General features: G+C 39.1%; 6 protein-coding genes and 1 long non-coding RNA gene across 7 annotated transcripts in view; 4 read left to right on the top strand and 3 right to left on the bottom strand.

Moving 5' to 3' along the window:
* Positions 1–5,508, top strand: part of LOC139733072 (uncharacterized) — a 10,487-nt gene extending 4,979 nt beyond the window's left edge. Inside the window, exons 5-7 of the mRNA XM_071643914.1 lie at positions 395–580; positions 4,311–4,385; positions 5,185–5,508. Coding sequence (XP_071500015.1) covers positions 395–580; positions 4,311–4,385; positions 5,185–5,508 — 585 coding nt within the window. The remainder of the gene's footprint in view (positions 1–394; positions 581–4,310; positions 4,386–5,184) is intronic.
* A 9,768-nt stretch (positions 5,509–15,276) lies between these two features.
* Positions 15,277–22,777, bottom strand: LOC139733071 (cysteine-rich hydrophobic domain-containing protein 2-like). Its single transcript, XM_071643913.1, has 5 exons — positions 22,572–22,777; positions 21,411–21,465; positions 19,331–19,429; positions 16,518–16,634; positions 15,277–15,389 (listed from the first exon to the last, which is right to left on the bottom strand). The coding sequence occupies exons 1-5, from the start codon at positions 22,691–22,693 to the stop codon at positions 15,339–15,341; spliced, it is 444 nt and encodes a 147-aa protein (XP_071500014.1). The 5' UTR covers positions 22,694–22,777; the 3' UTR covers positions 15,277–15,338.
* Positions 22,778–38,882: 16,105 nt separating this feature from the next.
* LOC139733029 (GDP-Man:Man(3)GlcNAc(2)-PP-Dol alpha-1,2-mannosyltransferase-like) lies at positions 38,883–44,092 on the top strand. The gene is made up of 4 exons (XM_071643872.1): positions 38,883–38,998; positions 40,661–40,892; positions 41,967–42,898; positions 43,710–44,092. Exons 2-4 carry the CDS (start codon positions 40,666–40,668, stop codon positions 43,979–43,981), a joined length of 1,431 nt encoding a protein of 476 aa, XP_071499973.1. The 5' UTR covers positions 38,883–38,998; positions 40,661–40,665; the 3' UTR covers positions 43,982–44,092.
* A 3,454-nt stretch (positions 44,093–47,546) lies between these two features.
* Positions 47,547–55,665, bottom strand: LOC139733028 (uncharacterized). The gene is made up of 4 exons (XR_011711059.1): positions 55,535–55,665; positions 51,239–51,421; positions 49,777–49,827; positions 47,547–47,903 (listed from the first exon to the last, which is right to left on the bottom strand). It is a non-coding gene; the product is annotated as an uncharacterized lncRNA (long non-coding RNA).
* Positions 55,666–62,685: 7,020 nt separating this feature from the next.
* On the top strand, positions 62,686–72,284 carry LOC139733070 (arylsulfatase-like). Its single transcript, XM_071643911.1, has 7 exons — positions 62,686–62,779; positions 62,870–63,097; positions 66,226–66,384; positions 68,974–69,086; positions 69,610–69,832; positions 70,883–71,047; positions 71,638–72,284. Exons 1-7 carry the CDS (start codon positions 62,686–62,688, stop codon positions 72,282–72,284), a joined length of 1,629 nt encoding a protein of 542 aa, XP_071500012.1.
* Positions 72,285–74,279: 1,995 nt separating this feature from the next.
* Positions 74,280–123,605, top strand: LOC139733069 (arylsulfatase-like). Its single transcript, XM_071643910.1, has 6 exons — positions 74,280–74,622; positions 117,814–117,975; positions 120,872–120,984; positions 121,499–121,721; positions 122,244–122,408; positions 122,947–123,605. The coding sequence occupies exons 1-6, from the start codon at positions 74,280–74,282 to the stop codon at positions 123,603–123,605; spliced, it is 1,665 nt and encodes a 554-aa protein (XP_071500011.1).
* Positions 123,606–126,017: 2,412 nt separating this feature from the next.
* Positions 126,018–144,179, bottom strand: part of LOC139733027 (uncharacterized) — a 27,184-nt gene continuing 9,022 nt past the window's right edge. Inside the window, exons 9-18 of the mRNA XM_071643871.1 lie at positions 144,176–144,179; positions 141,858–141,926; positions 140,768–140,904; positions 138,671–138,758; positions 138,066–138,233; positions 135,860–135,975; positions 132,362–132,422; positions 131,325–131,408; positions 128,183–128,383; positions 126,018–127,295 (exon numbers count right to left, since the gene is read on the bottom strand). The exon at positions 144,176–144,179 is cut by the window's right edge and continues 111 nt beyond it. Of these exons, the coding sequence (XP_071499972.1) occupies positions 127,194–127,295; positions 128,183–128,383; positions 131,325–131,408; positions 132,362–132,422; positions 135,860–135,975; positions 138,066–138,233; positions 138,671–138,758; positions 140,768–140,904; positions 141,858–141,926; positions 144,176–144,179 (1,030 nt within the window). The 3' untranslated portion in view covers positions 126,018–127,193. The remainder of the gene's footprint in view (positions 127,296–128,182; positions 128,384–131,324; positions 131,409–132,361; positions 132,423–135,859; positions 135,976–138,065; positions 138,234–138,670; positions 138,759–140,767; positions 140,905–141,857; positions 141,927–144,175) is intronic.

Raw genomic sequence — 144,179 nt, 5'->3', positions numbered from 1 at the left:
TAGATGATGGGGGATGATATTACAGGGAATGACAAGGAGTAAAAGAAAATGTTAGATGATTTTAAAGAAGAAAAACTACGAGGAAAATAAGAGGCGTTACAAGAGAAGAACAAAGAAGGAAATGTTTAAGAAATAAAAAAAAAAATGAGCAGAAGGAAAAGAAGGCGCAGAGGTAAGTTAGATAAGGGGGAGCTTCATGAAAGTTTAACAAACACGGCAGCAACCAGGTAACGCCCAACCAAATGGGAGATTTAAAGTTGTTGCAAACCTTTTTATGGAGGTGGGTCCTACATGTTATAGTGATAGGGCCTACTTTGTATTTAATAATAGCAGCTCCCTGTAGCCCATACAACTAAAGCCACTTTCCCTATACGATCAATAATGTTATTTTCAGGCCGGACTTGCTATGAATTCTCTCATTGAATTTGCCGGTGGCGTCGACTGTCCTCACGTTCTTTGCGGAGACTTCAACCAGGAGCCGACTATGACCGGATATCAGCTGATGCGTGATGGGAAGCTGGACACGGACGGAGAACGGATCATCAGAGAGTATTCTGTTGGGAAGGGAGAGCTGAACAAGGTCTCTTGAATTCTGAAATTCACGCAAAAGTGAATGATGTGAACAGAATTGTATAGAGATAAGTCGTGTTAATGACGTACTACCCTAGCTGTAATTGCGCTGCATGTAGCATACAACGGCGTAGCCAGGATTTCATCTTAGGGGGGGCGGTTAGTGTGCGAGGGAGCGAAGCGACCGAGCCCGAGCGAGCGGAGCGAGCGAGGGGGGGGGGGGGGGAGGGTGTGGGAGGGGGGTGTCCCCCCTCCCACGGTGAGAACTTTTTGCATTTTGATGTTGTAAATGGTGCAATTTGATGCATGTTTTTGCGCGTTTTATCGACGTGAAACAGTTCCACTTGTTTAAGGTAGCAGTTTATTTTGATGTAGATTATCATTGAACAATTTGCCTATAAAATGGTATAATTTAAATAAACTTCTTGTATTAATTCTCTTCACTGAATATCATGAACGCGACTGAACCCGAGCGAGCGGAGCGAGCGAGGGGGGAGGGGAGGGTGTGGGAGGGGGGTGTCCCCCCTCCCACGGTAAGAACTTTTTGCATTTTGATGTTGTAAATGGTGCAATTTGATGCATGTTTTTGCGCGTTTTATCGACGTGAAAGTCCCACTCGTTTAAGGTAGCAGTTTATTTTGATGTAGATTATTATTGAACAATTTGCCTATAAAATGGTATAATTAAAATAAACTTCTTGTATTAATTCTCCTCACTGAATATCATGAACGCGACTGAACCCGAGTGAGCGGAGCGAGAGAGGGGGGAGGGGAGGGTGTGGGAGGGGGGTGTCCCCCCTCCCACGGTTAGAACTTTTTGCATTTTGATGTTGCAAATGGTGCAATTTGATGCATGTTTTTGCGCGTTTTATCGACGTGAAACAGTAACACTTGTTTAAGGTTGCAGTATATTTTAGTGTAGATTATTATTGAACAATTTGCCAATTTCTCCCATGGTGAGAACTTTTTGCATTTTGATGTTGCAAATGGTGCAATTTGATGCATGTGTTTGCGCGTTTTATCGACGTGAAACAGTCCCACTTGTTTAAGGTTGCAGTATATTTTAGTGTAGATTATTATTGAACAATTTTCCTATAAATGGTATCATTTAAATAATCTTCTTGTATTAATTCTCTTCACTGAATATCATGAACGCGACTGAACCCGAGCGAGCGGAGCGAGCGAGGGGGGAGGGGAGGGTGTGGGAGGGGGGTGTCCCCCCTCCCACGGTAAGAACTTTTTGCATTTTGATGTTGTAAATGGTGCAATTTGATGCATGTTTTTGCGCGTTTTATCGACGTGAAAGTCCCACTCGTTTAAGGTAGCAGTTTATTTTGATGTAGATTATTATTGAACAATTTACCTATAAAATGGTATAATTAAAATAAACTTCTTGTATTAATTCTCCTCACTGAATATCATGAACGCGACTGAACCCGAGTGAGCGGAGCGAGAGAGGGGGGAGGGGAGGGTGTGGGAGGGGGGTGTCCCCCCTCCCACGGTTAGAACTTTTTGCATTTTGATGTTGCAAATGGTGCAATTTGATGCATGTTTTTGCGTGTTTTAACGAGTTGAAACAGTCCCACTTGTTTAAGGTTGCAGTATATTTTGATGTAGGTTATCATTGAACAATTTGCCTATAATATGGTATGATTTATTCTTGTATTAATTCTTTTCACTGAATATCATGAACGCGACTGAACCCGAGCGAGCGGAGCGAGCGAGGGGGGGGGGGGGGGGAGGGCGTGGGAGGGGGTGACCCACGGTGAGAACTTTTTGCATTTTGACGTTGCAAATGGTGCAATTTGATGCATGTTTTTGCGCGTTTTATCGACGTGAAACAGTAACACTTGTGTAAGGTAGCAGTATATTTTGATGTAGGTTATCATTGAACAATTTTCCTATAAATGGTATCATTTAAATAATCTTCTTGTATTAATTCTTTTCACTGAATATCATGAACGCGACTGAACCCGAGCGAGCGGAGCGAGCGAAGGGGGAGGGGAGGGTGTGGGAGGGGGGTTTCCCCCCTCCCATGGTGAGAACTTTTTGCATTTTGATGTTGCAAATGGTGCAATTTGATGCATGTGCTTGCGCGTTTTATCGACGTGAAACAGTCCCACTTGTTTAAGGTTGCAGTATATTTTAGTGTAGATTATTATTGAACAATTTGCCTATAAAATGGTATCATTTAAATAATCTTCTTGTATTAAACAATTCTTACACTGAATATCATGAACGCTGTCTGTTCAGCAATCAAACAGAAAAAGCACAGGGTGTAGATAGGGGCATATCCCCTCCCACACGAAGGTGATTTTGCGTTTTCAGACCTGAAATTCAGCGATCATGTGTAAAGTTTTGGTGCAATACTTTTTCATCGAAGTGAAATCACGGAATTTAGCTCTTATTCCGAATGTACACCATCTGTATGTATAAAGTCTAGTGAGGTAGAGCTTAGGGGAAGGGGGATTCCCCCTCCCGCTCGCGGAGTTTTTGCGTTTTTAGAATTGAAATAAAGCGATCTGGGTATAGCCACAGTCTTTTTCTATGCATGGCGGAAGGGGGGGGGGGGGGAGGGGCGGGCGAGCAGGGAGAAGGCGTGGGCGAGTGTTATCTCCACCCTTCTCTTCCGATGGAGCTTTTGCCTTTTTAAGGTTGAAATTGAGACATCTCGTATACGCATATTTGATGGAACCAACATTTGGGAAATCAAAAAAAAAAAAAAAAAAAAAAAACTGATGGGGCGGGGGGACTGAGGGAGGAAAGGGTCGATTAAAAGGGGAAATTCCCCTTATACATGAGGGAACCTTGAGTTTTTCGGAATATAGGTGATAAAGTCTTGTGCACTCAGAATTGTTCATATTTTTTTTTTCATCTAAAAAGTGTACTAAGCTAGGGAAAGAGGCACAGAGGGGGAGGGTTTGGGAGGGGGATACCCCCTCCCAAGCACGAGAAATTTTGCATATTTTGAATTGAAATTCAACGATCTGGTGCACACTTTGAGTGAAATATTCAAAAAATATCTTATTTGATGAAAGGTTCAAAAGGAGACCCGCTTCATGTGCATGCATACAATATACACGCATTTTTTTTTTCCGCCTCCCAAATCCCCGGTCCAAATCTTGGGGGGGGGGGGGGGGGGGGCGACCGCCCCCATCTCCCCCCCCCTGGCTACGCCAGTGGTAGCATAAGGCGAACGAGACCGGATTCGGCCCGTCACGCCGCTTGGGCGAGACACTTAAAATCTGCAATATTTCTTTGTATATCCATTAACTGAATGGTTCAGGAAGCTGCTCTGTTGTTTTGTGCGATTCAGTATGTAGGAGCCAGAGATTTAGAATAAGTCAGCAACATGGCTGGAAAGCTCACAGGGTAGGGACTTGTGTGCGCCCGAGGTGTTGGTTGAGCTCCCGTTTCTATATTAAAGTTAAGTGAACACAATAAGCGCTATGAAATGACACTTACGTTTAGATTTGTGCATCGTATCATTCTGTGCAAATCGATGCAATTTCTCGCAGAGTTTTACTTATGTGACAAATATCTGAACGTAAGGGATATTACCCTCACGCTACTTCGAATTCCTGCATGTATCCGACAAGGTATGAGATAATCATATCGATGCTGGTTCTGTGTTTACTAGTTTTGTTTTACTTTGTGGGTTTCTTTTTCTTATTAGCGATACAGATTCATGTCGTTGTATGGTGGAAAATAATGAATTTGTTCCGTTTGTGTCCGTTCCAGAGCCTGATTGATTTCTTGCCGGCATGTTTCAGGCATCCCTCGTCCTCGGTGAAGAGTGCATACAAGACGGTCGTGGTGAGCTGGTTAGGCTTACTGTATCTTCATCTTAGGTGACAACTACGAGTGATGAAGTGCTTTTTTAGAGATTTATTGTGTACAATCCATTCAAAAACTTTGAAAGACAACTTTTAGTGATGTAGAGCTAATAAAGAATCGCAATGCAAAACACTGGTTTTCGAAATAATGAGTGTCTTTCTTTCCAGGTAAATGTCAGTTCACGAACAAATTGCTAGACTACATAACATGAATGCAACATGTTTATTTCTAGGCTCGAAATCTAAATACCATTGTATAACACAGCAGTCCGTTAATATTTTTCGTTTTTTTTCCCCTATAGAATATATCTTTTTGATACGAAATTCAATCCTCTAAGCAAAGTATTGATGTTGTTATAGCAATTATTGGTGTTATGTCGCAGCAAACTAAAAATGAACTATTTTGCGCATGATACCGAAAAGAGGTGAGTGTAACCAAATTAAATCTTTATTTTCATTGCAGATAAAAGCAGTTGAAGAAATGTCTCGTAATTCAATTTTCAGCTATATATAATGCAAAGCTGCATGGATTACTAATTTTCAAGCTTTTGTTGTCAATGATATTCTCTAGTCATCGCTGGAGATTAAGATAACGTATTATGTTAATCATTGGAATGAGTGTATAGCGTGCTCTGGTGACGTCACAAATATGATGATGGTAATATTATCTGCTTTGTCCTGTGCTTGTTTAATTATTTATGCAGCTGTATTCATTCATTTCTTTATTCCTTATACTTAGTGTGTGTGTTTTTTTTCCTTTTCCTTTTTTTTTCTCCCAGGGCGAAGAAGTATCGTTCTCAAATTATGAGGGCTGGCCAGCGCACGTGCGACTACCACCCAACAAGGTGAACCAAGGCCCGCCGACAAAGAAGCGGCGAGAAGAAAAGTATGTCATTAATGATGAGACCTACAACGCGGATCAACTCTTCATCGCTGCACTGGACTACCAGTGGTACAGCTCGGACACTCTGAAATGCAAAGCCACGCTGGAAATGGTCAGAGAAGACGAGATTCACCAATTCTATGCCTGTCCGAATAAGGACTTTCCGTCCGATCACCTCTCAATACTCAGCAGATATGGATTCACGAGAATTCAAGAGTAGAATATACAGCACACACACACACACACACACACACATTTTGTTTTTGTTAATCTTTAATTTTTCTCTATTTTTCATATAAACAAATTCCATATACTTGTATACAAATTAATTCATGAAAAGATAACACAAATTTCATTATACATGTAACAACATAAATTCCACATTGTCAATATTACGAATGAAAAAGAATTTTTTTTTTTCTTTTCCATTTTTTCTCACACTCACACACACACACACACACACACACACACACACACACACACACAATGTGCCCTGCGATAATTAAACTTACGCTGTGCAGTTAATTATAATGTATGCCAGTTGCAGTCCGTCCATGCAACTTCTCTCTGCCGTGACGTTAAACACATCTTCACAAGAACTCTAAAGGTTTACGTGAGAATTCACAAGAACTCATTATTAACTAGAGAGGGGCCGTCAAAGGCGGCAGACCCACGCCTAAGTACAAAGTCGGGGTAAACATAATGTGCATTCGGTCATCTACCAGAATTCGGCCACTTAATTGCCAGTGTGCTTTATCACCAGCCAGTGAGTTCTACCAAAGATCGTACACTGAAGTGTACGATCTTCGGTTCTACAGTCACATCACACGCAAATCACATCATTACACATACGGTATTAACACTCATTCACGTACAGGAAAGTCCTTAAGTCTCCTCCAAAAATCCATCGAAAATCCCAAATTCCACCGTCAAAAGTGCAGAATCAGAACTTTTCCAAGCGCGCGCGAATTAAGTCCAGTTTTAAGAGTGTTGTCTACGCGACGGGTCGCGGAAAAAGGGCTAAAAATCGAGAAATACGCCGTTTTCTTGCGGGATATTTTGATTATAGCAAGCCGAGAGTGTGATGATATCAAAGGTCGTATGAAATTTACGTACCCACAAGGCAATTACCCCTATGATTAGTGTCTACGGGAATTATTCAATGCAAGGGTTGAATGCAAATGTCTACTGCACCAGTATTCGGCCACCAACGAGCGCCGCAACGTCCCCGGTGCAATTTTGCACCAACAGTGTAGAGCGCGATGCATTTTCAGCGGCCTTGCACACGCATTGACATTGAGCACGCATATCGTGCAGTGTGACTGCGACCGAGCAAAATGCTCCTCCAACGAAAAAAACAATCAATGTTAATTTGAAAAATCATCAAATATCAAAGGTCGTATGAGTGTACGATCTTTGATGGTATCCACAAAAGCAAAAAAGAAAAACAAAATTTACGTACCCCCTAGGCAATTACCCCTATGATTAGTGTCTACGGGAATTATTCAATGCAAGGGTTGAATGCAAATGTCTACTGCACCAGTATTCGGCCACCAACGAGCGCCGCAACGTCCCTGGTGCAATTTTGCACCAACAGTGTAGAGCGCGATGCATTTTCAGCGGCCTTGCACACGCATTGACATTGAGCACGCATATCGTGCAGTGTGACTGCGACCGAGCAAAATGCTCCTCCAACGAAAAAAACAATCAATGTTAATTTGAAAAATCATCAAAATACGGGCTAGTTTGTGATGACGGAGAACGAACTTTCATAAATCTAGAAGGACATAGTCCCTCAAATAGGCCTAAACGTAAATTTCGGAATTCTTACGAACATTTGAGCAGCGAAGTCGGATCGTTGGGGAGTTTATGTGTTCGTATGGTAGCGGAAAATCGCAAAGTGAGAAACGGGAAATTTTCGGAATGGTCACTATACCATGGGGTCAAAACTTCAAGGTCACACAGAATTTGCAAGGGTCAACCGATTATCACCAAAATCTAATCGATTCATTCCTGTCATTATCCAAACATTCCCTGAACATTTCGTGCAAATCCGTTTACCCGTTCTCTTGTTATCTTGTACACAAACAAACAAACAAACAAACAAACAAACAAACAAACATACAAACAAACAAACAAACAAACAAACAAACAAACAAACAAACAAACAAACAAACAAACAAACAAACAAACAAACAAACATACGGAACCCTTTACATAACCCCCTGCCGATTTTCATCGGCGTGGGTAAATATCAGTCAATTCACAACTATTCGCAATGTGTACGAGCAAAGCACGAAGCATCTAAATCGATGGGAAGGCATATATAGAAGAAAGTTACGAGAAAAAAAAAATTGATGTGAATTCAGCTGATGTAATTATGTCAATTATGTCAGCTATGATGGGTATGACAAATTACTGTAGTAATATGACGCGTATCTGAAATGGGGATTGATTGAATAATTTTTGTTGGTGGTACTGAATTACATCATTGAAAAGAGTACCTGCGGTATACAATCTAGGATCTAGATTAAGATGTGAATGGATGAGTGTATAGATATGTTCATACTGGTATTATAATGTTCACATGCTCGTGTTCATGTTGTTTCATAGCAAACAGAAAGCTTGCCCAATAGGGCAAGTACTAATGTGTGAATACGGAATTCCCAATTACAATATAATTTAAAAAATAGTAGAAACGAGTCAACAGGGTAAAAAAAAACACCACAGACTTGAGTAGGGCCTACCCCCTCCTACGTGGGTTGATAAAGCAAGAGCTTGTTTTAGAAGATGAAGTCATTACATATCTATGTAAAGATTCTTAACCCAACACTTGTCGTAAGGACCCATTTGTAAAGGGCCCTTCATTTCTCTCTTTGCGTTTCATGCAGTTGGACTGGACTTTGAAATACATTGTATTGCAGTTTGAGACAAAATAAAGACAAACTATGGTTCAGTTTAAAACTGACATTAGAAATTTGTACACTGCTTCATGTTGAATTTTATTTTGACGATCAAATCGTTCTCTTTCTAATTCCGTGCTTTTCCTTCCGAGAGCGAATAATCTATAGGGATGATGATTATAATTGTGATTATGCGCTTTATGAAGATTGTTACATGGTTTATATACACTTGTACATGTATAAGTATAGGCCTATTGTGAAGCGCTTACGTAATTCGTATGCCTGGGACCTTTTAACCAGGGATGTGGGAAGAGATGTTTTTAATGTTTTTAATGTCAACTGTACATGCGCATCAGTATTTTTACGATGCAACTCGAGAGTACCGTTAGTGGGTAATGCTCAGTATTGACCCTGTACACAAAAGAAAAGTCATACTGATCTAATCATGGCTGATTATGATATCTTTGCATCATCACGTAAATGTACGCACTCGTTGTTGTTTACCCGATCTTCAGGTGTACTGATCATCGGTATTGTGTTACATCATAGGACATACAGCAACAAACATGTCTTTTTTTCTTTTTTTTTATGCAGAACAGGTTGGCTTGCAATTTTATCATGCTAGTTATTATACAATAACAGGTTCCGAGGATTTCCACATGAATTTATACACAACTGCCACATGTTGTTTTAAATATCATCGTTTTTATTTTCAAATGCAGGTCATACTACTTAGTTGTATACCTGTTAGATGCTGTCATCTACACACTTCTACTTCTTCAACTGTCCGTAACATCGGATGAGGTCAAACTACATGTGTGTTGTTGTTTTTTAAGCGTGTATTGTGTCATACTCATTGGAGTTTTTTTTAAAAATGTCAATATGACAATAAATATGACAACTACTCGCTCTGTCAGTTGCATAAAACATTCCAAGCAAAGCAAGAATACGTCAATATCACGTGCCACTTATACTTTCTCATGATTGAAGTACAAAGTATACATTTCAAGCAGAACCTAAAACACAACAGGAGGTCATAATTCATACTATACTTCGTCAACTACTAGTATACACTTCTTGGTGCACGCATCCCAGATACGAGTACAACACAGACAGTAAAAAACTTGCAGGAACAAAACAATGTTTACAGGGGATAATTATAACGCACTCCACGTGTAATTAAAGTTCTTGACAGTCAAGAGTGCATGCTAATTCTTTAAAGTCCCAACACATATAAAATTTGACGAATTTCTGCATTTTTAGAAAGGACATAACGACATATACCGGGCGATATCATCTGGTCAATACTGCCACTGACACAAGTGTACATGTATAACTACATGTATTATGCTCAACTCTTTCGGTACTCATTCAAAATGAAATTTCGCCTAATTCTGTAATAATAATACCCAAGTATTAAATCTTACTAGACATCGACACTTGTCTTATGCACTATCACTCAGATAGGAAGGCTGCAGTGAATGTGTAAAAGAGCATCTGACCCAGTTTGAGTCAAAATGGAAGGAAAAACAACATAATACAGTGAACATGTTCTTATGAACATGGGCTGTTCTAGACATTAAACCCCCTATTCGACAAAGAGAATACAGTTGATACATGTACGCACAAAGAAGGAAACATATTTCGAGATAAAATGGCAACAAACTGTTACAATGAATGAAGCAATAAGAGACGAAAAAATCATTTTTCCATGTGGATTTTTCTTATCTCGATCTACCACAGAATATATGTATCCGAATCCGTCAGGAAATATGGAAGCATGTTTTTGATGAAATATACCCTTCATCTAAATTAATCATCTTTCCTGTAAATGCAGCAAACTTGTCAATGATGTTAAACATTTCCCTGCTATCATAGTTGATACAGTAACAAATATGTCAAGAGATGAATTGAAAAGAAAAAAAAAACTTTCCATACATTATCTTTATTGATGTATTTACCCACGGGATACATAAGGTTTATACGAAATTTATGAAATGGAGAAGGAAAAACATTTTCAAACTATGGACGGACAATAAACGTATTTAGGCCGAGGTCCTCAAGAATTTGGTTTAAAAAAACCAACCCCCCCCCCCCAAAAAAAAAACAACAACAACAAAAAACAAAAACCAAAACCAAACAAACAAAACAAAAACATGAAGACATGTCCCAATAATTAACACTTGAGCACAGTGAAAAGTACCGGGTCACGTGCCGTAGGTTCAACCTTGTTCCGTGAATTCTGCATGTAAGAGGCGACATTCAAGCATGACACACACACACACACACACACAATTATCTTTGCGAGGCTAAGTATTGTAGTCTACCAACCTCTGATGTGGTATTCTTTGGTTCTCGGCGGGAAACAATGACAAACACGATAGAGAAACGAGAAAAAGAAAATCCAAGGAGTTTCATGTGATGCATTAAACAAACAAAAAATCCATTCAGGTACAGGCGTTGCACTTTTTTGTCGACAGAATTTCATGTCTCGTGTTGTGTTTTGTGTGATTTGCAGTTGTACATGTATAACATATCATCATAGTCCGACACGTCGTATCATAATGGTGTGTCAAACTATGATAGGCTGGTGTCAGGTTGGTGTAGCTACACTCCATGTAGTTTAGCTACACCAGCTACACCCTATATAGGAAGAGGACAAAGAAACCCAAAGTTGCATTTTTTTTGGATACACACTATTCAGCATTCTTACATTTTGTAGCATATAAACAATGTACAATGTACCTGTATGAATCATAAAATACTGTATACTGAGAGCTATCATAGAAATATGGTAGCACTGTCATAACATGCGTAACATCAAAGTCCTTTACATTACTCACTGTATTTGAAATTTCAGCAGTCTCAAGAAGATGGGATTAGAACAGAGTTATATGTTTGAATTGAACAATAACAGGATACTGACACTCTTTAATCAATCAGAATCTGGTAAGTAGAAATCACTATTGATATTCACACATTATGCTTTAATACATACGGTGTAGGTACTACATGTATAGGATGTTATTATCTGTCACACAGCTTGAAGAGGACATTGTAATACAGTAACAAAGTTGGAATTAAATTGGACTTCAACTCAACAAATTCATCAAATCAGAGCAAAGCATGCACAAACAGGAATTAATATTTGTGATGTATATTTGTGAAGTATTGTGTATAAATGATTTATATGTTATAGGATATATAAACACACGCTGTATTTCCTTCTAAATTCTCTTTGGATAGAAAAGGGGGAAAACCCAGCACAGGTGCAGAAAGGACAGGAATAGAAATAGAAGACTAGCAGTCTACTCAAATCAGACTGCGTTACAAATATATTGTTAGCACACAGTCTGTAATACTAGTACATGTTATGTACCGTCAAATATATTCAGGAACACATTTTGAAGTGGCAACCAGGCTTTTAGATATGCCATACACACAGACATGTATTGTGTTTCTCCGCCTTACATACACGCCCAGGGTGACAGGATCCTGTGTGTACATAAGTGTAGAACATCTTCTAATGTTCTACCACAGAGAGTTAGCCCCCCCCCCCCCCTTTCTTTTTTTCCTGGGAATCTGCAGGTAAATTGTGACTGCTCAGGAAATCGCCTACTAGAGTGAACAAATTTGAATGGAAAATGCAAGGTGAAACTACAGATATGAGTAGAGTGGAAATGGTAAATGATACAGTTCATGATTTCTATATCTCTTTATGTCAATATCTAGTACAATATTCAATGAGTACCTCTTATATTGCCCAGTGATGGAGGCATGTGGGAGAGGGAAGACAGAAGCTGTTAGCAATACTTTGTCCTCATGAATAGCAATGCTCAGAACTTTTTCAATTTAATCATTATCTCTCATTTTTCTTTCCTAATTTCCATGGGGATTATGGAAAAACAGAAAAGACACTATTCCTCCAAAGCATCATCAGAAGCAGAACTCATTAATGCCATTGTTCCATTTTCAGGGATGCTTGCTATTGGCCTCCTTCTTGTGTACAAAATAAGCAAATCATGCATATGCCTAAAAAGTGATGCTAAAGTCTATGAATGCACTTGTAGAGGTACATTGTACAAAAAGAAAGACTACATCACCCAATCACTTTAACTGTGACCTTGAAAGTGTGATAGGACTACAGTCTAAGACTAAGTCTAATGCCCAGCAATATTTTGATACCACAAAATTATGTAATGCAAATTCTGTATCATTACAAACAATACTAATATTCCTGCAGCAAAATCCAGACTGAGGCAGAGTATGAATGAACAAAAAGAAATACATGTAATATCAATAATAATGCAGTAGAGTTACAATTTTCTAGAAATGGTTCTGATCATCAGGAAATGTTATGTAGATTACTAATACTGAACTATATGCGAGTGATATCCACTTTTAACTCTTGGTCTGCATGACTTGGGGGGGGGGGGGAGGGAGGGCGCACATAACAAAATCCTGTCACTGTCGGATTCAGCTAATGAAGATTTCAGGGATGGTAAATCCTTGGTTTAACTTGGCTCCCATCACAATATAGGAAATATCAAACATGGACAATGGTTGTACTGTTACTACAGTCAACCTTGTTTAAGTTGACCTCGCATGAGTCAAATAATCGCCTAAGTTGAATTTCTCAAAGTCAAAGCTACTGTATTTCTGCAGTCCAAATAGATTAGACTTGGGCAAGGTTGACTGTATAACCCAAATCATAAACAAACGTACAAACATAAACACACACACACACACACACACACACACACACACATGGTCAATGCATAACCAAGGGTGGCCATGACTGGCCTCCTACTATTGCCTAACTGATGTATTTTTTGTGCATAATCAATCAGGCAGTAGTCGTCGAATCAACATAGGCTACGATGAGGGTTATTGTGTCAGTACACTTGTCAAAAAAAGGAGTTCAAATTCCAGTCGATTTGAAACTAGTGAGAATAAGTAGATTGCCTCAAGTCACATGTCAAAATGTGCAAATCTTCCTCGTTCCTCGTAGAAGTACTAAGATTGAAATACTGTGGAAACAACTTCCAACCAAGGTCACAATACCAATACTAATGATTTCCTCTAAGCAGAAGGAATACATAACACTACGTAATCCATGGCAGAGGTTAGCTCACAAATGGTGGATTCTTGTAAGCAGTGTAGTCCATTGCAGATAGATATTCAAAATGTTCTCCATTATTACAGTAGTTACCGGTATTTCCTCCCCATTGACCTTGAATATTTGTCTTCAAGACATTTGAAAGCAGTAGTCACAATCATTTGAATCGATATGAACTTGTCTCATGGCAGAGCTTAGATTCAGTTCACTTAATAAATTGGACTGTCTTTACACAGCTTTACAAATATGATAACTTTAGACAGAGCCCTATAAAAAAGTGTTGGGATTTCCAAATTCTAATGGAACTTGGGGCGTTTATGTAGACAGGTACAGATAATTCACAAAAGCCAAAGTAGGTGAAAAATAGAAATATGACAGGCTTGTCAGAAATGACTTGAATGTTCACTTTCCTTGAACTGGGTTTGCTATAATTGTCAAAGAGTGCAGGTACACATATTTGGGGAATTAAGAATTTTTACTTGAATTCTGACAGACCCTTTTATAAGTTTATGCAATGAGTAATTTCCAAGGTATGAAGAAAGAGTGTAATTACAGTAGAAAATAGATTTTTTTTTTTTTTTTTTTTTTTTTGGGGGGGGGGGGGGGGGGGGCATCGAAACCTGGCCTTTGATCCTTCACCTTTGACATTCTGGCTGGAAATTTCCTGGAGAATCTCCATTCGGTAATGCATGTATATGTATATTAAGTTTGAAAACTAATAATGCAAGCATTTCATATACTAGTGTATGAGGGAAATAGTAAAATATTGAGGAGTTGACCTTGACCTTTGACCCCATGATTATTGACCTATGACCCCTAAATTCCCTAGATAATCTCTGCCAGTCAGTACATGCGTATGTACCAAGTTCCATGAAGATACATTGAACCATTTGTGAGAAAAGTGATATTACATTTTCACCTAACCTTTGACCTTTTGACCTTTGACCTTATGACATGAAACTCTCTGGAGAATCTCTATGCAGTAGTACATGTCTACACCAAGTTTCAAGAAAATACCTTAGGGCATTGCATAGATATTGCTGAAATAGCAACATTTTTAGCATTTGACCTTGACCTTTTGACCTTTGACCTCTTGCCAATGTAACTAAAATCTACTCGGCTAATTGTCCCATCATACATCATCCTTGGACCAAGTTTGGTGAAAGCTGCTTCATCCAGTTTTGAGTTATCACGTAAACAGATAAATTTCAGGATTTGACCTTGATCTTTGACCTTTGACCTCAGTTCGATTTCACTAAAAAACTAATCAAGTAATTGTTCCATCATACACCATCCTCCGACACGGTTTGGTGAAATTTGCTTGATCCAGTCTTGAGTTATCGCGTAAACGGATACAATTTCATGATTTAAAAAAAGAATAATGATACACATGCAGATTAATACTGCTTTAATATGCGCCTCCGACAGCTTGCCTCTGGCTGCTGTGCACATAGCCTACAAACTTACAAATGCTCTTATTTCCTCAATGCACACACGCCTTTTGCAAGCATTTACTACTGCTCATTTTGCATCAAGGAATACAGGAGCCACAAATATAGCCTTTGCATTATTCCTAGAAGAACTACAGTCAAGATATCACACTGTCATCTTGAGTTTCACTGCTTCATTTCCTGTTGTATTGTCACGCTTACACTTCTAATAGTACTTATCACAGGATTTACTGTGTGAATGGGAAGTCATATCGGGTGCCTGCAAGCAAGTTGAGTGGCAGAGAAGCCAATCATAATTCAATCAATGTGAAGTACAAACACAACTACAAATACCACTCATTATTGCAGCAAAATACACAACCACACTTGCTCTACTATATACCTCTAAATCAAATAACCAAGCAAAATCTAATTTGGCAAAAATAATACTGACCTATATACAGGTGAAAATGTATATTAACACTGTTCTTTCAAATATACACATGTTCATGTACATAATTTCATACGATGTAAGCCAGCTACTTCAAGGACAATTAAATATATCTCAATCTTTATTTCTTGACAAAGTCACTGCACGTCAGTCCGGCTTGAGTATATTTAGTCTTGGTACAAATTCTATCTTTAGTACCTGCAAGTTGGACAAGAAAAAAGAAAGTAACAAACCCTAGTGACTACGAAGTATAAAATAACAATTTTTTAACAATACTTTTTCCAAGTACAAGGAATTCTACATATAACTCATGACAAGAAACATAGATGCAATCAGTGGCTTTGTAATACAGTCAAACCTGTCTATAGTGGCCACCTGTCTACAACGGCCACTTTTTTTCTTTCTTTTTTTTTGTCTCCTTGGGCGGATGCTATGGACAGGTTTGACTATAGTTGAAATCACATCAATTAATGTCTTAGTGCCCCCCCCCCCCCAAAAAAAAAGAGAAAACCAACAACAAACAAACAAACAAACAAACAAATAAACATAATGCACCATGGAAAATTTGCCAGAAAAAGAAGTAGTAGGTCTGTTGGAATAGTAATAATGACAAGAGCAAGCATCAATACTGTAATGATCTCAGTAGATAATTTGTTTGTTAAGTATACAAAGCTGCATGATTGTATCCATATTGACTTTCCTGCAGCTGTGACAGCAAACATAAGGAAAACACACCCTTACATGAATATGTCAGAATCTGTAGTGGAATTAACCTTTTGTCTTTCCTGTCTTTCAATCACTGTTAACATTTATAACAAAAAAAATATCACAGCACTCGTTTGAACTTGAAATCATCCCCGTTGATCCAAGTTTACAGGAAGTGTACCATAACTATCGTCATCCCTTCTACATTATTATATCTCATAGGTGATAGGTAATATATTACCTTTGCCACAGAACATAAATAATCTCAACACAAATCTTTTATTCACCTTTATCTGATAACTTAGTGATTTAAAGAAAAAATTGGAATTTTTTTATCTCAATCAATGAGATTAGAAATATAATCTTAAAGCATACAAATACTTCTCATCCCATCCTCTCCATATAGTTATATCTGGAACTCAAGTGCCCCCACTAAGCTAGTTTCATGTCTTGACAGTTTACTCACCCAAAAGTAAGTTTCAATTGTCAATGGTAAGACAGCATGTGATATTGGAGCAGTCTGCTCTAGTTCTGTCAAACACTTAGAAACAAAAATTAACTGTACCATCACCAGTCCCCATATAACATAATAGCCACTGAAACTGGCATTTGTTTACTTACATATTCTTTCATGTTGCTAGATTCACACTGCTCTTTGCATAGGGACCAGTGAAGACCAAGCTTATAGTACAGTCGACTGTTCTCCCAGTCCAGAGATTTCTCAATCATGTGTCTTGTCTGTTTGTTGTGGAGAAAGACACCAGTGGCAAAACAGTCTCAAGTCAATTCAATAACTACTGGTACAAATCAAACACACTTAATCTAATAACAAGGTAAAGACGAAGCAATGTCTTGCCTACATATCACAATTTGTGATTATAGTGTTTTGTAATGTCAGTTCATTGACCTTTTGAACTTTGACCTTATCAGAATTCACCAATATTCAACTTGACTGGCATCTTTAGATGATGTACCTGTGCTGTGAATTTCATGGTCACATGGTGCTTACCAGGGAAAGTTCATTGACATTTTGACTTTTGACCTTGTGGGAATTCAACAATATTCAAACCTGGGGGGTGTTTCATCAACGTTTGTCAGCGCTGACAAGTTGTCAGTGCTGACAATTTCAGGAAAATCCTTGGTTTTGATTGGATGAGATGCTCTGGTCACCGACTGTTACTATGGTGATTGTCTGACAAACGTTGATGAAACACCCCCCAGAACAGTACCTTTATATGATGTACCTGTAATGTGAACTTGGTGATCATAGCTAAAAGCTGTGGAAAATAATTGAGAGTACACCAAAATACGTGTAGGGTGTGATTTATCAGGTAAAGTTCATTGACCTTCTGACCTTTGTCCTTGTCAGAATTCTCAAATCGTTGTGCGCCTGTCAGATTGTCGTTAACGCACTTCCCTGTGCATGGCAGGTTGTTGTTAATGCGCTTCCCTGCACATGGCATAATGTTAGTAACCCTATGCACGCTCCCACACCCTTATGACACTCTGCCATGCACAGGGAAGTGCTGTACTGACAATCTGCCATGCGCATGACCAGGTACCTGTGGTGTGAATTTGGTAGTCATGGCTCAAAGCTATGGAAAGTTATTGAGAGTACACCACAATACTGAGAGTACAGTACTTATCAAGGAAAGTTCATTGAAATTTTGAAATTTGACCTCGTTGGACTTCATCCATATTCAATCTTGACCAACATATCTAGATTATGTACCGGTGGTGTGAGTTTGGTGGTCATAGCTCAAAGCTGTGGAAAGTTTGATATTGAGAGTACACCAAAATACTACGAGTAGGGTGTTAATAAGGTAAAGTTCATTGGCCTTTTGACCTTTGAATTCAAATCATTGTGCAAATTGCAGATTGTCTTCACACGCTTCCCTGCGCATGGCATAATGTTGCTAACCATATGCGCACTCCAACACCCTAATGACAATCTGCCATGCGCAGGGAAGCACTGTACCGACAATCTGCCATGCGCACAATATCATGAAATTTTCAAACGAGACCGGCATCTTCAGGTGATGTACCTGAGGCATGGCTCGACTCTAACTTTTTTGTTTGGTGGCCCGATGGGGCCACCAAAATCCTAAATTTCAAATTTTTGGTGGCCCAAGAGAAAAATTTGGTGTCCCAAAAAAAAACAATAAAAAACATTTAAAGTCCTTTTTTTTTAATGAGTCAAATATTTAAGATTTACGATAGTAAGAATTAGAAGTTGGACATATCTACTCATAAATAAACTTCAACAAACTTGCAACACTCACTCTCAGGCATTCATTCAGTCCCTTTCATCCATCCTTTGAACAAATTTAACTGCTAATTTCCGGCGCAAAAAGTTACGAATTTATTGACATACTTTTCAAAAAATTTTGATGGCCCAAGGCGGGCCACCAAATTTGCCCTTTTTTGAAATTTGGTGGCCCGACTTTCATTTTTGGTGGCCCCGGGCCACCGGGCCACCGTTAGTGTCGAGCCCTGCCTGAGGTGTGAATTTGGTGGTCATTGTTCAAACCTGTGAAAAGTTATTGAGAGTACACCACAATACTCCGAGTACAATGCTTGTAAGGGAAATGTCATTGACCTTTTGACCCTTGACCTCATCAGACTACAGCCATATTCAGACTTCACCAGGATTTTGGGGTCATGTACCTGTGGTGTGATTTTGGTGAACATGCCTCAAAGCTGTGGAAAGTTATAGGGAGTACATCAATTGCTATGACGACAATGACAACAACTGAAAAGTGACACGTATGTCTCGCTTCCGTTATGCAGGCAAGACAGTACTGAGATCACATAGACAGATTTAAAGGCAAGCGAGACAGGATGGCTAACTCTACTGCAGCAACAAAGGCAGTCTGAAGAACAAAGACTGTTCCTATCAACAACAATAACAACAACAACAAAAAGAAGACAACTTGTATGATTGTACAAGTGACAGGCTGCAGGCTTGAAGAGGTCAAACTGAATAACCTATCTTCTTTTCCTGTATAATATTTGTATCACAGCTGATAATATTCTTGGTACGGAAATGATTGCCAATGACACCACAGTGTTATGGTGCTCAAATACTTTGATGGAAAAATCTTGCTCTGTTTTAAGATTTGGACTGTGTTTGCAATTTTGGTATTATTATGTGCGCTTTTTGGTGTCACATTGCAAAGCCATGCAATGACATTGAACACCACAGCAATACAGCACACTCTTGTTCTTAACGAACACGGTTATAACAAAACTCTGGTTATGATGAAAAAAAGAATTAAGATCCTAAAATGTAATCGATACATCTTAACATACTTCATTGTTCATCTATGACAAAATGTTGAAAAAACAAAAGAAAATGCCAGTTCAGAAGACTTTGTTATAACAGGAATCATCGGTAATTGTCTTAATTTGGGTAGTATAACACCTCCTCATACTGTCGAGCCAAAGATGAGCCACTTGAGGTTCATAGGCATGGTTTTGTGCAGGATGCTGTTTATTCTGGTGATGGAGGATTTGTACTCCTCCGGTGCCACCTTGTGAAATAAGGCAGAATTTTACACACATTTGAATGTTAAGAAAAGCAATAACAAAAGGAGAGAAAAATGATGTCAACCATCATTGAGTACACTCATAAGACAAACTTAAGCACTGAGGTAATATAAATCTACTCACATGTTGTCATTAAAACTACATGACAGATATGGGTCAGTCGTTTCAGTTTCAGTTCGTTTTCATAAACATTCACATATTTACCACTTACATCTCGTATACATGTGGGAACATTAACATACATGTGTACATCAGTTACAAAATTGAAGCAGGGTTACACATTGAATGCTGTGAGGGACCTGAATAAAGCACAACTTGTTGACCAAGGTCCCAAAGAATATACAATGCTACACAGAAGAAAGTGATGTATTTCAGAAGGTAGGGCTAGGATGAGAAACCCAGTGGGAAGTACAGAAGAAGAAAAACAGAGTACCGACATACACGTAGGAGATGACAAACTGGGGGGTGTTTCATCAAGTTAGTCAGCGCCGACAAGTTGTCAGTCACTGACAATTTCAGCAAAATCATTGGTTTTGATTGGCCGAGATGCTCTGGTCACTGACTGTTACTATGGTGATTGTCAGAGACTGACAACTTGCCAGCGCTGACTAACTTGATGAAACACCCCCCAGTAGTGACAGTTATAGCATTGTGCAGTAGCAAGTTACTGTATTCATGCTATGGCTACAAGTGATATGGCATATAATTTTAAGTATGGAAAACGACCCAATGAGAATATGCCTTCAAATGAAATATTCAATATTTCATTTGAAGGCATGCAATCCGGCAGTTTCACTAGTTGTTAATCTCATAGTAAATTGCTAATGTTACTTCTTCATTTCCACTGACTAGAGTTGTGGACGATTTAGGATATTCAGAAGGCAGTGCATGTTGGCATTATTGAATGGCAAGACAATTGGCTACAGAAGTACACTTTTATGTGTTTTCTTTTCTTTCTTTTTTTGATTGCACTGCATCCTCCACAGTTAATGTTCAAGGTTGCCACATTTGAGGTCCAAAGTACTGATCGTTTGTGAAATAGAAAGTATCAATTTTGTTTTCAAATTCCGAAAAGAACATATCTATCACTTCTTAGCATAGGACAGTTCAAAGTGAAGTAATGATCAACTCACATTCCAGGGCGAGAAAACAACAACATAATGCTATGCTATGCTTAAATCTGTCACACTGAACTTCAGACCTCAATTGTATTGGAATGGAAGTATTATAAAACGTTTTCATCAACTCTCTGTGATGTTTTTGGCATAATTCAATCTTATCTCCACTGCGCTTCTTTCTGAAGTAGAAAGCTCTCAACAGTGTATGGGTGCATTTCTAGGGGATCACTGAACAAATTCTTTTTCCTTTTTTTTTTTTTAAGTACCCTTCATCTTGAATGTATATGTTGTCATTTTGCAAGCATTTGTTATTGTCATCACAATGTTTTTAAACAGCACCAGGGGCCCATTTCATAAAGAGTTTATTTGATGACAGCTCTTGGCTGGAATGACTATTGTCATGGTAATGACAAGAATACAGCTTCCTGATTGGTTGTTTGCTGTGGAAAGTGGTCATTCCAGCAAGAGTTGTCATCCTAACATCTTTTATGAAATGGGGCCAAGGTCTCAGATAGACCACTGACAGAGCTATTCAATTTAATGTATGTAACAATATGAGTAGGATTTAACACAGGATGCTGTTATTTCCACCCCTTGACTTGATGCTTCATTGAAGACAAAAAGAACAACTTGCTAGCCACTGGCACTCTATCATTACACAGTTCAGTACAGCGTGGACCGTGGGTACCATTTTGCCATGTACACTCTGTATGACCCTTTCTTTGTGAAAAAGCAGAGCTATGTTTCTCTAGGGCTTTTTTTATTTAAACGCTAGGTTTTCATAGAATCTACACCACTTTTATGTTTTTGTTCTCTTTATACACTTCTATGCTGTAAGTCTGTTTACCTTTGCAGCCAACTCTTGAGGAAACTCTGTTTCAAATTTATTGCTCAGCCCAAATCTGTATGTGAAATGATAGAAAAGAAAACAAACATAAAATCTGTTAGTTTGAAAAGACTGCCAATGACTCAATGAGATGCTGGATTCCACTTTAATAACCCATTGAGGATGGTTTGATTTTGCTACAACACGCATTTCCCATAGACGCTTGCTCGAGTATACTTGGGACTCGTCCTCAACGGGTTAAAAGAATATGTAGATGTAACTAAACTTGTCAGTGGATGAATCACAACTCCATGTCACTGAAATTGAAACATAAAAAACCTGCACCAACAAGGTCCGACCTCTCAAAATTTGACTGCGTGCAAAAGCATTTAAGTTTCTCCATACTAGCTGTCAAATTCTGGATGGCGTTATGGTCAAATCACGGGTGGCTTGCTTTCTAAATGCACAAACACTGCACTGTCAACTTCTTCAAGTTGATGCCATCATCCCTGTAAGGCTGTATTTTCATGGGAAGCTTTTGGGAGCATACTTACTGCGACCAGCCCCATACGCATTACGCTATGCGTATGGGGCTGGTCGCAGTTAGGAGCATACAAGATACATTATTTGGTTCCTGGACTGGGGAATGATGGCACATGTAGTGTGGTAAATTCCTTCATTCCTGTTTTCTCAAGATCTACTACCCAAGATCAAGCTCGGTCACTGTCACTCGTGGGTACCGGGGTCAGTCAGTTTGATCATCAAGAACTTGGTACGGTATGTACAAGATGATGAGAGCCGCTGACCTGAGCTGCTGCGGCTTGCGGCTCTCTGCTCTGTTGCGAGCTCACTGAATAAAATGTAAATTAATAACAGTGGCCACGATTACATTTCCTGCATTATACACGTGCAGATGACACGTTGCACCGAATGTTTAGAAAGAAGCCCGCAAAGTCTGGCGTTGAGAAACATTATTACTAGTATGCCCAATTGCGCAACATAATCATGACAATAAAGCACTTTCCTTGAACATGACAACACAACAGCTTTACACTGTAGCCGCCGGTGCATAGCCGTCCAGACTCTCTGCACCGAGACAAGAAGAAATGAGATTGAAAGCCGGTCGAGATCATTCCTTCGGGTCAGCTCTCGTGTAATATTTTTTGAATATATCAAACTTACATTGTAATGTGTCCTGTCCCACGTATGAAGATTGGATCGGGGACCATTGTAAGTGCTACCTCTTCTGGATATACGCCATTTTCATCATCGTCCTCATATGTTATCACATCAAAGTCAGCCATGCTTCTTCATGCAACGCAGCCCCGTTACATACCCGTACCCGAACCCGTCCGTGTGTGTACCCGACCCGGGTTATCAACTCTACGCTTGTTGTGTGCCAGTCACGTCAGTGTGTGCAAGTGCTGTACAAAGATGTGTATGACGTCACGACACATACGGTAGGGACGACGGGGACGTCGCGACGTTTTTGCATGCTGCTGCAGAGTTCCGTGGCTGCTGCTTTAGTGGGGTGGCTTAGTGAAATTATCGTGACACGGCGGACAAAAGCATGATTTTTTCACCAAAGGTACTTCATGATGTACCTTCTCAAAAAATAGGGTGCTCCAAGAAAACTGATGCTGGGAAGGAGGTCAGAGGTCAAAGGTCAATGACCTTTATTTGTGAAATAGGTTTTTTGGCTATTTCTCAGGTCAGGAATATCCAATCTGGATAAAACTTGGCAGGAAGAATATTGAGAACAAGTAAAATATTTTGATTGAATTTGGAGTGAATTTTCCAAAGGTCAAAGGTCAAAGGTCAATGAACTTTTCCTAAAAATCATGTTTTTGTTTATTTCTCCAGGTAGGAAGATTCAATTTTCACAAAATTTGATATGAACGTTGTATAGAAGGTACCAAGAGTATAAACCAGGGGTCAAATATAATTGTTGATTTGTGCGTTGCCATGGTAACCCAAAACTAGGGTTTTTTAATTGAAGTTAGTTACAGGAGGCTATTTTCCAGTTTGGAAGAGATTCCATTTGAATAGGTACAACTGATCGACGGGATGTATAGAGGTTTGAAATACTTTTCATTAGTGTTAAGTGGTATGTTGCCATGGCAACTACATATATAGATTTTGGTTAAACTTAAAGGAAACTTCAGAACTTATGAATTTGAAGAGATTTCCATCAGGGTTGGTATAATTGATCAACAAAAAAGTCGCCAGACAAAGATTTGTCACCTTTATAGCATGTGGGTTGAGTGAATGCAGCAACAATAGTAGAACACATCAGTGAGAGTTTGAGGAAAATTGGACAATCCGTTCTAAAGTTATGAATTTTTGAAGTTTCTGCTCATGCAGTCGAGGCTGGATGAGAAGACTACTATACCTTGTAATGTCACATGTGTACAACGATATAAAGAATGAATAAAGAAAATTCAACTTAAATTATTTTCGCTTACAGAAGGATACTCGACTTCTCTTTCAGAAGGCAGGGGGAATAATATTACCCTATACGTCAGTAGCAAGTCAAAGAAACTATGTGAACTTTATTCAAAAAGTATGGTTTTGTGAAATTCTCATTTTATTTTCCTTAGAATGTGCGCATGTGACATCATACACTGTGGTAGTCTTTTCATCCAGCCGCGACTGTGCAGATACCTTAAAAAATCATAACTTTTGAACGGATTGTACGATTTTTTCCAAGCTTTCTGTGATGTTTCCTACTAATATTGTTGTATTCACTGAATCCACATGTGCATGAAGGTGGACTTGTCCTTTAAGGACAGATTCTGAAAGAGCAGACTGTAAACTTTGAAATGATGTATCACACAATTCAAAGGGATTCCCCTAACCTATCTAAATAATAATACCGGTACTGGAAAGAAAGCACACACTCTGGATAAGTATGAACTGAGAAAAGAGGCTGCATTGTCTATTTTAGCGTTTAATCTTTACCAAGCTGTCTCATGTCATTATGTTCATCTTTTCTTCCCCCCTCCAATTTTCATTTGAGTTTGTCATTATTAATTTTTGATGATAAGAACGATGCCATAAGGCATTGTTTCTTAACAATGCTTCAACTGCTCCTTCAGGTCCAAAATCTACATCAATATATATTTTCCTGATCTCCTCAACATTCCTCCTTTTTGTGGATAATCAAAGGCAAAAACCCAAAATTAGTGCTTGAAAATTATTCTTAAGTGTGAGTTACGGATAGAAAGAACCTCTGTAAAAAAAATGAATCTGTATAATCAATGTTAAGTATTGTTAATAACACAAAATGTGAACAATATTTCTATGATAACATGTTTCCAGACTAAACCGTCCGCAATTATGCTTTAATGAGAAAAATACTGATATCTCTTTATATGTTTGCTTTGATTGCAAAAACTGTATATGGTAGGATGTCTTGTGATACAACAGGGGGGCATTTCATGAAGCAGTTTGGTCAGATATTTTTCTGACAAACTGTTACAAACTACAGAAATCCTTGCATCCGATTGGCAGAGAGCAAATTGGTCCGACAATTTGTCGGACAAAATGCTTCATGAAATGCCCCCAGACCTACACATATTATGCATAAAATGTGATATCCTGAACATTTTTTTCAAGTCACTCTCCCAAAAGTGTATATATAGGACCTTTAAGTTTTTCTTGTGTTTGTTCCTGGCAGATTACTAGTACACAAATGCTCCAATCCATGATGACCTAACGGAAATTAAGGAAATTAAAATGAATATACTGAAAACCAAAACTACAGATACAAACAAGGGCGTACCGAGGGGAGGTGTTTTGGGTGTTCAAACACCCCCCTTTGCCAAAAGGGGGGTGTTTAAGGTGTTCAAACACCCCCCTTGGGCAAAAAGGAGGTGTTTGAGCTACTCAACACCCCTCTTCAGCAATGCTTAGATGTTGACAAATGAAACAAAAGCTGTCTTTACCGCTTTTATTTCCGTTTTGAATTCCGCCTTTCCTTTCTTTTGCGTTCATTTTCTCTCTCTCTCTCTCTCTTCCTTGTTTTAATGTTTTTGTGGATGATGATACATTATGGAGTTACATAATATCATACGCACTAAAGAACTCGTGTACAGTACGTGTTAATACTACGTTACTGCACCGCGCGCGAAGCTGACGCGCAAACAGAAAACCAAATCAAACAAGATAGAAACAAAACATGAATTTCATGTTTTGTAACGCTGAAATATAAAAATTTTCGGCTCGCTCGCTGCGCCCGCTCGCCAAAATTTATCAAAAAAAAAGAATAAGAAGAACAAAACGTAATGATGACGTGGAAATATAAAAATTTCGGCTCACTCACTCGGATAGTAATTCAGAGTATTTTTCCAAGTCCTTAGTTTGTTGGCATAAATCGTTATCTATGAAGCCGTCACTATATCTTGATTAGAATTGTAAGATTTAATAACCAAAAAATGACAAGAATTCCATGTTTTGTAAGGTGAAATACAAAAATTGTCGGCTCGCTCGCTGCGCTCGCTCGCCAAAATTTATCAAAATTTATCAGATTTTATATCACCCTAAAAAAAAAAACCTTTTAAGTGCTCGAAAAAGCATATCAAGTGGACCTTTTTTAAGTCCCTACCGGAATGGGATTGGGGTTGAACACTGTTGGTATATAATTGTTATCTATAAGACCGTCACTATATCTTGATTAGAATTGTCATTCGAAGATTTAATAACCAAAAATGACAAGAATTCCATGTTTTGTAAGCTGAAATACAAAAAATTTCGGCTCGCTCGCTGCACTCGCTCGCCAAAATTCTTCAATATCTATATTACATTTAAAACACCTTCAAAAGATCCCTTCTATAAGTGCTTGAAAAAGCACATCATGTGGACTTTTTAAAGTCCCTACCGGGATGGGGTTGGACACTGTTGGTATAAATCGTTATCTATAAGGCCGCCACTATGATTAGAATTGTAATTCGAAGATTTAATAACCAAAAATGGCAAGAATTCCATGTTATGTATAAAGCTGAAATATAAAAATTTTCGGCTCGCTTGCTGCGCTCGCTCGCCAAAATATATCAAAATTTAGGGTTGCCTATTTATACATTTAAATCACCCTCAAAAGACCCCTCTAAGTGCTTCAAAAAGCATATCATGAGGACTTTTTTAAAGTCCCTACCGGGATTGGGTTGGGGTTGAACACTTTTTCAGAAATTAGGGGCGCAATTTTCGCGCTTGCCACGGGCGCCGTTTTCCCTAGATACGCCACTGACTACCAAGTACAGTCAGTATAGTAGCCTACTGGAAGCAGCAAGCTCTGGAAGCTCTGGGAGTAGCAAGTTACTTGTTACTCAATGTAATTAGTAATAGCACATGGACTTGGTAATCTTTAGTAATAGTAGATATGAATTTTTTCAATGTCTGAATGTTAAAACTGAAAGATAACTGAGTGTGAGTCTACAAATTGTGGTTGGATGACTTTATTGCGCCTAAAATTCATTAGATATCTAGGTCTAGGAACAGTGGCGTAACTACGGGGGCATGGGGGGGGGGCACGTGCCCCCCCCCCCATCCGCTGATTAAAAAAAAAAGAAGAAAAAAGAAAGAAAAAAACCTACGAAAATGGTAATTCAAGGGTTAGTAAACTGCTTTTGAAATCGACATGAAAGGATGATCAAGAAAAAAAATATTTTTCTAAGATTTCTTTTAACCATATTATTAAAGAGGTATAACATTGTTCAAAAAGCCCGGAGACGACAAAAGATTGTGATTCTGCGTGATTCCTGGTTGGCATTTTGACTACAAGCAGGATGTGCGCATGTACTCAGAATATCGGAATGGCAAAAAGAGTCGCTGCACACTCTAAGAAAAAAAGGTTCTCAAATGGTTCTCGTCGGCTCCAAAATGGTTCTCATCAGATGGTTCTCGCAAAATGGTTCCGATGAGCACCTATAAATGGTTCCCAATCGAAATGGTTCCGTTCGTCACCATTTGCTAGTATGCGACCCAGTCCTCGAGTGTTATTTGTGGTACTCCTGCAGGTCAAACAATATCTTTAGGTCCACTTTCATTTTCCCCCTTGCTGTATATTCAAATGCCAGATGTAAGAATCACCAAAAATGTGGTATTGGTACAAAAATATTGTATTTGTTTCTACTGCTGTGATAATAAAAAGTACATATTGTTTTTATTGTAGACTAATGACTTATCTTGGCTGCGTGCCAACGACAGCTGCCACACCATCCAATTTTAGCGCTCGATCAGATATGCGTACGCGTAACGCACACATACTAACTGCACTGTTGCACCACCGCATGGGAATCTTGTGTATGTAACCGCCGCGGCACGCGCCGCGGCTATGTAGCCCTGTCAAGCTGTGCTGCTAGCTGCCTGCTTAGCCTGCTGCCTATGCAAACCCACCACATCACAGCGGGCAGAGTGCCAACGCAATACATGCAGCTAGCTAGCTTCTATGCAGCAGCTGCAGACGGCTAGTAGCAATTTGTAGCATACACAGTAGGTCTATGCATCACACCCAGCCATAACGAACGGCACCCGGTAACTGTAGACATTAATTTTGTCAAAGTGGACTGGAAACGTGTCACTGATGTCAATTCCATTTTCGCCATGGCAGTCATCACAATTTAGGAGAATAGGTAAGAGTTTTAGTTTTAAGGTGGTTTTATCTCATTTTTAGATGACATTCCTTGATACAAAATCAAGTTAGATTCATCAATCAGTTTTCGTTTTCTTGCAGTCAGTGTTTAACCTTTAACGCCAACGGTTAGATCCTAATGTTAGATCTAATTTGATCGAAGCTGCTATCTTGTGTAATGTTTACCAGGTACAGTAGATCCAGATCTAACAATAACATGTTAGGCCTAACGTTAACACTTTACAATTAGAAATTTGGCATAGCAATGGGCTAGACCGAACAGACGCCGTGGATGCGGAGCATGGCTGTCACGTTTTTACAGCGACTGAGCCGGGCTAAGTTACTTAATAGTGTAGATAGGCCTGCATGTAACGTTTATGCCTATTAAAAGTAGAGTCTACTAACTCCGAAACACAGCCCAGACGCCGATCGCAACTGTGTACAAGGAGCGCCCCGGGGTAAGGCCTATACCGGTACATGCAATAAGGACATTTGTTCAATTTAAGTTTAGCCTCACCAGACCGCTGTGCCACGACAGCGGCTGCGTGTAGTTATATAAAGTTATAACTGTTGTTAGTGTTAACGTTAGAGCCTAAGGTCTGTCTACAGCCCAGGAGGCCTAGGTCAAAATCACTTCAGTATGTTTTCAGTCTTGTTCTAAGTAAGGAGTCACGTCATGTAATGCCGTGTTCTGTTTATCGAATTATAGCAATGACTTTGTTTTATTAACGCGGTGTAGGTCTATTGTATCTTTCAATTCATATGTCAGGGAAGTGAACACACCTACATGCACAGAAACCAGGGAACAAGTAACTCCGGCCGGGACGATAACCAGAACGGACGTGTTTGGGTCGCTGGTGCGGTTAGGGAACAAGGTCGACTCTACATGTACATTGATCAGAGAGACAGCCCGTGACAGCCCGTTGACAACATCGGCCAGAACCGTAGGCTTAACACTAGCCAAGAATTCATCGATCAGAATAAGAGCCCGGGATAGCCCATCCACAGCATCAGCCAGAACCCTGGGCTAGTCGAGAATGAGCTGTGTGGCTAAGACAATACATCGATCAGAATGACAGCCCGTGATAGCCCGTTGACAGCATCAGACAGAACCCTGGGATAGTCAAGAATGAGCTGGGTGCCCAAAAGAATACATCGATCAGAATGACAATTTTAGCGCGGATAGCCCGTTGACAACATCAACCAGAAACCTACGCTAGCCAAGAATGAGCTGAGTTAAAGAGAAACACTGATGCTGCCAGAGAAAACCTTTTAGAAATATGTAGATAGGGTAGGTAAGTCCGTTTGCATTGACTTATAGTGTATTTTATAGCTGCTCTTTCAGAATCTGCCGTCAACCAAAAATTCATGTCTGGCGACTTTTTGTTGGTTTGTGTGATGGAGGGTCACATTTGTTTTGTTATGAAAAATCCCGATACAGTATTTGCAACGTACAATGTACCAGTGATAATGTTTCACTATAATTTGCATTCAACAACTTTGAATCAACTGTATTGGGGGGGGGGGGGGTAGACGTAATGAGATCAATCTGAGAAGTGGAGTCATTCATAGTTTTAAACTTTAAAAGCACAAACAGAAAATGCTCTTTATACTTCTCCAGTCATTGTGTGGTCGATTTCTGCACACTTTGAAAGTTTGCACCTAGACTGGTAAAACTTATTGCATTTATACCCACACAGGAATTACGTATTGTGTAGGGAATTGAAGATTATGTAATCAATTTCAAAGCACTGATGCACCTCTTGTCACCAGTTTGTTTTTGCAGAGATACAAAATGTACATGTACGGGATGTACGTAGTGGTGGTGTTTAAAAGACTGTTGCCAAATTTGGTGAACAAAATGACAAATGCTAACAACATATTATTGTCATAGGCAGGCTATAGGACAGCAAATTCAAACCTCAGCTTTAGGCCTGCATTGTATATAGTTTACTCTAATGATTTATGGCTCTGCTTTTAAAAAAAGTGTAAATTTTTATTGATTCCCAGTGTTATATAATAGATCATGGTTGAGGAATTTTGTTCATTCATGCTTGTGAAACTGTGTGGGTGTGGTATCCTAGCTCTTTTCCCCTTGGGATTCTTATTATCCTTCACAATATAAAACAATGTGTTCTTTTGTGTGTGTGTGTGTGTTTTGGTAGGACATGCTGTGAATTGTCAGAGGTCATGATTAACCTGAATTGATACTCTTCTTGTATTTGCAGTTGTATAGATGTGTCTATGGTGCTTTCAAATTGCAGAACAAAAAAAAAAAGTCACTCGTATACAAACAAAGATAAGTTAATTCAAGTACTCGACGTTATAAATGTGAAGTGAAGTGAAGTGGAGGATTGTAAAGCTTATCCTCTCCCAAGTATATCATACCAGCAAAATAATGTATGTTTTCTGTGACAATACCTAAGGTCCTGTTTAATGGAATTGTTTTCCTGCCCTTTGTAGTTGCTTTTAGGACAAATATGCTGTAAAAGAAACAAACAAAAAAAAGACCCCAACACCAAACAAACTAGCAAATATGTGGAAAAAGTCCCTCATACTACTTAAGTAATGTACTTGATTTCTACCTATCTTAAGACTGACACAATTACAATATCTCATCCACGCAGGAATTATTTCACAGAGAATTAGAAATTTTGGTATGTATTTCGAAAGCCTGATGCACCTCTTGCTATTTCATATCATCTGTACAGAGATGTGTGTTGGTGTTTCAAGAACTGCTCGGTACACAAATGACAAATATTGTGGAAAAAAAATTAGTGAACAAATGAAAATATTTTGTTAAGAATATTTGACAGATTATAACATGACAAATACAAACCTCACCTTTAGATTGTAAAAGTTAAGGTGAATAAATACATTTCTGCGAATTTGTGAAAGAGCAAATTTCTATGGTTTTCAGTTATTGAGTGATGTTTCATGAAAAAATAATGGTGAATTTCATGTACATGTTAAAGTTTGTTTGCAAAATCCGATAAGTCCATTTTTGAAGATTTTGAAGTACGGTCTCTGTCATAAAGTACAAAATAATACCTTTTAAATTATATGTTGGTCACTGCATATAAAGGTACATTTTTGAAGTTATGGTCAAAAGAAGCAAAAATTTTCTTATCATTCTCTTTATTTTTCTTGACCTTTAATCTCAAATATCTCCATTTGGCAAAGTTATCGTTTTTTTTGCAAACAAACTCTTCATGTACACGTTTGTATTCATGCTTGTGAAACTGTGTGTGCATGGGTGTGTTATCCTTGATTTTTTTTTCCAGTGTCAACGATAATGTATGGCATGCTTATGTATTGCTAATATGTATGTTTTGTACGTATGTTTGACTGATGAGATGAAATTCAGTTCAATTCATTTCATTTCAAATGAGTTTGTGATGCACATTTTCAATGCAGATATGTACAAATGTACCTTTAAGAATGGTGCCAGTGAAGCAACTTACCAGCACTGCGTGTGAAACACACCAAAAATACACAGACATCCATTCACATACTACATTCTAAGAAAATAAAAAAGGTTCTTTTGAGCACCATTAAATGGTTCTCAGCACTGTCACAATAGCGACACCTTTTTTGGAGCCTGTGAGAACCTTTTTAAATGGTGCCTGTCAGCACCTTTTGATATTGGTGCCCATTAGAACCTTTTCCAACGAAATGGTTCTCATGAGCACCTTTTGAAAAGAGTCAAAAAGGTGCCCATCTTTAGTCAAAAAGGTGCCCAAGAGCACCTTTCAAATGGTACTCACGAGCACCATTTCATCGGGAAAAAAGGTTCTAATGGGCACCTTTTTCAAAAGGTGCCGACAAGCACCATTTAAAAAAGGTTCTCACGAGCACCAAAAAGGGTGTCGCTATTGTGACAGTGCTGAGAACCATTTAATGGTGCTCAAAAGAACCCTTTTTTCTAAGAGTGCAATGTTGCGCAATGTTTGATAGGTTGTACACATTTGCTATCAAAGCTTGATCATTGATTTTGCAGTGTTGCTTTACATACTAGTCTATATTAAAATGCCTTGCATTGCCAATAATATGACTTGACCTTGGCTATTTCCTAACTTTTCCATCTATATGAAACACACACACTCACAAACACAAACAAATTAGGGGATGCTCTATATAAAGTGCAGATTTTGGACATCCTTCTCCCGCTTGGTCACTTCGACGCCCCCTCGCTGGTCATACCTCCCCCAATCATGAACATAAACCGACACCCTGGACTACCAGTGGCGGATCCAGGGGGCGCACCGGGCGCCCCCTCCCTCCAATGCGAAAAAAATATACATGTAGCTACAAACGACAGTTTTTGGACGGTAAAATGTCAAAATTTTCAAGCTCGCTCGCTTCGCTCGCTCGCATTTAACCGTTATATGCCATTCTCCTGATGTTACTGCCAGTAATTGCCAGCAGTTGCGCCCGGTGCGCCCCCCCCCCCGAATTTCCAAAGCGAAAAAATATAGCTACAAACGGCAGTTTGGGGACTGTAAAATGTCACAATTTTCAAGCTCGCTCGCTTCGCTCGCTCGCATTTAATCGTTATGCAATTCTCCTGATGTTGCTGTCAGTAATTGCCAGCAGTGGCGCCCGGTGCGCCCCCTCCCCTTAATTTCCAAAGCGAAAAAATATAGCTACAAACGGCAGTTGGGGGACTGTAAAATGTCAAAATTTTCAAGCTCGCTTGCTTCGCTCGCTCGCATTTAATCGTTATGCAATTCTCCTGATGTTGCTGTCAGTAATTGCCAGCAGTTGCGCCCGGTGCGCCCCCTCCCCTTAATTTCCAAAGCGAAAAAATATAGCTACAAACGGCAGTTGGGGGACTGTAAAATGTCAAAATTTTCAGGCTCGCTTGCTTCGCTCGTTCCCATTTAATCGTTATGCAATTCTCCTGATGTTGCTGTCAGTAATTGCCAGCAGTTGCGCCCGGTGCGCCCCCTCCCATTAATTTCTAAAGCGAAAAAATATAGCTACAAACGGCAGTTTGAGGACTGTAAAATGTCAAAATTTTCAAGCTCGCTCGCTTCGCTCGCTCGCATTTCGTTCTGCAATTCTCCTTATGTTGCTGTCAGTAATTGCCAGCAGTTGCGCCAGGTGCACCCCCTCCCCTTAATTTCTAAGGCGAAAAAATATAGCTACAAATGGCAGTTTTGGGATTGTAAAATGTCAAAATTTTCAAGCTCGCTCGCTTCGCTCGCTCGCATTCAATCGTTATGCAATTCTCCTGATGTTGCTGTCAGTAATTACCAGCAGTTGCGCCCGGTGCGCCCCCTCCCCTTAATTTCTAAAGCGAAAAAATATAGCAGCCATAACGGCAGTTTGGGGACTTAAAATGTCAAAATTTTCAAGCTCGCTCGCATTTAATCGTTATGCCATTCTCAGGATTGATGTTACTGCCAGCAACTGCCAGCAGTTGCACCCGGTGCAACCCCCTTAATTTCCAAAGCAAATATATATACATATATTATCATATATGGCTACAAACGGCAGTTTGGGGACTGTAAAATGTCAAAATTTTCAAGCTCGCTCGCTCCGCTCGCTCGCGTTTAATTGTACAGTTATGCAATTCTGATGTTGCTTCCATAAGGTGCGCCCCCCCCCCAATGTCTTGACCCACGGTACGCCACTGAACACCCCCCTCCAAAAAATCCTGGGTACGCCTATGGATACAAATAACTTACTTCATTCTTCTCTCCCCACCCCACCCACCCCTTCTTTTTGGTTTCTTGATATACTAGTAGATCTAGCTGACTTTGATAATTGTCATTATGTAACATCATCTTCAATTGACAAGGCGATAAAACTTAACAATCATTTCATTATGGTGCTGGACTAATGGGGTTAGTTGAACTATATTGTTTTTAATGTACTATACTTTTTCCTCCTATCAATCACATGTATTTTGGGTGGAATGTATTTTTACATCAAGCATCATAGAATCAACCGCCTTTGGGGTCGGGAATTTTGTCATATTATATTGTGATTTAGATTCTGCTCTATGCTGATTTTGTTTTATTTCTATCAACTTTTTAAACTTCCCCATAGACTTTGTTCACCAGCCAACTACATTCCACCCTCTTTGGATAATGTGAACCAATCAAACATTGCTTTTACTTTTTAATAACATGTCTATACATAGCTATCAGGCCAAAAATATTCAAACCACTTTAAGTCTTTATGAGTGAAATGACAAATATCGATATATTTTTAGAAATATTCAAATTGTCTAAATTCAACTTCATCTATGAAAACAAACTTTTAACCTTTTTAAACATTTGAATAACCCCCATAAGAAATAAGAAACATATAGAGAGGGGAAGTGCGGACTATAAAAATTGCTTACGGGAACCAGGTAATCCCTGCGCTAAACCTATGGAATTCACACAATCTTGGAGGAAACGGGTTAAATTTGTTAGGAAATATGTAGGGCAATACCCAAAACCTTAAGTTCTCAATGGAATATGCAGCTCTTCTACTGGTAAACTAGTAGTTCTGGGAGAAAAAAAATGAGCTGTGACAGAGTCCTACACCTGGCTCAGTCATTGCCCAAGATTTAAAGTATCTGAGCCAGAGTCACATGTCACTCTTTGCCATTTCTCTACAGGAGGTAGACAGTCCTAAAAAAATCCTTTACCAGAAATTATATCAAATTATTTAATGAAAAGGTGCTTAAGAAAACTGGACTATTCTAACACACCTCCCTCAGGTCTGCAACACAGACTAACCACCTGTTACTATAGGAAAACCAGTAAAAATGGTGTATTACTGTAAACATGCACATAATATGTCGTGTTATGGGTCTGAATTTTAAGACTAGCAACCATGTACATTGCATTGCATTGTACAGAAACCTGGCGAATGCCCTGTGTATAGTCTTTGAATTCAGACATTATTATTATGTACAAATTAAGGGCATTTTCTCATTTTTTCTGTTAGCGGATTTCTTGGAGCACCCCCTAATTTTGATCCTCACATATATACAAATGTCTGAGGAAAAAATGACACTTTTGTCCGGCGTGTCACGATTATCAGTATATTTGTCACTAAGCCACCCCACTACTTGTGGTGCGAAAAGTGACGACAAAAAGTTGATTGACCTTCTACCATTACAACGCGCAAACGCGCGTGTGCGCATTCGACGTGATTGTTTGTTTGTAAACAAAGGACGAGAGACTAAAGACACGCGTGCCACAATTGTTTCTCTTTTGTGACATCACGAATATGTTGCGTAAATACTCAATTCTGAGTGATACACGCCATTTAAACCAGAACAACAACAATTAACAACAACAATAATTAAATAGATACATTATTTGAAAAAAAAAAAAAAATCAGGGCCCTGTTGCATAAAACCCTTACCGCTGGACTTACCGCTCCTTTCTAGCGGTAAGTCTTCAAATTAGCGGTAAATTTTAGAATCCTTGATGCTGATTGGCTGTGATGCCTAATTTTGACGGTAGTTACCATTGAAATTCAACGGTAAGTTTTATGCAACGGGCCCCAGAAGGCCTTACTGAGCGTAAAACAAAATAGAAATAAACACACGCATAATTGATGTGAGATTTCTTACCGAATAAATGCGGATTCATCAGTGAAAAGATTCCAATTACTTGTATTAGTAGAATTAACACAGTCAGGATGTTTGAAGAAAATCTGACAATTCTGCCAAATGTCATGAGTCTGTAATTTTCCATAACATATTAATTAAATCATTGTGTTGTCCTCACAGCTGGATAAAAGAAGACTATAACTGCAACATATTCGTGATGTCACAAAAGAGAAACAATTATGAAGAATAGACAGCAAGAATTCAACACATTTTCATTTTTTATTAGCATGATGAAAAAGCCCCTGATTTACCTCTCTCAGAAGGCAGGAGAATAAAGGCCACCGCACCACTATACGATTTCCGGTAGCAAGACTGACCGACTTTGGATCTAAAATATACAGGTGTGTATGTTCCAGAGAGCCTATCTGAGGCTACTTGTATTGTGATTTATTTCAGATCCAAAGTCGGTCAGTCGTGCGACAAAGAGTCGAAAAGTGTGCGCTGGCCTTTAGATTACGGTACTTTGATTTATGTCAGTAACTATAGTTGAAAGAATTACTATACTTAAACATAAAGACGCAATTCTGTACAATTCTCTCTGTATCTTCTTTTTCTTCCAAAAAAAAAAACACCCAACAATTCTTTATACATTTGCTACTCTGCACCAATTATTTCATGTTTCTGCCACTCCATGCTATGTATAGGGTCTCTGTTCGCTTCCTCATACGGGGAAAGGAACGTGGCAGCTCCTGACTGTTTCCCAATATTTGGAAGTACAATTAAATTAGAGCAGAAACTTGAAATCTGGTGTAAAACTGTGCATGGAATATGTACTTTATATTGTTCTCAGGAGGAGAAAACAAGTAAGGGGACTAAAACAACAAAAACAGCTACCCAGCCCCCTTTTTGCAGACTTTATTATTATTATTTTTTTTTGGTGGTACTTTTCAGGTCTGACACAATGAACCCTCAAATGGTATGTGTCAATAATTCATCTTTTTCTTTGCTTCGGATTGATTGTTTTCCTTACCGATTAGGCCTATATCTTGAGTTTGTAAGTGTTTTGGGGTGGGGCATGTTCGACGGCAACCTTTTCACTTCTTGACATGGAAAGACATGTAGCAGTTTGTTTATCATGTCGTTGTTTTTTTAAGCTCAATACATATGGATAAACCAATGTAACAAAATATCTTTTAATATCATATAGATTATACTAGATGCTACAACGAAACGTTTTTTGCAAAAGGAATTTGGGCAAAAAATGTGGTTTCATTTCTGTCGTACAGGGTAACCCACTTATGAGCGTGGCCCTGCGATAGGAGCGTGGTCTTTCCAGGGAGCTGGGAGCTCTCTCTTCCATCTCCGTGGTCTTTCTGAGTTAGATATACACCACTTACTGTCCTAGGTATGCTACCACCGGAAGTTGAACATGAATATCAGTATGTGTTGGCATATATTGTATTTACATGCACTGACTACCAATTATTATAAGTTATTGCACTGGCCGCATTTAACTTGTGTCAATAAATCCACAATTGTTTCACATTTCGGTGCAACTGACAATTTTCCCCCTCGGATTGACAATGGAATGTTTTATAGTTTCTTTCATAGCTTTCTTCTGACGTTGTATTATTTATTTGAACCTAGCTCGGACGTTATTTTCTCTCTGGTAAATATGCCTGACATTGTACATTTATTTGGGTTTCTGATATAAATCTTTCTAATTGTTTTTTATCATAACGATTACCTGAACTTAAACTGATATCAACAGCTAATAGATCTTTTATGAAGCCCTGTCAAACGTGCAGAAACGCGAGTGTAATGTCAGCATAACCATCGATCCAGATTTCGTAGAAGATCTTGGAAGCAACACACAAAGAGGTATGCATGCCATCCCACGATCTTCAGAAAAAAATTAATAAATCTACACACACAAAAAAAACAACAACCCAGGATCATCTCTTAAAAAAGTAACTTCACGGCCATGTTGGAATCTGCACAATAGTCTCGATGAAATTAAAATGTTAGCAATCACCCCCCCCCCCAAAAAAAAATATTAATACTGCAAAGCAGCAACAAAATTCAAAACCAATAACTAACACACAAAATACACGAAGTAATTGAAGTTCGAAATTTTATGCAGCCATAAAGCAACAATAATTAGCATGCCATGTTTAATTGTGTTTTGTTTAGAGTACCGTATTTTTCTTCTCCAGCACATTAATTATGTTTTATGCTCAAGTGAGATATAAATTATAGATTCTGCCATCACTTCAAACTGATTTGGTATTAAGTGGATCCGACTTGTCCGCATAATGGCGACCGACACAATAAAGGTCGAGCTAGTCAATGCTCGTCGACGTGTACATCTTACGTGTATTTTGTACGTGTTATTCCGCGAAGATGCAAGCGGGGTCACTTAATCACACCTCCTCCCTCTGCTCATCGACCCAGACACTGTACGCAGGCGGCCCCGTCCTTTGACTGTAAGCCCAGTGTTCATGTAATTGAAGGCTGACAAAAGGCATTCAAAAGGCCTGTTAGTGTTACCAGCTAACGTAGCCTGACCAGACACTGTGAACAGGGTCTGACATGTGTTAGTGTTTCAACGTTGTAACCGACCGTCACTATTGACGGCAAAATCACATAAAATACCTTTTATTTTGTATGATTTTAAGAGTAATATAATTGCAACACTTACCTACAGCATATTTTCCTGATTGTTGAGTTGAATTCGGCGTTTTGTCGGTATCCAGACCTTATTGTTGAATTTTTCGGAGTATAGATCGTGCGGTAGCATCTTTTCCTTCGAGAGCTTCAAAAAATCAACAAACTACCACGCATGCGCATTCAGAAGTGGTTGCTTTTTACCTACGCCCGTGCGCCCGTGCGTTTCATGTGCTACGTAAAACTTGTAGTAGATCCGCGCGTGCTGCACCGGCAATGATTTGACCTTTTTGAGTCGGGGTCATCCGACTATCTCCGACTACCTACGTTGTAGTATACGAGAGTGAATGCTATTCATATAACACGCAGATGAGGAGTGAAGCAGTAAGGACGTTTACAGACCTGATTTCAGCCATAGATTTCGGTAAGTCTTAGACGTAATTAAACAAAAAATCGCATACCGGTTATTGAATGATGATCATAGATTACGATAGTTCCTTATATTTTAGTTTTCCACGATTAATAAAGATATTCATGAAGGAAACAGTGAACGATATAAGCGCGATAACAACGTCCGCGAAGGAAAAGGGGTGCAGCGCTGTCGCGATTCGCGACAGCGCTGCGTGTAGTTACAGCTAACGTAAGGACTTGACGCTGGAAGTCTAGTCTATCACTCTATCATACGGACACCTCCAAATTTCTTGCTTCAGAAGAGGATATCATTGTGGTCATCTATCGTTCTCAACCATTTTGGTACGTCATAAATTTCACAGAAACCACATAGCTATTAGACCACTGTAACCAGTACCAGTAATTAGTAACCGTGGTCAGGGCACCGACTTACGGTAGTGTAGTCCCATATGATTATTCTGGTGTCTGTTGAATATGTATATCGCTCGTGCGCCACGTAGCGGATTGAGACACTGCACTAAATGTTGCAATCCCTCTAAGCTCTACGAAATGTTATAGACGAAACGCTTTGGATGAAGAAGCAGAAGAAGTTGTGTCTATCTTATACAGAGTAACGATTTCCCACTGAACAGTGGATAGATTGCATATCATGATGTCTGGCTAGACAGAAAAATCCGTACCGGTAGTGTGTCCGGAGGAATCTTTTATCATTTTTTTTTTTTTTTTTTTTACTTTATCGGCTCTCCTCCGTAGACAGACGCAGCAGTCTCCGCGGAACATATCCCCGACGACCAGATACAGACCGATATTTCGGTCAGATATCTGGTATGCCACTTGTAACTTTAGTTTAAATCTGATAATTTTCATGGTTAAATTTAGGGTGCTCTCTTTAGTCAACCTCTCTAAATTTTATGTTCCCCTCACCCGGTACCCGGGTCCCCCAGTCACTTACTTCACTAGTCCTGAAGATTTAACCATTAGTAGTAAATTAGTTTAGGGCCTACTAGTAGTAGTACTACTAGTACATTGATGTATGTGACTTAGTAAATTGTAGTGTGGTGCTAGTGCTGCAATCAGCTTACCAATATCAATGGTGTCATGAGATAGAAATATGGGGAAACAGTTCAAATTAAAGCCCCCCCCCCCCCCCCAAGAAAAAAGCCAAACAAAACGTGTGCAGTTGCAGTGTCCTACCTCTGCTCTGCAGAAAAAAAAAGGAAGGAGGAGGTCCCCATTTTTGTTTGTTGTTGTTTTTTTACATTTGACACATTTTCCAAAACAACCAGCCAGCAGCAGAACTAGTTTTCAAGATGTCCGCAAGCATTTTTTATTTTTTATTTTTTTGATTGGACCTCACAAATGAAGAGTTGATGCGGGAGTCTACGTAGAATACAATGCGGTCTTTCAAAAAAAATTAAATATGATCTTTTCTTCCAGAAAAAGAAATCAAAATGTTTGGAAAAAGATTTTTTATAGTTTTTTCCAATTAAAAAAGAAAAGAAAAGAAAAAAAGGAGCCGGCCTCAAAACGGGAAGTGGGCATGGATGCTAAACTTGTATTTTTTTCTTCACCTAAAACATATCAATATGCTACATGTACTGTATAGGCAACTGTGCAATACTGTCTTAACTTAAAAGACAGATAGAGTATGTTCACCAGTAAAAGTATACTTTATGTGTAATATTTTGTGTGTAGGTTGAATATCACAACCACGGTCATGAATGTCAGTCCTGAAATAGTTGAAGTGTAGGCCAGTTGTATCAACCCTTTTTGCTGATTTAGTTTCAGATAATGACTCTGATATGTCTATGATAAAACAAATTTCTCTTGTACCTGTAGTTGGTCTGCGTATATCGTGAGTCAAGAAAGTACAAAGTACTTGCTTTGCAATTTGCTCTGAGAAAGAAGGAGAGTTATGATATATAGCAAATTTAATCAGGGAGAGTTTAATGAATAAAAGAAATGCTCATGATGCCAACATTCGTATAATTTTTCTTCCTCCAGGCACAATGTTACTGCTATGTGTCATTGCATCACCCATTTTGATGGCTGTCCTTCTGTACCTTGCTGTATGCCGCAAGGTGGACAAGGTCCGGCAAACCAAGTTGTCACACCTGAGGCAGCTGGCTCCAGATGGTATCAAACCAGTGACAGTAGGGTTCTTTCATCCATACTGCAACGCTGGTGGCGGAGGTGAAAGGGTGCTGTGGTGCGCTGTCAGAGCATTGCAACAAAAGTGAGTTGTTGTTGTATTCTGCAGTGTCCTTTAAAATCCTTCATTCTTGGAGTACATACAAACTTTCTGACAATGGCATCACGCTACGTTCAAATCAATCTTTGAGCGTATTAATTATCTCAGATTAGACCTCCCCTATGCCAAGATTTGCCCCATTTTCATATGTATTGAAAATATGCATGTAAAGTCTTGACAACGTAGTAATGAACACTACGTGATACAGTAGTGCAATGTTTAATGTAATGTGTCACCATCAATATCGTAAAGTACATGTACGTTTATTACTTGGAATTATTATGCATTCATAAAAATGTACATAGTGAAAGTAACGTTACAATAGATTCAAGCTTCATGATAATTTTACTTTGTGTGCATGTGTGTGTATCAGAAACATAATGTTAGTGACATTGGACAAGTGTAAATGATAATCAATCCAATCCTGTAATTGATCATCAACAATCGGTGTTACTTCTAAGAAATTTCCAAAATTAGATACATGTGTCTCTTTCCAAGATTGCACAAATACTGCAGCTCCTATCCTTTCAATCAATGAGTCTCTATTTGGGGTATGTGTTTTTCACAGTAATGATGGTATACTGATTGATAGGGAAAAGCTTGTAAAAAGTCAGTTTCTATTTACAGCATAGCATTGGCACTTTATAACATTTGATCTCTGTTCTTACCTGAATAATATCAGAGCAACTTTGTCATCAAGTACATTGTACATGTATCATTCATTACATTTTAGTGTAATTGTGTTGCAGCTGCCTTGATGTTTACAAAAAATAAAAAATTGTATGGTTGCTGATAACTATGTTGACACAATTGTGACGTTTACATTTGCTGTAGTTCTTTTCTTCAGAGGGTCACAAAGAGATTTCTTGAAAAAGTGTATGAAGTGAGGTAAGATGTACATTTGTACATATGGAGTAGATATGATTTCAAGTACCTAGAAACTCAAAATGTACATGTATCAGGTTCATGACCAAACTAGAATGCTTTCTTGTCATTCTCACATACTTCCTCTTTTCTCTCAACTAAGTCTTGCCATTATCTCTGAAACTTTGATCACAGGTATCCTCACATCAACTGTGTCGTCTACTCTGGTGACACGGATGCAACACATGAGCAGATAATCCAGAAAGCCAGGCAACGTTTTAGCATCATTCTTCCGAGGCCAGTGGAGTTTGTGTTTCTCCGCCAGCGGTGGCTAGTCGAAGCCAAGACGTACCCATATCTCACCCTCCTGGGTCAGAGCATCGGTTCCATGGTGCTTGGGATGGAAGCTCTTTTCAGTTTTGTGCCTGACGTGTACATTGATTCCATGGGGTACGCATTTACGTTGCCTCTTTTTCGCTTCTTTGGGAAGTGCCATGTGGCTTGCTACACCCATTATCCAACCATCAGCACCGATATGCTGTCAATGGTAGCCCAGCGCACCGCTTCATACAATAATGCTGGATTCGTGGCTCGTAATCCAGTCCTGAGCAAATTCAAGCTGGCATACTACAAGCTGTTTGCCTTCATGTATGGAGTGATGGGAGCAAGGTCTGAAGTCATCATGGTGAATTCTTCGTGGACCTACGGACACATTAAGGACATTTGGGGCGTTCCCGACAGGACCAGCATAGTGTACCCACCCTGTGACACCAAGGAGTTCACCAGCCTGAAAATCATTCCAGATGAGGAGAAAGAAACCAAGATAGTGGCATCAGTGGCCCAGTTTCGTCCAGAGAAAGATCACGCTCTGCAAGTGAAGTCCTTTGCCAAGCTCCTCACAAAGCTTGCTTCAGAGGAGAGAGATAATGTCCGGCTGGAGCTCATCGGAGGTTGCCGTAACGAGGGAGATGAGAGCAGGGTCGAGGCCCTCCGAAACTTGTGCAAAGATCTTGGAGTGGAGCAGAGCGTTGACTTCATATTAAACATTCCATTTGATGATCTGAAGGCTCACCTCGCCGGGGCAACGATAGGAATCCACACCATGTGGAATGAGCATTTTGGCATTGGTAAGGGTTTATTTCTGTTGTTGCCATCATAGATGTTATTGTTTTTGTGGTAGTTGTAGTGATGGTAGTGGTAGTTGTAAATGTGGCTGGGTGGTAGTGGGTGTCATAATATTTGTTGATGTTTTGTATATATTTAATGACTTTGTTACTTTGTATACCTTTAATTAAGAGCAAACATTCATAATCCCAATTTCTCTCAGCATGCCTTTTGTCATTCATCATATAATTTCCCGCATATATGAGAATACCAAAATGACAAAGGAAAAAAAAAGGGGTGGGAGGCAGGGACGGAATGGAAAATGAAGTTGGTAACTTTATCCTGAATAAGTAAAGGTTTGATGAGATGCGGGGGAAAGACACTCGAGATAATGTTTGCTCACTCAGCATGTGCCTCGCCTCACATTACAATGGTATTGTCTTCTGTAATATATAGGTGTTGATTTGTCAAACTTTTTTTTCATGGAATATCAAAGTTTCACCTTCAATGAAGAAAGAAAATGTATTTCTTGTAAATAGCAGTATTGTATTATACAATTTGCTGCACTGAGTGTTCTAATTTTGTTTTTATTTGTTTTTTGATAGAATCACATTTCTTTTCTTTTAAGACACTATGTTTGCATGATTTGTCGAAAATTTGTCTTGATTCAGGTCATAATCCGGATGCACAGCTGTAGGAATATTAATCTTGACATTTGCTTGAATACCTTTGAAATACATACGTGAGTGATATATGAATGCTTCCGGCATTTCTTTCATTTGCTCAACAATTTATTTGTTCTTCTTTGTGTGCATGTGGACTGGTCAAATACAGGTGTAGTCGAGTGCCTGGCAGCTGGTAACATTGTCATCGCCCACAACTCTGGAGGACCAAAGATGGACATTGTGGTGCCTTACGAAGACCAGCCTACTGGGTTTCTGGCAGACACTGAAGAAGGCTATGCCGATGCCATGCTGAAGGTCCTACGAATGACTACTGCAGAAAGGATGAAGATTCGGGAGGCAGCGAGGAAATCTGTTAGTAGATTCTCTGAGAGTGAATTCGATCAAGCTTTTCTGGCAGCTGCTGAGCCACTATTTCTCTAGTCGAAACTTTAAAAGGTTTTTGAATTTATCGACTGCTATGATAGTAAAAACTGTCTGATGATAATGACATTGACATTGGTGATTTATCATGGCAACCAAAATCTACAAATACATGTACAATGTGTTTATGTGAGAAGAATTCACAATTTATATTCTGCAGTGAAGATGGGGCAAAACACATTCTTGCAGGGTCATATGTGCAGTTGTACAGTATTAGCAATGTTGACCTCTTTGATTTTGAAGATTTGCTCCTTTTGGGATGTTATTGAACTTCCTACATAACACTGTAAGTGTAGTGTTTGTGTGTTAACATGCTTGGCACATTTAAAGAAAAAGAATGGAAAAAACAAACAATGAAACAAACCTGCACGTAATAAGTGTGTTAGGACAAGCCCAGTGGCCTAGCTGTAAAGAGCATTAGAGGTACTGTAAAAGTGGATATTTTTGTGTGACTAACTTTTCGCACTCGGCCGGGTAAGAAGAGTTTCGCATGTTTTTAATTCAACGGAATCAAAACAGCAACTACTGGAACATACAGTTGTATGGCAGGCAAATTCGCACTAGTTCCTGGTTACGTGAAAATTTCAACATCGCGAAAATGTCCACTTTTACAGTAACCCGTGTAGTTGACAGTGTGAAATTATGCTGGAGAACTCAGCCCTACTAAGGTACACAATGTATTTGTTCCATATGAATACTTAAAAAAAAAAAATTCATATCTTCACTGGTCATACGTGACACATTCTGTTGTTTTGCTTGCTTCTGGTATTAACGGCTTGTGAAAAGAGATGTGATACTGATCATGAACATTAAAAGAAAACAATGTTTGATCCAACTGTGAACAGCTGCTGGAATAGATGGCTAATTGATGTTAAGTACGATGTATATTCAGTGTGCAGTCAAAATCTGAACATGCAATCCTGTCACAAAGTTTTGAAGCCCTTTTGTAGCTTTCTTTTCATCATTCCTGTTGGCACATGAAAGGTTGTACACAGTGAAGTGATTATTTTTTCCACGATGTTTAAAAAAAGAAATCTTTCATACTGTCTGAAATCTTGCCTCATGATGTAACTCTAAGTATTGATATGGTTCATCTTCTATTTTGAGCACTAAAGATGATGGTTCAGTTGTGTAGAGTGAGAAATCACAGCAGAAATCAACAGAGGTAATTGATGCAATGCATCTATACTTTGGCATTTATTAACATTTTCGTGTGTGCAGCATTTCTGATGATATTGTTACTGTACACGAGTACTGTACTTGTATAACACTGCGATATACACAAGAAATTTTTGACTTCTTGTTGCAGTCCCACTTGAAGACCACATATGGGTAAATGATATAATTCTGTAATGCTACTATAACACCACTTTTCAACAAATGTGATGATTGAAAAATATGTGTCTGTATGAAGATTAAAGTATATTTTGAGCAAAAGAAAAGAAGAAATTTTGTTTTGAAGTTTGAAAGGTGAATTGTCCTGCAAATGTTTTTTTTTTTAATAAAAAAAGATATTTAAACTCAACCCACTCATTACTCTTGACACACTCCCTAAACTTCCCATTCATGAATATATACTTTAAACTAGTTATATACAGTACTGTATATATATGTATATATATATATATATATATATATATATATATATACAGTAATATATATATATCCCTAGTTGGCACCTTAGGGAGACATATTGGGGGGAAGTGTCTTCATTAGGGAGACAACTGGTCTTTAAGGAGACAATTTTCGTGTCTCCATTGCGTAAATTGCCACTGAACATGTATTTTAAAATTTTCATATAAAACAAATGGAAATGTCTTCCAAATGACCCATCTAGGAGTATATTTTGTTTATACAAATTGTATTATACTATGCATATATATTTATGTGTGTGTGTATATGAACACACATGCATATCTATGTTATGTTTTAAAACCAATTTTCTTTTGAAAGTTTATTTACAATGTAGCGCCCACATTCTTTCTGTTTCTGATTTAGATTTGCATATTTTCCTTTCTACATGAGATTAATTTTATTTCATTTGAATGTTAGGAAACAAGAAAATTGTAAATATCACAAAACCAATGCAATGTCTCACCTTTTGCAGTGACAGATCACACATCATACACTGGTCACTTGAATACTGCTCCCTCACACTTCACAAGTGTATATCGGAGACTCCAACTCTCCCGTTTTCGAAGGGAGATCTCCCGCCAACAACCCACTTTTGCAAAATCTCCTGTTCTCCCGCTTGAGATCTAATTCCTCCCGCCCTGGCTCTGTGTCTCCCGTTGGAAATGATTTTGTTACTTATTGCTACTGTATGTTGAAAAAATAAGCCTTAGATAGCACCAGAGAGCATCTAGAACCCTAGGAACTTCGCGCTTTGCACACATGAACTTGGAGTCTCCCATTTGCTAGGGGTTTCGGGCGGGAGAATCTCCAGATCAGAAGGTGCTTGGGGTTGGAGTCTCTGGTATATTTCTGATGCATTGTATTGCTTGACAACATATAAATATTCAGCAGACAAGATGCACAGGTTTACTGTTAATAAGTGACTATCTTTATTGATATCAAATTACATATATTACGTACCCCTCATAATTCATATGATTGAAAGACAAATGTCATGATTCAGACAGGTGTTCACATTGAAGTTAAATACATCTATACTATTACTAGTCAAGCACCTTGATGCAAAACTTATACTTTTTGACATCACACTATTACAGCGCACTCATGTTACAACGAACATAGTACAGGTATGAGGAAATATTTGTTACAAAGAAGTAAAAAAATCAGGTCCCAGAATTATCTGTCGTATCTATGTGTATTATACTGTCTGGCTAAATTGAAATGTCAATATATTTACTATTTAGTATAATGTAATGAAAGAAAACTGTCAATCCAGAGGACTTTGTTGTAACGGGAGTCGTCTGTATTTGTACATCATACAGTCAACCTTGCCTATGTTGAATCTATTTGAACTGCAGAAATAGTTTTGACTTAGAGAAAAATGTATCAACTTATGAGGGATCAAATCAATAGAATACAAAGAGAAGAGGACTTGAAAAGACCTTTGACTTAGGAGATTAATCGACTTAAATGCGAGGTCGACTTAAGCAAGGTTGAAGGTATATGACATAAGAAAACTTGTATGCTTTATTTCGCAAGGCACTTCGTATCATCAGCACGTTTAGAGCAGCCAAGAAACATTCATAACCAATCACAAGTGACCAAAATATTGCCACTGTACATGTAACTGCCAGTCCTGCAAATCAAACTTGAAAAATCTACTTGAAATAAAGTGTGGTTCTGAACTGATGTTACACATTGAGTTTGATTTACATTTCTTAATATCTAGTACAATCTTACAAATTATATTTTCATAATTTCTGTCTACACATTCATATGCATCACAAAATACATTTGGTCATTCATACATGTATCTCCATTTCTTGTTACATGGTACAATGTTTATTGGACCACAATTTCTCCAGGACTTCTGGATGTGACAATGATACATAAATATTATTCATACAGTGTAAATCTTGAATTGTCTGCTCTAGAGAATAGTTAGTAGTGCAGTGGAGTTGTAGACATGTTTTCAGATTAGCCTTTAAAGCTTGTGACACCTAATCATCCACAATCACTGTGCTTACTGGGTGCCTACTGAGACTTGGTGATGCAGATTTCAAATTACTGCAGATGTGCTGTTAGTCTGTGGTGGTTCCATTGACCCGCAGCCCCCACCTGCAAAAATATTCCTCGGCCCCTGGTAATGCTTGAAAAAGACAGATGAAGCCAATCAGCCCACCATTGGTTTTCTAACAACTTTGCCTTCAGCATCGACAAAGATGCGCACACGGTCTTCGCGGAAATCCATCGTGACCATATGGTCTGCGGGGATGATGTCTACGTGCTGTGTGTTTGAAAAACCAAAGGAGAGAAAATGGTGGAGAATTGATATCACAAGACAGTTAAAGGCACACATCAGTCTGCATAGCTTGCCTACCCCGCAATGCTCTGTTATAATGACAATACAGTGCACTCTCATTATAACATAGTCCTCTGGACCAGTGGTTTTCTAACGTTATATCAAAATTTTGTTACAGCTGAACAGTACAATACATAAAGATATACGAGTATAGATGATCATTTTTGGACCGTAATTTGTTACTTCATTGTAACGAGAATATTCTTATATCCATCTTCATTATAACGGGTGTGCATTGTCCCATACATGTATGCCTGGGCTGCTAGCAGCTGAAAACCAAAAAAGGCACAATGATTAAATAAAAAAAATACAAAATAAATGATAATAATAACAATGATAACAATGATCATAATTTATGACAATAAAAAAGATTGTAAGATAAAACCATATTGTTCAAAAACTGAAAAAATTGCACATACTGCACATGCTACATCAAATTTCAGCGAGAGAGAGAAAAAAAAGCATCTTTTTTCCTAGTTTTGATGAATACAAAGAAATTCAAAATATTGCAACATTTTAGTTGGCTGTTCTGATACAGGTGTATCATATTGATCATTATAATTTACTATCAATATCATTGTATATATATCCCTGTGAGAAGGCAATAATGGCCATTGCCTGAAGTACAGAAAAATTAAGACATCAAAATACATATATCCATAAGTGGTACAATAACGGACTGAGAATTCTAAACTTTATTATTTCAAAGATGTAGTGAGACCCAATTAACCGTTGCAAACATCCAACATACATGTATATATGATGAAAAAAGGTCCAATGTTTTACAAAATATGTACAGTGCACTCCCGTTATAACAAACACGGTTATAACGAAATTCCGGTTACAACGAAGTAAAATTTAGGGCCGCAACATTGTCAACTCTATGTATTTTTATTGTTTATTCATTCGGTTATAACAAAATTTCGATATAACGAAAGAAAATTGCCGGTCCCGAGGACTTCGTTACAATGGGAGTCCACTGTATATGAAATTACACCATTTGATACAAAGTTCAGTTAGTACAGAATATTTGCTACCAAACTGTAACTGCTAAGTACAATTTTCTTCTCATAAAATTAATGTCCATCGTACTTTTTGCTGAAATTACGGCTGAAAACTGACCTTTCAGCCAAGTTCCATATCTTTGCCCTTGACCCATGACCTGCCATTCCTTCTACACCACATACTCATTGTTCTCTTTTTATCAAATTATACATTGCACTCCCATTATAGCGAACACGGTTATAATGAACTTCCAGTTACAACAAAGTAAAAGCACTGGCCCCAACATTATCTGCTCTATGTCTTTTTTATAGTTTATTTGTTCGGTTATAATGAAATTTCGATATTACGGAAAAAAACTACCGGTCCCGAGAACTTTGTTATAACAGAAGTCCACTGTATTGGCACCAGATGTTCAAAGATACAGTTGTATGTTTTCACTGACGAGTTATTTCTCTAGCTGAATTTCAAAAAGCCTTTGAACTTGATCTTGGACATTTCAACCAAACAACTTCATAATAACTGCCTGAATTCTTTCACTTCCCATCAAATTATATCATGACATGACACTACTACCTGCAAGTATGTTTGAAATAAAAACATTCTGCTAAAGCTAAGGAACCTTTCATGTCGTTGGGACAGAGGCAAAAACGTCGGGTGAGAATAAAAGGGCATTAAGTTGCCACTAAATCCATAGTGTTCGAGGCAACTTAACGCCCTTCTCATTCTCAGCCGACGAAAAAGAAAAGAAAAGACAGGACAAAATCCTTATAAATGGGGGAGAGTTACAACTTACTTTTAGATCTGGCCTGGCACTCATGATAGCAGTCTTTGCCTCTTCCCCTGTCTGTATGAAGGCAATGCATGAAAATAAAACAGCAAGCACAATATTGTATTCACTAGAAGCTAATTATCTGCAGAAGGCAATAATCTAAAACAGTCATATCTGCATGATAACAACAGTAATGACATCAAATACAGCTACAAAGATGTTTACCGTAAATCTTAAATGCAACCCAAAGCCCAAAACATAAAATGCTTTATGCTTCTGTAATTAATGATGAAAGTGAGAATCGATTTCAAATCCAACTTGTTCACTTCAAACAACAAAAATATTTCTCCAGCAAAAAAATACCAAATTTCTCAACTGCTCTTCACTCTTTCCATATTAAGACAGAATATTACAGTCACTCCAATTCTTTGACAGTTTTTGACACACACTTTGCCCCAGGGAGAGCATTGTTGTAATAACAGTACAGAGTGCAAATCAGGGTAAAGTCAGACAAAGCAGATGGGATGTGACCATTTTGAATTTCATTTATCATCTGATATTGTATTTTGTGGGCACTTCAACACTACAGGCTGGGTTGCTTCACCGTATACAGACCTCCCAACCCTTCTGACTGAAAATTAGGGATGATTTGGCTAAAAAGTACGACTGAATGAGAATTCCCAGTAGGAGTGTGTCGTAAAATTATTGAAATAGGAAACTCTACTACTTAAACTGGGCTGGGAATGGTCAAAATTCAGAGTCTTTCCTCCAAATTCAGAATAACTGGAAGGTCTGCGTATGTCTCCTTCCTTTTATTTATTTATTTTTTTTTGAGTGTTTCCTTTTTTTTTGGGGGGGGGGGTGGCACTGATACTGTAAAAATTAATTTCATATTGATTTCTGTCTTGTTTTCAGTATTTCAGTATATAAAGACATTTACTAAAATGATTGTTTGATGATGCCTTTGATTTTAGTTTAAAATGTGTACATTTATTTGTGACCTCAAAATTCACACCAAGGCATGGATAGTGTATCCTCTTCATTGAAGAAGAGTACTGATGTAATGTTGAAGGCAAGAGGATGTGTTTCTGTACAGAAAAAAATTGAAAATCACTAAAATCTAATGGATAAATAAAACAAAACATATGAGGACTACTCAAACATTTTCACAAAATATAATCACTCCAAAGATGTTGATTTGTTCACTTGTTCAAAATAATGTTTATAATATTGCTGCACTATTTTCATAAAATAATGATATTCCTTTTTTTTTTTGTCAAGGTAAAATCTACTTTGAATCCATGACCAACATAAAGACTCAGGAGTACAGAGAAATTTGACATAAGAGTCAGAGCCTCATATTACAGGATGAACATCTGGTTATAAGGCAGGAACATTCACGAATCTTACATGAAAGCATTGAGGCACAGCTGTCTATGGCTCTGCTATTAAACCTTGAGGATGATTTATAGCATGCTTGGCTTACCTTTCCCACAAGTTCTGGCCACTTTGTGACTTGTGCCATGCTTTTCTTTGCCTGACTTTCAGCGACAAGAAGGGATGACAGGGCACACAAGACTGCAACAAGTAGTACGCCTCGCATTTGGCCACTATTTTATCGTCGTCCAAAGTTGAAACTGTTCAGAGCAAGTTTACTACCAGAGTTTACCTGTAAAATCAAGCAGTAAAAATGGGCTCATACAGCAGGCACATCACTTTAAGTACGAGTATATACCCTACTTCCAAGTCTGTGAGTGTGTGTGCATGGGGGGGGGGGGGGGGGGGGTGGTACAAGGTCTAATCTAATTTGTCAATACAAAGAGCTTGAGATTATGACAGCAAGTGCAAACACATGTCAATGCAGAGAGCTAAAATAATTTCAGGATGGGATATGACACGCTGCCATTGGTGTAAGACCTGCTGCAGTAATGCAGTGACTGAAATATGAGGGATATGAGGGATTTTCCGATTACACATTTTTTTCCCTCTTTGAATGAGGAAACTGCAGGAAAGGAAAATAGAATCAGGCCATTTGAATGATAGAACAATGCACACAGCAGAATAATCTGAAAAGTTCTTCTATGAAACCGAAATCTAAAATCCTTCCTTATTTCTTACAGTAAGGTCATGTTAAAAAGTGACATTGAAAATTATAAATATTCAGGCAGTTTAACAAAATGCAGCAAATTGCTGAAATTTTTCTTTTTTCCTGTTTATAATATTGATATAATTTGTAAACATGACTTCAAATGACATGAAGAACATGCTTACCATGAATGTAGAAGCATACAAACGTACACACACACACACACACATGCATTGATGCGTATGTGTGTAATACATGCACACCAGTTACCCCACATGGTGAGAAGTACAAATGTTTTGTTTGATTTCAGTAGGGGAGAATTGTGACGCATGTGAACAGCAAATCACAGAAATCAAATCTTTCTTTCAAAAACTGACTGCGAGATATTTTGCAAAGAAAAAAACGGAACATCCATTTCCTTGATCCAAAGCAAAGACAATCTGACTTCCTTTTTTTTTGGGGGGGGGGGGAATACGTCACAAAATCATTTTATACACCCATTTTTTACTGGCCATCTTTACAAATACACTACCACATTCCAACATGTCATTTGTGGCTAATGGCTAATCACTAAATAGTGATCTGGACAGCAATATCTATTATCATTTCATCTTTACAGTTCAACAGATATTACTCCTTTGAAAAATAAACAGAAGAAATGCCAGCAGGTGCAATATATTCTATCAGCTTGTCTCTGAAGTAATTGCTTTATGGGGGACATCTGATACAATTAAGAGTTAATATTCAACCCATCTTCCCTGATGCAATACAAAAGTAAACAACCTTTTGTGTGTGTGTGTGTGTGTGTGTGTATGAGTGTGTTCATTCCATTCTCGTATTTCTCCTTCGCATCATGAAACCTGGCTCAGCTGTGATATTTCCATGATTTTTGCAGCACTATCAAAAGCATTTTGGGTGGAAGACTATTTATTATCAAGTTTAATATCATCATCACTATTGTTTTCAAGAACTTAAAAATGCTAACTACTGACTTGCTTATTCTTTTCATTCTCAGTCTTATGCTCATCATCATCATCCTCACCATCATCATTTACATGTGTATACACACTAAATTCACATGTATGGTATTCACAAGTCTTGGGTAAACCAATTAAGGATTGGGCACCATATTGTGCAATTAAGATGGAAGAGAGCTACAATGATAATGAAAATGAACAACACTTATATAGCGCTTAATACTCGTTTCTAAGCGCATTAATCCAGAAAAAAAAAAATGTAGCTCTGTATATATATATTGAGGTAAGATATTGTAGATCAGCATTATGTACACATATCAAAAAAACAAACAAACGAAGACTGGCAGTCTTTACTGTGAATTTAGTTCATCCTCGGACATGTCAACCTTCACAGATTGCTCGTTTATCATCAAAGTTTCCTTGCTAACTTTTCATTAACGAACTGCACATCAATCGATGTAAATTTTTCATCAATATTGCTTTTATAGTAATTGTCGAATCTTAGTATTTACAACATGTATAGCAGTATCTGCACAATGGGTTGCTCCCTCTTTTTTTTTGCTATTTAAAACAAAAGAAATAAAAAGAAAAAATGGGGGTGGGGGCATGTACGCCCCCTTTAAATAAGTAAAGGCGCCTCCCCTTTACGAAATTCCTGGATCAGTCTCTGTCTATACCATAGACTCATGTCAGTAGACAGAACTGACACAACTTTGCTGACAAGACATTCCACCTACACAGGTATGAGGCAGATGGCACTGAAGAAAATCAAAGTTGTGTTGGGAGGAAAGGGTTCTGCAGTATTGTCGGAATTGTAGGTGATGTCCTCTGGTCACACACACAAAAAAAGAAAAAACAAAAACAAAAGTAAAGGTGGAGCAGTGGAGTGGTAATTTACATTGACAATTTTGTACAGCATGGTGGCCTCGCTGTGGCCTCGTCAGTCACGACTCATAGAGAGACTACTGCTGCACTTGTGTGGCACTGTGCTTTTGTGTGTAATCAGCCTACACAAATCTCGCTGCATGCTACTGGACCATTTCAATCTATATGACCCTGCACCACAAAACCAACAAAAGGTCACCAGACATGGATTTCTAGAGGATATCTATTTCTGAGGGCAGATTGTAATCTTGAGTAGACCTTAAGCTTTAAAAAAAAGTCTGTTCAAATGGACTGTCCTCACTTATCTAAAATGGAAAGGAAGCACAAACTGTGGAAAAGTGTGTAATGAGCAAAGAGGCTCTGAATGTAGGCCCTATAGGATCTATTCAAGTGTTTCATCTCACCAGCTGTGCTCTGTGCAATGAATGGGACCAAAAACAGTCCTGGGGACTGTTTCATGAAACTTTTTGTCAGTGATTTACACTGACAACTGTTAAAAGCTACTGAAATCCTTGTGTCTGATTGGCTGATAGCAAAGTTGTCGGTGAAAACCTCCGACGAACTCGTTGATGAAACGCCCCTCTGATGTAAAAAGCCATTGCAACAACAATGAAGAGCTTATAGGATTAAGCTGCAACTGAGCATGCTTTGTTCACACATTCTATCCATGATGAATACCAACCTTCCAGCAGTAGCATCATCCTCTCAAAAGGTATTAGAGTTGAAAGTGAAGAGAGTGTATTAAAGGATTTTTGAAAAAAAAAGGGACATCTATGACATACCCTCGACACACAAGTTTTCTAGGAAAATTGCAAAAAAGACAAACACACTATTTCCCATTCGTTTTATGATCCCTAACTGCAGAATAATGTAGAGGAAGAACTGTTCTTTCAGAAAACATGAAAAACTCAAGATTGACTAGATCTCGGTTGACCTGTCTTACCTATTTTGAGTGCTCATGTAAAATCAGGAAATGCAACTTTTTGTTGGTTTTGTGATGCACGGTCACCTATACCCTAGGCAGGGTGCTTCATTTACAGATTGCATGAAAAGAGAAGTTAAGTGAAGTGTGCTTTATTTACTCTTCTTGCGCCAGATTGGACGTGGAGTTTCCAGCTGAAGTTTTGACAAAGCCTTTGAAAGGGCGATTCCAAGGTACACATACCTTGTTTTGACATTAAAGGACAAGTTCACCTTCAAATACATGTAGATTGAGTGAATGCAAATAACATGTAGATTGAGTGAATGCACGGTCCCTGGGTTTGACCCAACGATGATGAGCATCGTCCACAAGGCGCAAAGCGACATTGTCAGTGAGCTACGTCAATTTTTTTTTAGCTATTTGAACCCCCGTAAGTGATGTTTTCCTGGCATCTACTAATGCAATGGAGACCATAAAAAGCAGTCCATAGTCCATACCATGATAACGTCTTAGTCTTACTCTTAGATCAAGTAACATTTTAATACACAGTTAAATCCAGAGTTATCATGTGTTTGGTTATTATCAATAAGTGACCTGATGAGTTGAATATTAAATACTAGGGTCGAGGGGGGGGGGGGGGTTAAACCCCCGAACCCAACTCCCCTACATCCGCCACTGCACTGCATACTGTACACGCCAACCCACGAAGCCCAGTGGCACAAACAACATAACCAGATAAGGTGCAGCCGGGTAGCCCGGGTTCCCGTAGCACCCTGGTAACACTGCGGCCTTACACGGCGTCCAGTCCGTAGTGCACAACATTTACAGCGACAGGGCTGTGTACCGGTATAGTCAATTGTTGAGGTATTTATAAACGAAGGAAGTTTGTGACAAAACACTACTACTACTCACCTACTGATGTATCATCAAAGTCAATCAGAGTATCGCACGTCAGAAAACGTTACTTGTCACTGTCAGTCACGTAATTCGTAGAATGACTGTGTGGTACAGAGAGGTCACGGGAAACGACAACTCCCGTCAACTAACGTTACAGCTGTATGTCGGGAATGGGTACTCGGGATTCTCCCGGGGAGCGAGCGGATCCCTTCTATTCATATCGATATACCACAACCACTACGATAGAGGGCAGTACATCCGGAAAAACGAAAAGCGCTCGATAAGCCATACATTAGGTTAGATGATCTACAAGCAAATAAGATCGTCATGTTCAGGTGTGAGTTTCTTCAATAATAAATGTATTGTTACCATGCAATAGGATTACCGTCTTGATTCAAGCCGTCTTTGTTATGAGCATGTACTCACCCGCCGATCCTCATCACCCCTCAAAGTCTGTCAGTGTGAGTCAGGGTATCAATCCATTTTCTGTTTGTTTCTCCTCATCCATGGCCATGGTCCACTTTCACCTTCACATTTCAAGCTTATTAGGTCCTAAATGTCAGCTAAAATGCATGTTATAACAATATCTAAATTTGATAGAAACACAAAGTATCTTGCAACTTATATCATCATGGTAGAATCATGACGAGACGGGCCTATACAATTTATGAAAAATGATAACATATAAAATAGTCTGACTTTCGCTTGATTTCTTTGTCTACACAGACATTGGCTCCCATAACGGCAAAGTCCGAAACATATATAAATACTTGTGAATTTTAATGCATTTCTTTGTTCTTGTTTTTCATTTCCAGGTGTTGAAAATGCATTCTAAAATTTACAGGATAAGGAAGTGGTGTACATGTACCACCTTAACTCTTTTAATAGCTACATCTTTCTCTGTACATTATTTTTGTGTAGGTTTCATTAAATGTATGTCTGGGATAGCACATGCCATGACACAATAGCAATTAAATCGCCCGCGTTGTATGTTATCCCTAGGGTGTCCTGTCAATTCAATTCAATTCAATTCAATTTATTCAAAAGCCAAACATAAATAACAAGATAACACAAACCGCTGATATAAAAATTCACATGGTTTTTAGGACCCCCGAAAGAAGCAATGCTTGTGAGTGGGGCCCTGTGCAAGGTACAAATAAGTTGGACTCAGCAGCACAAAGGCCAACCGCCAATGATGTAAAGTGACATTCCTCATCACAATAATAATAATCAGTTGAGTGAACATTCAGATCAGTCACTGAAACCACCGACAGCAGACCAAGGTACCACGTAAGTTCACACACTAACACTACAACATGGCAAGTACATATCAGAACAATAGGTGCCTACATAGGGGCCTAAATCCCTTTAGAGAAAAAAAGAGTATTTTGCTGAAATTGATGCATTCCAATGTCCTTACACTGTGAGCTACAGTATACATTGTATATACTTTGACAAAGAATGAAAAAAAAGGAGAAGCAACTTGCCTGTAGGCTTAGGCCTACACCTCACAACATATAAATCAACCCGAGCACGGGTCGTCCCTCAAGTATAAGTACCAAAGATACCACAATAGATCTGGGAAAATAATTATGAATAATAGGCCTATCCCACACAATCCTGTCAGGTGTGGATGGACACACGTACTTTCTTTTGAAATTTCTTTTGCGGCGTGGAGTCAGAAAACACGTGAGTAATTAATGTTTCAAGTTTTTTTGTGACACAGTCGAATTCTTCCTTTCATCTTTGCATCTGAGCGGAATTTGGGAGCAGATAAACCCCCAAGCTCTTACAAATCTTAGGACTGGAGTGAAATGAGTCGGTCTTCTTAAATAATATGTTATGAAACTTGAAACACACTGAATATTTCGTTTATCTTGTATAATGTCTTGATTTTTTTGTTATTCTCGACAGCGTACTAGCATTTCAGTGGACAAGAACTGGGCCCTGTTTCATAAAGTTGTTCGTAAAGTTACGAACAACTTACGAGCAACTGATGATCAGTTCTTGTGCTGAATTATTGAAATTCTGATAAGTATAGCACCTCAAAACTGATCACCAGTCGCTCTTTAAGTTGTTTGTAACTTTACGAACAGCTTTGAAAAAGGGCCCAGGATACGTTTCTGTAGAGATCTTAACGCCCTCTATTATCGCATCATATATGCATATCACTCGATGTCATGTGCCCTGTCCTAAATTTACTACCCGTGCATTGCCTGCACATAAGATTATATTTTCCGCTGATGAGGCTTTTCAGAACTTCGTCTTTGTCAGTATTGAAATCAAGTGGGCTCCAAAATTTCCTCACTCCAGTCCCGATCCATTCGGATCCAATGGTTTCTCTTCTTTTGTTCCACTTATATTACGTATACTGACAATCAATAATCACCAACAATGTTTCATGTTCTACATTTTGCTCAACACAGCCCTGTCTCTACACAGACAGTACTGATGAACCGTCTGCATTGGTCGGCCTATAAATTTTACCAAGATTGTGCTATATTATTATCATAATGTGTTGAGTGGGATGGCATCATCCTGACAAGAGTATAAGGGAGTTAGTGCTTGATTTAGAAACACTATGTGCTCTTTGCATGGTTCCATTTCTTTCCCTTGCTCCCTCCTCTTTTTTCCTCTCTACCAAACACTGCCACCCCATATGTTCTTTGAAACTTTCTCTTTACCAATTTTATCAGCAAGATGTGTGGAAAGGTGAGTAATGATGAGAAAGCCCCACTGTCATTTTCTTTTACACCATTGTTTAATAATTGAAGTACCCTCACAGGCCCTATTATAACTAAGTGTAAATGAGATTCTGTGTCGAAGCCATTCTGTTAATTTGTCGTGTTACTATAACATGGCCAATTGTGTTTCTGTTTGAAAACCACAGAACTTTTCAGTTCTGTTGTGTTGGAAACGCAGGACAGCAAAGAGAACTTATGGACACATGAAGCCACCGTATGGATGTGAGGTGGCCTCACTGACAGGTAGGTCAGTGGGTGGCCTTGATTAGCCTTTTATACTGCCCTCTTTTGTTGGGGTCAATAAAACACGGCCTATGAATTTACCTAACAGATCAGTGGACGTACCAACGAATTTACACTCGGTCTATTTCCTTGTGGGCACATTTCACCGTTTCCTTCATGTCTTTTGTAATGTCAATATCATAACCACGGTTCTTTTTTTTTCTGAAGGTCGACTCTATCAATTAGTCCATAAAAAAGTAGGAACTGTGGAATCTATTTCCTGAGGGAGAGGGGTAGCTGTAGTGAATTTTCTCTGTGTTCCTTATTATAATTTGCTATAAAATCACAATTAGACATCAAAATGCAGAATGAATAAGGTTAATGAGTCCATTTTGACTACATTTTGTGTAAATGAAAGTGCACGCATCAGGACTGGTCAGATGGTTGTAAAACGCTGATACAGACCTGCGCTGATAATATACCAAGATCACACTTCTCGATCCGGAAACATGCATGATGCGTTTAGACATCAACCGATTACTTTCTACGAGGTTTGCATCCCTGATAGCTTGAGATTACGCTGCACATTAAAACCATTTTATTTTGCAAATTAGGCCATTCTTTCAATTTTTGTCAACTTTTGGTTAATTATTTTGGCACATCATGCTGGGTGTAAGTGTATTTTCACTGGAATATTAAAGGCAAAACATAATTCCCATAATAATAATGACTGCAGAATTGTCGATTTTTTGCTCTAATACGTGTGTGTGCATGTGTGTGTTGTGTGTGTGTGTGTATGTGTGTGTGTGCGTGTGTGTGTGCGAGTGTTATGGGTAAGTTATAGTGTTCACTATAGGTCAACCGACTTTAAGTAACTTCAAGGCCTATCAAGTCTGGATGCAACAGTTCCAGGAATCATCGTTAAGAGGTTCAATAATATTTACTTTACAACCACAGAGATAATGGCAAAATTCCCTTCTTAATCATTTACTAGGAGTACTTTGAACGTCTATTACAAAAGGAACCTCAAGAAAAATACTTTCCGGTCGACTGAAAATCTTGGTCAAATATTGTCTTACGATAAGATTTTTCGTCACCGATTAAAATTTAACGTAACCTTTGGCAAGATGCGGATAGTATATCGGTATATGCGGATAGTATATCAATGTAAAGCGAAATCAGAGTGGATTTGTCTTCAATAAACACAATAATCGCACCAATATGCCTAGTTATGTGTACTTATAGGTGCAACGTGACTCCTAACTACGTAGGCCTTCCCTGTAGATGACATTATGTCTGAATGTTTATCCTCTATTATATATTTACATCCATCACTTTTTTTTTTCGCATTCGTGTACGGGGTCCGTGATCATAATGTTTAGGATTGCATGATGCCATTGTTCACCTTTTGTCACTTATGTGTTTACCTGTAGAAGGCATGCAAGTTTTAGACGATCATAATCAAGAATGCAGTGACTGCTTACAAGAAAGTTTTGAAAGTGTGTTGAATACAAATTTCATGTTTGACAGGTATAAACTCCTTGCTGAGGACGTAAATCATATCTTGCCCCATGAGTATGATAATGCCACCAAAGATGTCATTACAAGTAATCAGAGAGTTTTATCTATATTGTGCACTTCAACTGTCGAAGTATTATTATAATATCAAGAAAAGTTTTGACAATCCGACCAAAATTCTTACCAGTATATCGAATTCTTTCTCTTTCATAGCATTAACAGAGACCTGGCTGTGCAAACATGAATCAATTACAATACCTGGCTACACATTTATTGGATCAGGTAAAATAGGAAAAACAAGGAGGAGGAGTTGCATGTATGATGCAGAGTATAATATTCGATACAAGAGACGGGAGGACCTGGGGTGTTTCATAAAGCTGTTCGTAAAGTTACGAACAGCTTAAGAACAACTGGTGATCAGTTCTTGTACTGAATTTATATGGAAATTCTTAGCACATCAAAACTGATCACCAGTTGTTCTTAAGTCGTTCGACATTTTAAAAACAGCTTTATGAAACACCCCGGACATTTTTAATGATCACATTGAGACAATTGCTGCCAAAGTACAGTGCAATTATGTAAATACAATCCTTGCCATAGTTTAGTCCTGTAGACCTCCAGGCAGCGTGGACAGCGTGAAAAATGGGATTGTGCTTGAGGCGGCCCGAAATTATTCTAAATTGTCATCAAATTATGCTATCACGGAAGGAAAAGAAAAAAAACCTGTGACCTGACAATAATAACTAATAAGAAAAGGATCCGCATATTTTTTCATCCTTAGTATAATCAACACTATCCTTATTATCATTATCACCATCCTCATCAACATATTTATCGATATCACCACCATCATCATTATACAATGTATCATCATTATTGTCCTCCTCCTCATTACCCCCCCCCCCCCCCCCACACACACACACACGCACACTTCCACTCACCTGTCATACCCCATTTAAACGCACCGGGTCTGATAGGCAGCTCTCTTACCAGCTTCTATGGTATAAGATCCCGTTCTCTCTTACTTTTTGCGGATGTTTGCAGATATATTGGTTACTTAATACGACTAAGTGCTCTCAGCAGTCACAGAGCATTATCATATTCAGTCGCCAGACACCACTCCTGATAGACATTGAGCCTTCTTCAAAACGAGAAAGAGAGTGAGAAAAAAACCCCCTCAAACTTTCAAGTGTCTAATCTGTGTTAAGATCCGGGTTAATGCCTGATCATTGGTTTGGAAACTTTATGAGGTAAACTGTGGGCTGATATTAGGTCAACCATAGCTATACCTCTACGAGGTCAACACAACGTTGTAAACTTTCTTTTTCTTTTTTCTTTTTTTGTAAACGTAAGTTTATGTGATGGTAATAATTACGGTAGTGACTTTTCTTTTGTCTTTGGATCAGTAAGCACAGATTTTGGGGCGCTGTGGCATAGTGGATAAGACTCTCGACTCCCGATCGGAGGACCCGAGTTCGAATCCCGCCCAGTGCTTACGTCCTTGGACAAGATGTTTTTACCCATTTTGTCCCTCTCGACCCAGGTGTATAAAATGGGCATACCTGGCAACGCTAGGGTAATAATGATAGCAGGGCCCTCTGGTAGAGCAGTGGCAACACTGAAGAGGCTATAGCCTGGGTAAATAAGACCTTATTATTATTATCATTATGATGCGGTTTCTTCGTTACTCTATTTGGATAGGGATAGGGATTCAGCAAGTTTATTGTCTGTATTCCCAAAACAGCCCCCCATAAAAAAGAAAAGAAAAACGGATGCTCACTAAAAAGAAAAAAACACACGAAACATTACTATTGAAGTGATAAACGCGGAAAAGAATTAAGTAACCGATTATCATAAAAACTTGGAAGTTACATATACATTAACGGAAAAGAGAAACTTTACACAATGTGGTAAAATGAACCAATAACTATTGAAAGACTCCTTATTTTTAGTGGAGTCGCGGCTAATGTCGGTCCTGGCAACTTATGGGCACATTACTTGTTCGCTAATGACATAGAATAACTGGTCCATTTGAGCTGCACTTTACCAGGTTTTGTTAATTCGCTTGTGTATGTTAATTATAATTTACATAAAATGCATTCCGTTTTCGGAGAGGTGCAAGCTATTTCCCTCCCCTCCCGTCCGCCTCCCTCCCCCCCTCTCTCTCTCTCTCTCCATCATATATATTTCTTCCTCTCTTCTTCTTCTTTATACATTTTGCATATCATCCACCTGTCCGGCGAGCTGATATCATTCATAATCTTACAGTCCATGTGGTAGCAGTATACTACCAATTTGTCATAAAATGCAATTGTCTTGATTGTGTGTGGTCAGTGAGCGTTTTGTATGTACTATCAACTCCAACATCCGCTGAAAACGATAGCTTCCGCCTGTTTTTCTTTTTTTTTTTCTTTACGGGTTTGTACTTAAAGTACTGAATCAATATTGTCTTGTGCCAACATTATGGCGTAATGTTTCATTCGCGGAACAATTTGGATTTTCCCTTTTCTCTACCCCTGTGTCCCCCGACAGTGAGAAGGGCTTATAATAGTTGGCGTAAATGAGGGCGCCACCATAACGCTTGGAGGGACAAACTGCAGAGCACATCCAAGTTGAAGACAGTTCTGGCTGGCCTGGTAGGTGAGTAATCTCAGACTGTTACTGAGAACGCTCGTGTCAAAGATGGGCATCCGATGGCAACTAGCCTGCTTGCTCCTGGTGGCGCTAGCAGTGACGGCTTATGCCTTCCAATCTGGGCGCCGCAGCGGTGGGAGAGGTGACGGCCGTGGTGGCAGAGGAGGAGGAGGAGGAGGAGGCGGAGGAGGAGGTGGGAGAGGAGGAGGAGGAGGACACTCTGGAGGAAGAGGAGGAGGGTCAGGATCTCGGGAGGATCGCATCCGCAATCCTCGCGACAAACCTAACTTCGTGCTCTTCTTCGCCGACGATATGGGCTACGGGGATCTGGCCTCCTACGGACACCCGACTCAAGAACGAGGTGCTATCGACGACATCATGGTCAAAGGGGGTGTCCGATTCACTCAAGGCTATGTACCTGACACCGTTTGCACGCCGAGTCGCACAGCTCTGCTCACAGGTAGGACATTGCAGGTCTACTCATTTTTTTTTATCATACTTTTTACATCATTTCGACCTGATAAAAACCAAAACCTCATTATTATGATATATGTACGTACCAATAAAGACAGGTCGTTGTTAAATGTCAATCACGAAACTAAGTTTCCACCGTTCATATCTGGTGTTCATAGCAGAAAATAATACTCTCACCTCAAACAGTCTGAAAAATGTGTAAAAAATCCCTCTCGCCACAGCTACATTTGCGGTTTTTTTTTTGTTTTTTTTTTGGATAGAAGCTGTATATCAGGAGGTCCATTTCACTTCACTTTCTTCTTTATACTCCTCTTCCTTCTTTATTCAGATTGCTTTTCTCCCCCTTCATCTCCTCCTTCGTATTCTCATACAGTATTTTTCTCTTCTTCCTGGATAATGTGGATAGAGACCGCAATCAACAGGTTGATGATTACTCTTTATAGTTTTGCGTGGAGATAGACATTGTTTTATGACTATCGATTCCTTCAATGTAATAAACTGAGATGAAACAATTATTTCTTGCAAAATAATGATAACAATAACAACAATAATAATGACAATAATAATAACAATAATAATGACAATGATAATAATAATAATAACAATAATGATAATGATAATAATGATAATAACGATAACAATAATAATAATAATAATATAATAATAATAACAATAATAATAATAATCTTAATAATATCTACAATTTATTTCTGTTTCAAGGTCCTTAGAACATGAATGCCAATAATGCTCTCGACCTAAGTAGCTTCGGGGTAGACTCGTTATTTTGGCAAACGATTACCAGACCCTGAAAAAGAAGATAAGATATTACAATAAATTCTACGTTGATAGTAGATGTGCGTCTAGGTTCTACTGTCTGCTCAATTAATAATATTTTCGTGCCTTTTAAACATCTCTGCATAGGATCTTTGCTACCGCCAGCACCAGTATTCGTATCTATTTATCATGTCATGGGCTTTAAAATGTTACCATACGGCCCGCATTACGGTATCTTAACATTATATCCACTGTTTACCATTCATTTCCATTGGGAGCAGTAATTACAATGGTGGAGTTTATCACATTAAAGATGTATACTGGGAGTATGTACCACAAAACATCGTACCATATAAAAATTTCGCAATAAAGCCACAAATGGAAGGATTTCACTAAGTTTCTCAATAAACCATAACTGTATAGACGCTTTATTCTAGAAACAATTTTAATAAAACTATTGTTCACATTTTGTACATGCAATAATACTTAACACATTGATTATACTGATTAACATTTTTACATTGGCTGTCTTTATCCTTTACCCACATTTCAGAATTATTCGAGGCAGTAGAGCTGTCTGTCATCTAAGCATTTTATCTGCAAATACATAGTAATACAGTTGCAGTGGCTTTAATCACTTATTCAGGCCGTTAACTATAGGGCAGCTTCCACAAGGACTTTCTCTTTTCCGATGCCTGCTTTATCAAATAATGAAGCATATCCATCCCAATTTCGCGAAATGATTCGAACTTTCGCCAGAACCGAATTCTCGAATGATACAAGGTGTGTAAACATCATGTTTTAAAGTGCGCGGCCACACCCCATGTTCACACCACAAGCTTCACATGCTTTCTTCACCGCATTACACAGATTAGAAAGAAACACTAATCATCATTGATTACATTTCGTTATTCCGAAGGTTTGTGTGTCCGAAAATGAAATAAGGATTGTTACTCCGAAATTTCCTTCGTCCGAAATGAAGAAAAGGTTCGTTATTCCGAAGATTCGTTAATCTGAAAACGAAATGAAGTTCATAATTCCGAAGGTTGGGTAATATACGCACCTTCTTTTTTTGTTAGTTTTGGATTAACGAACCTTGTTTCCTTTTTTTAATAACGAACCTTTGGTATATCGTGTACATCTTACTTTATTTTGGAATTACCGAACCATGTGACTATTGCACCGTATTTTCATTTTACGGACTAAACCTTCGGAATAATGCCACAAACGTTCGGATTTACGAAAAACCTATTTCATTTTCTGACTAAGGAACATCCATAGATAATCATGGAATTTAGGTGTTTCAGAATACAATTACATTATGTATGTACATGCAGGCCTAACTAACTTTCGGAATAACTAACCTTATATTTCATTTTCGGCTTACCGAACCTTCGAACATCACCAATATCATCACCTCTGTGCTCTGCCATGTTCAAAAAGAGATATAATCTAGAGACAAAAAACCAAACCTTTCATCCGATAAATGCAGTGTTTTATACAACACAACGCTTACTGAACAATAGTTTCAATTGCATGATACTTTTCGTTTTTATTTAACTACCCCCCCCCCCCCCATTAAAAAGATGCGCGGTAGAGAGAGAGAGAGAGAGAGAGAGAGAGAGAGAGGGGGGGGGGGGTGGGCTATTTCGTCTGCAGCTTGAGAAATCCCCACTTATATGCGGTTATTGGAAGCATTAAAGAAAACACAATTGACTCTCGATCGGATGGTAGGGTAGGGGCCTATACTTGTTCCAAAGACAAGCTGAAATGAGGGTGTCATGATAATGGAACGATATTGAAGCAATAAGCGGTGACCTTCTCAGTCTATTCCACGCATTAAAGGACAAGTTCACGTTCATTGACTCCATGTGGGTTGAGTGAATGCAGCAACAATAATAGAACACATTGATCAGTGAGAGTTTGAGGAAAATTTGACAATCCGTTCAAAAGTTATGAATTTTTAAAGTTTCTGCTCAGTCAAGGCTGGATGAGAAGACTAGTATACATTGTGATGTCACATGTGTACAACAATATAAGGAAAGAATAAATGAAAATCAACATATTTTCACTTTTCTCGCATAACAAAAGAATACTTAACTTCTCTCTTTCAGAAGGCAGGGGAATAATATTACCCTATACGTCAGTAACAAGACGAAGAAATGTGCACTTTATTCAGAAAGTAAAGTTTTGTGAAATTCTCTTTTTATTTTCCTTATATCGTTGTACGCATGTGACATCATACACTGTGGTAGTCTTCTCATCCAGCATTTTTTTTTTTTAAGAGCAAAAAGTCGAACAATAATCTGAATGGCTGTGTATGAATGTCTTTTATGGCAGGTCGCTATCCCGTGCGGTCCGGAGTCTACAGCGATCCTGGTGGAACGCGTGTGTTCCTTCCCTGGACCCGATCCGGCCTACCAAGTAGCGAGTTGACGATGGCCGAGGCACTCCAGACGGCAGGCTATACCACAGGCATGGCTGGCAAGTGGCATCTGGGTGAGAACTATGATACTTGTATACTTGTTATCAAACTGCATTTCCTCTACTTCGCCCGCCGTTTCTCTCTCTGGAGTCTCTCTCTCCCTAGATCTCTCTAGAGCTCTCCGTAGATCTCCTTCATCTCTCAGTCGAGTATATAAGGTCTCTCTTTCTTGGTCAATATTTCTTTATTGTTTTAACCCTCTCCTGGAATATAATATATATATATTTTTTTTCAATGTAAACATGGTTATGACCTCAACGGACAAAATATTATTAATACCCTTTATGCAGACGATTAAACGTCATTACCAAAGTAAACAAAACGTATATATAGATACATATTTCATCAGAATTCAACTCTCACTCTCAGTTTATGGATTTATCTCTATAGTATGCAAAATGTTAAAGTTTGATGATTAGTATAGTATATGTGTAATATTCTATATTTGCATATGTAATATGGAATTAGATACACCGAAAGAAGGCTCATTACAGTTTTTACGACCACGGATTTTTTTTTTCAATGGGAAAGTGAATGGAGTTTTTGATTTTTTACAAAACAAAATCAGAAAACAAAAAAGCAGAACATTGACTGATTATTGGTCAGCCCGGAGTGTGAAGTTTCTATAAACGTCCGACATATATATATATATATATAAATATATATATATATATATCTTAAAGAATTGATATAAATGTTATAATGATTGTTAGTGTTAAATATCATTGTTGATACTGGCACATTAATCTCATGGATGTTATTTGTATTATGTTAAATGTGTACCTGCAATTATCTAAAGAGATAATTGACCTGGTTATGTATAAACATTTTCTTGAATAAAGAAATGATTCAATCAAAAATCATATTTACTTGTTTTTAGTTTTACGCTGACATTGAACAATATAATTTTAAAGATTTAACCTTCAATAAAATTGCTCTCTTGAGTGGATGGAGGTACATACATTTATGATAGGGAACTACTGTATCAATGCAATAAGGAATGATCAGACAATGAATGAATATCTCTGTTTGGAAGAATGTTTGCATCAACCTTTGGATGTTGGTTCCTCTCTCTGCATGGCGCTAATCGTATAATGGTTCATACGTGATACGTCTCTCTACGAATAGATAGGTCATTCCCTATTTAGCTGAGCCATGTCCACCACATTCTCTCAGAGTGTGAACTGAACCGGGCATGCCGCTTTAAAGATTCATTTTGGTTACAGAATGCTGGCAGATACTAATGTGTGGTGTTTGGACAATTCCGGCCCCGAGATTCTTTATTAAACGAAGACACTCGAAGGAAGGACCACTCATTTTAACGTGACATAATATTGAAATAATATGGCATTTTGGTTTCCAAAGCATTGTTAAAATCTCTTGTCACTATCCTCTTTTTTTTCCCAGCGTGAATAAAAGTTAAGTATAGAAGGGAGGAGAGTAAGACAAAAAAGAAAAGACTGGGGGAAAGACAAAAAAAGAAGAAAGAAACAGGATAGTTGTATATTAAAGAAATGCAAAGTACATGACATCACAAGCGACAATCTCAAGACAAGATGTGAGAAAGAGACAGAGAGAGGGAGAGAGAGAGAAGGGAGAGAGAGAGAGAGACGCAGCTGTCTGGCTGTGATCAGCTACATTATGTTCTGATCATAATGATATGCAGGGGCGAATCCAGGAATTCTGCAAAAAGGGACCCAACTAATATTTCTGGTGCCACTTCCGGGTTTCATTTCATTTTATTTCTTTTTATTTCTTTTGTTTTTAACGAAAAATAAAGGGGGCGTGCGCCGGTTGCGCCCCCTCTGGATCCGCCACTGATATGGTTGGCATGACGAACTAACCTAATATCTCTGATGAAGATCATAATGACGAACGTATTTAACATACCTTATCTACATAAGATCATAAAGACGAACTTATTTATTATCTCTGCTGATGGTCATAATGACGAACTTATTCAATATCTCTGCTGGAGATCATTTATTGAGGCGTTTATGAAAACTGTAATTCAATATAAATATCTCCGCTAAAGATCATAATGACGGACATATTTGATATCTCTGCTGAAGGTCATAAAGATGAACTTATTCAACATCTCTTCTGGAGATCATAATGATGCATTCATAATTCCGGGGCATAATTCAACATGAATATACTCCGCTACGGTTCATGATGAAGAACTTATTTTCCATCTCTGCTGAAGGTCATACAGACGACTTTTTTAACTTCTCTGCTGATGGTCATATAATGACGAACTTATTCAATATCTCCGCAGGATATCATTTATCGAAGCATTTATAATTCAATATAGATATCTTCGCTAAAGATCATAATGACGGACATATTGATATCTCTGCTGAAGGTCATAAAGACGAACTTATTTAACATCTCTATACTGAGGATCATCCCCGGGAAGATCAAACATGTAAATTCGAACTTATTTAACACCTCTGCTCAAGATCATAATGGTAAACTTATTTAACACTTCTGCTGAAGATCATAAGAACAAGATGAGACTTCTTGGGGGCGCGGACTCCGAGTCCGTCTTCCTTCTGAGCCCAGTCTGACACGAACTCCCTGCCGACATAAATTATTTTCAGGCATAAACAACAGCACCAGAGACGATGGCACCCATCTCCCGATGAACCATGGTTTCGACTTTGTCGGACATTTTCTGCCATTCACCAACAGCTTTGCCTGTGATGATACCGGGGTAAGTTGATTACGATCCTTCATCTGCGCTGCTGACCCTAAAGTAGACATAATTATCCTTTGGGACTGTAGCCTCTTATCGACTGTTGCCTTCCGTACGACACGCACCCAGACAATTGCACTCGGAGCCCAGTTTTCATGTTCACGTTCAGATCGTAGGCCTACACGTACTAATATTACAACTGGGAGCAGCCATATCTTAATAGTCTTCAGGCGACATAAAATATGTCCAGTCCTGTTATCTCCCACAGTCATCGCCGGGATAGTTTTCCAGGAAATCTATAGGAGCTAGTCCCAATTCAACTCGGAGAGGCAATACCGGACAATAAACATTATGTTCTTAAAGAAGCGAAGTAATTTACCACCAACACGGTATCCTTGCCCATTCGTCAATGGTACATTGTACTGTACTGCCATCCGTTTTCTTTTGTATTTGTTTGTTTGTTTGTTTTTAATGTTCATGTTTTGCCCTCAAGAAAATCTAAGATGTAAAATGCCGGTCTGTTTCAATTTTCATTGCACAGCGATTTCGGGAATTCCCCGACGTCCAGAAGTGTTTCCTGTTCAAGAGGAACACCATCGTAGCCCAACCGTACAATCACACCTACCTCTCCCAGACCTTCGTCAACGACGCACTTTCGTTCATCGCTGACAACGTCGATAACCCGTTCTTCTTTTATTTCCCACTCGCCCATCCGCACGTGTCGCTGTTCGCGTCGCCTCCCTTTGTAGGATCTTCGAAACGAGGTGCGTCATATTAATGATAGAATGAAATATAAATCTTATAGAGTGTATTTAACACATTTATATAATATGACCATAATCACTTCACTGAAGAAATCTTTGAAGGCTTCCGTGGCGGTATGACGTGGAGTGGTAGACGGCTTAAAGGGGATGGCTAGTAACTGATCAGTGGGAATCAGTGGGATTGCTGAGGGATGATTGTTCCAATCCTTGTGAGATTCATTTAAGAGTACATTATATATCTATTCTTGTGTGAAAACTATTTGCTTCAGAATGGTCTCATATTCAAGTAATGTGCAGTTTAATGTTTCCAGGTAAGCGTCCCTGGTCAGTGACGGGGCATTAATCTGCACATTATTTGAATACGAGACCGTTCTGAAGCAAACAATTTTCACACAACAGTAGATATATAATGTACTCTTAAATGAATCCCACAAGGATTGGAACTATCATCCTCCAGCATTCCCACTGATTCCCACTGATCGGTTACTAGCCATCCCCTTTAAGGGCGCATCACTTAATATTTTTTCTTGGATATTATGTGGCCCTGAAAATGGCTAGAACATGCCTGCCGAAACGTCGAGAGTGAGTAGGCCCTTTTTCAAGGTCACATACATATCCAAGAAAGAGTACGTGGTGCACCGTTAAGTCTTCCATCACCCACTTTATTGAAGTTAATTAAACAACAAAAGAAAACATCGAGAGACGTAACGACACAATAGAAATGATTCTCTGACATTTCTGCGAAATTTGCTCTCATGATTTATTTGCACGCCTAGCCCAATATAAATTCTACCCGAAAGCATAACCCTAACCCTGATCCTCACATCAAGCTAAAACCCTATCACATTACAATGACTATCATGCTTGATATCCTTGCTTGAAATTTTCGTACAGGAAAGATCTACGGTACCATCGTACAAATACAAGATGATTTTGTCAAATTTCTCATTTATTGCAAACTTTTCTATGCGTCTATTTTGAGAATTACATGTACCCTGAGATACAATGCTTCATGGATACATCTTCCCCCTTCTCTCTCTCTGTCGACAGGAGAATACGGCGACAACATCAATGAAATGAACGACGCCGTTGGACAGGTGCTGAACGCCCTCGAGGAGCACGGCCTGGCTGAAAACACCCTGACCCTCTTCATATCCGACCACGGACCACAGCCAGAGTACTGCGCCCATGGCGGGGACTCGGGAATCTTTAAAGGTACAATGTGCGTAGGCCTCTGCTTGCTGAAGGAAATTTATCTATTTATTTCTACATTAGAAAAATACTTAGCATGTGACTAAGTATGTGACTAAAGTCTAAAAACTTTGAAACCCCAAGACTTCATATAATCATCTTGAGACGCTTCCCATAATGTTCCGTTGATTCTAATCACAAGTACAAATTTATCAATCAAAGTCAATTGGACAAGGGCTGGAGTTAATCTCGAATCCCATGTACAATGTACATGTACCGAAATCCTGATTAATTTCCCGTCCAAGCCCCTCCCCATTCTCTCTCATTCTCTTATTTCTCAGTCGTGAATACGGGTACAATCAATCGTATGTACAAACACATTGCTGGCCAGTGTCGTATCCTGTGTGGTATGACTATAATACAAACAGCGCCATATTGCGATGGCATGGTATTTGCAGTTGATAATTTAATTGTAATATGTGCACAGCTGAATAAATGTAGCAGGAAAAATAGGTAGAGGTAGAGATAGGTAGAGACAGCTTCAAAAGGTACCGGTATGTGTCTGCATTCACTGAAAAACCAGGGTTCCCAACTTTGTTTGTATTGACATTCAGGTTATAAAACCAACACTTGGGAGGGTGGCGTTCGAGTCCCTTTCATCGCCTATTGGCCTGGCACTATCGAGCCACGAGAGTCAGACACGGTGGTCAGTACACTGGACATCCTGCGCACCTTGATGGATCTTGCCGGAAGCTCCCTTCCAAATGACCGCCAGTACGACGGGGATATCATAACGGATGTCCTCCTCAACGACGCGCCATCGCCGCATGACGCTCTGTTCTACTACTGCAAGGACCGGTTGATGGCGGCTCGATCTGGCCCATACAAGGTCCACTTTTACACACACCGCGTGCAGACTCAGGAAACGTTTGCCAGCGAGTGCACTGCGGGCGGACTTCCGTCAAGGCATTATTTCGACTGCTACCACTGCTACGATGGCTGCGTGACTGCCCACAACCCACCCCTTGTCTTCAACATCGAGAATGACCCAAAGGAGTCCTTCGCACTTGATCCCAACTCTGATTCGGTCCAGCAAGTCTTAGCGGAACTCCAGGACGAGCTCGAGAACCACCGTACTTCAGTGATCGCCGCCGATCCCATTCTTGATGACCAAGACCCAGACAGAGACAACACTCCATGTTGCAACTCCGGCACTGGGTGCGTCTGTAACTTTGGACCGGTGGACGGCCCGTACAACTAGATAGGACACCAAGAGGGCGCTCTTACTTTGGCCATGACAATCTACGAGAGTTTTAACATTAAAAAAAAAAATCTTATCTTTATTCCTTCTGTCTACTTTGCATATCATTAGACAACTCTATGTTACATCGCTCTTAATTGCCATAAAAAAGTGAACAAAACTCTGTCATTCAGAAGATACATGTATCAGGACATCTCACTAAACTGTATCTGAATGGTGATAGGTGTCATATCATTGTTTCCAGATTTTATTGCCATGAGAACAATTACATCGTGAAAAAGGATTGGTGCATGTCAGAGTCGACAGAAAATGGTTTACATATTAACCCTCTCTATGCCGATGAGTTAAGTATGCACAAATTTCACATACATACCAAATGGACAAAAAGTGACTGTGGCACTCAAAGGGTTATTCTCCATCTGCATGGATTTTCACCATCATCGTTATTATTTTTTTTTTTGTAATCTCATGAACAGAAAGCAGTATAGACACATGGACACACAAAAAGAGAATAAAGGCATACCTCTGTTGTTGTTTTTTCACCACTGAGGAAATGCGACTTTTATTTAAAAAAAAAGATACAATGTGCAATATGCATGTATGGTATTTTCTTTACTTTTCACGGTTAGATCCTGTAAGCTCTGCCTGGTGTATACACAGCTAAGCTCTTGATATCATTTTCATTTTTCAAGCTTTGCCTGTCATTTTACATCTTAATAAATACCGTCATTGCTTCCCGACAATATATCTGTGGGCTCAAATCATTATATCCATTTTCAATCTACAGGAGAAAAAGAGGGAGAGAGAGAGAGAGAGAAGGCGAGGGAGAGGGAGAGAAATTTGGTGGTAAGGTGGCTCAGTTGTTGTTGTTTTTTTTTCAATGGAGTGTATCACTCGGGGTTGCGTATTTACGCCAGGCTACATGTCTAGCCCTAGCCTTTTGCCACGGCCCTCTCGCTGTAAGGCGGTGAACGAATGGGGTAAACGAATGGAGTAAACGGGCGAGCACTTTGAACCCAGCCGAGTCCTCGCGCTGTCGCGCTCGGCTGGGTTCAAATTGCTCGACCGTTTAAATAGCCACCACACAGCAAGAGAGCCTTGTCAAAAGGCTATACCATGGACGTCTGGCTTGAAATGTGATGGCTCAGGTTCGAGTCCCGGTGAGTCCAGCTGAGCGATGTTGTGTGTAGTCATGCCGTCCCCTCTTCTATGTCTTTATCCCGTTCCTCCCGCAATTCTCTTAGAGCTTTCAATGCCCCCCCCCCCCCCGAAAGAGATTCTTTTTGCCGGTTGACAGAGAATGGACAGGTAGGTAATCCACCTGTGCGAAAGCAGTCAAGCGGTACATTTATCTCCTTTCCATGGTCAACTCCATGTATATGTTTCATCGAACAATGAAATTATCGATTGGGCGCGAGGTATATGAAGAGAGTTTGCGCTGATGGGCTCACAGACTTTTGTTATACACAAAACAAGGCACCTTAACTGGGGTCAGCGAACACTGAAATCTACTGAAATCAGCCTTGATGGCTATGTACATCTTCAGACAAGTTTTACAGCAAAACAAGCGCAAACTGCATGGAAAGAAAGGTAAATAATACTGTGATATGGGGGCCTACGCAGTTTTCCTACAGAGAACAGAAGCTGCCAGAAGAAACTCTAATCTTTCTATCAAAGCCATTTTTCTCGGCAGTATAACACAAATAAACATGAATTTAAGCCGCGAATTAATGCAGGCACTTTCGTCTACATTTTGATATACGGGAATCTGCTATACCTATACCAGGTTCCCGTAAGGAATGGGTTATACAATAGATGGCACCGAGTTGGCCCAGAGCCCTTTGTAGGGATCTGGCTCTGAGTTGGCTTGGATGAGGGCGCCACCATACGCCTGGAGTGACAAACTACAGAGCACATCCGAAGTTGCATGGGCACCAGTTGTGGCCAAGTAGGCGGGTAATCTCGGAGAGTTTACCGAGAACGCACGTGTCAAAGATGCGCATCCGATGTCAAGTAGCCTGCTTGCTCCTTGTGGCGGCTTATGCCTTCCAACCTGGCCGCAGCGGTGGGACGGGTGATGGTTGTGGTGGCGGAGGAGGAGGAGGAGGAGGAAGAAGAGGGTCAGGGTCTCGGGAGGACCGAATCCGAAATCCCAACAAACCCAACTTCGTGCTCTTCTTCGCCGACGATATGGGCTACGGGGATCTGGCCTCCTACGGACATCCGACTCAAGAACGAGGGGCTATCGACGACATCATGGTCAAAGGGGGTGTCCGATTCACCCAGGGCTATGTACCTGACACCGTCTGCACACCGAGTCGCACAGCTCTGCTCACAGGTATAAAATTTAGGACAGGACACTGCAGGTGTACTTAATCTGTACATCATTTTAACCTGATGAAAACCATAACCTCATAGGCCTATACATGTACGCACAAACGGGTCACTCTTGGTAAATTACAGAATTAAGGTTCTACCATTATAATTATGTGGTGTTGATAGCAGAAAATTATACTCTAACCTTAAATAATCTTACCTCTCTCTGCACTCTAAAAAATGCGCGGTTAAAAGTGACCCCGAACGGGGTTGAAAATGACCCCGCATACTTGGTCAACTATGCACTAACCCCATGCGGGGTCACTTTAACCCCGCATTGCGGGGTCACCCAAAATGACCCTGCAGCGGGGTTAAAATCTAACCCCGGCGGGGTTAGAATTCAACCCCGTCGCGGGGTCATTTCTGGATGACCCCGCATGATTGCGGGGTCATTTAAAAAATAACCCCGCATGACTTGCGGGGTCATTAATCCGACCTTTTATGGGAAGCCAAAAATGACGAATTATTTTCACAAATGTCAAATTTTCACATCAAATTTGATAAACAGATTTACATGAAGCTTATTTGTTTTTTCTACCCAGAGCAAAATGTAAAGTACATATCAACATGATACGGCATTCCATGATCATTGAAAAGAAAGAAAAGAAAACGAAAGCGTACATTTAGAGTCTAGCAAGCAGTCTTGAAGAATCATCGATCACTGGCGTAATTTGTATGCTTTGTAGTGATCAATACCAAAATATAAGAATCAGCTCTGCAATGATTCCCTCCTGCTTATGCAGATTTTGGAGAAAGTGGGCGTGTGTCAAAAGATGTTATGATTCTAGATATGACTTGGAATTGTAGATAATGATTATGAATAGATAAGTACATCAGTTTTCCTGGGATTAGAATAACGATTTTAACTTAGTGTAAAGTGTAAAAATAATTTCAGTTTTATACAACTAACACAAAAGCACACAAATCACTGCAAAGTATTCGTTTCTCTCCCAATTTATTTAGCACTACAATTCTATCAGAAGAAATTCAACATTTGATCGTGATCATTTCATTTTATTCTTTGTTACAAGCATGCGTTTGTTTACAGTTGGATTTAAAAAATAAAGCTAACCAATTTACAATTGGACGAAAAATCAAAGCAAACCGTTCAATAATAGGGTTCTATAGTGCCCGGGGCCAGAGTTGTCTATTTCTATAGCGAGAGACCGCCGATGTGTGATAAAACTAGAGAGTTAGTCTGAAAGTCTGCTAGTCCTTAGACTTTGATTCGAGAATGATAGAGCCAGGACGTCCAATACTAAGTAACTGAAACTCACTTACGTGATTAGGAGAGTTAAGCTGCGTCTGCGATAGGTTTAAAAAGTACATAGATGAGAAGATGATCCGTTCGATATAGCCTACATTTATAGAAATTTTGATTTATTCCATATTCCAAGTTGGTGGCGTTGATCAGAAGGATGATGGCCTGGAAAGGTGCCACGATGTCAGTGAATTCGTTCCAGCTTGGCTCAGTGAAGAGCTCGATCGGCGGCTAGACTAGATTTACATGTTCCTGATTTCCCTGGGCCTACCTGTTTACGACGACGATGTTGACAAGATGTGTCCAGCCCTACCTCGACGATGACCTACATGTAATTTAAATTTCAGGCGCAATGACAAACATCTCAGCAAAGTTCGATCTCGCGACGAAGAAACACCTACAAGAGCACGATGATTAAAATACACCTTCTGTTGCAACAAATCTAGAAGTAGAACTCTCTTTACTTTAGTTGAAGCTGACGATGTCGATGTCGATAAACAGTAACCGTGCTTGAAGTGGAAAACCGGCGGCGGCTCCAACTATACAGTAGCTTCCGTATCTGTACACTTTCGTCTGAAATGAGAACAGTGTATGGTTTACGTAGGTGTAGGATTCAAAATCAGAATAGGAGCCCAATAGTTCCGTAAAAACAAAGTTGAGTTATCTGCACGTTGTAGTAGAGCGGTTAAACCCTCAAAATCATGAGAATTGTGCAAAATTTGACTAAAGTATGAAACGTTCACCAGTGTTAGTACATACCATAAGATTCATTTTAAGATCAGGAGGTAAGTCTGATTTGACCTCTGATGACCTCCAGAGGTCAATGAACTTTAAATATCAGAATATTGATGTTTGGAGGCATTTGTGAATGATAGGCTTAGATCTTGGTTACGCTGCACTAAATATGCATTTGTACTACAAATCTTCTGATTCCACAGGGTATTGACAGGTTTCTACCTTTGACCTCTGATGACCTTTAGAGGTCAATGACCTCAAAATACCATAATATTGATCTGTGATGTTATTAGTTAATGATAAACATGGTTAAGATGTGCAAAACAAGCATATCTGTTTTGCAATGAAACTGTCTTCATATTCCAAAGAGCAAAGACAGGTTTCTAACTCTGACCTCTGGTGACCTTTTAGAGGTCAATGACCTCAAAATATCATAATATTGATCTGTAGTGTCATTAGTTAATGATAAACATGGTTAAGATGTACAAAACAAGCATATACCTGTTTTACAAGAAATTGTCTTCATATTCCAAAGAGCACAGATAGGGCTCTACCTTTGACCTCTGGTGACCTTTAGAGGATGTACAAAACAAACACAATTGTAGCCCAGATGGCTACTAGCACATGTTTATAATAAAGAATAAAATAGAATAGAATAGAATAGGATAGAGAGTAAAAGAAAACAACACTGCGGTCGTTTTCCTAGACACCCTGTGAGGTCAATATATGCTCAGTCTTTTCTCCTTCTTGGAGTTTACGAAACCGTTTATCTTCCTTCCAGCTATTTCCTTTCTTTTTTTTTTCTTTTTTTTTGGTCAAAACCACCTCTTCCAAGAAAATTCTATGGTCATAGGAATTTATGAGTTTGATGTTGGCTACTTTCCGCGCTAGTGGTCAGCACTCTCCATCCCAAAGCCTCGCGCCAAATTACGGGGAATGACGTGATGACATGTTTTTGCCCTCTGATCCCCAAACATAAATGACCCTCTGAGCTGGAAGGTGGCCCTCCTGCCAGAATTTATCCCTCTATTTTAGCATTTATTGTTTAGTGGAGTGGGTCAAACAGGAACTCCATAGACAAATTCAGGGGTAATGACCCAGAACAACGATGACGTTGGTTGCCATAGCCTAAGGACACTAATATTCATTTGGTTTATCATTTTGATATCCAAGAAACAATAAAGTCTTTACCAGTGGTTACAGAGAACAAGTGAATGAAGAAACTAAAAGAGAGTGGGCGAGTTAATCAGAATTAGAGATGAATCATAGAAAATTGAGTTTTCACAGAAACGAATAGGAGGAGCAAATTGAACATTTGACCAGTTAGGAATTAATTTCTAGTGAACGCCACACCCCATTATAAGATTGAGCCAATGAAATGCTTTAGGGAAAGGAAGTTTGTTAGTAAATTAGTTATAAAAAAACATGTCTCAGCCGAGAAATAAGTTAGAGTGGCAAGCACAGTGGGAGCGGCTTCACGCTATGTAGTGAAGCAAAGGCTGCAGAGTATTTTGGAATTTTGAGGAACTTTGAGAATAGTTGGAGACTACAGAGATAAAGTCAGGAGTTCCCCTTTCTTGGTACATCATGCCCCCCCCCCCCCCCCAAGTCAACCAACTACTCTTTATCGACGCTGAATGCACCATCGACCTACGCTGTGAATGTGATGAGGACCTGACTGTCATGACTGAACCGGCGAGCAGCAGGACATTAGGAAAAACTATGAGTCACGATAAGACAAAACTTTGGTTTACGCCAATTTGGAGTGCAATTACAAACTCCAAACAGTCAAATGGTGTCATCGGAGATGTTGAAGCGCCCTGTCAGACTGATACAAAGTGGAGAGTGATGGTGACGAAGAGAATACTGACAGCGTGACGGCAGACCGCTCAACGGACGGCCCAGTCACACTGAAGAGATCGACAATGACATGCAGACGAGGACCTCATTCGTCGACCGAGAGTAATCATTTAAGAGGAATGACTTTAATTTACGTTTGAAGACATTTCAAGAGATGTAGTAGTCTGATATGTTAAGGGGCAAATCATTCTACTGTTTGCAGGCCCCTATAAATCACTCTGTCGAGTAAATTGTATATGAACCAAATGGCTTCTATTGAACATGTATTGTGTTGAAAAGTTCATGGTAATTCTTTTCCAGGCAAAATGTGTACATGAAAATTCCGATGTTAAAAGCATGTGATGGGAAATGTAAACAGTATGTGCGAATGCTTCTGTGTTTCCTGCTAAACTTGTTTGTTAGTGGGGAAAAGAAAAGAAAAGAGAAGAGAAGTCTCGCTCTACCACGTCTACATACCACAACGCCTACGGATATCTTTGTTTCACATTGTTTGTGGGGAAAAGAAAAGAAAAAAGAAGTCAAGCTTCATGAGAGATGTTCAGATCCCGCTAGACACCACAACGCCTACGGATGTCTAGGCTGAAGGTGGGTTTGAATGTCTTATAGGGCCGATAGAGCACCAACAGTAAGTGCAGATTAATTGGCACGCTATCTTTTGAAGAGAAACAATACTTTGTTTCAAAGCAGAAAAACAACTGATAATCATCCGCTCATGTAAAATCAAGCAGAAGTTTTTCAAAACATTTCAAGAGGCATCTTGGTGAGTTACAGTCTGTTAAACATGCCAATATACTGTGAAAAACAAATTGAAGGCCACCTGCAATAGGCCACCTGCAGTACAGCCTCGCATTTTCCGACATCACAAAAACTTTGATCAACACTTTCCATATATACTCGTGATGGAGATGGAAAATAATAAACAACAACATTGCAAGATTAATGCATTTCTTCCAAGACAACAGACAGGAACTGATTCCACGTAAAATAATAAACATGTATTTTGATTTTTTCCATGCATTTTTCCCATATCATTACACACAATCATTACACACGTATACTTGATATGGTGTTCAGCTCACTGTGTGCAGACTGAGCACGACCCGATAATTCAGAACCTCTGCCTGAGAAAGGATTGTAGCCTATCCCGCGAGTCAAAAAGAAGTTTCTTATCATCTCGTGCACCCTGTACTCTATGTGCAATGCACTCATCATAGAGACAAGCTTGCCTTCACCCAAACTGTTTAGATATTGTCATTGGAAGATTCTGATGATCGCATACAGTGGCTGTGCACCTATAAGAACGCTGGTCTGACCTCAGGATGTCTATCCAGTTTAGTCGTGGAGGAGATTTGTGTGCCGATCTGTGCAATGTTCGTAGGCTCAATCGCGTGCTTCACTGAAGACGCAGATGCTGCCCTGTCTTGAAAGAGATCGAGGGTATAGATCTAGACCAATTTCAGCAGGTTACACTAAATCATCACTTGCTGGCAGAGAGTCTTAACCGGATCATGCAGGTGATATTACCCGCTGCCAGCGTACCCTGATTCACACATTGGATGCAAACCGGATGGCGGCCATTAGTGGAAACAACCAATATTTGGGCATGGGGGCACAACTCTTGGCCAGGCCCAAGTGTTAAGGAGTATCGAGCATAAAGAAGACAATTAGAGTAAATAGTAGTTCCACTCCTATTTGGAATTGAGGTTCCTGAACAGGTCATTGAAAAAATGCCCAAAATTGCCTGACGTAATGACCCAAACTTAATTGGATGACAATAGCAAGTTGCAAGACACAGGGTTGCTTCATGTGGAATGCATGTTATGCCTCACAGTATGTCGCTTTCCAGATGGTCCATGACGTCACTGTATGCTTCAGGACCATGAGTCATTCACCGGAACCATACAGAGTCCGACACATGGGGGGAGGGGGAGGTCCACAAAGACCTCAACTGAATGGATTAAGCTTTCTGATGTAATACATATATTAATCTCGTGGGCCTTGTTTTCCTCGAGTGTCGAGCTCGCGGACCGCACAGCTTGTGGGCCTATTATATTTGATGTCGAGCTCATTGACCTTGTTCATCTAGTGTTTAGGTCACGGGATGTATGACTCGTGGGCTGCGTAACTCATGGGCTGTACGACTCGGGTTGTTTGACTCGTGACGTACATCTGATCTGATGAGGTGGGCCTGTTGTTTTCTGGTTAGCATCTGTCACCCTTTCATCCAGTTCAAGGGACTTTGCCATATGCCTGTTCACAAACTATTAAGCATCAACCCAAAATATGGTACTCCCCTCCCCACCTTCCATGTTTAAGCGTACAAATTTTGTCCAGTGCAAATTGGATAATGTTGCACATAATTTCATGCAAGCTAGTCTGCATAACTAACCCAAACATAAATATTATATCTGAGGTCACTGCCATCACTGAAGACACGTAAGCTTCATTTCTGAAGTAGTTGACCGCTCACATTCCTGAGACTTGTTACTATGAACCAATGCTTTGTGGAATGTGGATACATGCTTTGATTATAACGTCAAGGCGTGATTTGTACATGATTAAACATTTAGGATTAAACCATTGAAGCCAAACATCAATATTTGCAATCCTACACAAATTTTTAGTGATATTCTAAAAGTCTGACCTCACATTGTCCTTAGAGGTCAAAGTTGGATATACACAGGGTAATGACCAATGTTCTGTGGAATGAGAAGACACTTCTTGTAGTATAAATGCTAATAGCATAATGCATGATTGCACACCAGGTATACAGTTAACCACTGAATATACATCAAATATCAATATTTTGATATTTTGAGGTCATTGACCTGTCACAGTCCTCAGAGGTCAAAGGCAGAGACGTGTAAATAATTTCCCTTGATCTGAGGAATAGGAAAACGATTCAGTTGTAACACAAATGAATTTTTAGGACATCGTTATGTTTATCATCAACAAATTGCACCAAATATCAAAATTCTGATAATTTGAGGTCATTGACCTCTGGAGATCATTAGAAGTCAAAGGTAGAAACCTGTCAAGGATCTATGGAACATGAAGACAATTCCACTGTAACAAAAATGAGTTTTTAGTACATCATTACCATATTTAACATTAATCAATGATGCAAAATATCAATTTTTATCAAATTTTGAGGTCATTGACCTCTGGAGGTCATCAGAGGTCAAAGGTAGAAACCTGTCAGGGTTCTATGGAACATGAATACAATTCCACTGTAACAAAAATGAGTTTTTAGTACATCATTACCATATTTAACATTAATCAATGACGCAAAATATCAATTTTTATCAAATTTTGAGGTCATTGACCTTTGGAGGTCATCAGAGGTCAATTCAGACTTACCTCCCGATCTTAAAATGAATCTTATAACATGTACTAACACTGGTGAAAGTTTCATGCTTTAGTCAAATTTTGCACTATTTTTCGGCTTATCTGTTCTACTATTGTAAATAGATCTGTGTCATGATTTTCTAGTATCTAGAAAGATGTAACGTTAATGTTAGAACTCTCATTCTTTTTTTAAGCACCCATTCTCATTCACGGATTCCAGCACTGGAACTACTAGTAGGCCTAGGCACTAATAGAATTAGAAATGCGCATTCCACAGCGCAATGCGAATGTAGGCCCCTAGGCCCTGCCTGGCTATAAAACGGAGGGAATTTTTGCTACGTTGTGTATATAGATAGTTTCTAGGCCCACCTAGTTAGAGAGTTTCTAATTTTTATTTCTTTTCGTAGGCCTAACATGTTAGATTTATTCTACATCTGAACTTATGCAGTGTTGGTCTGACTGGCTGGGACCAAAAATGAATACAAACAAAATATAGAAAGCACCACTGTCTGCTTATTTGCCGGGGCATAGGCCTACCGGTAATTTGTTATTGTTAAGGTACCGTATCGTCCGTAGTGAAACAATGAAATAAAATCTTAGGAGACAAATTACATTTGTAACAATAAACATCCGAACTTTCACATGAGTTATTATTCATTAAGACTAAAATTTGAGATCTGCATTCCGTTTTTTCTAGTGGGCTAGATCACGAAACTGTTTATCTAACTTTAACATGTTCGGCCTAACGTTAGACAGCTTGATCCTACGCAAGGGCGTACCGAGGGGGGGTGTTTTGGGTGTTCAAACACCCCCCTTTGCCAAAATGGGGGTGTTTGAGGTGTTCAAACACCTCCCTTGGGCAAAAGGGAGGTGTTTGAGCTATTCAACACCCCTCTCCAGCAATGTTTAGATGTTGACAAATAAAACAAAAGCTGTCTTTGCCGCTTTTATTTCCGTTTTGAATTCCGCCTTTCCTTTCTTTTGCGTTCATTTTCTCTCTCTCTCTGTCTCTCTCTCTCTTCCTTGTTTTATCTTAATGTTTGTGTGGATGATGATACATTATGGAGTTACATAATATTATACGCACTAAAGAACTCGTGTACAGTACGTGTTAATACTACGTTACTGCACGGCGCGCGAAGCTGACGCGCAAACAGTAGACATTCCCGATCCCGCGACTGCTTTGCTTTCTGGCCGAATCGCGAAGATACATTTCGCATAATGTTCACCGTTTACCGGTATTATACCGTACGCGGTATACCGTAAATTGCGATGCTATACAAATGATGCACAGGATAGAGTGTGTTAGTGTAGGCGTGGTGCACTCGAGGGTATTTACAATTGTGAAACATGCACGAGGCGAAGCCGAGTGCATGTTGCACTACATTGTAAATACCCGAGAGTGAGCTACGCCTCCACTAACGCCACGAAATAATCCTGTGCATCATTTGTTTTATAAAATGGGTCGAAAATTCGAAAACTAACATCATTTTTCAGCGTTTTTCACGTACCTTTGTGGGTCAAGACGTCCGAAGATGTTCGTCCCAAACATTTACGCACGTCGCACTCGCGGAAGTCCCGCACATACTCAGTACAGTATAAGTATAATGGGGGGTTGGGTTTCCGGACACTTAAGTTCCCGCATGAAAACTTACTTATTTTACATAGAATATGCACCCTTTACCTTAAAGACTTGATATAGACTCCTCATATAGGCCTACTAGACAACATATTCTGAAAACGGCGTGAGAATTAACCTGCTAAATCGTTGGATTTGCTCTTCAAAGTGACTCCATGTATGCGTCCGGTCCCATAACGCTTGGTCTACTGTACTGTACAAAGTGTACGTATAGTATACGAATAATTTATGAGTTGTGAGTGCATAGGGCACGAATATCGCACGAGGCGCGAGATGAGCCACTGGTCTATTCAACAAGGCGCGTAGCGCCGCGTTGAATAGACCAGTGGCGAATCTCGCGCCGAGTGCGGTATTACGTGCCCCAATGCACGAACAAAATCATAAATTATTCGTTTTATACAACACCTTGTCCACAATCACAATACAAAATTAGTGACCGCCAACTCAGGAAGGCCCAAAAATAAATGTAACAATTAGGCAGAGAATTGTAAACCACCCTGTGTACTGCTTTCAAACACTCGTCATGATTCGACCACACAGTCACAGGAATCACGAACTCCGCAGGGTCTATACCCATTCTACGCTAACGTTAGATCGAGTTAGGCCTGGCTGTTAGGTCGATCTGAGATGTCGGTAGATCTAGTAGTAGGTCTAGACTTTGTCTATTTCCGAAAATGATTTTGTATAAAAACACAGAAAAATAATCAAATTACGGTTTCTCAACTTGAAATGAAGTCTTGATGTTGGGATCACTGTGGTCCACGTAGCAGATCAGAGTCAAAAGTAAAAACACAGCAGTACCGCTAGGTGTATACAGGCCGCGATACATGCAACTAGCTAGGTAAAGTAACTGCGCGTACACGTTAACGTTGCAGTACTCCGCCGCGCCTGGTCTGTGAGACTTACCGGCAGCGCAGCGCAGCCGGCCAGCACGTACACTGTACAATGTAGTTTGCTGGCGCTTTGCTACGGGTGTGAGCCACAGAACTCTGTGAGCGGCCATGCATTAGTAGCCCCCCGCGAAGCCGTGCTATAGTACCTTCGAGCCGTGCTATAGGCCCATGCCAGGGGCCTATTGTATGGCTGTCACTCTCAATGAGTTTGATAGGTATTTTCTATTGAATGTCATGTGACATGTTCTTGGCCAATCACAATTCGACATCATTCTGAGGTGTTGTATAATAGAGTTTATACAACACCTCAGAATGATGTCGAATTGTGATTGGCCAAGAACATGTCACATGACATTCAATAGAAAATACCTACCAAACTCATTGACAGTGACAGCCATACAATAGGCCCCTGGCATGGGCCTATAGCACGGCTCGAAGGTACTATAGCACGGCTTCGTGGGGGGCTACTAATGCATGGCCGGCCGCTCACAGAGTTCTGTGGCTCACAGCAGCAAAGCGCCAGCAAACTACATTGTGCGTGCTGGCCGGCTGCGCGGCGATGCGCTGCCGGTAAACAGACCAGTCGCGGCGGCGGAGTACTGCAACGTCCAACGTGTACGCGCAGCTACTTTACCTAGCTAGTTGCATGTATTGCGGCCTACCTACTGCTGTGTTTTTAGTTTTGACTCTGATCTGCTACGTGGACCACAGTGATCCCAAAATCAAGACTTCATTTCAAGTTGAGAAACCGTAATTTGATTATTTTTCTGTGTTTTTATACAAAATCATTTTCGGAAATAGAGAAAGTCTAGACCTACTACTAGATCTACCGACGTCTCAGGTAGGCTTAACAGTCGGGCCTAACTTGATCTAACGTTAGCGTAGAATGGGTATAGACCCTGCGGAGTTTGTGATTCCTGTGACTGTGTGGTCGAATCATGACGAGTGTTTGAAAGCAGTACACAGGGTGGTTTACAATTCTCGGCCTAATTGTTACATTTATTTTTGGGCCTTCCTGAATTAGCGGTCACTAATTTAGTACTGTGATTGTGGACAAGGTGTTGTATAAAACGAATAATTTATGATTTTGTTCGTGCATTGGGGCACGTAATACCGCACTCGGCGCGAGATTCGCCACTGGTCTATTCAACGCGGCGCTACGCGCCTTGTTGAATAGACCAGTGGCTTATCTCGCGCCTCGTGCGATATTCGTGCCCTATGCACTCACAACTCATAAATTATTCGTATAATACGTACGTACGCCACACATGTTATGCACAAGGGAAGACAGGCCGGCCGGCCGGCAGCCCGAACTAGAAGTTGTTTACAGGATTGACAGCGCGTATGCATGCAATTCATCAAAGGAGCCGCCGCGCGCACAGACGATCTGCAATCTACCATAGGATTACAGGCAGTGCAATTGTACTGAAGTAAAGGAAGGAGGTGTGTCTCATTTCAGCGCTTCCTATTGGCTACATTCTTGAACCCATTTTATAAATAATAGTGTGTACAATGCATGCTGCGCTGCAGCCTATTATAGGCACATTGCATGCTAAGTTAGAAGTATCAACTACCAACAGTGGCGTATCGGGGGGGGGGGGGCAAGAGGGGCACGTGAAAAAAAAAAACGAGAAAAAAAAAGAAGAAGAAAAAAAACCGACGAAGAAAAAGAAGAAAAAGAAGAAGAAGAAGAAGAAGAAAAAAAAAAAAACCCTCGCCCGGACGGGGGGAAGGAGAATGGGGGGGGGGGGGGGGGGGGTGGCAGAAAACCTAATCAAACAAGATAAAAACAAATAACGCTGATATATAAAAATTTTCGGCTCGCTCGCTGCGCCCGCTCGCCAAGATTTATCCAAAAAAAAAATGAGAAGAACAAAACGTAATGATGACGTGGAAATATAAAAATTTTGGCTCACTCACTCGTAGTAATTTTGAGTATTTTTCCAAGTCCTTAGTTTGTTGGCATAAATCGTTATCTATGAAGCCGTCACTATATCTTGATTAGAATTGTAAGATTTAATAACCAAAAAATGACAAGAATTCCATGTTTTGTAAGGTGAAATACAAAAATTGTCGGCTCGCTCGCTGCGCTCGCTTGCCAAAATTTATCAGATTTTATATCACCCTCAAAAAAACCCTTTTAAGTGCTCGAAAAAGCATATCAAGTGGACTTTTTTTTAAGTCCCTACCGGGATGGGATTGGGGTTGAACACTGTTGGTATAAATCGTTATAAGACCGTCACTATATCTTGATTAGAATTGTCATTCGAAGATTTAATAACCAAAAATGACAAGAATCCCATGTTTTGTAAGCTGAAATACAAAAATTTTCGGCTCGCTCGCTGCACTCGCTCGCCAAAATTCTTCAATATCTATTACATTTAAATCACCCTCAAAAGACACCTTCTAAGTGCTTGAAAAAGCATATAATGTGGACTTTTTTTTAAGTTCCTACCGGGATGGGGTTGGACACTGTTGGTATAAATCGTTATCTATAAGGCCGTCACTATATATTGATTAGAATTGTAATTCGAAGATTTAATAACCAAAAATGACAAGAATTCCATGTTATGTATATATAAAGCTGAAATATAAAAATTTTCGGCTCGCTCGCTGCGCTCGCTCGCCAAAATATATCAAAATTTAGGGTTGCCTATTACATTTAAATCACCCTCAAAAGACCCCTATTAAGTGCTTCAAAAAGCATATCATGGGGACTTCTTTAAAGTCCCTACCGGGATGGGGTTGGGGTTGAACACTTTTTCAGAAATTAGGGGCGCAATTTTCGCGCTTGCCCCGGGCGCCGTTTTCCCTAGATACGCCACTGACAGTGGCGTAACTACGGGGGGCATGGGAGGCACGTGCCCCCCCCCCATCCGCTGGTTAAAAAAAAAAAGGAAAAAAAAGGGAAAAAAATAAAAAAAAATAAAAAAAACCTACGAAAATGGTAATTCAATTAGGGTTAGTAAACTGCTTTTGAAATCGACATGAAAGGATGATCAAGAAAAAAAGATATTTTTCTAAGATTTCTTTTAACCATATACTGAGTACTTAAAGAGGTATAACATTGTTCAAAAAGCCCGGAGACGACAAAAGATTGTGATTCAGCGTGATTCCTGGTTGGCATTTTGAATACAAGCAGGATGTGCGCAGTGTACTCAGAATATCGGAATGGCAAAAAGAGTCGCTGCAATGTTGCGCAATGTGATGTTTGATAGGTTGTACACATTTGCTATCAAAGCTTGATCATTGATTTTGCAGTGTTGCTTTACATACTAGTCTATATTAAAATGCCTTGCATTGCCAATAATAAGACTTGACCTTGGCTATTTCCTAACTTTTCCATCTATTTGAAACACACACACTCACAAACACAAACAAATTAGGAGATGCTCTATATAAAGTGCAGATTTTGGACATCCTTCTCCCGCTTGGTCACTTCGACGCCCCCTCGCTGGTCATACCTCCCCCAATCATGAACATAAACCGACACCCTTGACTACCAGTGGCGGATCCAGGGGGCGCACCGGGCGCCCCCTCCCTCCAATGCGAAAAAAATATATATACATGTAGCTACAAACGACAGTTTTTGGACGGTAAAATGTAAAAATTTTCAAGCTCGCTCGCTTCGCTCGCTCGCATTTAACCGTTATATGCCATTCTCCTGATGTTGCTGTCAGTAATTGCCAGCAGCAGTTGCGCCCGATGCGCCCCCCCCCCGAATTTCCAAAGCGAAAAAATATAGCTACAAACGGCAGTTTTGGGACTGTAAAATGTCAAAATTTTCAAGCTCGCTCGCTTCACTCGCTCGCATTTAATCGTTATGCAATTCTCCTGATTTTGCTGTCAGTAATTGCCAGCAGTTGCACCCGGTGCGCCCCCTCCCCTTGATTTCCAAAGTGAACAAATATAGCTACAAACGGCAGTTTTGGGACTGTAAAATGTCAACATTTTCAAGCTCGCTCGCTTCGCTCGCTCGCATTTAATCGTTATGCAATTCTCCTTATGTTGCTGTCAGTAATTGCCAGCAGTTGCGCCCGGTGCAACCCCCTCCCCTTAATTTCTAAAGCGAAAAAATATAGCTACAAACGGCAGTTTGGGGACTGTAAAATGTCAACATTTTCAAGCTCGCTCGCTTCGCTCGCTCGCATTTAACCGTTATATGCCATTCTCCTGATGTTACTGCCAGTAATTGCCAGCAGCAGTTGCGCCCGATGCGCCCCCCCCCCCCGAATTTCCAAAGCGAAAAAATATAGCTACAAACGGCAGTTTTGGGACTGTAAAATGTCAAAATTTTCAAGCTCGCTCGCTTCACTCGCTCGCATTTAATCGTTATGCAATTCTCCTGATTTTGCTGTCAGTAATTGCCAGCAGTTGCACCCGGTGCGCCCCCTCCCCTTGATTTCCAAAGTGAACAAATATAGCTACAAACGGCAGTTTTGGGACTGTAAAATGTCAACATTTTCAAGCTCGCTCGCTTCGCTCGCTCGCATTTAATCGTTATGCAATTCTCCTTATGTTGCTGTCAGTAATTGCCAGCAGTTGCGCCCGGTGCACCCCCTCCCCTTAATTTCTAAAGCGAAAAAATATAGCTACAAACGGCAGTTTGGGGACTGTAAAATGTCAACATTTTCAAGCTCGCTCGCTTCGCTCGCTCGCATTTAATCGTTATGCAATTCTCCTGATGTTGCTGTCAGTAATTGCCAGCAGTTGCGCCCGGTGCGCCCCCACCTCTTAATTTCTAAAGCGAAAAAATATAGGTACAAACGGCAGTTTGGGGACTGTAAAATGTCAACATTTTCAAGCTCGCTCGCTTCGCTCGCTCGCATTTAATTGTTATGCAATTCTCCTGATGTTGCTGTCAGTAACTGCCAGCAGTTGCGCCCGGTGCGCCCCCTCCCCTTAATTTCTAAAGCGAAAAAATGTAGCTACAAACGGCAGTTTGGGGACTGTAAAATGTCAAAATTTTCAAGCTCGCTCGCTTCGCTTGCTCGCATTTAAACGTTATGCCATTCTTCTGATGTTACTTCCAGCAACTACCAGCAGTTGCACCCGGTGCAACCCCCTTAATTTCCAAAGCAAATATATATATATATATATATATATATATATATACATATAATTATCATTATATATAGCTACAAACGGCAGTTTGGGGACTGTAAAAAATGTCAAAATTTTCAAGCTCGCTCGCTCCGCTCGCTCGCATTTAATTGTATAGTATGCAATTCTGATGTTGCTTCCATGAGGTGCCCCCCCCCATGTCTTGACCCACGGTACGCCACTGAACACCCCCCTCTAAAAAATCCTGGGTACGCCTATGATCCTACGTAGTATAGGCCTAACTACATTAGGACCTACTTGCATATTACAATTCATTTATGTAGGCTACATTGAACAAATAACAAAGGTCATTGTTCTATCTCAAATTCAGGGTTCTCTAACAATAACATGTTAGAGTCAGTCACATTAGGGGGGTAATACCCCCAGTATTCGGTCATTTATTAAAGGGTGTGTCTTAACAGTTCTGATTGAGGTTAACTATACAAAGCCCAGTCGCTGTAGGTAGCGACTGCACAGCGTACAGTACTTACAGCGCACAGTGGGCCAGAATGAGCTCAAAGTGCGCCAAAATTATATTCCGGGGTTTCGTTTTACCCAAATTTGGTGTCTAAGGGTAATTGGGGGCGTAGAATTGATTGAACATAATTTCAAACTCATATGACGTCACTGTGATGCTGTTTTTTCATTGGCTACCAAAAATCTGTCTGTAAATGACGAATAAAGCAATGCAAATCTTAGGCTGTTATTTTTTTCTTTAAAGATTAGTTTATCTTTTCACATTCACTGACACTGCTTATATACTACCATTGAATACACGATGCTTACATGTCATAGAAAGTGTATAAACATTCGGGTTTCGTTAAAAGAATCAAATTTATGCTGAAAGTTCCAAATTACACACGTACCTCAAAATGATACTGTTGTCCGTGTAAACTCATAGTTAGAATATAAGTTTATGATGCACGCTGTAGTGGGTGAATTTATTCACTTTATTCTAGCAGGACATAAATGTGCGATATAAAATCAATCTCCGATATAGTTCTTATCTCTCTACTTCATAATATAACCTTAGGCCTATGCCATATCAATTCATACAAGTGCAAAAACCATTTTGTGGAGTCAGCAATCAGGAAAATGAAAGGTTATGACATAGCAACTAAGAATGAGTCTGCCGTGTATGAAAGCTTACTTGGAAAAGCTAAAATAAAAAGATTTTTTTTTTTAATGAAAAATTTATCGGAATCACTATCATATGAAATTATAAATTCATCCACGTTCCACAATGATTTTTTTTTTCTCATCAGTCGTCGGAAGCAAAGTTTTTTTTTTTGCTTCCGACAACCCATAAATTGTATGGGATCACAGTCTGATGAATCCGACTTGTATTGATCGCCTATCAGGTCAATGTCAGACATGTCAGGCATGATCCGATGAGGCAAGATCGTCCGATGAGGATCACGCGAGCAATGTCTGACATTGACCTGCAATCGGATTCACAAACTGCGATCCTATACACTTTGCTGAGCGGCCGGAAAGCAACAGACTTTGCTTCCAACGAGTAACCAATGAGAATAAAATCTCTGTGTTTTGGTGTATAACGTTCTATCTGCATAGTGAATATGTCAAGAGTAGGATCGAAGTATTTAGGTGTCCATACAATATGTATCGCAGTGGGAATAGCTATGTTTACAGTAGTGGCTATGACAATTATGGACAATATGGCTATATGGCCTCGGCTGTGTGCAATTATGTACTCTTTTATCTTCGGAGGAGGGGTCTTTTAGGTGCCGGACTAGCCCTATACATATATTTTATAACTCTGTTTGCCTCTTATTCAGTGTTATTCACGTTTCTGTGCCTTTAACGTGCGAGGAAAAAAATAATAAATAAAAAAAATGCCGCCCTCATGCGGCCCCGTATGATATAACAGCATTCCTTAGCGGCTGCAAGGTCCAAAATAGACGTAATGTGTCACGGAAAATCGGCTCTAACACAAAAAGTGGCAAAAGATGGCAGCCAAATCTGGTATCAGCTTAAAGCTGAGACATCAGGGAATGTGGTGGTAATATAATTTAGTTGGAAATCCGTGGCAATCTAAACTTTTCATTAGGGTATATTAAAAAGACAAATAATTAGCCTCTTTTCCAGGATATTTAGCGTAAAATATTCATGAACATTAAATTTCTTTGCATTTTAACTGCATTCATAACGTAAAATGAACTCTGAGAAATATGTTGGAGAAATTACAGGTTGATATCTCGAAAACTACATTTTGAAATTACTTATTTATTAAAGAGGTTACAATTTGCTTTGAAACTCTTAAAATATTGTATTTTGCTACTTCAGGTAGGAAATATACCCCTTTAATGTACATACATGATTTAAATATTTCAATGATATATTCTTCAAAGTATTGCCTCTCAAGAGCGCATGTCAAAAATTAAAAAATCCCAAGTGCCCAAAGTGACTTTTGGCGCACTTTGGTATCTCTCTGGCCCACTGTGCAGCGTCTGGTCGGGCTAGATTGAGGCGAGGATTTAGCTTTTAACGTTTTGCGAGATATTTACAGAGACCACTCTATGTATGACTAGCGCTTCTATGAGATGTCAAAGAGCATGCAATTGTAAGGAGTAGGCCCCTATCAAAAGTTTATTTGAAGATAATCGGTTTTGAAATGGCCGAGATTTCCAAAAACAAGGAGAAACAAAGAGATTAAAAAAAGGCGTGGCCTTCGTTTTTCTTGTTATCACTTTTTTGGATATCTCAGCCGTTTGAAAACCAATTTTCATCAAATAAACGTTGAATCCTTCTTAAAATTACGTGCTGTTTCATATTTCATAAGCGGTTTCTCATTATCTCACTTTATGAATATGAATCTTATAAACGTGAATCCCCACCTCGACCAGTAACATAGCCATAGGGCCACTGTATTGGCAACAGCAAGGTCCTACAGTCCTTAAGCTTTTCTGCAATATTTTATGAACTAAAATAATACATACATACATCATATCTACAGCAACGTATGTGAAATATATCAAATTTCTTTAATCTCAATTTCCATATTGTTAATATCTCAATCCCAAAAGATATCATTTTGAAAATCCCCCAGAATACGGTCACCGCGATCAGAATTCGGTCACGAGATATGCTTGAGTAGGGTCTAACATTAGGCCCTACCAGTGCCGTATATTACGGCACTGGGCCCTACCATTGTATTAATGATATTACGGTTTCATACTCTTATAGAGTCTTAATAGTCTGGAATTACCAACGTTGCAAAAATGATAATGTAGACAGGGGGTCTATGCATTATACGCCAGTTAATGTGAATGAACGACATAGAAAGAGATATAAGAGGAAAATAGTACCGATAATTGCTTTTCTAAACACATAGCATGGGTGTATGCAAGGGGGGTCGGGAGGGTCGTACGACCCCCCCCCCCCCAAATTTTCAAAAGGTCCACTTTTTGTAAAAGACATTTTTGTTTTTTGAGGGCTTTTTACTCTATATAGGCCTACAACAGGGAAAAAAAAAGTGACCGGTGTTCCAGCAAATTGTCAAAAACCTCGTAAATTTCGTAACTTAGTTTTAATATGCCATAATTTACCTTATTTCTAAGCCGCACTGCCATGCCGAAAAAGTCACTTTTGTATGCACCAAATGGCCCCATTTTAAGATACAAAATTCAAAAACTCCCTACCGTGGGAGGGGGGACACCCCCCTCCCACATTCTCCCCCCACTCGGTCGCTCCGCTCCCTCGCAAAGGCAAAGGTCCAAAAATTTTGATTACGACCCCCCAGAAAAAATCCTGGATACACCCCTGCATAGTAGTCATTAAAAAACCGAAAGATTCGCTCCAGGCTTACCTTTCGCTTTGCACTTCTTATCACACATCCTCGAGGCCTCATCCCCATGGCCCGCCCAAAGCTGTCCGTGCCCGGCGCCCCATCTACCCGGCCGGCCAACCACAAATACATGAGGGGCCTCGACGCGCATCGCGCAGTTGATGTACTGTAGGCCGGCTGTGCGTGCAGCACACATACATTATGTATCACCGGGCGCTGCATATAGAATTCCATGACTAACACGAAATTAAATAGTCCCAAGAAAAATCATAATTTTGACATATTGCTTCTCTGAATTACTGAATGAAACAATCGCTTTATTTTGTACTTTTTATTATCTTGTTACTTTCTAATTGCAATTAGATTCGCAAGCATTGTGACCCTGTTTATTAATATCCGAATATTCGACCAGAGAATTTGCGGGGTCGCAATAACCCCGTCTTTTCTGGTCACCAGTGAATCGATCGAAAATTTATCAGACGAAACAACCCCGAAAGGGGTCAAATTATTTTGACCCCGCAAAATCCAACCCCGCAATTTTTAGAGTGTGCGCAGCTATACTATTCAGCTATTTTTGAAAGAAGCTCTTCAAGTTCAGTATGCTGTACATATAATTATACGGATTGTCAATTGTGAAGTACTAGTTTCAAGTCCCCTATATTACATAAGCAGAGGTAGTGCCCCCATAGGCAAGGTACCATATTCGAGAACTGAATCGCATCGCCATTCGTTCTTCCCAAGAACTGTAAGGAACTGGAATTCCCTGTCGTCAGAAATTGTTTCAGCGCCATCTGTGGGATCATTTCGAAACCGTCTAACGGTTGATCACAGTGGCTAGTATTTTCGTCAAATTTTCTATGTGCTTGTAAATATCTGTAAATAAATTGTATTATAATGTAAATAGCACCAGTCTGCAAGAATCTTCAGTCTATTGAAGGAGGCAGACTTAATCAGAAGAAGAAGAAGAAGAAGAAGGTACTTAGTATCTGTGTTGCCTTCGATAATATTCATGTCGTCGGTTCCGTAATTCCTTACAAGCTTTTCACTGATTCTTATAAACGGCCATATCATTGTGAAGGAAATTCCACTTTGACATCCTTTTACATAAGTTTTTCTATTCATATAGTCTCACCGCTCTAATTTCTCGCTGAAGGAAAGGTTGATTTGCGGATGTACTGTAATCATCATAAATATGTGATGTAGGCCTACTTTCGAAGTAACGAGCTTTTTAATTTACAAACACCGCGTCGATTAAATGCATGCAGTAAATACGATATACATATAAAACAGAAACAAAGTGTTCTTGAGAAAGGGCGAATTTCTTTAAAAAAAAATGTGTGCCGAAATAAACTGTTAGTAATGACAGCACGAACTTGGTTTCTGTTTTATTTTTTTAATATCATTGCATTAACACGTGGACTACTAAACATATATTATAACAATAACAATAACAATAATAATCACAATCTATTTCTGTTTCGAGGCCCTTAGAACATGAAGGCCAATAATGCTCTCGGCTTCATTAGCTTCAGGGTAGACTCGTTATTTCGGCATACGATCAGACCCTGAAAAAGATTAAATGATATTATTCTACGTTAGGGGGTATAGATGTGCGTCTATATACGCGCTATAACTGTCTGCTCAATTATTTTCGTTTTCTCTGTATAAGGTCTTTGATACCGCCAGCATCAGTATTCGTATCTTATGTATTTATCATGACATATGGGCTTTAAGATGTTACAATTCCCGGGTTACCTTTACGGCATCCAAACATTAATCGCTCATTCAGGTCGTTGACTATCCATAGGGCAGCATCACAACGATTTTCTCTTTTCCGATGCCTGCTTGATGAAATCATGGACCTACAAAGTAGGTCCATGATCAAATGAAGAACATCCATATTAATTGCGCAATATTAATCTAACTTTCGCCGGAATTTCTGAATGTTATGGTGTGAATAAACATTTTTTTTAAGTGCACAGCCACACTCCATTATTCAAACCACAAGCTTCACTTGCTTTTTCACAACATTACACAGATTAGAATGAAGCGCTAATTATCCTTGATGACAGTTTGTTATTCCGAAGGTCTGTTGGTACGAGAGTGAAGAATCGTTACTCCGAAATTTCGTTCGCTTGGTTTCATTATTCCGAAAATTAATCCCAATACGAAATGATCAATGAGGTTCGTGGTTCCGAGGGTTAGGTATGTAGTACAGGCCTACGCACCTATCATTTTCAAATTTGGGGTTAGCGAATTAACCTTGTTTCCTTTTGTTACTAACAAACCTTCGGAAAATCACATTCGGACTAATAAACCTTCGAAATAATGCCACAAATTCTCGGATTTACGAAAATCTATTTCATTATTTAGGACCAATGAAATCCATAGATAATCATGGAATTTAAGTTTGGAAATATAACGAACCTTCTGAATAACAAACGTTATATGATTTCCAGATTACCGAACCTTCGGGATAGCGAACATCACAGAGACATTGTATTCTCACCGCTTAGCTCTGTCATGCAGATGAGCCATACAGCCCACGAGTTCGGCACTATATAGGCAACTCTCGAGGTCCACAAATTTGACACCTATGGGTAAAAATAGCCCACGAGTTCGACATAACAACACGGAACTTAATGTGTCGATCTCGTGTACATGGACCTTGATTGCTTATAGTGTCGAACTCACGGGCTGTACGACTCGTGGGCTGTATGACTCGTGGATGTCGGTCTCGTTACGTTCACCCATTTGATCGCGTATACCAAGGAGCTTCAATTGAAGCTCCTTGCGTATACTCACTGTGACACGACATTTGCTTCTGCGAGAGTTGCTCGGGTCTAAGTTTCTCCAAGAACTTACGGTTAGGAATGGAGTTGTGATATGGTTGTAGGTTTAAACTGATGAGGATGAAGATTAGGATTAGAGTTAGGGTTATATTTTGTGAGTTGAATTTGTTTGGCTCAGCGTGCAGATATTTTCTTTACAACTTATTTATTTACAACTTAAAAGTACAAACGAATAAAACAAATCACGTACGGTGCATTGAAACAGAAAATATACGTGTACAACATAACGTATATGATATATATAATACATACATATTTGATATAAAGTACATAAAACAATTAACACAAGGTTGTTATCGTAATACAAGAAAAAGAATTCAAAATCAAATTATCGTGGGAGCAACTGTCGCAGGAGCAAATGTCATGGAACCCAAACTCAAACAATGCATATACCCTGTGTGTATTTAAGATTGCGCATGTTTCAATGGCTGAATGTGTGTATGAGAAAGAGAAAACGTTTGTGTATACATGACTGTGTGTGTTTGAAATACTGAGGAAGTAATAAAGAAAATTTGAAAACTGTTTTACCTGCACCTCTTTAAATCAACGTTTCGGCATAAAGTAATCACTTCAAGGAACTATTTTGTGAAAATATGTCATCTACACCGAGGCTTAAAAGTGATCTACTTTTATCACTTCCATTTACCTAAAGTTGAGTTCATGAATTGTTTGAGTCTGAATCGATCCTGATACTTATTAAACGTGTTTTGTTTTGTTTTGTTTTGGTTTTTTTTGGGGGGGGGGGGGGAGGGGAGGGGGGGGGGGGGGTTGTTCAATGTATTTTGTTAAGTGGCCTGTTCCTGAAAACTCTGTGGCTCCATGAACGAATAAATAAAAACACATCAGATGTTTCAACGTTTGATGTAGATGCAAATGCCGAGACCTATTGTGCGATTGCTTTGTGAGGTTCAGTGCCGCTGAAAAGTTGGAAATGATTAGGATGTGTCCCTGAAACATGCCTGTCATTGTAAGTGCTATTGTGCCCAAATCACCGCCACCAAAAAGAAGCCGAAAACATCTTGTGGGTGAGGGGGCACATACGCGTGACAAATCAGTACATGGTCGCAATGTGTGCCATCACTGACAAAAGAAGAAGCATTCCTGTGTATTTCCAAGGGCTCTTAAAGGACGGTCTGTTAATGGCTGTTGAAACATGAGTTCAGATGAGCCGGCAAATCCTTCAAACTGAACGGAAAGGGTCAGCTTTTCTTTCTTTTTTTTCGCCACGCAGTCATGGGCAAAAGCACTGCGGACTGCAGCCCATACCTACGATTGAAAGTTCTCAGACATTATCGTGTTCATAACTGCCATTCGAGAGTAATAGATCTACAATGGGAAACAAGAGTACCCCATAGTGAATACCCCATTCTTGGGTGTATATAGGCCCCCTATATTCAGCCAACTCACACCTGGACTTGAGCATGCCATCAAGTAGACAAAAGATACACAGGGCATACCAACATAATAAAATTTCTAGATTAAGAATCTGGAAAAAAGTGTTATTTTCCATGGGTATAATCAATTTTGAGGACAACTGTATGATACACACGCACACACACACACGGACACATACATCTTATGTACTAGGTATTACAAGACACATTTCCCACTTTTGATCCTTAATAGTTCAAATTCTATAAATCAGATAACACTATTATTGACATGAGTAATAGCTGACTAGTGTACAATTTAGTTGGAGGTCATTTGAATATGAAAGCGTGAATCAGTTTCATTAAATCCATAATTAATTTCAAACGTAAGTTCGAGATTTTGGTCAAATTTGAACCCTCTGTACAAAATTGAACTTTACACAGGAACCAGTGATGTGTATGTGAGCGTGTGCCTGCAATGACCTTGAACAATAGAAATGAATACTACGAATACCACCTTTTCAGAGCTCTGCTGACTAGGCTTCTGGTCTCTTGCTCCAAAGCACATTAGTGCTTAATAATTCATGATTCATTGCCCTCGGCACTGCTAGTCTGAATCCATGGTAAAAGGTGGAATGCATGCACATAAAAAATACAAACAAACACATAAGCACACGGTTTCACGCAGCTTGTATACACCACATTTTAGGAGTAGAATAGCTGTGATAGTGGAATTTCTCATGAATATGTAATACAGCATTCAAACCCTGGTCATTGTTAAGGACCATTGTCTGGGTGTTCACCACAAACTCCAATACACACCAACTGACACCTGTGCAGAGTTAGAGTTTTGCACAGAGGGTTGAAAATAGAGCAAATCTGAAAACCCTAACTTCAAAATAATCTTGAATTTATTGAAACTGATATATGCACCCAGTTTTTAATTAACTCCAACAAAATTGTATACTTCTCAGCTATTGCTCATATCAATGTCAGTGTTATCTGAAATATAATTCTTGAACTACATGTATCAAGGACCAAAGTGGGATTTTTTTTAACACCTTGTATGTAGGCGCACGCTCGTGTGTTATATTATGCGAGTCTGTGTATCATGGGTTGCACAGAGTTCTAACACCTCCCTGGTGTTACTAAGGAGGGTCGAGAAATGGAGTCACAACAGTCTTATTCGCTTTGATCTCATGCTCGAAGCCGCCACTCAAAAATATTTGAAGTACACGTGTATGTGTCAAACTGGATCTGCTAGGAAGACAATGAATTCATGTCTCATTGCATAATGACCAGCCACTCTCTACAGAAGATATGTCTTTATGATGGTAATTACTTTTTGCTATCCCTCCTTACAAACGATGGGCGGTAGACATTGGTAAAGGCACGGGGGTGCGCGAATAGAAATTGCTAAAATATTGCTGAAATAGATATTAAAATTACTCGACTGTACGTGTCTGTACGCTAATTTGACATTAATTTATAAAGAACTATACTTGCAGATGATACCATATTACATGTAGTTTCTTTTGGTGGAAATAAGGAGAAAAGAGATAAAACCGGCTTTCCATGAGGGTAAAATTTCAAACACTTTCACAAAATACAGCTCAGATTTACACTTTTGCACATAATATTTTCGAACGGAATTGACTTTTGTTTTATATGCTTTATCATTAGGTGAAATTTCATTGCATTTGATATATAAACGAGCAGCATATACCCGATATTATGTTAGCGTTAAAAATGAATCTTCAGATTGCTCAGAAAGATGGCGGCTTCAAGCATCGAACATCAAAGGCACAAATGCACATGTGGAATTCTTTTGTCCATCCATAGAAAACTGACAGCTGATTGAATAATCATAGTCAGTTGTAACTCCATCTCTCGAACCTCCTTGGTTTTACTGAGGTTGTGGATTTGGATTTTGTTTCGTTCTGATAACATGAACAAAAAAAGGAAAAAAAATGAAGTGCCGCTTTATCAATGTTTCGAAAAATAGAAGAGAATAAAAAATATGTGTTTGTCTGCTCCTTGGAGCGTGAGTCTTTGTACCTCCCATCCACCTCCACCTTTAAACAGACATCCATTGTGATACAGAGTGAGATCTTTCCAACCCATTGTCACCTTTAACGTTTCCCATAAAGGGGAAATTCTCTTTTCTCACCCCCCCCCCCTCCACTAGAAATGAATAACTTTAGCCGGAAACAATAGAGCATTCATACTGTTTAAATTTCTGTTATGTTGCATTTAAAGTTGGATCTTTTTCTACATCATTTGCCTGCAAATGGATGACTACAATCAACATTTCAAAACAATGCGTGTTCAAAAGAAACTAAACCCCTCAAAAAAGTTTGGAAATCTGATTTTGATCAATAATTTCTCATTTTTCCTTAGAAATAATTTATTTGTGCTTAGTGCCACACAAAGATTAATTATCTTTAAAATGATACCATACTTCTTATGATTATCGTATACATGGAGGTGCAGTGCTTACAAAATATGAGGTAAAATTTAAAAGCTGCAAAATGGCCCTATTTTTAACGTCCCTAATGGAGTTTCCTTGTTATGAGTGAGTTCCCCATTGTTTCTTTGGTGTTCATTTACTGTAACATCAGCATTTTTATGGAGTGAAACATGTATGCGTTCAACCAAACAGATAAACAAACACACACACAAACACACAAACACACACACACACACGCACACAAACACAAACGATCATGACTCAAACGATTTCATCTCACAGAACCTCGCCACATTAACCACAACAAAGACATAAAAGAAGTGAAATGGCATGGTCTTGATTTTAGTGGAGTTTCATCTTTATTTTGTCTTCATTTTGTCGTTATTTTGTCTTTACTTTATGTTAACTTTGTTTTTATATTGTGAATGAACATGATCGGGGCTCAGTATCTGGTGGACGACCCAAGTGCTTGCACCACGGCCTGGCACCGTGTCCTCATGTTGTTGATTAACTTCGTGATTTGCTGCTGAGAAATGGCGTTCCACTCGTTAACCAATATCTGACGGATTCCTGCCAGTGTCGTTGCATTTGTAACCCTCTTCCCCACAGCTCGGCCAAGTTGATCCCAAAAATGTTCTTTGGGGTTGAGGTCGGGGCTGCATGCAGGCCAGTCCATTCTAGTGATGCCCTCTCTCTCACAAGTCTCGCTCTATGTGTTCTTGCGTTGTCATCTTTTTGAAGCATCTCAGCCTCAATTTGCCCCATGGCGCGGGCTTTTTGAACATTGCTTACAGGTGGCATGATGTACAACCATAAAACTTGATGAGCTATCAAAATTACCTGGCATGGCACCACTGAAAACTTGAATTGAAATTTGCCTTCATGGCTGACCAGTTGAGAACAAAAGACATAACACAAAAAAAGAACAATCGCGTCATGTTCTCTATTTACTCTTCACGACCATTCTCATTCATTAGGAACGTTCTTGTTCATTTTGCAACTTTTCAATGCAGACCTCATCAGACACTTTTGAGTACAGCCCTTTACTTAAAGGCATAATTATGAGTAGGATATCATTTTAAAGAGAATTTAATAACCTTTCCACTGATATCAAGCATGTATTGTATAGTGCTTACAAACTGGAGACATTTACAACTGAAGTCAGATTTCCAAACTTTTTTTGAAGGGTTTATTTGGCTCATATACATGTCTCACTCGGCAAAGTGATTATACAATCACCTTTCACATACTGAGCAGTTTTCGTTATAAACATAATCCTACAAGACTCGACCAGTAAAGAATGATTTGCCCCTTGAAGTCACTATGCAATTTGTAACACATGTTGTCCTTCATCTTAAATGAGGACATGTTAATTCAATTCTGGTCTTACATGACTGTTAAATGAAATAAAATTGAATTATGTCTAAATTCATCTGGGAACCTCAGAGAATACTATTGATAATCATTGAAATGGGACTGAGCCATTAAAAATCTCAAATGGCACATTTTCCCTGCTCCGGAAGGTTAGCATGCCAACCCTCTCTAACACCCTCCCCCGCTTGGTCGCTTCGCTCTCTCACCTGGGGCCTGTTTCACAAAGGTCGCACTTAGTAAGTCAGACTTAGCGCTAGTCAATCTTAGTCTAAGTGCGACTTTTTAAGTCTGTTTCACAAAGTCAATCTTAGGCTAAGACTGACTTATTCGATTTGAATAATAATGTACGAGCCAAAAATATGCAAATTAGCCATTTGTTGTCTGCTGATGATTTTTGAGTAATTTCTGGAAGGGAAATTGCTTTGATTTTCTGCAACTACGATTCATATGACATTACTGTATCATTCGTTATTCACAGTGCTCATTTACTGACTCATATTATTTCTCTTTTGTACATGAATAGCCGCTCGTTTGATAGAATGAGATGTTTTGTGCATGAGGCCTCTTTAATCCAGTCCCATATGTTTATATTGGACTGTGTGAAAGTTCGGATGAATGGGGTTGCTCGCGCAGCTCGCAGCAGCTAGCTGGCACTGATGATATGATCTCTGCATTCTGTACAACCATTCACATTGCACAATTGGTAACTGTGGACCTTGGTAGAAGAGGATTCTGGCTAGCCTCTTGTTGCACACGAAGAGAAGTTTTCTTTTCCAACTAGCTAGGGTTGGTCGTAACTACAGAAGTGAGTGTAGCTTAATCTGTTAGTCATTAGGTAGGTCCTTGAAATTATGTAATTTGAGCAAGAGATGATTCATCGAAGGTTAGGAAGGGACTGAATATTATGAACTCTATGTGTGTTGTACTACTGGTACTTGTATTGTAATTTGTAGAGTCTGCTCGTTACTAATATCATGTCATTAGACAATGTCTACATTATCCCGACCAGACGCTGTTAATGCGCAGTGCAAATAACTGGGCTGTGTATAGTTATGTCTACATATAAACTCTTATCAGTTCTAGTATTAGTATGACTATCAATTAAACATACATGGCTATGCCTAACAGTTAGTGTAGAGTCTGTGCACTGTGTTATTAATCAAGCTAGGGGCACAGTGCCACATCTTCATGATTTTGAAGAAACAAAGTGCATGATTGCCCTAGACTGCATGTATAAGGTTAGTTAGAACCATAATAAATCATGGCTAATGGCTATCAACTGGTCGCATTTTTAAGTCCAATTGCTGGGCCCTGAGTTGAATTGGGAAGTAATTGATGAATTTATGCGTTTTCGGATTTTGGAATGTGTTTGAGAACTGCATCAATCAAGATTAGGCATAGAAACTACTAGGTCGACCTCTAACGTTTTCCGTGTATATGTTACTGTAGCCTTTGATGCAAGGCAGAGGTGACTGTCTATTGGCTAACCGTTTCCTCTAACTGACCCAAAATGCTGGGGGGGGGGGGGGGGGTTGTTAATATGTCTTATTTTGTTTTGTTTTTTGCTTCCAGGAAAAAAAAAAGAAGCATTCATTAAGATGTAACTGGTACCATAGAAATGGAAACTTGGCTAATTTCATTGGCAGTCATGTGTAGAGGTAGACCAATAAATCTGCCTCTTGTCGGGTAGCCTCCTGCTAACTGTATTTATACGGTCGCTAATGCAGTCGACCATATTACAGACTGTACAGATACAATTAGGCTACCGAACAAGAGACAAATTTATCGGTCTAACCAGTTAGTGTAGATAGACACAGCCCCGTCCTGTACACAAGAGGTATAATATTTCTAACAAGTATAGGTCTAACTAATTTGTTAGGTTTTTCTAATTTGTTGTGAATGCATGATATTTATAATGGATAGGCATGCATTGATATTCATGGGTAAGCAGCTAAGAAGATAACACAGGCAAGAAAGGATTGGTAGAAATATAATTAATTTCCGAAGTCCAGATACATGTAGATTATATAGCTCTTTATGAGCTAAAATTTTGGTTTAACATAAAACAGTTCAAACTATCAGTACATTTGTAGGTAGGGATCTATTTTTATGACTATTTTTAATTTGGACCATTGTTCAGTGAATAGTGTAGGAGTATATCTAGACCCTCTACGAAACTAGTGATTCTCTAGTTTGTTAAAAATACTGCCATCTCACTCAGGATAAGATAAAGTGGAAGAAATTAATGAATATTAGGAGTTGATTATGCTTTTGAACTTCCCATTTTGGAATTTAAGTCTGACTTTACGCATGGCTTCAGGCCATGCGTAGAGTTACGCAGGACTTGGTGGGACTTACGCATGACTTAAGCTTTGTGAAACAGGATTCAAAGTCCTGCGTAAATTTACGCAGGACTTAGGGATTTACGCAGGGTTTGGGGATTTACGCATGAGTTAAGTCAAACTTAAATCTTTGTGAAACACCCCCCTGGATTCTTATACCACTTTCTCAAATCAAAAATTGACATGTCGTCGGCGTTTTCACGAACCGACGCTATTTCGATTTTGGTCAAAATTTTCAAAATCGAGATATTGGTACCAAATGAAAGTGCTTTCAAAACTCTACCAAATCCCAAAATTTTAGATCACAAAATTAATTATTCTTAATTTTATCAAAGAAAGAAAAAAACGACGGTACTCGAAATATCGAGAAATTGAGAAAAAGGGGTTTCACGAACCGACGCAGTAAAGATACGCCGGTTCGTGAAACCCGAATTGCTAGGGTGAAGAGCAATGCGGGTTTTACGAACCGTCGCAGTTGCATTATTTTGAGCTTTGTTCAACTTACTGGCCTAGAATTAGGTTTTGGCCCTAATCCAGATCTCAGAGTGAGAACCAAACCATCTGAAAGATGAATGACGACCTAAGCCAGCCCACTGTCCACGAGTGAAGTGAATGGTAAGCTATAATCCTATTAAAATCATGCTCAAAATAACAGTTTCAGTTGGACTACCATAACCATTAATTGCGGTAGAGTGTAGTCCCATGTATTCAATCGCGTGATGCTTATGAAGCCTAGTCTGTAAACGCCATCCAATTTCAAATTAGATCCCAAATCATATTATTTATAGTTTCTTTTCAACTTATGTCGTTACTTCTGAGACTACTGAGTACTGTAGTCGTAACGTCTGTGTGCAAGACATGCAAGATGTCAAAGTCTCGAAGACACTCATGGCTATGCCTTGACTTGAGTTGAAAATGAAATCATGAGATTGACAAAGTAGGCCTACTAAACTAAAAAAAAAGTAAAAAGTCTAAAAGTAAAACTCAAAGGAAGAGTAAAGAATAAAGTTAGACATGTTAGACTTTAACTTTCAAGTTTAACTATTAAGTCTAAGTTAAGACTTTACTTGTAATGCCAGTTACTAAAACTAAGATCAGCTGAAGTCTAAGACCAAGTCAAATTAACACAGAGTCTATAGTCTAGCTCTAGATCTACATCTAGACTAGTGGTAATAGTAGGTAGAGTCCACCCATTTTTCCCCCAATTTTTACTTGTCCATTCCTGAAAAAGTTACTGGTCAGTGTCCAACAGTGATTTTTCCTGGTCAGGGACCGTCGGACCAGTGCCAGTGTGCAGCGTTGGTGTAGATGTCATCTATGACAGTATGTGGTCTAGTGATACTACCTAAACACTACGAGTAGTACTCTACAGGTTAGGTGGCTTTCCTGTACAGTGCAGTGTTATACAGTAGTATACTTGTGAATTCAGCCCTAGTACCGTACTGTGTGTAGATATGTGACATTATGTCACATTATGTCTAACGTTAGTTCGACTGGAGTACCTTTGAAGAACAGCGGTGGGGCTTTTTTTCCCTAAAACTTGTGAATGCGGCCCAACCAAATGGCGTTTACATATTCACGCGTGATTGATAGTGATACAGTAGCGCTGTCGATTTCCACAGCATCCGTACATAATCTTTTGTCCTTTCTTCTTTCCTTTTTTCCCTTTGTTCTTTCACCCTTTTTATTCTTGGAATCGAAGGACTTCTAAGAAATGTCCCTCGACTGATTTAACCAGGACTCTTGAGTCCTGGTAAACCTAACCTAACCGAGTAACCGTTAACATTTGTTAGGCCTAACATAACAGTAACACTGACTTAGCCCTGTATTGACTTTGTCTTTGGCCGACTTACTGAGATGGCGAGTCTAACTCTTTAACGTTAGTCTAAACGTAGTCGTTAGATCTGTCAGTGTCAGTGTCACCGGTTATTGTATATGGTGCCATCTCTAACGTACGTTAACAAGTTGATGTTAGTTATCTATGTCAACTTACTGAGTCAGTAATAGTGGTACTGTCATCCTGTTGGATATCGCCGCAATATCATCCGTGACGTGTTAATTTCGTGTCACAAAGACAAAAGTTGCCAAGATCTAATAGTATTAGATGTCTAGATCTAGATGTAGTCTAGATCTATAATATAAATTTTGTGAACCACTGGTAACTTAAAAGTGAAAGGTCTAGACTTCACTTAGTCTATAATTAGACCAGACATTCATGAGGCAAAGGCCTATTTAGTAGATCTATTCTTATTCTATTTTAACGTCAATTCCTACTAACTCGCCACGTGTTATTCCTAAGGCCAAGGACTTCCGGGTTAGTGATTTTTTTCCTCATAAATACCAAACAGCAGACGTGTTTCATTTGCATTCTTGTGCAGACTTCATGAAAATATGTGCAGTATCAAAGAAATATGATGCACATGACAATGCCAGTGTTTTATAGGTGAATGGTTAATACCTTTAAAAGCTGAATGATAATGTAGAGTCTAGGTCTAATTAAGATGTTACAGTCTCTGATAAGAAACAGGTTTGATTGTCATAGACTGTTTCCCAAATGCAGGTACATGTAGTAATATTCAGCTATTTCAATGCAATGCCTTGTTTACAAATACATGTAGATTTATATTCATGTGAATGATAATTCAATTTCTACATGAGACATACCAAGTGCTAAACATAATATCTTGCGTCAGTAAAATGTGTAAATGAAGAGACAATTTGAATATGCATCAAATACGAACAGCAGCATTTTTTGACATTCTTTGATCCTGCATAGGCCTACCATTTTGTTTTATGTTTAATATGAATAGAGCAAAATAATTTCAACTTCAGTTTTGTTGGCTGATTTTTTTTTTCTTCTCAAAATTAAAGTTGTATCTTGTGCCATGATGTTTGATTTTAATCAAAAGTTCTTAATTTCTTTCTTTTCTTTCAGATGACTGGTGCCATGTAGTAGTGCCATGAAGAACTGGACTGTCTCAGAAAAGAAAAGGAAGAGTACAGGGTCGTGTACATCACCAACGGATGTGAATACAATGGTAATGTAGAGTCTAGGTCTAATTAAGATGTTAAAGTCTCTGATAATAAACAAGTTTGATTGTCGTAGACTCTTTCCCAAATGCAATTAGTAATATTCAGCTTTTTCAAAGCAATGCCTTGTTTACAAGGACAGATTTATTCATGTGAATAATAATTTAAATTCTACATGAGACTTACTAAGTGCTAGACATAAGATCTTGCATCATTAAAATATGTAAAAGGCGAGACAATTTGAATATGCATCAAAAACAGCAGTATTTTTTTGACATTCTTTGATCTTGTATACCGTTTTGTTTTATGTTTAATATAAATAGAGCAAAATAATTTCAACTACAGTTTAGTTGGCTGATTTCTTTTTCTCAAAATGAAAGTTGTATCTTGTATCATGATGTTTGATTTTAATTGAAAGTTCTTAATTTCTGTCTTTTCTTTCAGATGACTGATGCCATGCAGTAGCGAAGAGCTGGACTGTTTCAGAGAAGAAGAAAAAAGTACAGCATCGTGCTGATCATCAAGGAATGTGAATACAATGGCTTAGGAAAGAAGACAATCTACAGATAGGATAGAAGGGAGAAATTGGGATGAAGGGCGACAACATAAGGACGGTATATCTACAGTGAAATGTGATTGTAAAATGGAAACATGAAAGGAGATCCTAAGATTGAAGGTGAAAACAAGGCATTCCATTCTGTGATGTCGTAATTACAATTTTGCTACACTTTAATAACACTACAGAGAGACATTTATATCAAGGAAAGCTTCATGTGGATATGGAATGTTAGATTTTTTAAAGTGTTCATTGGTATGTATTTCATGATAATAAATCTTGAAGGTTTTGTGTGGTAATCATAACCTTGTGATAAATCTTGATAGATTTCTAAGTGCACATTGGCAATATTTAGATGATGCTGTAATCAGATTAAGTTCTATTCTCCTTTATTCTTTTATTTATTATTTTGTTGTCTTCAACCAACTTTGAATGTGTCACGTATGATCCTTATAAACATGGGAACATGCACTCCATGTAAATGATAGGACTTATAACAAATTGACATAATTATTCAACCATCACTAGACAGTTCTGTTATAACATGTTCTTTATCTAACTAAAATTGTAAATTATGATACGTGTATGTTCCCATGCAAACTCACAACAAAATACAGAAATTTGATTTCTTTTAATAATAATTCATTATGTCTCTAAATTTACAATTAAAGAAAGTGATTGCAATGAGGATGTCAAACATCGTATATTAAAATAATAGATTATTCATTTGTCTCCATCCGTAGTAACGCACGCAACTGCAGTGTGCAGTTTGTAGGCTGCTGTGAAAAAAAAAAAATCACAGGCAGCCCAAGCAGGATTCAAACCACGACCTCTGGATTACTAGACCAGCGTCATAACCACTAGACCACCGGAGTGCCCTGGCGCTACCTTTACACATGAATAATTAAGTATAGAAGGGCTTGGGGGCGCTTCGAAGTTTACTGCTCTTATTAAATATGTACATGTCATTTGCAACTCAACTAAAGATGATTAAACACACTGAAATTCTTACTTTAAATGATATTCATAATCTTTTTTTTTTTCTTTAATAGCTTGGGATGTACACTTTATACACTGTATCGGTCTACATTTCGCCTACAATATGGAATTCTTTACTTCGAGACGTTTGTTTTTAACAAGCAAAAAATTAAGAGTCCTTTAAAGGTGCTGTAAAACAGTGGTGTTTGTTTGTTTGTTTGTTTTTTGGTGGGGGGGGGGGAGGGGAGTCAAATTAGCCTTGGCCCCTCTCCGCCGTCTTTTTTTTTCCTTTAGCTGCATATTCTTTAGTCATCACATGAAAATTCGTTTGCATCCACCCCGTAGTTTTGCTGATGACCTTTCTTTTTAATTATTTTAGCCACACACAATTTTGGCTGAATTTCCCCAACCCTCTTGTGAATTTGCTAGTACATGTACTAAAACACATTCTCAGAATGTGTTTATAGTACTGGTGGATTAAGGATTCACAGGGAGGGGGGGGGGGTCGGCCAAAATTTATCTTTTCTCATATGTAACAAGCCTTCGGGGCGAAAGGCTGATATTATGGGCTTTCTACACACATTTTTAGATGCTAATTATTGGTTAACATGAGCATGATCATTTATGTTGTGATTAATTTGTTTCCTTATATATGTATGACTTCTATTAGAGACTTAATTGGCTTGGCACTCCTTACATCGACCTATTTTAGACACCCATTTCCCTCTCTCGTGCTTTTTCTCTACTGTCCTGTGAATAGTGTAACTACATGTACATGCAGTACCTCTTCTCTTTTGTATGATATACATCAAGTTTTTATCTGAGCATATGGGTGTTGCAGCACTCTCAAGCTTCATGCATATGCAGCAACATCTTTGTGTGGTCATATACATACATGTAGTTATGCTTGATATATTAATTTGAGATTGTTATTCTTTCTCTTGTATATGTTCCGTCCGCACTCTATAGATGTAAATGTACGATGTAAGATTTGGTGTGCATGTTCGAACTGTGTTCCTCTTTTTGTGAACACACAAGAACTGATATAATAATGAACTTGAATTACACATATTCTTGAATCTTGATTCCATCTCCATTTGCCATTAGATATGTATTGATTTATGGAGCTCTTCCACAATTGTTATCCTTCCCATTGTCATTACTCATCTCTGAATAATTCAAATTTGATATTCTATTGAGGACCTATGTTTCTTCGATTACATAATGTACCTCTTCAATATATTGCTGCAAAAGGCATAATAAAACATGACCATTATTATATATTTAAAATGAAGCTTGAAATTCTGATAGTGTCGATATTCATGTATTTTTAGGAGTTTATCAGTTTCGAAGAGTGCATGCAGGATGAGTTTATGTTTTTATATGATCAGGTGCAGCTATCATAGAATCTGTTGAAGAGGAAAGAGAAAGATGGAAAATGAGGAATTATGAGTGAATTCGCATGCGAGCCAAATGACAATAATGACACTGATGAAAATTGTGACAAAGTAAATGTCACAAATATGTGGAATGATAAGAAATAAAGAAATTAATATATTATTTCAGAGAAAGAAATAACAGAGTGCATGCATGAGTATGAAAGATGAGTAAATACAAGTAATTATTATTGACTGGCACGTCTTTTTCCCAAGATTTAGCGGTATCCTTCATCTTAGAACAAACATTCATAATTATTATGAAAGAAGTGAACTGAATTTGAATTAAAAATAATGTGAAAAAATGAAAAAGTAAGTTAATTAAGTAAAAAAAAAAAACAGTCAAAAGTAAAAAATATGAAACACAGTATACCGAATACATGTATTACCAAATGATAGATGTCCAAATGCAAAAGTGTTAAATAATAATATATCCACAAAAAAAGGGGGGGCAAAGAAATCTTTGGAACGATCAACCACAGCTATAATAACAATACATGCGTGTACTAAATGAAGATGAAAACAATGACAACACTCTTTTTAGAACAATTAAGAGAAACTGGCTTGTATTATCATCTTAATTATCACTAAATGTATTGTAATCATCACAACAATCATTACATGACAATTAATTTCAATCAATAAGGTTATTGTTGATAAGCAGGTATAGCCCTAATAGTATTTGTATGTAAACACATACGAAAATGAAATAGCGACGGTTCGTAAATACACGCGTATTGCACGTTACCTATTGTACAGGCCCTACAGCGCGGGTCTCACGAACCGGCGTAATACAACTTACGTCGGTTCGTGAGACCCGCGCTTAAGTACATAACCTATGGTGCGCGCAAGAAACGATGGATTTACGAACCGACGCAGTGAGTTTGAAGACAGAAATATCGTAAATTTTTTGAATTCACACTAAAATTACACTATGGATAGGAAGAACAACTTCCACTCTCATCACCCTGTCAAAATTTTCACACACAAGACAGGAAAAGTCATTGAAAACGTTGTCTAAAACTTGTGAGATCTTTAAACGCGATTTTCTCAGAACTGCATTTTCGCTCAAAAACGAAATAGCGTCGGTTCGTGAAAACGCCGACGATGTATGTCGTCACTGACTACAAGGAATCCTACCTGAGACAATACACTAACAGTATTAATTCCTTTGTACATACAATTTTAATTAAAACAATGGAAATTACCTAAAGTAATGACTCGAGGGAAATACTTTAAGAAAATGGCGATTTGTCATCTAAACTGAGCCTTAAAAGTGACCTTCTTGTGTCATACTTGACTAAAGTTGAGTTAATGAGGTTTTTTAGCTCACCTAAGCCGAAGGCTCAAGTGAGCTATTGCGATCGCTCTTCGTCCGTCGTCCGTCGTGCGTAAACTTTTTACATTTTCATCTTCTTCTTGAGAACCCCACGACAGATTTTCACCAAACTTGGCAGGTAGCATCCCTCGGGGGATAGAATCTCAATTTGTTCAAATGGGCACCATGGCCCACCTGAGGGCCCCAGGGGGGCCCAAACACCCTAAACTTAAGGAATCTTTAAAAATCTTCTTCTCTAGAACCAGAAGTGATAGAGCTTAGTTAATACTATGAGTTAGTAAATTGATGACTGTAGTTTCAAGTTTGGTCATGGGGGAATCAGGGGTGCCCCCTTGGGACCCAGGGGAGGGGGTGGGGAGGGGTCCTAATGGGGCCTAAATTGTACATTTTCATCTTCACTTTGATATCCCCATGTCTGATTTTCACTAAACGTGGTAGTAGCATCCCTAGGGGGACAGTATCTCAATTCGTTCAAATGGGTACCATGGCCCACCTGGGGGCCCCAGGGGGCCCAAACCCCCTAAAATTAAGGAATCTTTAAAAATCTTCTAGAACCAGAAGTGATAGGGCTTAGATAATACTATGAGTTAGTACATTTATGAGTGTAGTTTAAAGTTTGTTCATGGGATTGGCGGAATCAGGGGTACCCCCCCCCCCTTGGGACCCACGAGAGGGGATGGAGAGAAGTTCTTCAGTTGTAATGGGGCCTGAGTCGTACATGTTCATCTTCTTCTTGAAAACCTCACAATGTATTTTGACCAAACTTAGCAGGTAGCATCCCTAGGGGGATAGAATCTCAATTCCTTCAAATGGGCACCATGTCCCTCTTGGGGGGCCCCTAGGGGCCCCACCCCCCCCCCCCGCACAAACTAAGGAATATATAACATCTACTCTAGAACCAGAAATGATAAAGCATAGATAATACCATGACTTTGTACATTGATGACTTTAGTTCCAAGTTTGTTCATTGCAGATCCAGGGCTGCCTGCCCCCCACCCATGGAGTTGGGGGGGGGGGGGATCCATATGCAGACCTAAGTTTCCAATGTTCCTAGGTAAGAATGTGCAAGAATGCATGGAAGGTGAAATTGCGATACTCAGGTGAGCGCGTGACCCCCGGGTCTCTTGTTTCTTTCATTGATACTAATACTAAAAAAGTGCATTTGTTAAGTGATCTGGGTATTCTTGAAAACTCTGTTGCTCCACAAGCGAACATAATATAAATAAACTTCAGATGTTTAAACATTCAAGAAGAAATTCACTCCATAATTCTATCAAATTCATAAGAGAACAGTGCAAAAATGATCAAAATCGGATAAGAAATAAAAAAGTAATTATGACACTGAAATTTTTTTTTTTTTTTTTGGAAAACACTTCTTGACCAGTCGTTTTATACAGCAAGTTGATGATGTCATGCTCTCACAGTTGCTTATTAATCTTATGTACAGAAATGAGAAATATATCACATTTCAGTTGAAGAAATATAAAACTTGCCTTGGAACCACCCAAAATTAAAAACAAGGTCAAATCTTTCTAGCAAGGTGGTAGTCTATGACTGAAAGTCACATACAGCTGTAGCATAATACTCTGTTGACAGGCAAAAAGAGTCTTGTTTGGGGCCATTGAAGGTTCTCAGAGAATTGCTTGTGGAACAGGTTAATTCTGTCCTTTCTACCGATATTCTGTTTGTATGAAATGTCTACGGAAGTTTTAACTGCAGGTCCGGGGTGGGGGGGGGGGGGTAGCTTTATGAAACAGGGCCCTGGGATGGTTCCAGGTTGTAATCCATGACTGTAAAGCTTTGCATGGGATCTAAAAATAAGTCAACTGACTAAAATGTAGCTTGAAATACACACTATATGACACAAACAAATTTTGGGCTAGAAGCTAGCACAATCACACTTAATTAGAAATGTTGCTATGGCGACTGGTATGCCTCCGTCATAATGCATGGTTCTCCTAATAGGGTCTATAATACGTCTTGACAATGTGTGCCGATTTGAGTATGATTATATTTGATTATAAGTTTATGCATTGAGTAATTTTCAAGGTATGGAGAAAAAGTGTAATTTCAGTATTGAATAGTAAAATAATAGCATTTTAACCTGGCCTTTGACCCTTGACCTTTGACCCTATGGCTCCACAATTCCCAAGAGAATCACTGTCAGGTAGAACATGCATGTACTAAGTTTTATGATGAGACCTTGCGTCACTTATGGAGGAGCAAGTAAAATTTAGCACTTTCACTTGACCTTTGACCTTATGGCAAGAAACTTCCAAAAGAATTTCTGTTAGGTAAGACATGTGTATATTAAGTTTCAATAAAAATGCTGCAGGCATTGCATAAATATGAGGAGAAATAGTGAAATTTTGAGGAGTTGACCTTGACCTCTGACCCCCTGACCTTTGACCCATGACCCTGAAATTCCCTAAATAATCACTGCAAGTCAGTACAAGCATATACACCAAGTTCCACGAAGATACCTCAAACCATTTGCGAGATATGGAGAAAAAAGTGATATTGTAACATTTTCACTTGACCTTTGACCTCATGACCCGAAACTCTCTGGAGAATATTCATTTGGTAGTACATGTATACACAAATTTAGTTTCAAGGAAACACCTTCAGGCATTGCATGGATATGGGGGAAATGGTGAAATCTTGAGCATTTGACCTTGACCTTTTGACCTTTGGCCTTGACTATGTGCACCCAAACGTTGATAGGCACAACTTCGCCCACTCATACATATACATGCCAAGTTTCATTACGATACCTCAAACAGTTTTTCAGTTACGCTGTCCACAAAATTGATTACAGACGGCAACCCGAAAACATAATGCCTCCGGCGCCACTTTGTGGCGGAGGCATAAAAACCCCACAAATTTACCTCTGATATATTTTGGTATGGGAATATGCTTTAACCTTATATTAGCTAAAACAAACAATTTTCCTAATTTCATACATAACAAACATGAAAAATTGTGAGGGCATGACATCAACTCGCTCATTTGAATATTCATAAGGTCTGGTCAAGAAATGTTTTCCGAAAAAAATGTGAAATTTCAGAATGTCATACATGTCAATTCAATAATTCAATTCAATAGAACATTTATTTCCAGATCAATTCGTGTAACAACAGTAACAATTCAGTAATGACAAACTGGAGGTGACAACTCAGTAAGCACAGCTTGAAGTGAGTGCACCTTTAACATTTGAAAATGTAGTTGAATCTTATTGAAACATAGCTAAAAAGACATTTTTAAAAAATATACATATTTACAAGACGAAATACAGATACACAAGAGACTAAAGCTGAGGATGCAGGAGGGAAAACAGATGGGAAGAAGGAGAAAGAGAAAGAAAAGAAAAGAGAAGAAAGAAAGAAAAAAAATACATTAAGGAGAGGTAAAGAGAACCTAAAAAAATATACACTTGTAATACTATGTATCTTCCTTAAAGGGAAGGTAAACCCAAAGAGCAATGTGGATTGAGTGAAAGCAACAACATTAGCAGAACACATCAGTGAAAGTTTGAGGAAAATCGGACAATCGATGCAAAAGTTATGAATTTTTAAAGTTTTGGTGTTGACACCGCTGGATGAGGAGACTACGAGAGGCTATGACGTATGAGTGGACAGCAATATAAAGAAAATATATAGGAAAATCAACAAAAATTCGCTTTTCTAGCATTATGAAAGGGCACTTGCCTAACCGCTTTCAGAAAGCAGGAGGAATAATTGCTACCCTTAACATATGTCAGTATCAAGTTGATGGAATCTGTGGTTTTCATGAAAAATGACTTTTTGTGAAATTTTTTTTTATATTTCCTTTATATTGTTGTCCTCTCATACGTCATAACCTCTAGTAGTCTCCTCATCCAGCGGTTCCAACACCAAAACTTTAAAAATTCATAACTTTTGCATCGATTGTCCGATTTTCTTCACACTTTCACTGATGTGTTCTACTAATGTTGCTGCTTTCACTCAATCCACATTGCTCTTTGGGTTTACCTTCCCTTTAATTCTCTTCCAATTTTTTTTCCCCCAGGAAGGGGGGGGGGGGTGGGGGACGTTCGGATTTTTTTTCTTTCTTTTGGAGTTTATTCTTTAGGGTGGATGCCCTCTTTGAATGTAGATGTAAACACCAAGACCAAGATTACTTGGCAAGGTTCAGTGCCGCTGAAAAGTTGGAAATGATTAGAGAGAACAAAGAAGCTGAAAACACCTTGTGAGTGGGGGAGCACACACCCATGAAAAAATCTGTACGAGGTCGCAATGTATAGTACCATCAATGACAAAAGAAGAGACATTCCTATGTATTTCAAAACGTATCTCTTTTAATGGCTGTGGAAACGTTTTCAAACATGCCAGCCAAATCCTTCAAACCGCGAGCAAATGGTCAGCCTTTCTTTTTTGTTTGTTTGTGTTGTTTTATTTTGTTTGTCGGCACGTAGTGGGCATGCACGCACCCAGGAGCGGGCAAAAGCACTGCGGACTGCACACGGCCCACACGATTGCAAGTTCACAGACACTATCATGTTCATAATCGCCATTCGAGTGTATTACATCTTAGGCTACAGTCACACACGGCCGGATTTCGAACCGGGTCCATAAGGAATTAAAACTGTATCGACCCGTATCGAACCGTATACAAATCCGCTTTAAATCCTTAACTAAAACCTTTTCGACCCCTATCGACCCGTGTCAACCTGCTTCGACCCGTACCGACCCGGATGTAAACCATGTCATCATCCACTGCATGAAGCCAATGCGGTATACGGCAAGGGTCCATACGGTTTTAAGCTGCGGGTTGCAGCGGGTCGATGCGAGTCAATGCGGTTCGAACCGGGTCAATTCGGATATCAATACGGAATTGAAATACGTGAGAAAATTTTGAACATGACCAAAAATTTTTCACCGCCGTATCGTAGCCCCGGGAATCCATCAGGAATTGACACGGGTTACGATGCGGGTCAATGCGGGTCTCTACGGCTCGAACCGGGTTGATATGGTTTTAATTCCTTATGGACCCTGTTCGACATCTGGCCGTGTGTGACTGTGGCATAAGGCGAACAGAGCCGTACCGAACCCGCACCAGCCAGAGGAGCGCTCGAACGCTCCTTAAAATGTACCGTACCGAAATGTGCGTTAGGCCTGGCATCCGCTAAGGGTGGGATTTCACGGAGCACGCGAACGATTTGCGAAGGACGCGAATGACAAAATCCAACATTCGGAAAAGTTTTTCTCCGAATGTTTTCCGACAATGAAGCCGAAAACTATTCTTGCGCAATTTGTGCGAAGTTTCCACGACGTATGTGCGAATGTCGTGTGTATCATTGCTAAAGTACAGCATGTTACGTACACGAAGAACACGCGACGGAAATGCGAACACCGAAAAATTTTCAATAATCATGGGAGAAAATGTACCCAAGGAGAGGTGGAAGCTGTCTTGAGTTGAATTTTTTTCTTTCCTCTATTTCTCTTTTCTTTTTCTCTCATTTTTCTATTGTGTGCTTGCCTATCTTTTTTTCCTAGGACGTATCTCCCTAGTAAAGCATATGATCTTTTTTTTTTTTTTTTTTACAGTTCCTCCAACACATAATCTCTACACTTCAAATAAAATTGTACACACTTTAGATTAATTTTAACTGTATTCTGCGATTTTTTTTTGTATATCAAACATTTCTTTCTCTTTGCTAGTCTTTAATTTCTTTTGTTACTATAGTTGTTAATAATTGTTTGATGTTTAGGTGTATGCTACGATTTTTATTTGTAGAAAACGTATAGGTCATACATCCCCCAAACGTGCGCTAAACGTTCGCGAGAATGTCTCAAAAGGTACGCGAACAGTTTGCGATTACGTCGTAAAATGATCGGAAAAACTTCGCAGATTTCGCGTAACATACGCGAGACATTCTCCAAAGTTTCGGAGTCTGTTTGGGGTTTCACGAACATTTTGCGAACATCGCGCGTGTCTTGCGAAGGTCTTGCGCATATGACGAGGCTTTAAAGACACTTTCGAGAACAATTCACGAGCAAATCACGACCAAGTGTGCGGAAAAGGTTCGCAGAAAATTTCAAACTTTTTTGAAATTCTCGCCGAAGTAAAAACGACATTCGCGAACAATTGACGACGCTTCCGAACCCTCACGTTCGTTTGGCGATCTTTTGCAGACCAAAATGCGAATGCTGGATTTTGCCATTCGCGTCCTTCGCAAATCGTTCGCGTGCTCCGTGAAATCCCACCCTAAGGCGCGAATAAGACGCGGAAAGCAAATTAATTTAGTAATTCCGCATTCATTCGGCAACCTCTCTGCCTGTTCTTGAAAGAGTCCGTTCACTGTCCTAAACATGTCCGGGCGTTTCCGCACATTCAGGAGAGAGAAAACTTTTGTTACGTCCAAATTTGATCGAAACCAAAATTTGGACGTGGAAATGAACTTCCTGACACCTTCGGCAACTTGTCATGAGGATGTCGTCAGGACATCCTGTCTTTCCGTAACACTTCCACCCCTTCCGCAAACGCTCATGAAAGAATCCTGTGGTGTGGGCAGCTTCGCGAATGAGAGTGGAAGACACCCGGAATGTTTCAGGACAGCGCGGTGCCGATGCGGATCGAAAATTGCAAGTGCGTGAAGCAGATTCCAACGAGTGAAAGGAGTTTGAAAGTCCGAAATCAATGCAGCATTATGCCTATTAAACACAAAAAGACAAAGAAGGGGGACGAGGTCTATTTATCTGAATAAGTCTTTTATGACAGGTCGTTATCCCGTGCGGTCCGGAGTCTACAGCGCTGCTCCTAAAGGAACGCGTGAGTTCCTCCCCTGGACCCGATCCGGCCTACCAAGTAGCGAGTTGACAATGGCCGAGGCACTCAGGACGGCAGGCTATACCACAGGCATGGCTGGCAAGTGGCACCTGGGTGAGAACTATGATACTTGTTAACAAACTGCATTTCCTCCCTTTTCCTGCCCTCTCTCTCTCTCTCTCTCTCTCTGGATTTCTATCTAGATCTCTTCTCATATGTCAGTTAAAGTATATGTCTCCCTTCTTTTAGTCATTTATTTTTACGTTTTCTTGTTTTTATGCTTTGTGAACAACACAATTTCAAGGCCAGGCTATTTAGATGGATGATATAGAGCCGGAGGATCCCCCTCCCCCCCCCCCAAAAAAAAAAAACAAACAAACAAACAAACAAACAAACTCTAAGTTAAAGGCTGACTGTAAACTCTAAACCCACTAAAAACCACTAGGTAGTTACAGTGGCGGATCCAGGCGGAGGCACACCGGACACGTGCCCCCCTTTAATTTTTGTTAAAACAAAAGAAATAAAAAGGAAGAAAAGGGGGGGGGGGGATGTGCCCCCTTTAATTTTGTAAAGCCCCCCCCCCCCCTTTTACAGAATACCTGGATCTGCCCCTGTATTGTGCTAATAAGTCTCAACTTTACCCACTGATTAGGGTAGGAAAAATAATCTTGGCCTATTCAAATACATTGTATCAGCCATATTGTTTACAATATTCATGTGCATCATATGTGATGCCAGATTTTCAAAGTTTACTATACTCCATTGAAATTGAAATACGTGTAAAACCTTTAGCTTAAAAGAGTGGAAATTGCATTGTCAAACAGACTTTCCAAACTATTGATTTTTCAGCTGTTCAAAAAAAAAAGTGACATCACATCTGTACATGTTGAACTGCACAGGTTTCAATTTTGGCTGTTGAAATTGAAAAAGAAAGTACTACTAATTTGCTTTTTTTTTCAATGTGAATACACATTGAATTGTAGAAACATACTACAGGAATTTAACTAATAACTAGTGTACAGAAATTCATTTAATATCAAAAGTAAAAATATTTCCATCATTTTCATATGAATTGGGTGATACGTGTGTCAATTTCACTGGAACAGTATTTTCAAAGTCATTTTCTTGCTATTTCTGTTAAACAGATGTTCATAACATTACACATGAAGGTGAAAATCTACAGACATAAAATGTACAGGTAATTGCCAAGGAAAGAAACAAAAAAATCGACATCATAGCTTGTTTTGACAGGAACAATACGTTGCATCTTGGTTCAGGTGTACTCACATCAATGAACACAGGGCCTACGTTTTGCAACCCTGCCAAGCTATTTTTGTGCCATATTAGTACTTCTTTGAAGTAACACACTGTTGTACATAGGAACTCTTAAAGGGATGGTATAGTATTGGTTGAGGTGAGAATTCAGCTTTTAACTGTTTGTGAGATACTTAGAAACCACTTCAAGAAATGTTAAAAAGCATACAATTTTAAAAGGAATTCAAGGCTTATTTGATGAAAATCAGCTGTGAAATGGCTGAGATATCCACAAACAAAGTAAAACAAAGGGATCTGAATAAAAGGTAGGTCCCATCTTTGATTAGGATCTGTTGGCTTTTGATATCTCAGACATTTCAAAAACAATTTTCATCAAATAAACTTTGAACTCCTCTGAGAATTGCATTATAGGCTTCTTAAAATTTCATAAGAGGTTTCTCATTATCTGACAAATCATCATAAAAAAACCACACACATTGACAACTTCAAACCTCATCTCAATCGAAACTGTACCATCCCTTTAAAGGAGTGAAAGATGTTTTCATATTGATTTATTGAAAGCAGATTTTTAGATAATTAACATGTCATCTCTTAAAATTACATTTGATACTGTATGAAATTTGAGAAGATGACTTTTCTACTCTTCATGGAGCAAGGAAAATTCAACAAAAAGACAAAATTCAAACTTTTAATATATGTACAGTACTTAACCATGTACAATATTATTTTAATGACAGGCTAATTATCACTTATCTTTTTTTATTAATGAAATGCATCATGTGAAAAAAAAAAACCATATCATCACAGTTCCTTTTACCATAATAGGATTCCCAGCCAACCTAAAAGTCAATTAAACCCTGAAAAATGACTTTCCCCTTTCATTTCAAGTTATGAAGAATTCAGGGAAAATAAGAGAAGTGCCTCAAATCTGGGAAAATCATGATTTTGTTTGTTTGTTTTATCTTTTTGCAGTGTTCAGACTTTCTCTCCCCATATCCACATTTAAAAGTGAATCCTTTGGATTTGCACAAGTCACAGGTAATTGCACTGATTAGGTCAAAATGATGTGAACTTCCATTTGGGTAAAAAAACCCTTTGGGATCATAATTTATTCCAATGAAATGTGGCAACAAGGAACCCTGCAATAGTAAACTCAATCTATTTTTTTGGAACATCAATCATAGTCTTGTAAAAGTTTAGGTAATATCTTTAAAAAACCCACAAAAATGTGTAACATCAATATGCCACGCCGTTACAATGTCATGTCATGTTATATTTGTCTGTCACGCCATTAGCTGATGAATGTGATTTTCCTTCTCGTAAGATTGGCTGACAAATAGTATAATCCCTCATAGTGGTTAACATTACTACTAAGGTTTCATGGTATCTCTGCTGGAGATCACAACACATTTATAATTCAACATCTCTGCTAAGATCATAATGACGAATTTATGTAACACCTCTGCTAATATCATGAAGACAAACATATTTAACATCTCTAGTGACGATCATACCCGGAAAGATCATGTGTAATCACAAATTTGTTGAACACCTCTGCTTCAGATCATAATGACAAACTTATTTAACGTCTCTGCTGAAGATCATAGTGGCAAACTGATCTAACACTTCTGCTGAAGATCATAAGAACAAGATGAGACTTCTTGGGGGCGCGGACTCAGAGTCCGTCTTCCTTCTGAGCCCAGTCTGACACGAACTCCTCCCCGACATATTTCAGGTATAAACAACAGCACCAGAGACGATGGCACCCACCTCCCAATGAACCATGGTTTCGACTTTGTCGGACACTTCCTGCCATTCACCAACAGCTTTGCCTGTGATGATACTCGGGTAAGTTGATTACAATCTTTCATTTGCAATGCTGGCCCTTAAGTAGACATATCAATTGGCACTATAGCCCCTTAACTGTTGCCTTCCGCAAAACACACACCTAGACAATTGCTCTCTGAGCCCAGTTTTCTTGTTCACTTTCAGATCTCAGGCCTATTAGATTTACAATTGGAAGCATCCAGTCGAAACAGTCTTAATGTGACATAATACATGTATGTCCACTCCTGTTATTTTCCACAGTCCTTAGGCTTACTGGGATACACTCTGGTTATCCGGGATATCTATAGGTAGAAGCTGGTCCCAATTCAACTTGAATAGGCAATTACGGACAAAAAACAACAACACCAACAACAAGACGTACTGAACTATAGCAACAACATGGTGTCCCTGCCCTCCGTAATGGTACTAATTTCCGAGCAATGTCCATGTTTCGCACGCTAAGACTGAAAATCAAGTCATCTGGCAAACAAATTTGACATTAAAATGCTGGTCTCTTTTGAATTACATGGCACAGCGATTTCGGGCTTTCCCCGATGTCCAGAAGTGTTACCTGTACAAGAGGAACACCATCGTAGCCCAACCGTACAATCACACCTACCTCTCCCAGACCTTCGTCAACGACGCACTTTCGTTCATCGCTGACAACGTCGATAACCCGTTCTTCTTTTATTTCCCACTCGCCCACCCACACGTGTCGCTGTTCGCGTCGCCTCCCTTTGTAGGATCTTCGAAACGAGGTGCGTAATGATTAAAAGTTAAATCATAAATCTTTAATATAATAGAGTGTATATACACATATCTGACCATCAATCATCACTTCATTGCAGTTAATCAAACGACAATAAAGGAAAACGCTGAAAGACATAACGACACAACAGAAATACATGTAACAGAATCATAACACTAATTCAATCACGTTGCCTAGGACAAGACGTACAAATGAAAGTGTTATTAAAATGGTAGAGGGAAAAATTATGAAAATAATTATCAAAATGATTTGAATTATATTGTATTACATGATGATTACATAATTTTATGAGCCATATCTTCACAAAGTGTCTTAAAATGGGTACCTTTACTATGACTATCATCCTTGTTACCCTTGCTTGAAATTCTCGAACAGAAAATATCTAGGGTACCATCGTACAAATACAAAATGATTTTCATCATTTTTAAATTTCACATTTATTGTAAACTTTTCTATGCGTCTACTTTGAGATTTAAATGAATACACCCCCTCCCTTTCTCTCTGTCTGCAGGAGAATATGGCGACAACATCAATGAAATGAGCGATGCCGTTGGACAGGTCCTGCACGCCCTCGAGGAGCACGGCCTGGCTGAAAACACCCTGACTCTCTTTATCTCCGACCACGGACCACAGCCTGAGTACTGTGCCCATGGCGGGGACTCGGGAATCTTGAAAGGTACATTTTGTGTGTGCGTAGGCCTCTGCTTGCTGAAGCCAATCTTTCTATTTATTTCTACATTGACACAAAAATACTTTGGATATGATTGAGCTTATGACTGTATTCTAAAAACTTAAAAACTCCAAGACTTTATGTATCCATCTTGAGACCCTCCCTATGTTCCATTGATTTTGAATCATAAGTACAAATGTATCAATCAAAAGTCAATTGCACAAGGGGTGGAGTTAATCTTGGATATACAATGTACCAAAATCATAATCAGTCTCCTAGTCCCTCCCCATTCTCTTCTTTCTCAGTTGTGCATAAGTGTACAATTATGTACAGATGCATTGCTGGCCAATTTTCGTATCTCATGTGGTATGATCATACTAACTGCAACGTATTGCCATGGCATGCTATTCGCAGTTGAATACTATTTCATGCACGGTTGAATGCAATGTAGTAGGAAAAATGCTTAATAGAGACAGCTCAAAAGTGTGTATCTGCATTTACTGACACACCAGGGTTCCCAACTTTGGTTTGTACTGACATTCAGGTTATAAAACCAACACCTGGGAGGGTGGCGTTCGAGTCCCTTTCATCGCCTATTGGCCTGGCATGATTGAGCCACGAGAGTCACACAGAGTGGTCAGTACACTGGACATTCTGCCCACCTTGATGGATCTCGCTGGAAGCTCCCTTCCAAATGACCGCCAGTACGACGGGGAGATCATAACGGATGTCCTCATCGACGACGCGCCATGTGCACCACCGCATGGTACGTTGTTCTATTACTGCAAGAACCGGCTGATGGCAGCTCGATCTGGCCAATACAAGGTCCATTTTTACACGCACCGTGTGCAGACTCAGGCAACGTTCGCTAGCAAGTGCCACCTTGGCTCTGGCGGACTCCCCTCACAACATTACTTCGACTGCTACGACTGCTATGATGAATGTGTGACTGCCCACGATCCACCCCTTGTCTACAACATCGAAAATGATCCAAAGGAGTCCTTCGCACTTGATCCCAACTCTGATCTGATCCAGCACGTCATAGTGGAAATCAAGAACGACATCTACAACCACCGCACTTCAGTGATCACCACAGATCCAATTCTTGATGACCAAGACCCGGACAAAGCCAACGTTCCATGTTGCAACTCCGACACTGGATGCGTCTGTAACTTTGGACCCGTGGACGGTCCGTACAACTAGATAGACAGATGAAGAGGGCACAATTACTTTGGGAGTTTTATTGTGTTTTTACCATTAGATTTTTATTACTTCTGTCTACCTTGCATAGCCCTTTACATGTAATTAGACAACTCTATGTTACATCATTCTTAATTGTAATAAAAAGCGAGCAAAACTCATGTCATTCAGAAGATATGAGGACATCTCACTGAATTGTTTATGAATGCTAATACCAGGAGGTGTAATACTACTGTTTCTAAATTTTATTTTCCCTAGAGTGATTACATCTTGAAAAAGTATTGGTGCATGCATGAGTTTACATAAATTGGTTTACATATATATCTCCATCTGCATGGAATTTTGCCATGTATTTCCTGTAAGTTCTACCTAAGCGCTTGATATTATTTCCATTTTTTCAACCTTTGCCTGTCACTTTACCCTCTTTTGAATAAATATCATTGCCTCCTGAGAAATGAGATATTTGTGGACTCAAATCATTATATCCAGTGATCTTTTCAGTCTACAAAAGAGAGAGAGAGAGAGAGGGTGAGGGAAAGAAATTTGGTGATAAGGTGGCTAAGTCTACAGCGTGTCTGACTTGAAATTTGATAGCTCAGATTCGAGTCCCGGAAAGTCCAGCTGTGTGATGTTGTGTGTAATCATGCCATCCTCTAGTAAGTGGAAAAAAGCCTACCTTGACTAGGACACACACACAAAAAAATGAGGTCTCATGCGTGAAAGACTCAAGCTAATTTTATTAAAGGATCCTGCTTCACATCCTACAGAGAACAGGGTGCAAACCCAGTTAAAGGGATCCAGTCCAAATATAAGTTAGTCTGATTAAAAAAGAGTAAAATCTCACGAGTTCAACAGTAAAAATTTGACTGAAATCGAATGAAAAATAAGGAAGTTATTAAATTTTGAAGTTTTGCTAATTTCTGCAAAACAGCTCTTGTACAGTGGATATGAATATACAAATGAGTGAGCTAACCATGTCATAACCTCACAATTTTCAAGTGATCGTGTACAAAAAAAATAATGAAAATTCAATGTTTCTGTCATTTAAGTGTGAAACATGATGTTATTCCTGGTTGAACAACTTCAGAATAGTGATCAATTAGATATACCAGGATTTAAGCCTCGGGCATAATTGTCTTTGAATGAAAAACTGGAAATTTCAAAATTTTATATACAAACTAAATGGCAAGTTGTGAGGGGATGACAGGCTCACTTTGCCATTTGCATATTCATAATGGCCATTCAAAGAACTGTTTCCTGAAAAATTAGCAAAACTTCAAAATGTTAACTTATTTTTTTATCTGATTTCAGTCAAATTTTTACCATTGAACTCAAAAGATTTTACTCTTTCTTATCAGACCATCTCATATTTGGACTGGATTTCCCCTTTATGTGATCTATCCCATATCTAACAAAGGACAAGGCAAACGCCAAGCAAAGTCTCGCACGCATATGACAATTTGTGATTATAGTGTTTTTCAATGTCAGCTCATTGACCTTTTGACCTTAAACCTTGGCCCTACTTAACCAATATTCAAAATTGACTGGTAGGTGATGTACCTGTGGTGTGAGTTTGGTGGTCATTGCTCAAAGCTGTGGAAAGCTAGAGAGAGTGCAACAAGTTTTTGATGATGCTGCTGCTCCCATCGCCCCTGCTGGAGGGAAAGTGACATTTACATCTTGCTTCTGCTACAGGGGCGAGACAAAAATGGGTGGGAGATGCTGACCCCTCATTGTTTGCCCTAGGTGACAAGCAACAGTCAACAGATGGTATCAATTCTAACCAGACACATGGAGCCACACGAGAAGATACAGTCTTAGCCAAGGTCTTTACTCCCAGGCATATCACTCTCTACATCACTCTACATCAGCTTGCATAGCTTTTAGACAAATAGTGAATGGTCACAAGTGCGATGGTACAAGATTTCACACGAGGTGAGAGATCCAGGCGCTCTACTCAATGAGGCCAAGCCAAGTTTAATAAAAGTGCACCTCATCTTCCACCAAATGCAAAATCTCGTTCCATTGCACAAGTAAAACCATACACTATTTGTTACATACAACACCTCGGATATCAACATATATAATCCACACAGATTCTTGAATTAAGTACAGCAATGGCAACCATTTTTTTCCCCCTGATGACAATAAATGAGTAGCTACACAATCACAGTCAGTCCTCGGGTGTATGTACATATAATATGTATGTATTTACGTACCCCAAAATGATTGGTTGAAGTTGTTTACAAAAAATACTGACAGAAGAACTTGCATACAAGAGGGCTTGTAACTGTTGAATGTTTGTTTATTGAGTTTATTGAGACATCAGAGCCGTACAATGGTAAACATGCACTACCCATATTTGCTCAAACAAAATTGCACGGCTGACAGCCACAGCATGAGATGGCACTTTTAACTGTATGTCACATGATGGGCAATTGACCAATTGGATAGCTACATTTTTTTCAGGTATTTTATGATTGCTGATAAGGGCCTTCAGCTTTAGATCATCTAAACTCTCATGACATCAACAGCCTTTAGATATCGAGGGTGAAAATTTCCAAGCATTACGATTTGTTGGTTTTGTTTTGTTTTTGGTTCCTTTTCCTGTTGTCATCAGTCTAAAGAAGAGTGACAGCAAACAGAGTCTGGGATTGAGACTACACACTGAAGATTATGCTACAAGCTTACTTCTGACACTGAGAATTACTAGTCAATAATATAAATGTCTAATTTACTAATGCCATTTGTTTCTTTATTGATTTACATGTACTTTACACTTAAAGGGGAATTCCCCTTCACAGGCATGATGAGTGGTGTTGGTCTTAATATGAAGAGTCGAATACGACTGAAAATTTGATTGATATTCAAGGAGAATCATGGCAGTAATGGAATTCAGAAAACTCACCTTTTTAACTTAAATCATTTAAAGATATTGGTCATATACTGTAAAACGAGGAATGTTTGCGTGCATTTCAATTTTGCCAATTTTGCGAGAGCCAAGATTCGCAAAATTAAAATGCACATGAAAGTTTTTGTTTACACTATATGCACTGAATGTAAGAGGCAACTCACAAAAATTTTATGCCGCGAAAAAGGTTGTCTGCTCCAATTTGCAAAAATTTAAAGTTTTCATGCAGCTAAAATATTGTGTTCTACAGTACACACACGCATACCTTCCATTCACTGCCTTTTCAGTTCAATTCAATTCAATCTAGTCTGGTTTATTCTTGCACACAAATGCTATGGCAGCCAAATGGCTGAATTTCACAATGACATACAGCTGTATACACAATAAGATACGAAATGATATCATTACATTAAAAGAAATAAAAATATTAATAATTATATACACTGTATATACACATCATTGTAATTACATTGAGACCAGGGAGCCACCTCCCTGTTGAGACTGTAACTTTTCGTTTGCTGTCACATGATTTCCTCTAACCAGAAAGGAGTTGTGGTAACACATCGCATGTCACATCAGACTCACTCATCAAAATGCCTCTTAGGGGTCACAGGAGGTGTTATTGCATAAGCCCAGGGTTCCTCTCACGGAATGATTGAAGTGTGATCCCCACCGACCACTCATGGGGTACTGGGAGGGAACTGGTGGCACACACAGAACTCTATGGACACTCTCGGGTCGAGGCACTGGTCGTACTTCTGGTAGCGTGTGACTTGTTTCAGCTATGGAACCACAAGAAAGGAACAAACAACAGCCAAACAAATAAATTGAGTGTCTACATCAATGTAAAAGGTGCAGATGACACAACAACTTGTACAAAAGACAAGATGAAACAGAGTATGAGATACAATAAAGAGATGTCTACTACAGTGCATTCCCATTATAGCGAACACGGGTATACAAAAATTCAGGTTTAAACAAAGTAAAAATTCATGCTGGAAAATTATCCACTCTTACTCTTGTTTTTTATTGTCTATTGGTTCGGTTATAACAAAATAAAACTGGCGGTCACAAGGTCTTTGTTATTATGGGAGTCCACTGTAGAGAAATAGTATCAAACAAGATGCACACACGGTGCCATATCAAATGTTGTCTTGGCAGGGGTGTCGTTTGTTGTTAATCATGAACGGTGAAACTTGATATTAAGATCAAAAGCCGTGGCATAAGAAATGATTAATATCACTTTGAAAGAGGCAAAGTTGGCTTTATTTCCATTTTGGTAATGATATGCACCATATTTGTGTTACAGAAGGCAATAATTACAGTGCACTCCCATTATAACGAACACGGTTATAATGAAATTCTGATTGCAACAAAATAACATTTCAGGCAATAACACTATCCTCTCTATGTTTTTGCGGTTCATTTGTTCAGTTAGAACAAAATTTCAACATAACGAAAGAAACCTGCTGGTCTAAAGGACTTTGTTATCATGGGAGTCCACTGTATTTCAGGATTTTCTTAAGGTTGGGAATATTAGTTGACATGCACAACTTATGGATACAACACACTGCAAAATATACCTGCCAGATAAAGAATATGTAAATCGAGAAATTAAGCATGACATTAAAATGGGTGTGGAGAAACCTGAAAACCATGCTGCACTCACAGATTCTATCTCCCCCTCCTCCGTGATTCGAAGCTCCCATCTTGAGGGCCCCTCCACGGCATCAAACGTAATGATATACATGAGGATGTGGAGGCCGGCGTAATCGTGGCATATCCTGGAAACGGTTACCAAGGAGCCAAAGTGGAGGTCCATGCAGGTGGTGTTGGATGAGCTGGAACTGTTCATCTCTTGGAGGATTCTCTGATACATAGAGAGAGAATTAAAGGTGCAATCCACAAGCAGTAATTTAAAAAATAGTAGCATCAATGTGTCATGAAAGATGTTGAAGAAGATGTAGCCATATCTGAAGTTGATGAAGTTCATTATAAAAAAAAAAATAAGAGACCCGGGGGTCACACGCTCACCTGAGTATCGCAAGTTCACCTTCCATGCATTCTTGCAGACTCTTACCTGAGAACATTGGAAACTTATGGTGGGGGTAGCTTTGAGAATGGGGGCATGGTGTCCATTTGCATATTCAATCACACTGGTAAAAATACCTGCCAAGTACACTGTACTTTATAGAATGAGGGATTATGCAGCTTGGGAAAAAAGACTTAAAGCCCTATCACTTTTAATTAGAACTAGAGAAAAATATTATTGAATATTCATTAATGTAGGAGGTTTGGACCCCCTAGGGCCCCCAAGGAAAGCATGGTGCCCATTCAAACACTTTGAGATCTTATCCCTATGGGAATGCTACCTGAAAAGTTTGGTGGAAATCCATTGGGCTGTTTTCAGCAAGAAGATAAAAATTTTGGCCCGCATTTGGACCCCCCCCCCACCATCCCATGCCGCTTCCTTGGGTCCCAAGGGGGGTGGGGGGGGGGGGGAGGGCACCCCTGATTCTCCCATGAACAAACTTGAAACAACTGTCATCAATATACTGACTCATTGTATTAACCCGTTGAGGACGAGTCCCGAGTATACTCGGGCAGGTGTCTATGGGAAATGCGTGTTGTAGCAAAATCAGTCCGTCCTCAACGGGTTAACTTAGCTCAATCACTTCTGGTTCTAGAGAAAATCTGTAAAGATTCCTTACAGGAGGGGGGGGGGAGGTGGGACCCCTTGGGCCCCCCAGGTGGGGCATGGTGCCCATTTGATGGGAATGAGGTTCTTTCCCCCTAGAGATGCTACCTGCCAACTTTGGTGAAAATTCATCATGGCATTTTCAAGAAAAAGATGAAAATTTACAATTTGGGCCCCAATAGGACCCCTCCCCACCCCCTCCCCTGGGTCCCAAGGGGGCACCCCTGATTCCGCCATGAACAAACTTGAAACTACTGTCATCAATGTACTAATTCACAGTATTAACTTAGGTCTATCACTTCTGGTTCTAGAGAAGAAGATTTTTTAAGATTCCTTAATTTTTGGGGGTTTGGGCCCCTCTGGGGGCCCCCAGGTGGGGTATGGTGCCCATTTGAACAAATTGAGATCCTATCCCCCTTGGAATGCTACCTGCCAAGTTTGGTGAAAATTGGTCAAGGAGTTCTCAAGAAGAAGATGAAAATGTAAAAGTTTACACACAACGGACGACGCCGGACGAAGAGCGAAGAGCCTTAAATCAAATTAAATTTGATTTGGGATTCATGCAAATATGTGAATAAAGAAAATACCTCATATAATTTCTCTCAAAAAATAGAAAGCAAATGATCTGGTTGCATACACTTATATGAAGAATTCATCATGATTTGCAAGTAAAGGGTCTACTTTTTTGTCAAGAGGCCGCTCTGAAAACATCGCTTTGTCTATTTGATACATTCTAGCGACACACGAAATTGATCACATGGTATCAATACAAACACATTACAACATTGATGTAACTCAATTATTAATCTGCACTCCATCAATCAAAAATATGAATATCACTTCATGATGATCCCATCTCTGTGGCATCCAGTCCTTAAACACATTTGAATCAACACTCAAGACACATTTAATAAGCTATAATCTTTGATACCCTGTAAGTCTCAGTTGAAGTTGATTGTACAAGGCATAAAATACATGTACTCATTTATTATTACTATTATTATCATTATCATTAGTAGTAGTAGCAGTAATAGTAGTAGTAGTAGTAGTAGTATTAGTATTAGTAGTAGTAGTAGTAGTAGTATAAACGTTATTATCATCATCATCATTATGATCACCATCATCATCATTATATGTGACCCGCTGCAACAAAACGATCTGAAAGTCAGGGGAGGACAATTTTCTGCAAATGACATGACATTATTCCCTTACTCTTCCACTTTAATGTCATATATAACATGACGCATAAGAATACTCGGTTGCGGAGACATCAATGATTTTATTAGCGCATGTCGAGTGGTTTAAGAAATCAGCGTTTCGAGAAAACCGCCTTCTAAGTTTTCCTTCCGATGCTATCATGATCAAGGGAAGCAAGACAGTTTTCACCGTTTGACAAAAGAAGGTACGCTCCTCGCAACCTCTGCAATGTTCATTCAAGCTTATCGCCGGCGATCTACGCACGACCAATCAGTAACCAGGATGCCATGCACTGACCAATGAGATCACTCCCTCGTTGCTAGGGGCGGAGTCTAGCTGCGGCGCTAAATCCAAATCTTCGGACACGTTTCTATTCCATTGAAAGTCGGAAAATCATGGCCCAGAAAAACACTATTTTCTGGCCTTTTCGTTGATCATTTAGCTTTGAAATTTCAGCAGATGATAGAAGATACATTAGACTACCAAATTATGTCAAAAACAGAAATCCAAACGTTTTGACGGATTTTGATGATCTGACTTCAAACTCGATTTTCTCGGCTCACCCGTCAGCGACTTTAGGATCCTTTTGTTGTAGCAGGTCACATATATAAGCAATTATGGCTTGGATGACACAAGCAACAATAATAACATATCTTGAATACAATGGACAATCACAAGAAGTGCAAAGTTTGCATGCCAAAAATCCTGCGGATTAAGTGGAACATAGAAACAACTAATAGAAGAAAAAAAAAGTAAGAGAAAAATAAAACCAAAAATAGAGAAGAAAATCTTAACAAATTAAGAAGCAATTCATACAGGCTTTCCAAATTATAAATGAGTATCTAATAACACAAATCACTGGCTACAGACAATTCCATTGCTTAAAAAGATCTGTCATATTCTGGGTGATTTTTACCTTGGAATGCTTTAAGTTGATTTCAGCCAATGCTTGCTTCGCAAACAGTACATGGTCATCAGTCCACTCCGACTTTTTCAGTATCTAAATGGCAAAATAATACAGAGAAAACATGCAGGTTCTACGAGAAAGCTAACAGTTGACTTATTGTGCATTCCAAACACAAACACTGAAAATTCTGGAAGAACAAATTCATGAAAAAGGCTTACTGCTGGCATTAATTGCCTGCAGAAAAGAGGGAAAGGCTGTACATATACTGGAAAGATATTCATAAAGTTCCGCAACTGAGAGTTCAACGAGCTTTACCTTATAGCTTATAGACACAGTTGTATTAACCACTAAAGTATTCAGTTACACTACTCTTGTGAATACTTTAATAGTAGCCTAAAATAACCCACCTGCAACATGTAACTATATAATTCATCCTTAAACCATAGCCTGTAGTACTACTGAACTATTCCCCCCTCTCAACTTTCAATAACTTGACTTTGCCAAACTGTGTTCCTATAAAAATATACAGCCTCTTTCATAGCTATTCTACAAAGTGAAATGCACCAGCAAATGGCAGAGTGAAGGAATTAAAGTGTATCTTTGGCCAAAAAATATTTTTTGATATGTGTAAGAGCTACATTTCAGTAACCTATTACACCAAGAATCAGAAAAAAAAAAAAGTTCAATATTCGCAACGAAAAATACACTAATTTTAAAGTTATAAACATACCACTAAAGCCAATGGGTCTGAAAAGAAGACTATAACTTTGCTATTGTTCCCAGGCTGCCTAATCTCATGCTGGTTCCTTATAAATCCCTTGCTGGTTCCTGAGAACAAAAGAAAGTTGATAGCCTTTCCTTTCAGACTCACTGATTTAGTTCTTATTTTCTATATCAAAATATACTTTTTCTTCATTTATATATAACATTTTTTTTCTGTTTGTTGGTGCAACAGATTACTAAAATGCATCTCTTTCACATATCAAAAATATATTTTTTGACTAAAGATACACTTTAAATATGTGTTTTGGTAACCAATGACTTACAGTTGGACCACCACAAGCACAGCTCCAATGTGGAATGCTGGCATCAGCACAGCTGCGTTTTCTAAACCAAAGATAAAATCAGTTTGTATTACAGATTACTTTCTTGAGTTATGTATATGCACTTAATAGATTGTTGAAAAAACAAAAGAATTAACTTTTTTTGTAACTACTGCAAGAGTGGAAATTTCCATTAGATTTAGTTGCTACACTCAGTTTGGCAAGATGAATTTTGTTTGTTCCTAATATCGCTGACTATAATTTGATGTTAAAACTGATTACAGCTTCAGACAGTGGTATTGCATTGCTCCAAATGTGTAGTACTTTGCACAACCTGAAACATTCCTTGTCTGCAATAAAACCCATGTTTCAACATTCATCCCCTTGATTCAAAATCATGATGTTATTCATAAGTATAAATTAGATATGAAAAACAAACACTGTGTGCAACTGATGTCATGATATAACATTGGACTTATACAAGTACATAACATCATGCATTTCAAATTTCCATTTCATTCAATTCCGTGTTTGAGTGAGCAAGTGAGTGAGTGACAGAGTGAGTGTCTACCCAGTTCCCCACACTGCTTCATTTCTATTTGCTCCAATGTACTGAGCAGTGGGTTTTTGTGGTATTTGTTCATGACCAAATTGTTGTGTATTGTGTCAGGATCCACCAGGGCTGTCCAATGTTCAAGTGTAGGGCTAAGTTGAATTAAATATTTTTTTTTTCCATCACCTGGGGGGTGTTTCACAAATAAAGCTGTTCTTAAAGTTACGAAGGACTTAAGAACAACTGGTGATCAGTTCTTGTGCTAAATCATTGAGATTCTGATAAGTATAGCACATAAGAACTGATCACCAGTCGTTCTTAAGTCCTTTGTAACTTTAAAAACAGCTTTGTGAAACACCCCCCTGGCTCTACATGCTTGACTAAAGGTGCCATGCCTACAGACCTACTTAACTGAGCAACCAATGGGTCCTTTGAGAAACTCCAAAGTTCACCATGGTATTAACATGCCATGTATACATGTTCAGCATATAGGCCCCTTATTATATTGTCTGGGACAGCTGTTGCAAAACTCAACAATGGAGTTCCCTAATACCTTCACCTATTCTTTGATCAACCCAAGCTTTCAGGGATTAGCTACAATGTGATGCTGTTTATAGGAAGTATTGTACAAAAGCTGCAGCCAATCTAAACGTCGATGGAAATATTGTTCTTCAAGGACCCCATGTTATGCAAAATGCAACGAGACATGAAAATCTCATCAGAAAAAAAAAAACAACAACAAAAAAAAACCAGTACACCACCATAATGTAATCACATTTGCCTTCTGGCGCTCGGATTATTCGTCAAGATACAACATTTCGTCATAGTGTAAACCCCCCTCACTACATGTCACAGTCTCAAAGGCTACCTTGAGTGTTTAGGAAACAAATTATATACCCTTGGACTTGTGAGACCCAAAAAGACGAGGCATGGTAAAAAGAAAACTGGACCGTCATCTGTTTCACCCACTGCCTCGGACTCGACTCAAGAGTACAGTGTATGTAAATCAGCCAGGTAAGCTACTACACATCAATGGGTAAGGACTGAAAGTATCCCATCTCAGTTGGTCTAGAGTACGTTTTGATGATGTGATATAACAGTTTCACATAAATTGACAAAAAATCAAAAAGACATGTTTGTCACAAATGTGTTGAGTGTTGACTTTCCTTGAACTGGGTTTTATTTGGATGGATGGCTAAATTGTTTAAAAAGAGAGCAGGTATGAAGTGGTGGCGAAGAGTGGCGAAGAGTGGCTCGTGAGTGGCTCGTGAAGTTCATCATAATTGAGCTAGTTTTCAGCAATTTGTGTGAGTAACTTTGATATGTGAACATTGTGTGGAGAGAGGTCATCCACCAGGAGTCGAACTATGATATATATGTGTTGTGACTGAGCCTATTCTTTGCTTCATTTTTGTGTGTCAAAATTACTTTCCCTGAGAGGATATATGTGTCAGTCCCACATGATCAATTTGCTGGAGTATCTTGGAGAAGACTGCATACTAACACTCTGTCTGTGCTAGTCACTGGACCGTAGAACCTCTCTGAATGCCCCTTTGAAGAATCCTTTGCATTGTTATTGCCCTAATCTGGTCGTTAAGACTGCATTGTGCCTAACATGTCCTCTGACAAGCCTACTGTGAAGACCAGATCCCAATCTACACTTGACCGGGTTGACTCCACCCAGCTGACACAAGATGTCATCAAAGACATTCTACAAAACAAAAGCTTCATCTCTTTGGTAGAAGAAACGATTTCCAAGCGGATAAAAGCAATGGAGGAAACCATAGAGAAACAAAATGCCGTCATACTGGACCTTGAAATGAGCAACAATGAAAAGTCCAGAGAGCTCACTGACATCCGAAAGCAGGTCAGCGACCAGAAAGACAGCATACAGGCGATGGATGCTAAGCTTGATGCCCAGGTATTAGGGGATTTGAGGATTTTTACTTTATATGACCTTACATTGTATCTATATCAAATGTATGTATTGTGTTATTTAATTCCTTTTTTTCATGTGGATATACATACGTAAATATATAGATATTATATATATATATATATATAAACTGGACAGCAGAAGAAAGTACCCACTTCTGTCAAAGATCGCACACAAAAATTCACCCCCTAGAAATATACAATTTTTGTACACAGGTGTGCTACAATGCCCCTTACTTATCACATGCACATATTAAAGCGAGTGAATGTCTTCATAATAAAGAAGAACTTGACATGCACAGCATCTTGGTCATTGAATCAAAAGTCCCACACAACAGCACTTTCCACCATGCAAAAAAGGCCACTGAATGGATAACATTTTTAAACAACCAATGTGTCAAAGTGAACACCAGTTTTGTCAAAATGATGTTAATGAGTGTATTCTGTATTTAGGGATGCTATCCTTCCTGATTACGTTAATTCTCAGAATGAAATCAGTTAGCTCTTTAGACTGGACATTACTTTACTCTGGTCTTAGCAAGCTTCCATTAGGAAATTTATGCCACTTCTCGTAAGGCTTGTAAGGCTCATTCTGTTACATTTTATGACTTTTGATTCAGTGACCAAGATGCTGTGCATGTCATTTTTTTCTTTGTAATAAAGATAATCACTTGCTATTGGGTATGTGATTACTAATGGATATTGCAGCATACCTGTGTACAAAAATTGTTTATTTCTAGGTGGTGAATTTTTGTGTGCAGCCTTTGACAGAAGTGGGGACTTTCTTTTGCTGTCCAGTTTATATATATATGCATTTTGTGATGTATATGTTGGGCCTCTGCAAATAACAGTGTTTGTAGCCATTGTAAATTGACAGAGTTACCAAGGGATTGATTTCAAATGATATTGGAAAGGAGACAAAGCATTAGTTACCCATCATTTCAATACTATGCCATGAATGTCCATCCTGTCAAAACTATTGGCTACAACATGCATTGAGCATAGATACTTACCTCGGAATTTCCTGGGTTAGCAGGTTGTAAGAGTCCTCCTTAATATGACCTTTAACCTGATCAAGATGAGGATAGTCCATCAGTGACTTCATGGTTTGATGCAAGTCATAATGAACCTAAATTCAGGAATGAAAGTCACATGAACTACATATTACCACAACTTTCACAACGTGTACACTCTCTTATCTGTGGTGACATATCAAATTGTCATCATTGTATAGTTTGTAACCCGACAAGAACACACAAGGTGGCAGAAACAGCTCCTCAGAACAGTCCAAGACAGAATTGTATATGTGACCGTACACCATAAAATGAACATAAAGTCGCACGCACTGATTTTGAGTGAGGACTGAAAATAAGTGAAATGGGTCTCTTTTCTCAGTTCACACTTTTCCAGAGTTTATGCTTTCTTTCCAATATTTAGATAAGTTAGGAGAGTCCATTTGATTTGAGTTATACACCATTTTAAAGGTTAACGTCTGCTCTTTCAGAATATGGTCTTAACTAAAATTCATGTCTGGCGACTTTTTGTTTGTTTTGTGGTGAAGGGTCACATATTATGTCAAGAGCTACAGTTTGTACCACCTGCAATACCAGTATCCTGCACATGCACCCTGTTCAAAATCATACAGCAGATAGTTTTCAAGATTAATCTTTGCAGGATTATTAACTGATAGAATTATAATTCTATCATTGGTTGTATATTGTTGTCCACACATATGTTATAACCTCTAGTAATCTCCTGAACCAGCGGTTCCAACATCAAAACTTTAGAAATTCATAACTTTTGCATTGATCATCTGATTTTCCTTAAACTTTCACTGATATGTTCTACTAATGTTGCTGCTTTCACTCAATCCACATTTTTCTTTGGATTTGGGTTTCTTTTAAGGAGCATTCTTCAGCAACTGGTTCAAGGGATCAGCAATGGCTCTGAGATCTTAACTGAGGTTGGATCTCAGATCTTTATTGATGGCAGCAGTAAACTTGAAAGATAGAGCTTATGGGCATTTTTCTCTTTTTGCATGACACAATCTACATTGTTCTCTAGAAGCTAAATGCATTCAAAAGTGAGAGAATTTCTACATGCAGTTTGAAGTAAAGCTGAAAATAGTAATGTCTTTGTCATGCCACAAGATTCTCTTGTGAGATACATGTATTGACATGTTGGTCGAGAGAGAAAAAGAGGAGAAATCTATTGAACCAAATATCTGGGGATGCAAGATGTCAAGTTGGTCAAATTTCCAGGGTAAGATGTCACCATAATGGTGGCATGCAAGAAAACTAATGTGTCTCAATGCCAAATACAAACTTGCAAAGTACACCAGGCTTTATTTGAGACATTCTGAAGATGAGCAATATTACTTCCAGGGTCGTACCATTTTCCTTCGAATGATTACAAAATGTGCTGCACAGACTGATATGCTTCTTTCCCTCTTGGAGAAGAGATACTAGTAGGCCAAAACTACATGTATTTCTTTTCTCAGGTAATTAGAATGAGCTATCCGGCAATGCTAAAGGCAATATACATGTAATGGCAATGAGCATCATAACAAGGGATGCGTCTTGGACACCACCAACACATCTGTCAATCAAAATTATAGAATGGGTAGCGAGAATCCTGTGATTTCAATGGTTGAGAGCTATGTGTCAATTTTTTACCAGCTGCAGGCTGAGTCACAGTGGTAAACATGTTGTCGCCCACTTGCAGCAAAGCTTTGCGTACTAAGCAAGCATTAGTGCACTCAGTACGAGACACCTATTGGCTAAAAAAGTCATGCATCCAGTACTTTTTTCCAGGCATCCAGTAAATACTGGATGCATGATCTTTGGGCTGTCGTCTATGGCAAGCCAAAAGGAAATGCATCCAGTAAATTTGCCATCACGTATAGTACAACAGAAAAATGAATTTTTGGGGTAGGAAAATTACCCATTCTATAACACAGAAGACGCACATGTCTTTTCGTGCGTCAGTCGGAATAGTGTGCATGTTGCAAAAATGGAATGAAGCTTAAACTCACTTGGCTCCGCCTTGTGGGTTAAGCATTCCATAGTTACCTTATGCATACAATTTTGACTGAGGCCCCTCAGACCTATGCGTCATTTGTATAATGACAATTCAGTTGACATTTAGTGACATTTCATAGCAGGAGAATAGTTTCCTTCATCATTGATCCTCCAAACTTTCCACCAAATTGCATCTCACCACATATCTCTGGCTGTTGATTAACATGTTCCTCTCCCACTCTGGGTGTGTCTCCAGAACATGCCTTGGGAGGATGACAGCTAGGAACGGTAGGAGTATCTCCATGTAGCTACCAGGGTGGTTGGCATCATCACCATGGTAACGATCTCCATGATCCCCAAAGAGGAACTACCAGTCAAAATATAATATCAGTGTTACTGTAGAAATAGACTTCTTCCTGTCATCCTTAAACTTTCTTTATTGTTGCTAAAATTTCATTGATTTTTTTTTTTTTCATATTGTTTTGGTTTCGGTTCTAAATTATTAGATTATTAGATCTGATTGTGGCAGGGCAAAACATATCTATACTGGAATGGTAACTTAAAGGGAAAGAATGCCAGAAAGCAAAAACTGAAAACTGTTTTTTGCATGGAAAGGGTCAAATTCACATTCAGTAATTTCTGATTATTTTCCCTATATATATTCTAATGTCCCTATATTATATTATCTTTGACATGAGCTTGAAAGCTACTGTCACTTAATATCTCTTCAGGAAAAAACCCAACATCGCCCAGGCAAATGAGTTAAAAGGGTGAAAGGTTTAAAGAAAGTGAAGAATATCTTACTACTGCAAGATCGGGCTGGGTCTGCATTAAAGACTCCAGCGTTGCTGCCAAAAGAGCATCCACCTGATTTGCTGATTCTTGCTCTGGTCTGAAACAGTGGGGGGCAAAATGGCAACATCAATAGTGAAACACAAGCATTCACGATACCCACATTTTCCTATCATGCTTGCCATAGACTACCTCTGGTGCATCATTTTGTTTTTCTCACTTACTAGTGTTTTGGCTGACACGATGATGATGACATCTCTGTGGTGCTTATTGTTATCAATTGCCGTGGTCAGACTGGCAAAAGATTGAGAAGATGAAGTTCATGAACTTTAAGATCTCAAAGTTTTGCCAGTGTGACTGCAAACTTCCTGTGAAATTTCCCTCATTCCAGACAAACTTCTCGATCCGTTTGCGGGCGGTGTCTCCGAAGTGCGAGGTCATTGTCATGTACAGATGTGCATTGTTACGTCACAATCACTAGCCATCGGACGGTGCGCTCTTTCTTCTTTCTTGCGCGCGCGTACCAATGACCCAAACTTCTTGATCCAAGTTTGGCTGCCAGTGTGACCACGCACGACAAAAGATCGCAAAGACTTCGCGATGTTAAACTTTTCGATCTTTTGTCAGTCTGACCGCCCCTAATATGTTGTTTTCACTTCAAATGGCTGGCCATCCAGGTATCCCTTTATATGCATAGCTAAACCTTTGCGAGCTTTTTCACCATGTGCATTCGATTGGTAATCCATCTTAAACTTTCCCTACGTGTAAAGCAAGTCTAATGGAGGTGTAACAGTGTGCCTCAATTCCATCAGGAAGGCCACTGTGACACAATAAGCCAGTTCGCAGTTCCACTTTGCGCATGAGCAGAAAAAGGTCATTTGCACCAAAAGGCATGTCGGTTTTTAAATTCACTGAGATAAGCATCTGTCATAGGATGATTATTCATGCAATCCTTGTAAACGTTGCTTGCCAGTACATCCACCTGACAGCAAGACTGGTATTTGGCAATGAATAAAAACAGTTTTTTTTAATGCGTTCAAAGCAAAACAATGAAATGGATGCTTCCCCGACAGTTGATTGATGGACCATTCTGGTCACCTGGTCTATGCAAGTTCATTCATTGTTTGAACAAAAATTCCATGAATTGTTACGTCACGCAAGCTCACCGGTACGCGTAATGTCTCTTTGAAAACAACTGAAGTGCCTACCCAACTGAGAAAAAAGAAAGGTCATTTGTACCAACGAGCCCATGAGCTAACTACGAACTGGCTTATAGGGATGGGGGATCATGTGCCCGCTATTCAGTGACAATTAGTTTTACAATCATCTGTGCTGACCGGCAAAGAAAGCATTCCAACATGCGTGCCGATCAGCGATCAAATCACAGTATAAAGGGTTAGAGAAACATACCACTGTTATTCACTTACAAAGCAGATGAAATATTAGTCTCGGTCGCGGAAACTGCATTCAAATAAAAACAGTATCTACAACTCCTACCATGGTGATGAACATTCTCCATACTAAAAAAACAGTATCACAATTGTATCACAATTGCATCACACAGAGTATGTGATTGCACAGTAGGACAAGGAATATGACAAAATGTTCCCTACTGGCAAAACCAGCACCAGCCAATCAGCCTCAGCTGTCGTTTCTTTAAAGGCACAGTTTACCATTTTCAACTGAAATAAAAACCCAGAATTAATGCTTCAAAATAGTTCCAAAATGTGAGTTAGGCATAGAAACAACCAATGTAAAAATGTTTATTAGTATAATCAATGTTAAGAATTGATGATACACAAAATGTGATCAATGGTTATGATAAAAACGTTTCCAGACTAAACCGTCTACACTTACGGTTTATTGAGAAAAATAGTGATATCTCCTTATATTTTAGGTTCTATTGCAAAATTCTTATATGGGAGGAGGTTTTGCGATACAACTGACCTACACATATGCATCAAATGTGATATCTTGAACATTTTTTAAATCACTGCTCCCAAAGGTAAACAGGACTTTTAAATAACAAAATATCAAAATTCCTTATGAATTCTGGACTTGATGAGTATACATGGCTGAATGTGAAGAAAGCAGCAGTTGTTGCCTTGCCTGTGCTTTGCATTGAGATCGAACCCCGCCCACTTTGCTGGGTACTCAAGATTCAGGAAATCCCTGGTGTAGTTCATGATGTGTTCATGGATCATGGTGTCCCCATCACACAGACCACTCAGAACACCTGGCCGCACCTGGGGACATGGAAGAAGATTGAAGAACGGCTTCATGGAGTCTTTGAGCATCCAGCCCAGATGGCAAGAGGAAACTTCCCTGGACCTCACTGGTTCCACTTCAATGGACTACGGTCACCAACTGACTATATTTACTTTTGACACGATATAAATGCTAACCGTTCAGGTTCGATAGCTTACGATATGTTCCAAAATATTATTGATGTCAGTGCACAACCAATTGGTCACCCATGCTTGCAATCACCTCTATTAAGGGTTTGAACAACAACTATGGCTATCTTCCCTTTAAATTAAAGCTCATTTTGCATACATATCATTATAATTATATGATTCACAATATGCAATGCAACAGTAAATTATGTTTGGAACACTTTTCCCCCACAGGAACTGACAATATCTGCAAAGCATTGAAGAGAAACAATAATTGCCTCAACTTATTGAACACAGCCAACATCAAACATTAACTTAGGCTCACATCTCTCTCCCCTATCCCCTTGTTTTGTTTGTCTTCTTTTGTCTTCTTTTTATTTATTTATTTATTCATTTATTATTATTATTTTTTTATTATTATTATTATTATTATTTTTTTTTTTTTTGGGGGGGGGGCGCATGTCATACTGATGTTTTTTGTCCTATATTTCTCTTCTATATTGCATTTTGTGATAAGGATATACCATTCTGTGACAACTCCTCCATTTTTTCAGACAAGACATAATGAAGCTACCATGTACATGTGAAAGAGCCACAAACCAGTACTTGGGAATGGGCAGGGTGACAATCTTGTGTGGTAGCGCCCCAACAGAATGTGACTCAGAAAGCTATCATCTACTAGTATCTCAGGGGTTACACTTTGAAGGAGGCAATCAATGTAAAAGGAATTGGTGTTTGTGACAATGGCGCTATTCAGTGGGAATGATGCAGTGAATCAGTTGTGTACTTTGTCTGAGACTCACCTCCTTGTTTTCAAGCTGCACCCAGCCATGTTCCCAGTGCGGTAACTCTGCCGGTAGATGGTTGCACGTCTGTGTGGACAGGAAGGAAAGAGAAAGGATGAAATCTGCAAGTTTGGGAGATACGTAACTTGACGGTGCATATGCCAGCTTTTGCTTGTTCATTGTCTTAGCTGAAGAAGTACAAAATAATGGTCCACCTAGCTGTAAAGTTTAGATATTTTCTATTAAGGTTTTAGTGTGGTTTGTTACTAATCTCGGTGAAATGCGATAATAATGTAATGATATGGTCTTTTTAACACAGGGTTAATATTTCTATACCTGGCAAACGAGGGACATCGTGGATAAAACTGTCTCATACAAAAACATGAGCACTTGCAGACCTCCCAACCTTTCTGACTGAAAAATAGGGATCACGTGGCTCAAAAGTAGGAAAGAAAGAGCAGTTCCCAAAATTATCCAGACAAGTTGGGAGGTCTGCACTTGGCAGGATTTGAATTTTAGACCCCCATTAGAAAATAAAGGATTCCTATCCACTAAACTGCCCCCATAGGGAGCAAGGTTTTGGGTGTGAAACCAAGAAAAGATGCTTTACTGCAGTGAGAAGTTGCATAACTTGTCAAAAAGGGTTGCACTCTGCAATTCTCAGGACTGTAGTCTATGCTAATTACACATGTGCTCATTCTCTTTCCAGCTTGGAGGAAATAAGAGACAGAGAAAAGCCTTGTACGATGAAGCAAAACTAGATTTTTCGGATGAATTCAACATAATTTTAACTTTTTTGAGCACATATGTTGTTCACAGAGGGTGAAGACATTCTGCAGATGCAAATCACTACCTGAGCTTGGGGATTCTACATTAACTACACAGAATCACATGCATACAATAATATTTACCTCCACAAAGCCAGACTAGAGATGAATTTTTCTTGCAGCGATGATGACTTGGAGACAGATGAAAGGGACTGTTGACTGTGTGAGATGATTGTGATGGTCTATCACTCATTCTAGATGGCAACATGTAGCACACAAAATGAAATGAATTCTGACTTTTTGTGTCTTTGAATTATGGATGATGACACACACGATACAAATATTTTGTCACATTTCCTGAAGACAGAAAGCAAACAGTTAAAAACAAACAAACACAAACAGAAGCTCTGGTATAATAGCTACCTTCATAACATCCAACTACTATATACAGCTGGATTTACAGGTAGGCAGCATAAAAGAATAGAAAAATGAGGAGGGTGAAGTGTGGAATGTCTGAAGTTGTCGCAAGTGGGCGAGTTCAGAATTACGGCAAACATCTGGTTACGTGCAGCAAGAATTTCTGTCACGTCACTGCGGGCAGGCACATCACAACAGCAGTAACACAAGAGAATGATAAGCAGCTACAAATATATATCATTTTTATCTCAAAGTTTCTGCTATGACAAAATAGAGCAAAGTACAGATGACAAGTCAAGAATCTTAGAAGTGTGAAAAGAAACTAAAGAGTGTGGTGCGGCATGAGATGTAAAATACTATAATGGAAGTGAAAGAGACACACTATCAGGAGATGAACAAGAACTTGTTCTTTTTCTTCTACAAAGTAAAGAGCATAAACTGTAGAAACATGGGTGATCCTTCGTAAGGCGCAAAAACACTCTCTTTATTTCAATTTTATTTTTCCTAGCAGTTAAGGACACTCAGGAGTAAAATAGTGGTGTTTTTGCAGTCAGCAGTTTCCTACTCTAAATTCATTTAAGACATTGTGAGACTTGCTTTTTTTTTTGGGGGGGGGGGGAGGGGTGATGGGCTTTTCATTCCACAACAACTCTGTCATGTTTGCAAACACAGGATACAATGTAATTCTGAGTATTTTACACATAGGATGAAAGTTTGTCACGATTAAAAGAAAGACTTTCAACAGGGGTGTGAGCGTAGGCTACTTGTAGAAAAAAAAATCAGAATATTGTAAAAAAAAAGTCTGAAGTAGTTTAAACTGTAAACATTTAAATGTCATTGAACTGCAAAAAGAGTCTGAAATGTGACTTTTCGGCAGAGTACAAAAAGTCTGAAATCAGATTAAAATCTAAACTATCAAACTCTGAATTCTCACTTTGACCTTCTTGTTCCACACCCTTCTCCGTTGACAACTTTGGAATGTGCCAAGGAGAATGATACAGGGATTTGGAGGACAATTTGGAGAGTGTCTCTTATTACCTCTTGTCTGTGACAAACTATAATTCCCCATATGGATAATGCATGACTCATCACTGTTGCCAACAGCAGATGGTTGAAACTACAGCTTGTAGAGAGAACTTCTGTTCTTCTTACCGCA

The sequence above is a fragment of the Diadema antillarum genome, unplaced genomic scaffold, assembly GCF_040938485.1.
Source record: "Diadema antillarum isolate AM-2024a unplaced genomic scaffold, OU_Dant_1.0 seq00000460_RagTag, whole genome shotgun sequence".
Taxonomy (NCBI): domain Eukaryota; kingdom Metazoa; phylum Echinodermata; class Echinoidea; order Diadematoida; family Diadematidae; genus Diadema; species Diadema antillarum.
Note: the sequence above shows the minus strand (reverse complement) of the source record. Positions and strands in the feature narration are given on the sequence as shown.

Excerpts from the sequence above, each read along its gene's own strand:
- LOC139733069 (XM_071643910.1), top strand. The coding sequence starts at position 74,280 with ATGCGCATCCGATGTCAAGTAGCCTGCTTGCTCCTTGTGGCGGCTTAT. Across the intron at positions 117,976-120,871 it reads GGCTGGCAAGTGGCACCTGG|GTATAAACAACAGCACCAGA; the intron begins GTGAGAACTATG and ends GACATATTTCAG. Across the intron at positions 121,722-122,243 it reads TGTAGGATCTTCGAAACGAG|GAGAATATGGCGACAACATC; the intron begins GTGCGTAATGAT and ends CTCTGTCTGCAG.
- LOC139733070 (XM_071643911.1), top strand. The coding sequence starts at position 62,686 with ATGGGCATCCGATGGCAACTAGCCTGCTTGCTCCTGGTGGCGCTAGCA. Across the intron at positions 66,385-68,973 it reads GGCTGGCAAGTGGCATCTGG|GCATAAACAACAGCACCAGA; the intron begins GTGAGAACTATG and ends AATTATTTTCAG. Across the intron at positions 69,833-70,882 it reads TGTAGGATCTTCGAAACGAG|GAGAATACGGCGACAACATC; the intron begins GTGCGTCATATT and ends CTCTGTCGACAG.
- LOC139733071 (XM_071643913.1), bottom strand. The coding sequence starts at position 22,693 with ATGGCTGACTTTGATGTGATAACATATGAGGACGATGATGAAAATGGC. Across the intron at positions 21,466-22,571 it reads GGGACAGGACACATTACAAT|ATTTGGGCTGAGCAATAAAT; the intron begins GTAAGTTTGATA and ends TTTCACATACAG. Across the intron at positions 15,390-16,517 it reads CTAGCAACATGAAAGAATAT|GTACTAAAGATAGAATTTGT; the intron begins GTAAGTAAACAA and ends TCCAACTTGCAG.
- LOC139733029 (XM_071643872.1), top strand. The coding sequence starts at position 40,666 with ATGTTACTGCTATGTGTCATTGCATCACCCATTTTGATGGCTGTCCTT. Across the intron at positions 40,893-41,966 it reads GTCAGAGCATTGCAACAAAA|GTATCCTCACATCAACTGTG; the intron begins GTGAGTTGTTGT and ends CTTTGATCACAG. Across the intron at positions 42,899-43,709 it reads GAATGAGCATTTTGGCATTG|GTGTAGTCGAGTGCCTGGCA; the intron begins GTAAGGGTTTAT and ends GGTCAAATACAG.